Genomic DNA, 144,179 nt, shown 5'->3' with positions numbered 1-144,179 from the left:
AACAAAACTTTACGAAAAGTTGTTAAAAATTGACTATAAAGGGCAATAACTCCTTAAGGGGTTGACTGACAATTTTGGTCATGTTGACTTATTTGTAGGTCTTACTTTGCTGAACATTATTGCTGTTTACAGTTTAACTCTATCTATAATAGTATTCAAGATAATAACCAAAAACTGCAAAATTTCCTTAAAATAACCAATTCAGGGGCAGCAACCCAACAACATGTTGTCCGATTTGTCTGAAAATTTCAGGGCAGATAGATCTTGACCTGATCAACAATTTTACCCCATGTCAGATTTGCTCTAAATGTTTTGGTTTCAAAGATATAAGCCAAAATATACATTTTACCCCTGTGTTCTATTTTTAGCCATGGCGGCCATCTTGGTTGGATGGCCAGGTCACCGGACACATTTTTTAAACTAGATACCCCAAGGATGATTGTGGTCAAGTTTGGTTAAATTTGGCCCAGTAGTTTCAGAGGAGAAGATTTTTGTAAAAGTTTACGGACGACGGACGACGGACGACGGACGACGGACGACGGACGCAGGACGACGGACGACGGACGCCAAGTGATGAGAAAAGCTCACTTGACCTTTCAGGTCAGGTGAGCTAACAAACCACACGAGTATTACTCAATATAAACCACACGAGTATGACTCAATACAAACCATACAAGTATGACTCAATACAAACCGGACAAGTGTGACTCAATACAAACCATACAAGTGTGACTCAATACAAACCACACGAGTATGACTCAATACAAACCACACACATATGACTCAATACAAACCATACAAGAATGATTCAATATAAACCACACAAGTATGACTAAATACAAACCACACGAGTATGACTCAATACAAACCACACAAGTATGACTCAATACAAACCAGAAAAGTATGACTCAATACAAAACACACAAGTATAAATAAATACAAACCATACAAGTATGACTCAATATAAACCATACAAGTATGCCTCAATACAAACTGGACAAGTATGACTCAATACAAACCAGAAAGTATGACTCAATACAAACCACACAAGTATAAATAAATACAAACCACACGAGTATTACTCAATATAAACCACACGAGTATGAATCTTTACAAACCATACAAGTATGACTCAATACAAACTAAAAAAGTATGACCCAATACAAACCATACAAGTGTGACTCAATACAAACCATACAAGTATGACTAAATACAAACCACACGAGTATGACTCAATACAAACCACACAAATATGACTCAATACAAACCATACAAGTATGACTCAATATAAACCATACAAGTATGACTCAATACAAACCATACAAGTATGACTCAATACAAACCATACAAGTATGACTCAATACAAACCGGACAAGTATGACTCAATACAAACCAGAAAAGTATGACTCAATACAAACCACACAAGTATAAATAAATACAAACCACACGAGTATTACTCAATATAAACCACACGAGTATAACTCAATACAAAACATACAAGTATGACTCAATACAAACTAAAAAAGTATGACCCAATACAAACCATACAAGTATAACTCAATACTAACCACAAAAGTATGATTCAATACAAACCATACAAGTTTGATTATGTTGCACATTTAAGAAATTAAATAACTAAAAACGTGTTACGTTTGTCTAATATTGCTATTTAATTATTGTAATATTTTTTTCAGAAACAATTTACCCTATATTACGGAACATTGAAGTAAATCAAATACCTGAAGATTGACAATTTAAGAAGGGCAATTGAAGATGGACAATTTTAATGCCAACTTCAATGAAATTCAAGGCAGAGTTATGAACACTTCGGTATGATATTTAAAAAAATATGTCCTTTTAAATTAACAAAAATTATGTTACCATAGATTATTCAAAAAAAATTATAGATATGAAAATTGTAAATTGGATTGTTCTTCAATAAATTTGATGAATAATATAAATGGCCAACACAAATATGCACTCATATGTTTAATATGCACTTATATTTCTCGCTACATTGAAGACCTGATGGGCGTCAAGTTGGTTACCTATTCCCTATTCCCTATTCGTTACCTATTCCCTATTCCCAATTCGTTACCTATTCGTTACCTATTCCCTATTCCCTATTCGTTACCTATTCGTTACCTATTCCCTATTCCCTATTCGTTACCTATTCGTTACCTATTCCCTATTCCCTATTCGTTGCCTATTCGTTACCTATTCCCTATTCCCTATTCGTTCCCTATTCGTTACCTATTCCCTATTCCCTATTCGTTGCCTATTCGTTACCTATTCCCTATTCCCTATTCGTTACCTATTCCCTATTCCCTATTCGTTACATATTCGTTACTTATTTGATTTTTAATATCCTTCCCCCTTTTTAATTATGGCATGGAATAGTTTAATATGGCTGCCGTTACCATGGAAACGGCACAATTTTGAAAAAAATCAGTTTTTGGTTTCTGGTGAACTGTTTGGATATGCTTCAACTCAGAATCATCATATTTTAAAACAATGTAGGTGCCCACTATGTACAGGTGTTGGATGATTTTGGCGATCATTGGAACTACTATGTTGCTATGGAAACTACACCAAAATTTTCAAAATTCTCCAAATACTCAAAACTTCATGAAACTTCACAGTAATGACGAGCAACATTGGTAGATGTGGCATTTGGAGTTGGAATTTTCAAAATAGGTCTTGTTACCATGGAAACAATGCAAAAAGGTCTAAAATTTCAAAAATAAGAATTTTCAGCAAACTGGATGAAACTTTACAGGAATGGTAACTGGCATAGGCAGAGTTGGATTTTGAAGTTGGAATTTTCAAAATGGCCGCCGTAACCATGGAAACAGGAAAAATATCAAAAATTTTAAAATTTTCAATTGTGTCCGTGTCTCTGGTGGTAAAATTGTGTTTTTAGAGATGACAATACCCTATTAGCGCGCATGTACCCGTTCCAGCGCTCAGTAAATATCCTGTTACCTATTCGTTACCTATTCACTTAAATAAAACGCTTGTTGTACGTTGCACCTTTTAGAAAGGAATTTTCAATTGTGTCCGTGTCTCTGGTGGTAACAATGTGTTCTTAGAGATGAAAATACCCTATTAGCGCGCATGTACCCGTTCCAGCGCTCAGTAAATACCCTGTTACCTATTCGTTACCTATTCACTTAAATAAAACGTTTGTTGTACGTTGCACCTTTTAGAAAGGAATTTTCAATTGTGTCCGTGTCTCTGGTGGTAACAATGTGTTCTTAGAGATGAAAATACCCTATTAGCACGCATGTACCCGTTCCAGCGCTCGGTTAATACCCTGTTACCTATTCGTTAACTATTCGTTACCTATTCACTTATGATACGTTTGTTGTACGTTGCACCTTTGAGAAAAGGATTTTCTATTAAATTCATATCTCTAGTGGTAATAATGTGTTCTTATAGATGATATACCCCTATTACTGCGTATGTACCCGTTCCAGCGCTCAGTAAATACCCTGTTACCTATTCGTTACCTATACGTTTGTTGTACGTTGCACTTTTTGGAAAAGAATTTTCAATTGTGTCCGTGTCTCTGGTGGTAAAAATGTGTTCTTAGAGATGAAAATACCTTATTAGCACGCATGAACCCGTCCCAGCGCTCGGTTAATACCCTGTTACCTATTCGTTACCTATTCACTTATGATACGTTTGTTGTACGTTACACCTTTGAGAAAAGGATTTTCTATTAAATTCATATCTCTGGTGGTAACAATGTGTTCTTAGAGATGAAATAACTCTTTTTGCGCGCATGTACCCGTTCCAGCGCTCGGTTAATACCCTGTTACCTATTCGTCACATATTCGCTTATAATACGTTTGTTGTACGTTACACCTTTTAGAAAAAGATTTTCAATTAAATTCATATCTCTGGTGGTAATAATGTGTTCTTATAGATGAAATACCCCTATTAGCGCATATGTACCCGTTCCAGCGCTCAGTTAATTCCCTGTTTCTTATTCGGTCCTTATTTTCTTTTTATGCACGAGGTATACGTTGCACCTTGAAATAAATCGTTTTTTAATTGTTTTCAAGTCTCTGGTGGTGAGAATGTGTTCTTAGAGATGAAATGACCCTATTAGCGCGCATTTACCCGTTCCAGCGCTCGGTTAATACCCTGTTTCCTATTCGTTACCTATTCGTTACCTATTCGTTACCTATTCACTAAATATACGTTGTTGTACATTGCAACTTTTAGAAAAAGATTTTCAATTGTGCCCATGTCTCTGGTGGTAACAATGTGTTCTTAGAGATGAAATGACTCTTTAAGAGCGCATGTACCCTTTCCAGCGCTCGGTAAATAGCTTGTTACCTATTCGTTACTTATTCGCTTTTAATGCGCGGGGTATACGGTGCACCTTTAAATAAATCGGTTTTTTTAATTGTTTTCAAGTCTCTGGTGGTACAAAATGTTACAATGTGTTCTTAGAGATGAAATGATCCTATTAGCTCGCATGTTCCCGTTCCAGCGTTCGGTTAATACGCTGTTACCTATTCGTTACCTATTCACTTATAATACGTTTGTTGTACATTGCACCTTTTAGAAAAGGATTTTCAATTGTGCCCATGTCTCTGGTGGTAACAATGTGTTCTTAGAGATGAAATGACTCTATAAGAGCGCATGTACCCGTTGCAGCGCTCGGTTAATACCCTGTTACCTATTCGTTACCTATTCACTTATAATACGTTTGTTGTACATTGCACCTTTTAGAAAAGGATTTTCAATTGTGCCCATGTCTCTGGTGGTAACAATGTGTTCTTAGAGATGAAATGACTCTATAAGAGCGCATGTACCCGTTGCAGCGCTCGGTTAATACCCTGTTACCTATTCGTTACCTATTCGTTACCTATTCGTTACCTATTCACTTATAATACGTTTGTTGTACATTGCACCTTTTAGAAAAGGATTTTCAATTGTGCCCATGTCTCTGGTGGTAACAATGTGTTCTTAGAGATGAAATGACTCTATTAGAGCGCATGTACCCGTTCCAGCGCTCGGTTATTAACCTGTTACCTATTCGTTACTTATTTGCTTTTAATGCGCGGGGTATACGGTGCACCTTGAAATGAATCGTTTTTTAATTGTTTGCAAGTCTCTGGTGGTAACAATGTGTTCTTAGAGATGAAATAACCCTATTAGTGCGCATGTCCCCGTTCCAGCGCTCGGTTAATACCCTGTTACCTATTCGTTACCTATTCGCTTATAATACGTTTGTTGTACGTTACACCTTTTAGAAAAAGATTTTCAATTTAATTCATATCTCTGGTGGTAAGAATGTGTTCTTAGAGATGAAATGACCCTATTAGCGCGCATGTACCCGTTCCAGCGCTCGGTTAATACCCTGTTAGTTATTCGTTACCTATTCGTTACCTATTCACTTAATATACGTTGTTGTACATTGCAACTTTAAGAAAAAGATTTTCAATTGTGCCCATGTCTCTGGTGGTAACAATGTGTTCTTAGAGATGAAATGACTCTATAAGAGCGCATGTACCCTTTCCAGCGCTCGGTAAATAACTTGTTACCGATTCGTTACTTATTCGCTTTTAATGCGCGGGGTATACGGTGCACCTTTAAATGAATCGTTTTTTTTTTAATTGTTTTCAAGTCTCTGGTGGTACAAAAATGTTACAATGTGTTCTTAGAGATGAAATGATCCTATTAGCTCGCATGTTCCCGTTCCAGCGTTCGGTTAATACGCTGTTACCTATTCGTTACCTATTCACTTATAATACGTTTGTTGTACATTGCACCTTTTAGAAAAGGATTTTCAATTGTGCCCATGTCTCTGGTGGTAACAATGTGTTCTTAGAGATGAAATGACTCTATAAGAGCGCATGTACCCGTTGCAGCGCTCGGTTAATACCCTGTTACCTATTCGTTACCTATTCGTTACCTATTCACTTATAATACGTTTGTTGTACATTGCACCTTTTAGAAAAGGATTTTCAATTGTGCCCATGTCTCTGGTGGTAACAATGTGTTCTTAGAGATGAAATGACTCTATTAGAGCGCATGTACCCGTTCCAGCGCTCGGTTATTAACCTGTTACGTATTCGTTACTTATTTGCTTTTAATGCGCGGGGTATACGGTGCACCTTGAAATGAATCGTTTTTTAATTGTTTGCAAGTCTCTGGTGGTAACAATGTGTTCTTAGAGATGAAATAACCCTATTAGTGCGCATGTCCCCGTTCCAGCGCTCGGTTAATACCCTGTTACCTATTCGTTACCTATTCGCTTATAATACGTTTGTTGTACGTTACACCTTTTAGAAAAAGATTTTCAATTTAATTCATATCTCTGGTGGTAATAATGTGTTCTTATAGATGAAATACCCCTATTAGCGCGTATGTACCCGTTCCAGCGCTCAGTTAATTCCCTGTTTCTTATTCGTTCCTTATTTTCTTTTTATGCACGAGGTATACGTTGCACCTTGAAATAAATCGTTTTTTAATTGTTTTCAAGTCTCTGGTGGTAAGAATGTGTTCTTAGAGATGAAATGACCCTATTAGCGCGCATTTACCCGTTCCAGCGCTCGGTTAATACCCTGTTACCTTTTCGTAACCTATTCACTTATAAAACGTTTGTTGTACATTGCACCTTTTAGAAAAGGATTTTCAATTGTGCCCATGTCTCTGGTGGTAACAATGTGTTCTTAGAGATGAAACAACCCTATTACCGCGTATGTACCCGTTGCAGCGCTCGGTTAATACCCTGTTACCTATTCGTTACCTATTCGTTACCTATTCGTTACCTATTCACTTATAAAACGTTTGTTATACGTTGCACCTTTTAGACAAGGATTTTTAATTGTGTCCATGTCTCTGGTGGTAAAAATGTGTTCTTAGAGAAGAAATGACCCTATTAGCGCGCATGTACCTGTTCCAGCGCTCGGATAATACCATGTTACCTATTCATTACTTATCCGCTTATAATACGTTTGTAATACGTTGCACCTATTTTGTGTCTCTGGCGGTAACTGTCGGTTCTTAGAGGTGAAAAAAACGGGTACATGCGCGCTAATAGGGTCATGTCATCTCTAAGAACATATTGTTACCACCAGAGACGCGGACACAATTGAAAATCCTTTTCTAAAAGGTGCAACGTACAACAAACGTATTATAAGTGAATAGGTAAGGAATAGGTAACAGGGTATTTACTGAGGGCTGGAACGGGTACATGGACGCTAATAGGGTAATTTCATCTCTAAGAACACATTGTTACCACAAGTGACATGGTTACAATTGAAAATCCTTTTTTAAAAGATGCAACGTACAACAAACGTTTTAAAAGCGAATAAGTAACGAATAGGTAACGAATAGGTAACAGGGTATTAACCGAGTGCTTGAACGGGTACATGCGCGCTAATAGGGTCATTTCATCTCTAAGAATACATTGGTACCACCAGAGACACGGACACAATTGAAAATCCTATTCTAAAAGGTGCAATGTACAACAAACGTATTATAAGTGAATAGGTAACGAATAGGTAACAGGGTATTAACCGAGCGCTGGAACGGGTACATGCGCGCTGATAGGGTCATTTCATCTCTAAGAACACATTGTTACCACCAGAGACACGGACACAATTGAAAATCTTTTTCTAAAAGGTGCAACGTACAACAAACGTATTATAAGTGAATAGGTAACGAATAGGTAACAGGGTATTTACTGAGCGCTGGAACGGGTACATGGGCGCTAATAGGGTACTTTCATCTCTAAGAACACATTGCTACCACAAGAGATATGGTCACAATTGAAAATCCTTTTCTAAAAGGTGCAACGTACAACAAACGTATTATAAGTGAGTAGGTAACGAATAGGTAACAGGGTATTTACTGAGCGCTGGAACGGGTACATGGGCGCTAATAGGGTCATTTGATCTCTAAGAACACATTGTTATCACCAGAGACATGGGCACAATTGAAAATCCTTTTTTAAAAGGTGCAACGTACAACAAACGTATTAAAAGCCAATAAGTAACGAATAGGTAACGAAAAGGTAACAGGGTTTTAACCGAGCGCTTGAACGGGTACATGCGCGCTATTAGGGTCATGTCATCTCTAAGAACACATTGTTACCACAAGAGACATGTAGACAATTAAAAATCCTTTTCTAAAAGGTGCAAATTACAACAAACGTAATATAAGTGAATAGGTAACGAATAGGTAACAGGGTTTTAACCGAGCGCTTGAACGGGTTCATGCGCTCTTATAGGGTCATTTCATCTCTAAGAACACATTGTTATCACCAAAAACATGGACACAATTGAAAATCCTTTTTTAAAAGGTGTAACGTACAACAAACGTATTAAAAGCGAATAAGTAACGAATAGGTAACGAATAGGTAACAGAGTTTTAACCGAGCGCTTTAACGGGTACATGCGCGCTAATAGGGTCATGTCATCTCTAAGAACACATTGTTACCACAAGAGACATGTAGACAATTAAAAATCCTTTTCTAAAAGGTGCAACTTACAACAAACGTAATATATGTGAATAGGTAACGAATAGGTAACAGGGTATTAACCGAGCGCTGGAACGGGTTCATGCGCTCTTATAGGGTCATTTCATCTCTAAGAACACATTGTTATCACCAGAGACATGGGCACAATTGAAAATCCTTTTTTAAAAGGTGCAACGTACAACAAACGTATTAAAAGCGAATAAGTAACGAATAGGTAACAAAAAGGTAACAGGGTTTTAACCGAGCGCTTGAACGGGTACATGCGCGCTATTAGGGTCATGTCATCTCTAAGAACACATTGTTACCACCAGAGACACGGACACAATTGAAAATCTTTTTCTAAAAGGTGCAACGTACAACAAACGTATTATAAGTGAATAGGTAACGAATAGGTAACAGGGTATTTACTGAGCGCTGGAACGGGTACATGGGCGCTAATAGGGTAATTTCATCTCTAAGAACACATTGGTACCACAAGAGACATGTAGACAATTGAAAATCCTTTTCTAAAAGGGGGAACGTACAACAAACGTATTATAAGTGAAAAGTGACGAATAGGTAACGAATATGTAACGAATAGGTAACAGGGTATTAACCGAGCGCTGGAACGGGTTCATGCGCTCTTATAGGGTCATTTCATCTCTAAGAACACTTTGTTACCACCAGAGACATGAACACAATTAAAAAAGGATTTATTTCAAGGTGCACCGTATACCCAGCGCATTAAAAGCGAATAAGTAACGAACAGGTAACAGTTTTTTTTTTTACCAAGCGCTGGAACGGGTACATGCGCTCTAATAGGGTCATTTCATCTCTAAGAACACATTGTTACCATTAGAGACATGGTCACAATTGAAAATCCTTTTTTAACAGTTGCAACGTACAACAAACGTTTTAAAAACGAATAAGTAACAAATAGGTAACGAATAGGTAACAGGGTATTTACTGAGCGCTGGAACGGGTACATGCGCGCTAATAGGGTTATTTCATCTCTAAGAACACATTGTTACCACAAGAGACATGTAGACAATTAAAAATCCTTTTCTAAAAGGTGCAACTTACAACAAACGTAATATAAGTGAATAGGTAACGAAAAGGTAACAGGGTTTTAACCGAGCGCTGGAACGGGTTCATGCGCTCTTATAGGGTCATTTCATCTCTAAGAACACATTGTTATCACCAGAAAAATGGGCACAATTGAAAATCCATTTTTAAAAGGTGCAACGTACAACAAACGTATTAAAAGCGAATAAGTAACGAATAGGTAACGAATAGGTAACGAATAGGTAACAGGGTATTTACTGAGCGTTGGAACGGGGACATGCGCGCTAATAGGGTAATTTCATCTCTTAGAACACATTTTTACCACAAGAGACATGTAGACAATTAAAAATCCTTTTCTTAAAGGTGCAACTTACAACAAACGTAATATAAGTGAATAGGTAACGAATAGGTAACAGGGTATTAACCGAGCGCTGGAATGGGTACATGCGCTCTAATAGGGTCATTTCATCTCTAAGAACACATTGTTACCACCAGAGACATGGTCACAATTGAAAATCCTTTTTTAAAAGTTGCAACGTACAACAAACGGTTTAAAAGCGAATAAGTAACGAATAGGAAACGAATAGGTAACGAATAGGTAACAGGGTATTAACTGAGCGCTGGAACGGGTACATGGGCGCTAATAGGGCAATTTCATCTCTAAGAACACATTGTTACCACAAGAGACATGGAGACAATTAAAAAATCCTTTTCTTAAAGGTGCAACGTACAACAAACTTGTTGTAAGTGAATAGGTAACGAATAGGTAACAAATAGGTAACGAATAAGTAACGGAATATTAACCGAGCGCTGGAACGGGTTCATGCGCTCTAATAGGGTCATCTCATCTCTAAGAACACATTGTTACCACCAGAGACATGAACACAATTAAAAACGATTTATTTCAAGGTGCAACGTATACCTCGTGCATTAAAAGCAAATAAGGAACGAATAAGTAACAGGGTATTATCCGAGCGCTAGAACGAGTACATATGTGCTAATAGGGGTATTTCATCTATAAGAACACATTATTACCAACAGAGATATGAACTTAATTGAAAATTCTTTTCTAAAAGGTGCAACGTACAACAAACTTTTTAAAAGCGAATAAGTAACGAATAGGTAACAGGGTATTTTCAGAACGCTGGAACGGATACAAATGCACTTATAGAGTTATATCGCCTCTAAGAGCCCAAATCTTCCACCAGAGACAACAAAACAATTGAAAATGATGTTTTAAAAGGTGCAACGTAAGAAACTCGTATTATAAGCAAATTATAAGTGAGTGATCAAACGAATTAAACAAGGTAATAGCATGCTCCGAAACGATGTACACCCTGCTTACATGTTTAACTCCACCACATTATGTTAGTATGTGCCTGTCCCTAGACAAGAGCCTGAAATTAAGTAGTTATTGTTTGTTTTTATCCCGTCGAACCAAGATCCATCTTCAAAAATACGGACATAAAGCAGTTAAAAGGTAGAACGTATAAAAAAACAAGTAAGGAACAAATGCGTATCGAACATGAAGTAAAAGGATCGGTTGAGAACAGACACATATAAATAGGCCATAAAAAGATCATTTTAACTCAACAAATTTAGAACTATTACCATATGTAAGAGTATTAACAACTAGTTTTGTAATTACTAGCAATAACGGATGGCACCCTTCCCCCTATTACCAGGGGAGCGGCAGCCATTTTGACAATTCGAAAGTCAAAGAGAGCATCTACAGATGTCTAGTAACATTTTTGCAAAGTTACATTTTGAAATGTTTGATATTTTTGCTGTTTCCATGGTTACGGCTGCCATTTTGAAAATTCTAACTTCAAAATCCAACTCTGCCTATGCCAGTTACCATTCCTGTAAAGTTTCATCCAGTTTACTCAAAATTCTTATTTTTGAAATTTTTGACCTTTTTGCATTGTTTCGTGGTAACAAGACCTATTTTGGAAATTCCAACTCCAAATGCCATATCTACCATTGTTGCTCATCATTACTGTGAAGTTTCATGAAGTTTTGAGCATTTTGAGAATTTCGAAAATTTTGGTGTAGTTTCCATGGCAACATAGTAGTTCCAATGATCGCCAAAGACATCAAACACCTGTATATAGTGGGCACCTACATTGTTTTAAGATATGATGATTCTGAGTTGAAGCATATCCAAACAGTTCACCGGAAACCAAAAACTGATTTTTTTCAAAATTGTGCCGTTTCCATGGTAACGGCAGCCATATTAAACTATTCCATGCCATAATTAAAAAGGGGGAAGGATATTAAAAATCAAATAAGTAACGAATAGGTAACGAATAGGGAATAGGGAATAGGTAACGAATAGGCAACGAATAGGGAATAGGGAATAGGTAACGAATAGGCAACGAATAGGGAATAGGGAATAGGTAACGAATAGGCAACGAATAGGGAATAGGGAATAGGTAACGAATAGGCAACGAATAGGGAATAGGGAATAGGTAACGAATAGGGAATAGGGAATAGGTAACGAATAGGTAACGAATAGGGAATAGGGAATAGGTAACGAATAGGTAACGAATAGGGAATAGGGAATAGGTAACGAATAGGGAATAGGGAATAGGTAACCAACTTGACGCCCATGAAGACCTGTTGGTGACCTTCTGCTGTTGTTTTTTTTATTTGGTCGGGTTGTTGTCTATTTGACACACTCCCCATTTCCATTCTCAATTTTATTTATAAATAAATATGAATGAATATTTTCAAAATGAATAATCTTGATTTCGATAAGACTTTTAATCAGAACAGACAGAGTTATACTTCTTCAAAATAAGACTTCAGTGGGGAGCATTGCATTGTTTTGTTTAATTATTATCTTGACATCAGATATGATATTATTTTATTGCAGGTTATCGATAAGACGACGACAGGCGAGACGTGTCCACTGCTATATAGTTTTCATTCAAGGCTTTAATGCATCCATAGATGAAACTGTAATATTTGACTATGATAACATGGATAATAGCGGCGAGTTCCTAGAATTAATTGAAAATATCTCGTCAATGCCAAATGTGACGAATATGACGTATCTAGAAGGAGATATTGTTGTTATCTGTCCTATTACTAATATATTTTCCACTACGTTAAGTAAGGTTATCTATATCAGTTTAATAGGCACAGGTGTTGCCTCTATACTGATTGGAAACTGTTTAGTTATAATCCTTCCTTTTATGAATCAGCACTTTCAGGTACCAGTTTTTATAACCATTCGTTCGTTTGCATTCGTATCTTTGTTTAGAGGATTGATCTTATTTATTGAAAGTATGTCAAATTGTCCTCAGATCATTAACATTAATGTCCCAAACTTCCGATGTGTTATACAAAAATTAAGTGCATTTATTGAAAATGTTATTTCACTTCATTTATTCCTTTTGGCTTGTCAACGTCTTCTATTCACGGTGTGTCCCCTTAAAATGTTAAAGCTAGACTGTACAATACAAAGAGAAATATACGTTTTGCGTTGTTAATGAGGGCCCTCATGGGGTTTTTGATTATGTGATTACTTGGCCGTTTTTTTTTAATGATTATTTGATTATTAAGCCAAATATTTCATGATTATTTGATTACCTAGGACTGTATTTTTAGTTTATGATTATTTGATTACTAAAGATAAGCAAATATTTAATGATTATGTGATTATATTGGCAAAAAAATGGTGATTATGTGATTACTAGGACCCCCCCCCCCCCCATGAGGCATGAGGGGCCTCGTTAATCGTATATTTTGTTTGTGTTTTATTGGAAGTCGTATCGAGTTTCTTAGACCTTCGGTCTTGTGGACAAAAGGAGGAATTTAAAACACTTCAGGAGTTTGTTTTATCACACATTGATTAGTTATTCTTCAATATTTTATTCAGTGTTTTTCTTATGTCTGCAATGGTCGCATCAGTCATTAGAAGAGCAATATCTAAAAATCTTCTACAGACTGCAGGGCAGCAAGCACAGTCCCGAATTGCCTCTGTCTTTGTCATCACTTATATATTACTTTTTATTCCAATTCAATATGCACCAATTGGTATAAAGGATGTGTGTACTGGTGATCAGTACAGAGTGATAATTGATACATTTAAAACGTTTCTACAAGTCATTGTTTATTCTTTAAATCCATATATTTTTTGTTTAAGAATAAGGGCTGCAAGAAGTTCATTGGCAACATTGTTTTGTAAATGTTGATGCATAGTTACACAGTGAAGAAAGGGATCAATTATTTATATATCTATTCATGTGTGCATGTTTGTTTCTGTGGTAACAGTATACGCATCACTGTTTTAAATATTCTGTGGTGTTCATAGTTGATGGAATATATTCGTTGTTATTCTGTTGTTTGCATGTTTGTCATTTTATATTTAATTTGTTTGTGTGTTTCTTTGTGATGAATGTTCTTGCGTGAGTTTGTGTCTTATTTCTTTCACGTAGTGTTGTCATTTTAGCGACATAATTGTTTTAACATGGTCATAAACCGGGAGGTTTGGCACGCCAATAAATTAGGTTTAACCCACTATTTGTTTTCTTAAAATGTCCTGTACAAAGTCAGGTATATGGCTGTTGTTATGAAATAGTTCATTTCTATGTATGTCGGTGTTTGTTTTTGTTGCACTTCAGTGTTGCTGTTGTTTATAGATATAGGAAGATGTGGTGTGAGTGCCAATGAGACAACTCTCCATCCAAGTAACAATTTAAAAAGTAAACCATTATAGGTTTCTTTGTTTTCCTCTTATAGTTGATGTGTTTCCCTCTGTTTTGATTTCTAACTAGAATTTATTTTCTCTCACCCGATTTATAACTTTTAAACACCGGTATACTACTGTTGCCTTAATTTTACAAAGTTCTTCAAAGTTATAAAGCTTGTAATTTGTGCATCCGGGGTTTTTAATAGCAGTTTTTAGCACTCGTCACAACTTTACCGATTCTGTTCCTTCATCTAAGATAGCGGACATGATTTGAAAAATAATTCATATAGATCAGTTTGAATGATGCAAGGATACAATGCATTATGAACATAACACAGTTTCGTGCTTTTTCGCCTTTGGATTGTGATCGGTACTTTAAGTTTACATAAGTGATTTAACCATTATGCGTTGGGCTTTACTTAATATACATGTGTTATTCAATTGTGCATATGTTGCTGTACATGTTGTACCTTATCTTATTATTAGTATTCAATGTTATTCTGTTCTATAAAGACATACTTAAATTTGAATAAATTATTATAAACTATTATAAATCCAGAAAAGAAATTAACATCTTACAAATATTTTAACTATTTATATACACAACGCAATTATAGTTAAAGAGTACACCAGTTCAGGTACATGTTTTATTACAACTTTATATAAGTTAAAAGCATATACGTTGTCCTAAACAAATGGGAAACTCCACACAAACATGAATACTGATTCTCAATTTCTGATTGAAAAAACAAATAAATGTTCCGATTTCCTATGGTGTTCATTTAATGAATAGACTCGAATTCACCCAGTTGTGTAAACAGTACTAAATACATAAATATATATATATAGTTATCAAAGGTACCAGAATTATATTTTAGTACGCCAGACGCGCGTTTCGTCTACATAAGACTCATCAGTGACGCTCAGATCAAGAAAGTTATAAATCAAAACAAGTACAAAGTTGAAGAGCATTGAACACAAAATAAATCCAAATACGTTGTGCCAAATACATATTAGGTAATCTATTCCTGGGATAAGAAATCCTTAGTTTTTCTGAATATTCAAAATTTTGTAACAGGAAATTTATAATAATGACCATATAATTGATGTTTATGTCAACACCGACGTGCTGACTATTGGGGTGGTGATACCCTCAGGGGATAAACTTCCACCAGTAGTGGCATTGACTCAGTGGTGTAAACAGTTATCAAAGGTACCAGAATTATAATTTAATACGCCAGACGCGCGTTTGGTCTTCATACGACTCATTTTGTAACAGGAAATTTATAATAATGACCATATAATTGAGGTTTTTGTCAACATCGAAGTGCTGACTACTGGTGTGGTGATACTCTCGGAAACGAAACGTCCACCAGAAGTGGCATTGACCCAGTGGTGTAAATAGTTATCAAAGTTACCAGGATTATAATTTAATACGCCAGACGCGCGTTTGGTCTACATAAGAATCATTAGTGATTCTCATATCAAAAAAGTTATAAGGCCAAACAAGTACAAAGTATAATAATGACCATATAATTGATTTAAATGTTAGAGGCATTTTCTAAATTTTGGCATTTTGTAAAATGACTGAATTTGCAGGCAGTTTATAAAATGTTTAACATTGACAGGCATTATACAAAATGACTTAAAATACATAATTAACTTGTGAAATTGAAACAAAAGTTATCTTATCAAGTTGCCTGTCCAGTTTCAGGCAATTTGTAGAAAAAAGATATCATTGAAATGCATATCACATAAAGTTGACAAAGACACAACATCTTTGAAATAAGATAACCATGACAAGTAATGATTCGAGAATTAATTTATTCTGCAAAAACAGCTGGGAAGGTTTGTATGTCATATAAGATATGTCATTTTAGTGAAACTAAATTAATTATGTACTCACTCTGTATTCGGTTACTAGCAGTTAATGTATTATTATTTTGTCAAAACAGCAGAAAGACAAATAATTTGTTCAATAGAACCAAATATTCAAACAAATTTTAAAAAAATCTAGATTTAAAACAGTGAATAAACTCATCATACATACCAGTATCTCGGGGCTGTTATAAGGCACTGGATTTCAAGTCTCATGTTCAGATATACAAAGGAGTAGGGGCAATAAGGGCCAAAATCGGCCCCAATTTTCACCAAAAAAACAAAGTTCCTTTACAGTTATATATTACCAACTAAAATAATCATTATAAAGTGTGTTTTCAAAACAGGTTCAAAAATATACACTTCAATTAATTTACATTGTTAATACAGAGACACATCCATTCTCTTTCACTAACTATCTTCAATCATCCCGAAACTTTACATTCACTCACTTTTATCATCGCAAAGGCCCTTGCTACTTTCATGACTTTCTCACACATTAAATCGTCATTCATTCCCAGACCACACAACTATAGGGACAGAATATAAACAAACAGAGACATAAATTATACGGCTTCTTATTGGAAATGATTACAGTTAAAACACAGCTTATCAAACATTAAATTTAACGGTCAATCAGACAGTCTGCTAAAGTTCACTAAAGCAATAAATCTACAAATACCTAACACTCTTTAATATAGAAAATTAATGTGGGCAATTGAATACGGATCTGAGATAAGAAATAAATGTGCAAAGTTTCACCCTATGACACCAGGATTAAATTTTGTATAAACGCTAGGCGCACGTTTCGTCTACAAAAGACTCATCAGTGACGCTCGAATCCAAAAACGTTGACAGGCAAAATAAAGTACGAATTTAAAGAGTATTGAGGACAAAAATTCCTAAAAGTTTTGCCAAATACAGTTAAGATAATCTATTCCTGAGAAAGAAGAATTAATTAAAAGTTTTGAAGCAGGTAATTCATAAATATGACCATATCAATGATAATTCATGTCAGCACAGAAGTGCTGACTACTGGTTTTGTGATAACCTCGGGGAATTAAAACCACACCAGTAGTAGCATCGACTCATTGAATGTAAATAAGTTTGTTCTTATGTTGTACTGAAAGTCTGTTATACCACTGTCCCAAGTTAGGGGAGGTTTTGGATCCCGCTAACATGTTTAACCCCGCCACAATATTTATGTATGTGCTTGTCCCAAGTCAGGAGCCTGTAATTCAATGGTTGTCGTTTGTTTATGTGTTACATATTTGTTTTTCGTTCATTATTTTACATAAATAAGGCCGTTAGTTTTCTCGTTTGAATTGTTTTACATTGTCTTATCGGGGCCTTTTATAGGTAACTATGCGGTATGGGCTTTGCTCATTGCTGAAGGCCGTACGGTTACCTATAGTTGTTAATGTTTGTGTCATCTTGGTCTTTTGTGGATAGTTGTCTCATTGACAATAATACCACATTTTCTTTTTTATATTATCAGGTGAAACATATGAAGCAGAGAAAAAGTTCTTTTTTTATTTGTCTGATTGATGTTCGTTTGCTTTCAGCAGCAAATATCTAAGGTCTTTTTGAGACGAGAACAATTTTGGTTATAATTCATAATAACTTAAGGGCGTTGCACTGTACTAACATGCAGCAATATATTTAATGTCTCAATTCAGACATGATAACTTATATATCCACATCCAAAATATACCTAATATAGCATGGGGTTTGCCATATACCGTCTGTTTTTGGTTGTGATACAAATATATAAGTATGAGAGTTTCATTAAAAGACAATATTATAAGACTTACTGCCGCAAAGAAATTCCTGTGTCTTTGCAATCTTCTAAATTAATGAAACAGTAGTAAACTTTAGTTTAAATCTCGAAAAACGACGAAGAAGAGAAAAATAACGATGCATTGACGTGGTAAAAAAATAAAGTACGAAGTTGTAACTATAATCCCGTTCTCTTTCATGAATGTGACCTACCGATGGGTGCCACATGTGGAGAAGGATCTGCTTACCATGTTGGAGCAGCTGATATCACTCCTAGTTTTTGGTGGGGTTCGTGTTGCTTATTCTTTAGATTACTATGTTGTTTCATGTCTTTTGTTTGTCTGTTTGTTTTTTTTTTCGTTTCAGCCATGGAGTTGTCAGTTTATTTTCGATTTATGAGTTTGACAGTTCATCTGGTATCTTTCGTCCCTCTTTTTGAAGAGCATTGAGGACTAAAAATTCCTAAAAGTTTTTGCAAAATACACCTTAGCGAATGTTCCTAAGGTGGAAAAGCCTTCAAATTTAAAAAAAAAATCAAAGCTTGGTTAACAGTTAATTTATAGTTATGAACTTATCAATGATAACTCAAGTAAACACAGAAGTGATGACTACTAGGTTGATGATACCCACTTTGAAACTCAAACAGAGGAAGCAGACAGTTCATGACAAAATTGTGTTTAGGTGATTGTGATGAGTTTGTACATCTTCCTTTACTGAACTTTCTTGCTGCTCACAATTATCTCTATCTATAATGAACTTGTCCGTGTGGTTTCAGTGGAAAATGTTAGTAAAAATTTCCAAATTTTATGAAAATTGTTAAAAATTGATTATAAAGGACAATAACTTCTTAGGGGCTCAATTGACCATTTTGGTAATTTTGACTTATTTTCTAGTCTTAAATTGCTGTACATAATTGCTGTTTACAGTTTATCTCCATCTATAATAATATTCAAGATAATAACCCAAAACAGTAAAATTTCCTTAAAATTACCAATTTAGGGGCAGCAACCTAACAAAGAGTTGTCCGATTCATCTAAAAATTTCAGGGCAGATAGATCTTCAACTGATGAACAATTTTACCCCACGTCAGATTTGCTCTAAATGCAATGGTTTTTGAGTTATAAGCCAAAAACTGCATTTTACCCCTATGTTCTATTTTTAGCCATGGCGGCCATCTTGGTTGGTTGGCCGGGTAAAAAAACACAAATTTTAAACTAAATACATTAATGATGATTGTGGCCAAGTTTGGTTAAATTTGGCCCAGTAGTTTCAGAGGAGAAGATTTTTGTAAAAGTTAACGCCGGACGACGGACGACGGACGACGGACGCCAAGTGATGAGAAAAGCTCACTTGGCCCTTCGGGCCCGGTGAGCTAAAAAGAGGTCGTTAGTTTTCAAGTTTGAATTGTTTTGCATTTGTTATTTCGGGGCCTTTTATAGCTGACTATGCGGTATGGGGTTTGCTCACTGATGAAGGCTGTACGGTCCCCTATTGTTGTTAATTTCTGAGTCATTTGGTCTCTTGTGGAGAGGTGCCTCATTGGCAATCATACTACATCTTCTTTTTTATAATGTATGTTTGTCTTATTGTTGGGCTTAATGGTGACCTATAGTTTACTTCCTCATTCATGGCAATAGATCACATTTTATTTTACTGTTAGTACCTTACTGTCATGTGTAAAATAAGTCACTTCATAATTCAATATCCTATTGAACGCCATGTTAACTTTGGTATAATTTATTATGGAGGAAACATGTAACTTAGTATTTTTTGTTCCTCTTTTGTGATATCTGGATGCCACATGTCCATCATCAAGACAGCTCTGTATTTATTCTCATCTCTCACATCATGTGTGTATTCTACACCATGCAAATAGGAATCATCAAATAAAATCACTTTTCCGTTTCTCCATGATTTTTTCTGTCCATCCACAACTATGGAACAAAATGGAGAAGTCTGAAGGCCTGCAAATATATTTATCATACATTTAAGGATTGTTAACATTAAAATTACTGCATGTGAATGTTAACATGTTATATAAAGTCATTATCAATATTATTGCCTTACCTGGATAAAAACAGAATGTGATACCACATGTTTGGTGATCACTTTAAACCATGACTAAAGTTTACCACAAATACAGTTAATTCTGCCTTACATCTATATGATTTAGAAACTGCGTTCATACGAGACAAGAGAGATGATTTCAATTTCAAAACTGTGAATATTGAATTTCTATGAAGCAGCATCCCAGGCAGCTGCAGCGCCTGCATATTGATAAAATTGAGAATGGAAATGGGGAATGTGTCAAAGAGACAACTACCCGACCAAAGAAAAAAACAACAGCAGAAGGTCATCAACAGGTCTTCAATGTAGCGAGAAATTCCCGCACCCGGAGGCGTCCTTCAGCTGTCCCCTAAACTAATATATACTAGTTCAGTGATAATGAACGCCATACTAGTTTCCAAATTGTACACAAGAAACCAAAATTAAAATAATACAAGACTAACAAAGGCCAGAGGCTCCTGACTTGGGACAGGACTTGAGTATATATCTTCCAGCTGATATTATACTCAAAGAGTTTGGAGTTTGTATGTGTTCTATCATGAATTCTTTGATAGAGTTTTTTCTGTGATCGTATTGAACCATTTATTTCTAGTGATGGAGTGATCCCTTTAAAAGTAAGTTTTACAGACGCCATCACGAGTTGAAAGGCCGTTATGGATTAACATCTGTGTCGCAGACGTCTAATTGTTGAAACCACAACCATGTCCTGTTGATCATGTTAATGAGATCGTCTTTAACGTGCAAGAGATGTGGCTCTCTTTTAACACGGGCCAGCCATTTATCGTCCCCGTCCGACGGACTATCATCGTTTCCTCAAGACCATACTCGCAAATGGTGTCAAGGGAGAGCCGAAAATTGAGTTTCCTGAAATTTTCATCCCAAACGGGAATCGAACCAGGAACCTTTGTGTTAGTAGTCCGATGCACTAACCACTACACGTTAAAGACACCCTTGTAGATTTCGAAAAAGAGTAGGCTAATGCCGCTACAAGGCAGCACTCGCACCCGCAAAGTGGAAAGGGATTAATATAAGTTGCAAAACTTGTTTCCCAATACACTATAAATAAATATGTTTAAACTAATGAGATCGTCGAATGAGACTCGTCACCACAAGTTTCTTACCATAAGTAGCACGGCGGGTGCCTCGATCACGTGGTGCAGGATTGACTTACTTGCTCTTCCTGAGCACCCGAGATCATATCTACTTGTTGAATGAACTAGCTGGGTTAGTGTTGCTCAGTCTTCAGTTTCTACATGTGTTGCTGTGTTTTGTGGAATTGATTGTCTTTTCATCATTTGATAATTGTTGCCTGGGGGGTCGACGACGTCAGTTTCTATTTTACTCATGTATTTTGAATGTCCCCTTATTGGTATCTTCGGCACCTCTTTTAATGTTATTTTATAAACTGAACTCCAAATATACTGTGTATACTTTTCAGACCCATGCTCACATATAAAAAGAATCACATGAGAAGACATGTTTCAAAACTGAAACTAAATTAAAAGCAAAAGATATCAATAAAAAAACAGGGAACTCTGAGGGAATTCAATAACACTAAACATTCTACAAATCACTTCACAGAAAACTAAGGACTGAGCAAAACGAACCCCTTAACATCTAAAAGATTGTATATATTTGTCCCAGTTCAAACGTTGTTTAACTGAGACAGCCAAAATCTACTGTCCTGTATTTTGGTCGACTCCATATGTGTTATCTGCTTATTTAATTACTTCTTTAAACAAAGGCTACGGGACATGCATAATATGTTCTACTTAAAATATGCATAATATGTTCTTCTTAAAATAAATCAACCAAATATAAATCAATATGGCCCCATCACACTGCATCAATCATATACAAAATTAATCATGATACATATCACATTAGTTTTAATGCAAATTTATTTACCTAGGTGACAACGAAGTCTGATGTTGGTAGGGCCATAATGGTCAGAAATAGTTGTTCCTGGATAAACAACAGAAAACGCCACATTTCCAAAAACAGTGTTTAGCATAGCTGATTTTAAATTTTTAATGAGATCGTATGTCTTTGGCACAAGCTGTGTGTTCTTTTCAACAACGGTACCTTGGTTAACTAAATGAAACACTTCCCAGAAGCCATTGGGTGTGTTATTAATCAGCCAGTGATCCTCAGAAGAATCTATTATCCGAACAAAATCTGACTGAATCATTGACATATTTGTCTCCAAGGTGTTCACATCTTGTTCAATGTCACTATTTGTCTCTGATAGCCAAGGCTGGCTTTTAAGACTTTTCATGAAAAAGACATTAGGGCATTGTTTTCTATTGTGTCTGGTTTTGTTTATGTCATTCACTGAAGATTGTATCCTTAACAAGTCACTATCACAATCGTCAATGTAGTTCCTGTACAAAACAACTGCTTTTTCTTTTATTTCTGTATACTTCTTACATCTCACACAGTCTTTGTCGTCACATTCGGTTATTTTTCTATTTGGTCTCACGTTGAATATAAAAAGATACATGTAAACAGCAAAAGCTAATACAAGCCCAACAATACCAGTTGAAAATACAATAAAAAATTCCATTTTTATGTTGTTGACGGTTTACTTTCGTTTTCGAAAAGGAAAGTAGCGACTGTTGGCGAGCTTCTACGAAGATACGAAAAAAAATCATGGTATATCAACTGATATTTATCTCTATATGTGTAAATTTATAATTATCATAAAATTAGATGAAATATTTTTTATTCAAAATAAGAATTAAAAAAATACGATATAGCCACCGTTGCCACCGTAACGTCGTTAAACAATATGGACGAAAGAAAGTAGTCCGACATAGAACATATTCATACGCTAGTTACGAAGATATCAACTTTTATCATTAAATAAGTGTCAATTACCTGATGGATTAATAGCGATTCGAAAATTTTGAATAAACAAGGCTTTTGCTATATCTTTATAGCTGAGTCACAGTATCATTCAATAGATACTAACTCAGTAAACACGCACTATATTTTTGACTAAACATTCTCCAAGTAAACAGAAACAAACAGGCGCCCGCAAGTTTCAAAACACATTTTATAAAATGAAGCTTTAGAAGAACGTATATATACACCATGGATGATCCTCGGTTTGAATGGATTGCGAAGCAAGTCAATTTAGCACTTGGCATTTCAGAAAAGGACGTTTTTGATGACTTTTTAGAGCGGGAAGACGGATTGTATGAACGTCAACTTAGCAAATTTTTGAATGACACTCCAGAAGAAAATGAAAATTCGATAATATTTTACAAAGTTATCCGTGAAGAAGAAGAGGATGTAGTTGTTGAATGTGGTAAATAAAGTGTATTTCTCTAGAAGTGTTTTCAGATATACAAAGGAGTAGGGGCAATAAGGGCCAAAATCGGCCCCAATTTTCACCAAAAAAACAAAGTTCCTTTACAGTTATATATTACCAACTAAAATAATCATTATAAAGTGTGTTTTCAAAACAGGTTCAAAAATATACACTTCAATTAATTTACATTGTTAATACAGAGACACATCCATTCTCTTTCACTAACTATCTTCAATCATCCCGAAACTTTACATTCACTCACTTTTATCATCGCAAAGGCCCTTGCTACTTTCATGACTTTCTCACACATTAAATCGTCATTCATTCCCAGACCACACAACTATAGGGACAGAATATAAACAAACAGAGACATAAATTATACGGCTTCTTATTGGAAATGATTACAGTTAAAACACAGCTTATCAAACATTAAATTTAACGGTCAATCAGACAGTCTGCTAAAGTTCACTAAAGCAATAAATCTACAAATACCTAACACTCTTTAATATAGAAAATTAATGTGGGCAATTGAATACGGATCTGAGATAAGAAATAAATGTGCAAAGTTTCACCCTATGACACCAGGATTAAATTTTGTATAAACGCTAGGCGCACGTTTCGTCTACAAAAGACTCATCAGTGACGCTCGAATCCAAAAACGTTGACAGGCAAAATAAAGTACGAATTTAAAGAGTATTGAGGACAAAAATTCCTAAAAGTTTTGCCAAATACAGTTAAGATAATCTATTCCTGAGAAAGAAGAATTAATTAAAAGTTTTGAAGCAGGTAATTCATAAATATGACCATATCAATGATAATTCATGTCAGCACAGAAGTGCTGACTACTGGTTTTGTGATAACCTCGGGGAATTAAAACCACACCAGTAGTAGCATCGACTCATTGAATGTAAATAAGTTTGTTCTTATGTTGTACTGAAAGTCTGTTATACCACTGTCCCAAGTTAGGGGAGGTTTTGGATCCCGCTAACATGTTTAACCCCGCCACAATATTTATGTATGTGCTTGTCCCAAGTCAGGAGCCTGTAATTCAATGGTTGTCGTTTGTTTATGTGTTACATATTTGTTTTTCGTTCATTATTTTACATAAATAAGGCCGTTAGTTTTCTCGTTTGAATTGTTTTACATTGTCTTATCGGGGCCTTTTATAGGTAACTATGCGGTATGGGCTTTGCTCATTGCTGAAGGCCGTACGGTTACCTATAGTTGTTAATGTTTGTGTCATCTTGGTCTTTTGTGGATAGTTGTCTCATTGACAATAATACCACATTTTCTTTTTTATATTATCAAGTGAAACATATGAAGCAGAGAAAAAGTTCTTTTTTTATTTGTCTGATTGATGTTCGTTTGCTTTCAGCAGCAAATATCTAAGGTCTTTTTGAGACGAGAACAATTTTGGTTATAATTCATAATAACTTAAGGGCGTTGCACTGTACTAACATGCAGCAATATATTTAATGTCTCAATTCAGACATGATAACTTATATATCCACATCCAAAATATACCTAATATAGCATGGGGTTTGCCATATACCGTCTGTTTTTGGTTGTGATACAAATATATAAGTATGAGAGTTTCATTAAAAGACAATATTATAAGACTTACTGCCGCAAAGAAATTCCTGTGTCTTTGCAATCTTCTAAATTAATGAAACAGTAGTAAACTTTAGTTTAAATCTCGAAAAACGACGAAGAAGAGAAAAATAACGATGCATTGACGTGGTAAAAAAATAAAGTACGAAGTTGTAACTATAATCCCGTTCTCTTTCATGAATGTGACCTACCGATGGGTGCCACATGTGGAGAAGGATCTGCTTACCATGTCGGAGCAGCTGATATCACTCCTAGTTTTTGGTGGGGTTCGTGTTGCTTATTCTTTAGATTACTATGTTGTTTCATGTCTTTTGTTTGTCTGTTTGTTTTTTTTTTCGTTTCAGCCATGGAGTTGTCAGTTTATTTTCGATTTATGAGTTTGACAGTTCATCTGGTATCTTTCGTCCCTCTTTTTGAAGAGCATTGAGGACTAAAAATTCCTAAAAGTTTTTGCAAAATACACCTTAGCGAATGTTCCTAAGGTGGAAAAGCCTTCAAATTTAAAAAAAAAATCAAAGCTTGGTTAACAGTTAATTTATAGTTATGAACTTATCAATGATAACTCAAGTAAACACAGAAGTGATGACTACTAGGTTGATGATACCCACTTTGAAACTCAAACAGAGGAAGCAGACAGTTCATGACAAAATTGTGTTTAGGTGATTGTGATGAGTTTGTACATCTTCCTTTACTGAACTTTCTTGCTGCTCACAATTATCTCTATCTATAATGAACTTGTCCGTGCGGTTTCAGTGGAAAATGTTAGTAAAAATTTCCAAATTTTATGAAAATTGTTAAAAATTGATTATAAAGGACAATAACTTCTTAGGGGCTCAATTGACCATTTTGGTAATTTTGACTTATTTTCTAGTCTTAAATTGCTGTACATAATTGCTGTTTACAGTTTATCTCCATCTATAATAATATTCAAGATAATAACCCAAAACAGTAAAATTTCCTTAAAATTACCAATTTAGGGGCAGCAACCTAACAAAGAGTTGTCCGATTCATCTAAAAATTTCAGGGCAGATAGATCTTCAACTGATGAACAATTTTACCCCACGTCAGATTTGCTCTAAATGCAATGGTTTTTGAGTTATAAGCCAAAAACTGCATTTTACCCCTATGTTCTATTTTTAGCCATGGCGGCCATCTTGGTTGGTTGGCCGGGTAAAAAAACACAAATTTTAAACTAAATACATTAATGATGATTGTGGCCAAGTTTGGTTAAATTTGGCCCAGTAGTTTCAGAGGAGAAGATTTTTGTAAAAGTTAACGCCGGACGACGGACGACGGACGACGGACGCCAAGTGATGAGAAAAGCTCACTTGGCCCTTCGGGCCCGGTGAGCTAAAAAGAGGTCGTTAGTTTTCAAGTTTGAATTGTTTTGCATTTGTTATTTCGGGGCCTTTTATAGCTGACTATGCGGTATGGGGTTTGCTCACTGATGAAGGCTGTACGGTCCCCTATTGTTGTTAATTTCTGAGTCATTTGGTCTCTTGTGGAGAGGTGCCTCATTGGCAATCATACTACATCTTCTTTTTTATAATGTATGTTTGTCTTATTGTTGGGCTTAATGGTGACCTATAGTTTACTTCCTCATTCATGGCAATAGATCACATTTTATTTTACTGTTAGTACCTTACTGTCATGTGTAAAATAAGTCACTTCATAATTCAATATCCTATTGAACGCCATGTTAACTTTGGTATAATTTATTATGGAGGAAACATGTAACTTAGTATTTTTTGTTCCTCTTTTGTGATATCTGGATGCCACATGTCCATCATCAAGACAGCTCTGTATTTATTCTCATCTCTCACATCATGTGTGTATTCTACACCATGCAAATAGGAATCATCAAATAAAATCACTTTTCCGTTTCTCCATGATTTTTTCTGTCCATCCACAACTATGGAACAAAATGGAGAAGTCTGAAGGCCTGCAAATATATTTATCATACATTTAACGATTGTTAACATTAAAATTACTGCATGTGAATGTTAACATGTTATATAAAGTCATTATCAATATTATTGCCTTACCTGGATAAAAACAGAATGTGATACCACATGTTTGGTGATCACTTTAAACCATGACTAAAGTTTACCACAAATACAGTTAATTCTGCCTTACATCTATATGATTTAGAAACTGCGTTCATACGAGACAAGAGAGATGATTTCAATTTCAAAACTGTGAATATTGAATTTCTATGAAGCAGCATCCCAGGCAGCTGCAGCGCCTGCATATTGATAAAATTGAGAATGGAAATGGGGAATGTGTCAAAGAGACAACTACCCGACCAAAGAAAAAAACAACAGCAGAAGGTCATCAACAGGTCTTCAATGTAGCGAGAAATTCCCGCACCCGGAGGCGTCCTTCAGCTGTCCCCTAAACTAATATATACTAGTTCAGTGATAATGAACGCCATACTAGTTTCCAAATTGTACACAAGAAACCAAAATTAAAATAATACAAGACTAACAAAGGCCAGAGGCTCCTGACTTGGGACAGGACTTGAGTATATATCTTCCAGCTGATATTATACTCAAAGAGTTTGGAGTTTGTATGTGTTCTATCATGAATTCTTTGATAGAGTTTTTTCTGTGATCGTATTGAACCATTTATTTCTAGTGATGGAGTGATCCCTTTAAAAGTAAGTTTTACAGACGCCATCACGAGTTGAAAGGCCGTTATGGATTAACATCTGTGTCGCAGACGTCTAATTGTTGAAACCACAACCATGTCCTGTTGATCATGTTAATGAGATCGTCTTTAACGTGCAAGAGATGTGGCTCTCTTTTAACACGGGCCAGCCATTTATCGTCCCCGTCCGACGGACTATCATCGTTTCCTCAAGACCATACTCGCAAATGGTGTCAAGGGAGAGCCGAAAATTGAGTTTCCTGAAATTTTCATCCCAAACGGGAATCGAACCAGGAACCTTTGTGTTAGTAGTCCGATGCACTAACCACTACACGTTAAAGACACCCTTGTAGATTTCGAAAAAGAGTAGGCTAATGCCGCTACAAGGCAGCACTCGCACCCGCAAAGTGGAAAGGGATTAATATAAGTTGCAAAACTTGTTTCCCAATACACTATAAATAAATATGTTTAAACTAATGAGATCGTCGAATGAGACTCGTCACCACAAGTTTCTTACCATAAGTAGCACGGCGGGTGCCTCGATCACGTGGTGCAGGATTGACTTACTTGCTCTTCCTGAGCACCCGAGATCATATCTACTTGTTGAATGAACTAGCTGGGTTAGTGTTGCTCAGTCTTCAGTTTCTACATGTGTTGCTGTGTTTTGTGGAATTGATTGTCTTTTCATCATTTGATAATTGTTGCCTGGGGGGTCGACGACGTCAGTTTCTATTTTACTCATGTATTTTGAATGTCCCCTTATTGGTATCTTCGGCACCTCTTTTAATGTTATTTTATAAACTGAACTCCAAATATACTGTGTATACTTTTCAGACCCATGCTCACATATAAAAAGAATCACATGAGAAGACATGTTTCAAAACTGAAACTAAATTAAAAGCAAAAGATATCAATAAAAAAACAGGGAACTCTGAGGGAATTCAATAACACTAAACATTCTACAAATCACTTCACAGAAAACTAAGGACTGAGCAAAACGAACCCCTTAACATCTAAAAGATTGTATATATTTGTCCCAGTTCAAACGTTGTTTAACTGAGACAGCCAAAATCTACTGTCCTGTATTTTGGTCGACTCCATATGTGTTATCTGCTTATTTAATTACTTCTTTAAACAAAGGCTACGGGACATGCATAATATGTTCTACTTAAAATATGCATAATATGTTCTTCTTAAAATAAATCAACCAAATATAAATCAATATGGCCCCATCACACTGCATCAATCATATACAAAATTAATCATGATACATATCACATTAGTTTTAATGCAAATTTATTTACCTAGGTGACAACGAAGTCTGATGTTGGTAGGGCCATAATGGTCAGAAATAGTTGTTCCTGGATAAACAACAGAAAACGCCACATTTCCAAAAACAGTGTTTAGCATAGCTGATTTTAAATTTTTAATGAGATCGTATGTCTTTGGCACAAGCTGTGTGTTCTTTTCAACAACGGTACCTTGGTTAACTAAATGAAACACTTCCCAGAAGCCATTGGGTGTGTTATTAATCAGCCAGTGATCCTCAGAAGAATCTATTATCCGAACAAAATCTGACTGAATCATTGACATATTTGTCTCCAAGGTGTTCACATCTTGTTCAATGTCACTATTTGTCTCTGATAGCCAAGGCTGGCTTTTAAGACTTTTCATGAAAAAGACATTAGGGCATTGTTTTCTATTGTGTCTGGTTTGGTTTATGTCATTCACTGAAGATTGTATCCTTAACAAGTCACTATCACAATCGTCAATGTAGTTCCTGTACAAAACAACTGCTTTTTCTTTTATTTCTGTATACTTCTTACATCTCACACAGTCTTTGTCGTCACATTCGGTTATTTTTCTATTTGGTCTCACGTTGAATATAAAAAGATACATGTAAACAGCAAAAGCTAATACAAGCCCAACAATACCAGTTGAAAATACAATAAAAAATTCCATTTTTATGTTGTTGACGGTTTACTTTCGTTTTCGAAAAGGAAAGTAGCGACTGTTGGCGAGCTTCTACGAAGATACGAAAAAAAATCATGGTATATCAACTGATATTTATCTCTATATGTGTAAATTTATAATTATCATAAAATTAGATGAAATATTTTTTATTCAAAATAAGAATTAAAAAAATACGATATAGCCACCGTTGCCACCGTAACGTCGTTAAACAATATGGACGAAAGAAAGTAGTCCGACATAGAACATATTCATACGCTAGTTACGAAGATATCAACTTTTATCATTAAATAAGTGTCAATTACCTGATGGATTAATAGCGATTCGAAAATTTTTAATAAACAAGGCTTTTGCTATATCTTTATAGCTGAGTCACAGTATCATTCAATAGATACTAACTCAGTAAACACGCACTATATTTTTGACTAAACATTCTCCAAGTAAACAGAAACAAACAGGCGCCCGCAAGTTTCAAAACACATTTTATAAAATGAAGCTTTAGAAGAACGTATATATACACCATGGATGATCCTCGGTTTGAATGGATTGCGAAGCAAGTCAATTTAGCACTTGGCATTTCAGAAAAGGACGTTTTTGATGACTTTTTAGAGCGGGAAGACGGATTGTATGAACGTCAACTTAGCAAATTTTTGAATGACACTCCAGAAGAAAATGAAAATTCGATAATATTTTACAAAGTTATCCGTGAAGAAGAAGAGGATGTAGTTGTTGAATGTGGTAAATAAAGTGTATTTCTCTAGAAGTGTTTTCAGATATACAAAGGAGTAGGGGCAATAAGGGCCAAAATCGGCCCCAATTTTCACCAAAAAAACAAAGTTCCTTTACAGTTATATATTACCAACTAAAATAATCATTATAAAGTGTGTTTTCAAAACAGGTTCAAAAATATACACTTCAATTAATTTACATTGTTAATACAGAGACACATCCATTCTCTTTCACTAACTATCTTCAATCATCCCGAAACTTTACATTCACTCACTTTTATCATCGCAAAGGCCCTTGCTACTTTCATGACTTTCTCACACATTAAATCGTCATTCATTCCCAGACCACACAACTATAGGGACAGAATATAAACAAACAGAGACATAAATTATACGGCTTCTTATTGGAAATGATTACAGTTAAAACACAGCTTATCAAACATTAAATTTAACGGTCAATCAGACAGTCTGCTAAAGTTCACTAAAGCAATAAATCTACAAATACCTAACACTCTTTAATATAGAAAATTAATGTGGGCAATTGAATACGGATCTGAGATAAGAAATAAATGTGCAAAGTTTCACCCTATGACACCAGGATTAAATTTTGTATAAACGCTAGGCGCACGTTTCGTCTACAAAAGACTCATCAGTGACGCTCGAATCCAAAAACGTTGACAGGCAAAATAAAGTACGAATTTAAAGAGTATTGAGGACAAAAATTCCTAAAAGTTTTGCCAAATACAGTTAAGATAATCTATTCCTGAGAAAGAAGAATTAATTAAAAGTTTTGAAGCAGGTAATTCATAAATATGACCATATCAATGATAATTCATGTCAGCACAGAAGTGCTGACTACTGGTTTTGTGATAACCTCGGGGAATTAAAACCACACCAGTAGTAGCATCGACTCATTGAATGTAAATAAGTTTGTTCTTATGTTGTACTGAAAGTCTGTTATACCACTGTCCCAAGTTAGGGGAGGTTTTGGATCCCGCTAACATGTTTAACCCCGCCACAATATTTATGTATGTGCTTGTCCCAAGTCAGGAGCCTGTAATTCAATGGTTGTCGTTTGTTTATGTGTTACATATTTGTTTTTCGTTCATTATTTTACATAAATAAGGCCGTTAGTTTTCTCGTTTGAATTGTTTTACATTGTCTTATCGGGGCCTTTTATAGGTAACTATGCGGTATGGGCTTTGCTCATTGCTGAAGGCCGTACGGTTACCTATAGTTGTTAATGTTTGTGTCATCTTGGTCTTTTGTGGATAGTTGTCTCATTGACAATAATACCACATTTTCTTTTTTATATTATCAAGTGAAACATATGAAGCAGAGAAAAAGTTCTTTTTTTATTTGTCTGATTGATGTTCGTTTGCTTTCAGCAGCAAATATCTAAGGTCTTTTTGAGACGAGAACAATTTTGGTTATAATTCATAATAACTTAAGGGCGTTGCACTGTACTAACATGCAGCAATATATTTAATGTCTCAATTCAGACATGATAACTTATATATCCACATCCAAAATATACCTAATATAGCATGGGGTTTGCCATATACCGTCTGTTTTTGGTTGTGATACAAATATATAAGTATGAGAGTTTCATTAAAAGACAATATTATAAGACTTACTGCCGCAAAGAAATTCCTGTGTCTTTGCAATCTTCTAAATTAATGAAACAGTAGTAAACTTTAGTTTAAATCTCGAAAAACGACGAAGAAGAGAAAAATAACGATGCATTGACGTGGTAAAAAAATAAAGTACGAAGTTGTAACTATAATCCCGTTCTCTTTCATGAATGTGACCTACCGATGGGTGCCACATGTGGAGAAGGATCTGCTTACCATGTCGGAGCAGCTGATATCACTCCTAGTTTTTGGTGGGGTTCGTGTTGCTTATTCTTTAGATTACTATGTTGTTTCATGTCTTTTGTTTGTCTGTTTGTTTTTTTTTTCGTTTCAGCCATGGAGTTGTCAGTTTATTTTCGATTTATGAGTTTGACAGTTCATCTGGTATCTTTCGTCCCTCTTTTTGAAGAGCATTGAGGACTAAAAATTCCTAAAAGTTTTTGCAAAATACACCTTAGCGAATGTTCCTAAGGTGGAAAAGCCTTCAAATTTAAAAAAAAAATCAAAGCTTGGTTAACAGTTAATTTATAGTTATGAACTTATCAATGATAACTCAAGTAAACACAGAAGTGATGACTACTAGGTTGATGATACCCACTTTGAAACTCAAACAGAGGAAGCAGACAGTTCATGACAAAATTGTGTTTAGGTGATTGTGATGAGTTTGTACATCTTCCTTTACTGAACTTTCTTGCTGCTCACAATTATCTCTATCTATAATGAACTTGTCCGTGTGGTTTCAGTGGAAAATGTTAGTAAAAATTTCCAAATTTTATGAAAATTGTTAAAAATTGATTATAAAGGACAATAACTTCTTAGGGGCTCAATTGACCATTTTGGTAATTTTGACTTATTTTCTAGTCTTAAATTGCTGTACATAATTGCTGTTTACAGTTTATCTCCATCTATAATAATATTCAAGATAATAACCCAAAACAGTAAAATTTCCTTAAAATTACCAATTTAGGGGCAGCAACCTAACAAAGAGTTGTCCGATTCATCTAAAAATTTCAGGGCAGATAGATCTTCAACTGATGAACAATTTTACCCCACGTCAGATTTGCTCTAAATGCAATGGTTTTTGAGTTATAAGCCAAAAACTGCATTTTACCCCTATGTTCTATTTTTAGCCATGGCGGCCATCTTGGTTGGTTGGCCGGGTAAAAAAACACAAATTTTAAACTAAATACATTAATGATGATTGTGGCCAAGTTTGGTTAAATTTGGCCCAGTAGTTTCAGAGGAGAAGATTTTTGTAAAAGTTAACGCCGGACGACGGACGACGGACGACGGACGCCAAGTGATGAGAAAAGCTCACTTGGCCCTTCGGGCCCGGTGAGCTAAAAAGAGGTCGTTAGTTTTCAAGTTTGAATTGTTTTGCATTTGTTATTTCGGGGCCTTTTATAGCTGACTATGCGGTATGGGGTTTGCTCACTGATGAAGGCTGTACGGTCCCCTATTGTTGTTAATTTCTGAGTCATTTGGTCTCTTGTGGAGAGGTGCCTCATTGGCAATCATACTACATCTTCTTTTTTATAATGTATGTTTGTCTTATTGTTGGGCTTAATGGTGACCTATAGTTTACTTCCTCATTCATGGCAATAGATCACATTTTATTTTACTGTTAGTACCTTACTGTCATGTGTAAAATAAGTCACTTCATAATTCAATATCCTATTGAACGCCATGTTAACTTTGGTATAATTTATTATGGAGGAAACATGTAACTTAGTATTTTTTGTTCCTCTTTTGTGATATCTGGATGCCACATGTCCATCATCAAGACAGCTCTGTATTTATTCTCATCTCTCACATCATGTGTGTATTCTACACCATGCAAATAGGAATCATCAAATAAAATCACTTTTCCGTTTCTCCATGATTTTTTCTGTCCATCCACAACTATGGAACAAAATGGAGAAGTCTGAAGGCCTGCAAATATATTTATCATACATTTAACGATTGTTAACATTAAAATTACTGCATGTGAATGTTAACATGTTATATAAAGTCATTATCAATATTATTGCCTTACCTGGATAAAAACAGAATGTGATACCACATGTTTGGTGATCACTTTAAACCATGACTAAAGTTTACCACAAATACAGTTAATTCTGCCTTACATCTATATGATTTAGAAACTGCGTTCATACGAGACAAGAGAGATGATTTCAATTTCAAAACTGTGAATATTGAATTTCTATGAAGCAGCATCCCAGGCAGCTGCAGCGCCTGCATATTGATAAAATTGAGAATGGAAATGGGGAATGTGTCAAAGAGACAACTACCCGACCAAAGAAAAAAACAACAGCAGAAGGTCATCAACAGGTCTTCAATGTAGCGAGAAATTCCCGCACCCGGAGGCGTCCTTCAGCTGTCCCCTAAACTAATATATACTAGTTCAGTGATAATGAACGCCATACTAGTTTCCAAATTGTACACAAGAAACCAAAATTAAAATAATACAAGACTAACAAAGGCCAGAGGCTCCTGACTTGGGACAGGACTTGAGTATATATCTTCCAGCTGATATTATACTCAAAGAGTTTGGAGTTTGTATGTGTTCTATCATGAATTCTTTGATAGAGTTTTTTCTGTGATCGTATTGAACCATTTATTTCTAGTGATGGAGTGATCCCTTTAAAAGTAAGTTTTACAGACGCCATCACGAGTTGAAAGGCCGTTATGGATTAACATCTGTGTCGCAGACGTCTAATTGTTGAAACCACAACCATGTCCTGTTGATCATGTTAATGAGATCGTCTTTAACGTGCAAGAGATGTGGCTCTCTTTTAACACGGGCCAGCCATTTATCGTCCCCGTCCGACGGACTATCATCGTTTCCTCAAGACCATACTCGCAAATGGTGTCAAGGGAGAGCCGAAAATTGAGTTTCCTGAAATTTTCATCCCAAACGGGAATCGAACCAGGAACCTTTGTGTTAGTAGTCCGATGCACTAACCACTACACGTTAAAGACACCCTTGTAGATTTCGAAAAAGAGTAGGCTAATGCCGCTACAAGGCAGCACTCGCACCCGCAAAGTGGAAAGGGATTAATATAAGTTGCAAAACTTGTTTCCCAATACACTATAAATAAATATGTTTAAACTAATGAGATCGTCGAATGAGACTCGTCACCACAAGTTTCTTACCATAAGTAGCACGGCGGGTGCCTCGATCACGTGGTGCAGGATTGACTTACTTGCTCTTCCTGAGCACCCGAGATCATATCTACTTGTTGAATGAACTAGCTGGGTTAGTGTTGCTCAGTCTTCAGTTTCTACATGTGTTGCTGTGTTTTGTGGAATTGATTGTCTTTTCATCATTTGATAATTGTTGCCTGGGGGGTCGACGACGTCAGTTTCTATTTTACTCATGTATTTTGAATGTCCCCTTATTGGTATCTTCGGCACCTCTTTTAATGTTATTTTATAAACTGAACTCCAAATATACTGTGTATACTTTTCAGACCCATGCTCACATATAAAAAGAATCACATGAGAAGACATGTTTCAAAACTGAAACTAAATTAAAAGCAAAAGATATCAATAAAAAAACAGGGAACTCTGAGGGAATTCAATAACACTAAACATTCTACAAATCACTTCACAGAAAACTAAGGACTGAGCAAAACGAACCCCTTAACATCTAAAAGATTGTATATATTTGTCCCAGTTCAAACGTTGTTTAACTGAGACAGCCAAAATCTACTGTCCTGTATTTTGGTCGACTCCATATGTGTTATCTGCTTATTTAATTACTTCTTTAAACAAAGGCTACGGGACATGCATAATATGTTCTACTTAAAATATGCATAATATGTTCTTCTTAAAATAAATCAACCAAATATAAATCAATATGGCCCCATCACACTGCATCAATCATATACAAAATTAATCATGATACATATCACATTAGTTTTAATGCAAATTTATTTACCTAGGTGACAACGAAGTCTGATGTTGGTAGGGCCATAATGGTCAGAAATAGTTGTTCCTGGATAAACAACAGAAAACGCCACATTTCCAAAAACAGTGTTTAGCATAGCTGATTTTAAATTTTTAATGAGATCGTATGTCTTTGGCACAAGCTGTGTGTTCTTTTCAACAACGGTACCTTGGTTAACTAAATGAAACACTTCCCAGAAGCCATTGGGTGTGTTATTAATCAGCCAGTGATCCTCAGAAGAATCTATTATCCGAACAAAATCTGACTGAATCATTGACATATTTGTCTCCAAGGTGTTCACATCTTGTTCAATGTCACTATTTGTCTCTGATAGCCAAGGCTGGCTTTTAAGACTTTTCATGAAAAAGACATTAGGGCATTGTTTTCTATTGTGTCTGGTTTTGTTTATGTCATTCACTGAAGATTGTATCCTTAACAAGTCACTATCACAATCGTCAATGTAGTTCCTGTACAAAACAACTGCTTTTTCTTTTATTTCTGTATACTTCTTACATCTCACACAGTCTTTGTCGTCACATTCGGTTATTTTTCTATTTGGTCTCACGTTGAATATAAAAAGATACATGTAAACAGCAAAAGCTAATACAAGCCCAACAATACCAGTTGAAAATACAATAAAAAATTCCATTTTTATGTTGTTGACGGTTTACTTTCGTTTTCGAAAAGGAAAGTAGCGACTGTTGGCGAGCTTCTACGAAGATACGAAAAAAAATCATGGTATATCAACTGATATTTATCTCTATATGTGTAAATTTATAATTATCATAAAATTAGATGAAATATTTTTTATTCAAAATAAGAATTAAAAAAATACGATATAGCCACCGTTGCCACCGTAACGTCGTTAAACAATATGGACGAAAGAAAGTAGTCCGACATAGAACATATTCATACGCTAGTTACGAAGATATCAACTTTTATCATTAAATAAGTGTCAATTACCTGATGGATTAATAGCGATTCGAAAATTTTGAATAAACAAGGCTTTTGCTATATCTTTATAGCTGAGTCACAGTATCATTCAATAGATACTAACTCAGTAAACACGCACTATATTTTTGACTAAACATTCTCCAAGTAAACAGAAACAAACAGGCGCCCGCAAGTTTCAAAACACATTTTATAAAATGAAGCTTTAGAAGAACGTATATATACACCATGGATGATCCTCGGTTTGAATGGATTGCGAAGCAAGTCAATTTAGCACTTGGCATTTCAGAAAAGGACGTTTTTGATGACTTTTTAGAGCGGGAAGACGGATTGTATGAACGTCAACTTAGCAAATTTTTGAATGACACTCCAGAAGAAAATGAAAATTCGATAATATTTTACAAAGTTATCCGTGAAGAAGAAGAGGATGTAGTTGTTGAATGTGGTAAATAAAGTGTATTTCTCTAGAAGTGTTTTGATAACTGTAACAACCTGGATTTATAGCTCTCAAAGTACCCACAATTATGATTAAGCACAGAAATTCATGTTGGCACATTAATATTGTAATTCAAATTATTATGACATCTTGAAAGGCTATTATATTTTTTTCTTTGATGCCTTACATCGACAGAAGGTGCAGTCTGTTGGTCTTCTGTTTTCCCAAATTGAGATTTGTCCATGTTAACGATCCCCTGTTCACCATGTTTCAGTTCGCCCTGATTTGTATAAACCTTATCACTTGTCCAGGCTGACTTGAGAATTGGTCCTGCTTTGACTATTGACGCCATACAACAATCATTTTTCCATTGTGGGGTCAGATACATGTATTATGACGTCAAAATTTTACAGGAACCTGACTGTGATGTCTAGTAATGGGGGAAAAATGGCGATAAGCTTTATTTAACTGAACTAAGGCAGAAATCATCAAATTTATTAGGTTATTCCACGCTTTCAATCAACTTATTTTTTCATAATTAACACTATGATCAGGTATTGGGGGAAATCTGCATTCAAAATATTTTATTGTTTTATCAGTGTTCAGAAATGTTGCCAAAGGATGTTTTTTGTTAATTAGAACAGCCATTTTTAGTGCATGATGATATGAAATATGCATACACTCTGAAAGAAATACATTGTATGTTTGTACATTTATGTGAAACTGAAAGTTTGACATTAGATTTATCATGGATGCATTCCCATTTTTGATATCCAAATGCAATGGAAGAATTTTTTTTTTATCTATATACATGTATGTAAAACGAGAAAATTCCAAATAATTTGTGAATATCTATTCCTTTCACTTGACATCTAACAAAAGAGTGAAAAGAAAAGGAAATAAACTTATTGTAATGGGTTTGTTCAAGAACTGGAGATATATAACCTGGAAATATTCCGTCTTTTATGAATCAAACTTTTTGTGGATAAGTCTTGAAACCCAGATAGTAAATTTTAATTCTCCAAACTTCTACTGTAGCAGAGGATCCTAACAGTTTATCAGTCTGTTTGTCTGTCCCATATCAGGTTTAAGCTTTAGCGAGTTTAGTATGTACTTCATGTACTTGTATATACATGTATACGTCAAAGAAGGATAAATATGTCACATATTTTACTCAGTTATAGTGATTTTTTTAATAGTGCGAGCTGAGCATTGTGTTCAAAAGACACAAACTCCAGCTGCTCTTCTTATTTTCAAAAATCTAAATTATTAAAGTTACCCTGAAATGATTTTACATATTTCTATGATAAAACTTCTTTCAGTATTCATGTATTCACTAATTAATGTCCAAAGAATGATATCCCTCTATTTAATTATAATGATTTAACTATTCTGAAAACCATGAAAACTATGCACCTTAATTTAGTCAGTGTTAGATGACAGCCTTATCAGGGTACAATTAAGATTTCACTGATGAATCAATGCCCTGTTTTAACTTGATGCAATAACCACTAAGTATAATATATAATTATTTATTTGTAGAACCAGAAATTCCTGACATCCAAGAAGAGGAAGAAGGAGCAGAAGGAGATACAGAGCAACAAAAAGCAGAGGATGAAGAAGAGGGAGAAGCACTTCCTGTTGCCCTGCCTACATCATCACCTACAGGAGATGACGAGAATACATCACGGAAAAGTACAGGTAAAATTGTTAAATGGGATCGGACACAATTTGATAAAAAAAAGATGTAGTATAAATAATCAATTTAAATGATATAGAAAGAAAAAGAAAATGTTCCTGTTTGTATTTCCCGTAAATGGCTATTAAAATTGAAAATAGAAATGGGATCATTTGTCAAAGAGCCAACAACCCAACCAGAGAACTGAAAAAAAAGTTCCAGGCAACCTATAAGTAGTCTTTAACACAGTGACACCATAGGCATGTTTAAGCAAAAACAAAAATGTGTTCTTGTTCAGAGAAAGGAGATGTCACACCTAGCTCTGAAACATATAAATCAAAACCAAAATTAAAATTAAAAATAACGCTAACATATAGCTCCTGTCTTGGGACAGGCTAAAAAATGTGATGGGGTTAAACTTGTTTTGTGAATTCTCAAACCCTCCTTCATAACTGAAGGCAACATAGAATAAAACAAATACACCTGAATATTCAGTTTTAAAAAAATCTGATGTTAGTAGAACATGTAACAGAAGAAACTAAACAAAATGGAAATGAAACATAGATTTACTAGCTGTAACTGACATGCCTGCTTTAACATTATAACAGAAATATAACTTATAAAACAGAAATACAATATAGTTTAAACACTTGTATTGAATTTCAAATTTCTGATTTTTGCCAGCGCTCAATTAGGTTTTAAATTGGCAGCAGTTCAATAGATGACTCAGATTTCTTTGACCATTTCTGCATTCAAAATGAAATTTTTATAAGTATTTTTAATCAGATTAGCTTGAATAGTTTATTTAATCCTAAGTATTAACATAAACCAGTCTATAGAGCTCTAGTATTGTTTAATTTAGATTTTATAAATGAACGTACAGTTTAGGTAATTTTTTTAAATATTATGTTATTTAGTTGTAATTTAAAGAAAGTGTTTTTTAAAGTAAGGAACATGCAGAACATATTTGCATCTACAATGTACTATGTATAAGACAAGCTGAAGGACTCCTCAGGGTGTGGGAGTTTCTCGATGCATTGAAGCCCCATTGGTGGCCTTCCGCTGTCTTTTTGACACATTCCCCATTTCCATTTCAATTTTATATTCTCATTGCCCAATGAAAAAAAAATGTCCAATATTGTGCAACCAAAAATAAAATATAGACATGTTTAGTTTTTTTTACATCAACAACAAAAACAAAAAGATTAATTTAAATAGCGGACTCTTTTTAAAAGAGTCCACTATTTAAATTAATCTTTTTTTAATACATGTAATAGGAAAACGGAAAAAGAAAGGAAAAGATGGTGCAGGCGATGAGAAAAAAGAAGATGAATCTAAAACTCCCCTCCCTGAAAGTGAGGCTGCCACTGAGGCTGGAGAAACAGAAGATGATAAGGATGAAGATAAAGAAGAAGAAAAAGTCCCTAAGACAGTAAGTAACAATTATCTTGGAACTTAAATATGATGAAATTTTACCCCAAAAAAAATATCATGGTTCATTGATTTTTTAATGAATGTTTCTCAACTCATTAAGGTAGATTGATGGTATACCACCATCTTGGATTGTACAATCACAGTACAAAATCGGTCTAGTTATTTGCCCAAATCAGCAATTTGGACAAATATTTGCAATTTTATAGTTAGACTGTTTATTTATATAAAGAAAACCTGTTAATTTATTGTATTATCGAAATATTTTAACAAATATCAACCTTTTTGTTTTTTTAAATAATTTTTTGCAAATGAGCCATTTAAGGGGAAATAACTCTTTTAGTACAAAATTTATACTAGGCTAATAGGGAAATTTCTTATTTTTACTTGTGACAAGAAAACAATTTCGGTGACACCATGTTTTCTTTTTATTTTCTTATAGCATATTACAAAACCTATCTTCTCACAATTTATTTCAAAATTCTATCTCATAGAACTTTTTTATGCACTCATGTGTTTTTCCATGAACTAACTAACCAAATTCAGGCAATTTTTAACGACTCATAGCTTGAAAAATAGCACGGTGACCCATACTTTTTATTTTATATTTTTGAAAAAAGCATTGTAAAATCTTCATTTTGGTAAATTATAAGAAAATTCTGTCTCAAAAAACATTTACTTATGAACTACCTTAAATGCCTGAATAACTGGTTAAAAACTGGAAGATCCATGTAGATCAGTTCTCACCTAGATATGTAGCTGTATTGACAGTGGATGAATTCAAGTTTGCAAGCAAAGTTCATATCAAAATATTACAAATCATATCAGAATTATTTGTTTCCATATTGGACATGTATAAAATATGAGTAATCATTCATATTCAATCAGATACAAAATCCAATTATAATAACCTATTTCGCTCAGTGTATAGTACACTGTTGTGTATAATATGCATCCTTTTATCCCCTCCAAAACAGGAGAAAATAATAACCTGCCATTTGTGTCAATTTTTTTCTATATTCTATTTCATCTGTATGAAAAAATATTTTTTACATTTTAGCAAATAATAAAACAGAAAGTACTGAGGACATACTTGTTTATGTGTTACCTCCATTTACCTGAGGATGTTGCTGATCAGGTAGACTGTGTTTACTTCCTACGTAATACCCCAGGTATGGTACCGTTACCTAACAGTATGGAAGAGGCAAATGAAACACTACCTGCCTACTTTGAGATGGGAACCATCAATAGTAACTCTGTATTGGTCATGTTAGAACAGGTTATTTCACAGGTAAAATCAGCTAATACCATCTATATTCAACTTTGCCTCAATTAAATTCAAAGTAATTGTTTATCAATACATCTCTGTATAGTTGAAAAATAATTTGGTTATAAGATATAAATACATATAAATATATATAACATTTTTTTTAAATTTTTGGGGCCTTTTATAGTTTGCTGTTCAGTCAGTGTGAGCCTAGGCTCTGTGTTGATTACTGTACCTTGATCTTCAATGGTTAACTTTTATAACTTGTTATTTTGTGACTTGTCTCATTGCCAGTCATTGGCACTCATACCACATCTTCTTATAGCTATAAACAGTGAAAGTCCACTTTTTTATATCTTTCAATTTCTTTTCTGAATTGATTGTAGGTATACATGCCATTACTGTCATATAACCAACACAAAAATGGTGAAGGACCTAAACCTATTGAGAGATCTGTAAGTCGAACTGATACACAAGTGACAGATGTATCTGTAAAATCTGAGGGAGATAACGAGAGTAAAACCAGTGTTGCCGAGAGTAGAGCTAAAGCCATGCTTAGAGATGAGTTCCTTATTAACATGGAGAAATTTGCTGCCAGTATTAACAGAACAATTCAACAGATTGACGGTGAAGTAAAGTTAGAAATACCTGAGATTGATTTACCAGAGACAGTTGAGGAAGTCCTACGCGATCCTACTCTTAAACAGTTAATTAATGACACATGTTCAGAATGGGCCAAGAAAGTTCGAACAGCTTTGGAGGCTCAACTTAAAAAAATTCCACAAGGAAAAGGACCTTTAGCGGAAATTGACTTTTGGCGGGAAAGAAATGCTGCTCTTAGTGCGCTGACAGAACAACTTAAAATTCCTAAAGTCAAACAGATGATTGATATATATTCAACATGGGATAATAACTTCGATGACACTAGAGCAGATCTGAATAAACATTATATCGAGGCTAAAGACAATGTCCGATTTTTATCAACCTTAGAAAGACATTTCAAAAATATTACCCATGGTGCTACATTCCAGGTTGTCATAGAAACCATTCCATCAATGATGAACGCTCTTAGAATGGTTTGGATTATATCCAGACATTATAATAAAGATGACCGCATGGTGCCATTAATGAAAAGAATTGCAAATGAGTTACGAGATCGTGTGGCTAAAGTAATCAACATCAAAACTATATTTAAGTATGTTTGTTTCATTCAATAAGTTCATTCATTCAATATTTTTCTATCAACTTTCAGATTATTTTATAGCAACATGAAGTTGCATATAATTTTATAAATAAAAAGATTGTTCAATTTTACAATAACTGATATGCAAAACCCATTCCTCAATATGAAGAAACTATATTAACCTCGGGGGAAATGCAAAGTTGTTTTTCTGGATGTTAAAAAAACTTACGACTATTTCTTAACCTCTAGTTGTATCTGTATGAAGGAGATGAAAATATCAGCAGCCAATTTTAGAATTCTCTGAAATTAAGGTAATTGAAATAAATTTAAAAGATGATGTAATTGTTTATTTCATTTCCAGAGAAGGGACAGAAGAAGTTAAAAGAAAGACAGCTGAAGCCAAACAGATGTTACAACAGTGGGAGTCGTCATACATGGAGGTCCGTGCCAAGATAGAGGCATCAGGCAGAGATCAGAGATGGGAGTTCAATAAAAATGATCTCTTTAAAGATACTAAACATATGGCAGAGATATGTCAGAACTTGTACGATGTAGCTCAGGTAAAGCATTCAGTTCTAATTACTGTAAATTCATAAATTATTGGGGAAAATGCAACATGGTTATAATCACAATAGTTTAAAATCACTTTTGATAAATTTTTTTATGAATTGACTTATGAATTAAACAGGATTTTTCTCTATCACAAAAATTGAAATACATTTAAGTGTAAAATGACAAAATCTCAATGATAAATGCACACAATAATTCTAAATTTACAGTAAGCTGACAGGAAACTTATTTCTATGATTTAATTCTCTTTAAACTCTTTTAAATTGAAATATAGAAGAATGACTGCAGAGGATGACTTCATTTTCTAAGGCAGGGTTAGAAAAATCAAAAAGCCCACATTACATCTTTCTCATGACCCATCATATGCTTTTTTGATAGAGATTTTTTTTATGAGAAATTTTCGTCACAATTTTTTAATTATTCTTTTTGTTATTTTGATCAGGTGATAGAGGAATTTAAGAATATTTTTGGACCTGAATTAGAGGCTGTTACAGGTGATCCAAAGAGAATAGAGGAAGTATTAGTCAGAGTTGGTAACCTAGTCAAACCATTGGAAGATGTAAGTCTATAAAATTGTCAATTTATCGGGGGGAAAAAAGAAAACAATCATCATAGATGGTTAGGAAACAAATTATACATGTATCAGACAACAAGGAAGTCAATAACAAAGTACACTTTTAGCTTTATGTAAGAAAATAATTATTTGGTTCCTGTCTCAAAAATGTATATATACCTTTGGAGGTTTGGATCCATTAAAACGTTTAATCCCGCTGCAAATGTTTGGACCTGTCCTAAGTCAGGAATCTGATGTACAGTAGTTGTCGTTTGTTTATGTAATATATACGTGTTTCTTGTTTCTCATTTTTTTATATAGATTAGACCGTTGGTTTTCCCGTTTGTATGGTTTTACACTAGTAATTTTGGGGCCCTTTATAGCTTGTTGTTCGGTGTGAGCCAAGGCTCCGTGTTGAAGGCCGTACTTTAACCTATAATGGTTTACTTTTTAAATTGTTATTTGGATGGAGAGTTGTCTCATTGGCACTCACACCACATCTTCCTATATCTATATATACCTATTGATATTCAAAAGAAACTAAAAATGGATGTAAGAATGCATCAAAATACAATTAAGGGATGGATTTTTATCAGAGATCGACTATGGTTAGAGCTGTACACAAGAAACTGCATATTCCTTCTTATATAACACTGACCTTCAATGAATTATTTAAAGGTAAATAGGAAGAGACAAGAATAAATTAGCCATGTTTAAACATTATACAATGACAAAGAATTAATGGACTCTGAAAGGATGGAACCACACCAAACAAACTATTTTGAATTTGCAGATTCTTTCTGAAATATCTATAGCAAACATTGAGCTGTTCTATCAGCTTCATATGTTTATGACGATTTAAACCGACATTATATTATTAAACCTATATTTTTATGGCAGCAAGTCAAAATGCCACCAAATAAAATCATTGTAATATCATTGTTCAAATAATCAATGTGTTGTAATTTCATCAAGTTGTTTATTTTCTAGGTGACCTTTGACCCATTTGTTGACAAGCATAAGAGTGCATGGAACAATGTGATGGCTCAGTTCAACATGGATGTCAAGGCCATTGACAACGAAGCCAACAACTTCATTGATGATTCCTTCCGATCATTGAGGTCCGCTGAGGGAGCTTTTGATATGTTGTTGAAGTTTAAACACATTAGATCAAGAGCAGCCATTAATGCCAGACTCATGCAGAAGTTTGAAGACATTCTCAAACAGTTTGAAAAGGAGGTGCGTAAAGAATTAAATAATTTTCTTATTTGTTCAAATATTTGAATTGCCACATAAGACATACATAATAAAATTTTCAGATAAGTGTGTATATATTTTATTTAAGATTCTTGAATATAACCTTCTGGTTGCGCCTATTAAGGTGGTACCCAACACCTTCACTAACAATAATTTGGCTCGTTTAATTTTCATAAAATTGTGACAAAGTATGTACTTTGACCCTTTGACAAAAATATAAAAATTTGAAAAAATTTGAACTAACCAATTTATCAGAAAATTACTCTCAGGTTATATAGCAGTTTGACAAAAACTAATTTTGATCATTTAGAAGCTTAATATTCCTTAACAATGCAAAGTAATCAAAACATTTAGCTAATTTTACAGCGTCATCTTTCTGCAGTGTTAAGTACCACCTTAAAGAAAATATATATGAAATTCAGAAATAAGATATTTTATTCCACATTTTCTTAAGATCTGTACTATGTTTTCAATTTAATAAGCACATGCTTAATTTTGTAAAGAAGGAAAGGCCTTTTTGAATTTGTAATTCAAGACTGTGTTAAAGACATACATTGACCTATAATGGTATACTTTTACATATTGTTCCTGGTGGAGAGTTGTCTCATTGGCACTCATGCCACATCTTCTTATATCTATGGGTAATTTATTTGTTTATGTTTTCAGGTGGCAACAATGGAGGATTTGTTTCACGACGGAACAGATGTCCCTGCTCTGTATAAGAACCACCCTCCTGTGGCAGGATCTATATTCTGGGAGAGATCATTGTTTCATCGTATGAAGCACACAATCGTACGATTCCTGACAATGGACGAAATGATGGAAGGGAAAGAGGGAGTAGACGTAAGTTGATAAATTCATCTTTTCAGAATCTAGAGGACTATTGGTAATCTGATTGTATGTACACTAAAAGGAAAATAACTTTATATCATTGGTTAAACATTTTGGTGTACACTTTTGGAAATATTACCTAGAATGCATTAAATTCTGAAACAGCAAATTGGTAATTGTAAACTGTGGATGTATTTATATATTTTGGTTTTCATTTTTCACATATTGCATGGATCACAATAAATTATGTTTGACTAACATTTTGACTTAAATCTCAATAATTACAGAACCATAGACTATCCACAAACAACAAAAACTGACATCCATACATAATTGTACTTTCATATTTTTTAGAACAAATTTATTTTTAAATGCAAAGAAAAGGCAAAGTTTGGAGTTTAAGCATGTGTAGTTATATGGACATTAAATAAACAATTGGTAAAAAAAAATCCCATGAAATACAAGAAAATATATTCATGTAGCAATTGTCAATAGAAATTGTATTGCTGTTACTGGGGGGTAAAAATGAAATAATAAACTGTGAGAAAAAACGGACAGTCCGTAATCAAATGGCAAAATCAAAAGCTCAAACATATTAAACGAATAATTTACAAAGATATTTAGAGGTTTCATAAGCAAAGAGAAGTAGGGGTTAATTTTAAATTTTTATTTTACTACAGGCAAAGGAAAAATATGCCAGAATAGGAAGAGAAATGTGGAATTATGAGAAATACAAGTTTGCTAGATGGGTTGAGGAATCTGAACCTAAACTTAAACAGCTGATCAAACGTAACTTGTTGATTAAACCATCACATCAACCTAAAGAAGCTGACACAGAAGGTAAGGTACCAGGCTGATTGTGATAAATGATGTTTTAATTTAATTTTGTCAAGTATTTAAGAATTGAATGTTGTTTTTTGTGACTTGATTGGGGTGAAAAAGCGTTGACCTTAAGTACATTTTGTATGGAGCGATTTTTTTTTAGCTAGGATCATGAAAACAAGATTTTTATTAAGTTTTTATTTAATTAATCTGCGCACTTTCTTGTGGGACCTCATGTCATCATGAATGATAAATTTTATTGTGTAATGCAATTGCTTAAGGAATAACATGAGAATGTAGTGTAGCCAATCAGAATAACAAATTTTAATGAAACATACATCTAATGTAATTATTAAAAGTTATAAGGTCTTTCTTTTAATGCCATGATATTCTTGCATTATTATCTGTTTAAAAATTTACTGGATAAAAATGTGAATCTTGTTTTATGTAACCTAAAAAAATAGTGTTAGTCAATTTGATGAAGGGAAATAGAAATATATTTTTAATAAATTTACAAAAATGTAAAGATGATTTTCTCTGTGCATTTATCACTTGATATTGTTGACGTTTTCACACTATCTCTTAGAGAAACTTCAATATATGAATAAAAAATGTTGTGTAGATATGGATGAGACCTCATAAGGTTAATTGAAATTGACTAGCCTGTGGTGAACTATATTTTTAAAGTTTATTGAATTCAATTTCTTCTTGAACCCATTTAAAATCATGATATTCAACATCGTCCACATTTATTATAATTTTATCTGTCTTTTGTTTAACAATGTTAAATGTTATAAATATGAAAACTCATCTGTTCTTTATATTGCCCCCTGTGTCAGACAGATTTTGTCCTCATTTTGTATATCTATATTGTTTAAAATATGTCATGGTGATTGTAGCCACAGATAGTGCTGAATCTGGTGCCCTTGAACCAGTTAACAAGCAGGGTAAAAAAAACAATTATCCCATACACTGTGTGTGATGTGCTAGTCCTTCACAAAGATATACACTGTGCGCAAATTGCTAGTCCTTCACAAAGATGCAAATTTCTCTTGTTTGACTTAAATATTTACTGATTTTTTTTTCAACTTTTCTTAAAGTTTGGTTACTTGTAAGTTGTTACTTTTTATTTCACAAAAGAAGAAAAAACAAGGGAAGTTTATTGATTGTTTGCAACCCAGTTGAAATATTAAAATTATTTTTGGTTGTTAAAATTTGCAATGGAGCTCAAACTAAAGAGAAAAACATGAACTTTGGAATTTAAAAACTGCAGTTCCCTGGTTTAAAAGTGAAACAGAAGAATATTTATTTAGTAATTTTTAAAAAGATTTTTGTTTAAATTTTTTATCAACAACAACCAACAATAACTTAGGTTTGTACAAGATAAAAAGCGTTAGGTATTAGCCATGCTCCAATGTTTGATCATCCCCATCATAGAAAGTGGTAGTCGTAGCCATGTTCCGATTTTAGATTATTTTTGTCATAGAAAGCATTAGGTGCTAGCCATGTTCCTATTTCAGATTCTTCTCGTAATAGAAAGCATTAGGTGCTAGCCATGTTCCTGTTTTAGATTATTTTTGTCATAGAAACCGTTAGTCATTAGCCATGCTCCTATTTCAGATTCTTCTTGCCATAGAAAGCATTAGGTGCTAGCCATGTTCCAATTTCAGATTCTTCTTGCCATAGAAAGCATTAGGTGCTAGCCATGTTCCTATTTCAGATTTTTCTCGTAATAGAAAGCATTAGGTGCTAGCCATGTTCCTATTTCAGATTCTTCTCGTAATAGAAAGCATAAGGTGCTAGCCATGCTCCTATTACAGATAATTCTTTGTCATAGAAACCGTTAGTCATTAGCCATGCTCCTATTTCAGATAATTCTTTGTAATAGAAACCGTTAGTCATTAGCCATGCTCCTATTTCAGATAATTCTTTGTCATAGAAACCGTTAGTCATTAGCCATGCTCCTATTTCAGATAATTCTTTGTCATAGAAACCGTTAGTCATTAGCCATGCTCCTATTTCAGATAATTCTTTGTCATAGAAACTGTTAGTCATTAGCCATGCTCCTATTTCAGATCATTCTCATGGAGGTAAAACAAAAAATTTATTCAGAAATTGTTCTTCATCTTTAACATATCCTATTTCAAAACTTTTTTTCTTTGGTAAATGGTCTTTACCATGTTTACTCATTTTGTTTCTGAAATAGTTACATACTTAACTAGGTATTGACGATTCCCTTGAACAATAGTGTCCCAAGTTTCGCTTAATTCTGCAATGGTACATGGGAGTTTGCAACAGTCTGCACTGGCTTTACACTATATTGCTTTAATGGATTTCTACAGAATTCTACAGCCTCCTCCTTTCTGATTACTCCTTATTTCTTTTTCCTTTAAAAAGAATAACATTCCAAATTCACATTAATATGTCTCATACAAATCAATATATTTTATATGAAATGATAAGTGTCACCGTACTACCATCAACAATGAGCAAAACCCAAACAATACATAGACATTTATAAATGCCCCAAAAAGACAAATGAAAAACTATTCAAACAAGGCACTTATGACCTGATTTATGTAAAAAAAAAAAACCACAAAAATGAGATAGTTAGGCCAGTATGTGTGTCTAGGTGAATCAGGCCAACAATATCCTGCTTATGATAAGTAAAATGAATTATCATAGAATAACATTATATTAATCTCTGAACTGAATGTAATAAAACCAAATGAATATGCGTAGAAATTTCTGAAATTCTATTATTCATGTTATAAATTATTGCAGAACTGAACAAATCAGGATGACTAAACTTGACAGGAACTTATTACTGAGAATTCTGCTCTTTTGGTGAAATTTCCTTTGACCACATTTTGACAAAAAGATCCAGATTTTTTTTTATTATTACTGGCACTGTCATCCACAATTATCAGTTATACAGACATACTAGTATACATATTTTCTAGGGACCATCTGAAGGACACCTACGGGTGCTGGAATTCTCGCTACATTGAAGACCCATTGGTGGCCTTCGGCTGTTGTCTGCTCTATGGTCTGGTTGTTGTCGCTTTGACACATTCCCCATTTCTTTTCTCAATTTTATTACAGTTTTGTATCTGATACTTGTTAACTAAAAATGATTTGAACAGTTAAATTAATATTTTGATTTATACAATTCATTGTTGACAGGTTTGAATTTCACAAGTCATGATAGATTTGACTGTTAACATTTGCAGGCTTTAAAATAAATATTATATTTGTAGGATTAGAAATCAAGTATGTGGTGGACTTTGACCCCAAACTAGGTGAAATTATTGCTGAGACCCGTTACATGGAACAACTTGGTTATCTTGTTCCTGAGCAGTGTAGAAATGTCGCATTACAGGTAGGTACTTATTTACGTGAATGTTAATTTAAGCTGAGTTAAAAATTACATGAGTATCGAACTACTTCTCCAAAGACAGATGTGTGTTGACTTGAAATCTGGATGGTCAGAAAACTAATGTAGTGAAAGGTCCTCAAAGGTTAAAATAACTGTTACAAGAAAACATATATATATAAGTTTTGTTCTTTAATTTGTATATGTAATGTATTGTTTATTGGAAAAAAACTACATTTAGGAAACTCTTTCTATTCTGAATTTAATCAGCATACATTTAGGACAAAAGCTTTTATTGTCGAGCCTTCGACTTTAGTCGAAAAAGCGAGACTAAGCGATCCTACATTGCGGCGGCGGCGGTGGCGTCCACGAATATTCACTCTGTGGTTAAAGTTTTTGAAATTTTAATAACTTTCTTAAACTGCACTGGATTTCTAACAAACTTTGACAGAAGCTTGTTTATGATCATAAGATAGTATCCGGAAGTAAAATTTGTAAAAATGAAATTCCATTTTTTCCGTATTTTACTTATAAATGGACTTAGTTTTTTCTGCGGGGAAACATTACATTCACTCTGTGGTTAAAGTTTTTTAAATTTTAATAACTTTCTTTAACTATCCTGGGTTTGTACCAAACTTGGACAGAAGCTTAATTATGATCATAAGAAAGTATCCAGAAGTAAATTTGGTAAAAAGATAACATCCATTTTTTTCTGTATTTTACTTTTAAATGGACTTAGATTTTCTTCCAGTTAATATTACATACAGTCTGCAGCTAAAGTTTTCAAAACATTTATTAGATTCATGAACTATCCTAGATTTTTAACAAACTTGGACAAAAGCTTCTCACAATTATAAGATAGTATCAAGAGGAATATTTTTATTGATTTTTTTCCTCATTTTTGTTGAACCTGCGATTTACAGCAAAAGAAGGCGAGACACTGGGTTCCGCGGAACCCTTACAAATTTTTTATTAAACTCTTATATGAAATATTGTTGATATTAAACACTGTTACTTTTCAGGAGGAGAAATACATAAAGTATGTAGATGGACTACAACACATGCTGGACAGCTATCATAATTTGCTCGGATCTCTTGACCAGGCAGAGGTAGGTTTTAGATCATGGAAATCATTTAAATATACCTATATCAAGCATTTGGCTCTTTGTTTTCCTTATAAATTAAATTATTAAAGACTTGAATGTTTTAGCCGGACCAGTTAGAAATTCAGAGTTAGCCAATTAAGAATCTAATGAATTGTGGACAAATTCATTGTCTGTACATCACTATACATAAAACATTACTCCAATCACAATATATTGGTTTAAGCTTTTTAAAACTTATTATCTGGATCATAAACAATCAATTCCAACAATTTTCTTTTCTTTCTGTATTTCAGACTGAATTATTTTATGAATAATAATGATCTTGAATAATGTAGGTTTATTGTATTTCAATATTTTCTATATTTTAGAATTATTAGATTATATTAGGGGTAATTTTTATTATAATATTGTGTCTTTATTTCAGACTGAACTATTACAAGATCATATGAGACAGTTAAGGAGAGTAATCAGACCTGGATCTAAGTTACTTAACTGGAGTTCTCTTGGTATCAGTGATTTTGTACAGAAAAGTAGTGCAGTAGGTTTTAATTAATATTCTTTATGTACTGAAAAGTGTTTTCCTCATATGTAATGTGTTTTTTTTTCTTTTTTATGTGAAAACACTATGTCATGTCAATTTTTGTTATGATTTTGTCAATTTTTGCAATTAAATTTGTTCATTTTAGCTTTATAAAAGGCCATAAGATGGAAGTCTGTATGACATTTGTAATGAATGGAATAGTTGCATGAACATATGAAATAAAATTCTATTTAGCATTAGATTTATTCCAATAAACATTTTATGAGTTAAACACAACATGTAAAAATTGAAATTAGAAGTTCTGAGATATTTCATTTAGCAAAAGCATATATTAGAACCCCTTCTTATTAGATATTGGTCACATTTAACAACAACTGATTGTAAAGAGGAACATTATTTTTTTCAGGCTATTGCTAAATTTGAATCTCTGGTGAATCAAATTAAGAAGAATGCCAAAGATATAAATCAGAGATTAGTTATGATAGAGAATGCCAACCTGTTTAAAGCACCGGCACAGAAATATCCAGACATGTTACCAAGTTGTAAGGTTAGGTTCTATAATTTGATTTGATTTTCTGTGTTTTAATGCCACTTTTTGGCACTGCTTTGTGGCTATTTCGTGGCGGTCAGTTTTTGTTGATAAAGGCAGCCGGAGTGCCCAGAGAAAACCAGTGACATTCAATAGGAAAACTCACAATCCTAGTCAATTTAGATTGAAGATGGGTACACTGGCAGGAGCAGGGTTTGAACTCACATTCTTAGTGTAGACTGGCTAGTGATTTCAGTAGTAACTACTGAGACTACTGGACAACTGAGGCCTTTGTAAGGTTCTATGTGTGTTATATTTGTGATGATAACTTAAGCTTAAATCAATAATTTTAAAACAAAAATTAGTTATATGAAAGAATTAATGAATGACACCAACCCAACAGCATTTTAAAGTCTCGCTTGTTGAAACAAGCAAAAAAAAAAGATACTTATGTGGCCTCTGAAGGGTGGAGGGATAAAATCGAGAATGGAAATGGGGAATATGTCATAGATACAATGCAGATAACAGGTGAAATCCACTAATGAGGTTGCAAGCCAGGGAGAAAATCCTGCACCCAGATGTATAGAATAGAATTATTGTTAGATTAACATCTTCGGCTTGCTTGGTTAATCAGACCTTGACTTCACTTTCCAAGAAACAATGATGATATTCAGTTGAACTAATGCTTGAAGGAAAATATTTCTCTTAAAGACTTTTAAAAAAAATCCACTCAATCAATTAAGCAGGTGAGACATTTCTGTGTTTAAACAATAAAAGATATTTAGCGGTCACTATGATATTCAACAATGAAGCAGACGTTTCTAATATTTTTTTTGTCTTTTTTAGGAATACTTTGAAAATGTTGAGCAGGAGCGTGCCAAAGATTTTGAGATTTTAGCCAGAAAATACCGAGCTATTGGTCCTTTACTAACAAAGATGGAAGGCTTAGTTGTCCATACAAACTCTGGAAGATCTGCCAAACTATCAGCATATTACTCTCATTGGGAAAGAAAAGTCTTTGATTCATTAAATAAGGTTAGTATGTTTTAAATGCAACTGTCTATCTATAGCTTTTAAGGTTATATACTAATTCTAGTAATTTTAAGTAATTGATATGAAAAATAACTATTGAATGCTGATAATGAGTTTTAGAGGACCAATAAATCAATATTGACAGAGGCCGATGGCAGAGGCCATAATTTTTTTAAGACATGCTATTTTTAATCAGATAAGAACCTAGTTGCTCTCTAAATCAAACAAGCTGAAATATATATAAGGCCACAACAACTTATCTAGGGAAATTATTTCAAAGTAATCTTTTTGTATTAAAATCTAATGTGTGAAAATATAATGTATAATGTCATTTGTTTCTTCAACATTATCAACCTAAGAAATATTAATTGATTTTTATCTAAGAATTTTGAAAGATGTCTTTACATATTTACAATTAGAAACTTAAGTCCTTATACAATTACTTTTATCATACAATTTTGCATTTGTTTTCAGTTGATCCTCAACAACTTGAGGAAATTTGAACTTGCCTTACGTACAGACAAACCTCTGTTCCAAGTGGAGACTCTCTTGGCTGCCCCTGATGTTGTTCTCCATCCACAGGCAAACGAAGTGTATAAACTCACATTACAGTGTGTTAGAGATTGTGTAGAAGGGTAGGTTTTAAACTATAATTGAAGCATGTCAAGAGATTTGTAAAAGGGTAGGGGTATAAACAGACACTGCATTGCTTGTATAGAAGGTTTTTCACAAAATGCAATTAAGTAAATGTGAAATGTGCTAGAAAATACATAATGTTTTGCTTTTTATGACTTCCAAAATAAATGTGTCTAAATCAATAGAAATGCAGCTAGAGAGAGAAAGAGAATAGGAACTGTAAAATGATTTTCTTCAAAAATAATGGATCTTTTCTGCTTTAGTATTCAGGACTAGTCTTTTAAAATAGTCATGAAGAAGAAAATATGTGAATCTTTTTCAGATATTTTAGTTGGCTTTTCAATAATATAAACATTTTAAAAGTCATCTGGGGCCAAAACCAATGGATATTTTTGATAAATTTTTGTACCATATCATAGAGTAACAACTAATTGTGTAATAAATAAAATATGTAATGAAAAAAAAAATGTTTTAATATTTGCTGATTTTTTTTGTACCTGTGAGCCTTCTTAAAACAAAAATATGCAATTTTTTTTTTACAATGTTATCAATGTCAAGTGATTATATACATATATGCTGTAGAATCCACACAAACCAATAATTTTTGGGAATAGCAAAGAAATTATAAACTAATTTTGTTAGATGCAGGATTTTCTCACTGCATTGAAGATCCATTACTGACCTTCAACTGTTGTCTGCTCTTTGATCGTGTTGTTGTCTCTTTCAGATATTCCTCATTTTCATTCTCAATTTTATTTCATTACAGGACCAAATTATTTGTGAGATGGATGAACAGCACATGTATTGAGACCCCTCCCCAGAAAGTAGAGGGCGAGGACGAACCTTTCGTGTTCAGTTTCTTCTCTGATATCTCCGTTAACCCTGTGGTTATAGACTTTGTACAAACAATTCAGAACAATATAAAGGGTACTCTTACAAACATGACAAGGTACCTCAATAGGTGGAAAAAATATAAAAGTATCTGGAAAGTGGATAAACAAGGAATTGCTGATAAATGGTTCCAAAAGGGGCCGACAGTCGTGGCGTTCGACGATAAATTACAATATTATTATAAGACAATTGACGAGATTGAGCTACAGCCTTTAGTTAAAGATCAGGAATGTGTACGTTTACATATGGGACCATTGGCGTCTTCAGTCAAGGACAATGCTAAACAGTGGATAGCTTGTCTTGGTAAAATACTCAGAGACTCTGCTAAAGAAAGTCTCTTCAAAATCAGAGATGACTTAGACGTAAGTTTTTCTTCAGGAATAATAATGGGTTATGATTTATAGAAATCACCAACTGAATGATCAAGAAATATTGTTTCCAAAGTAATATATAAAGTTTGTGTACTCAACATTCATGTACAGAAATAATAAACATATTTTTATGGAAAACCTTAAAGCTATCTTATCTTAAATGCCAAGGTTTTTGATTTTTTTTTCAATGCAACAAGAACTTTAGACTGGAGGGAAGAATTATTCAACTTTTTAATTTATTGAGTGCTTTTTCTGGAAATAAAAGCTTTAAAAAGTAGGTGATATATCCATTTGAGTTCAAACAAAAGGACCAAGTGCTCTATGTATAAAAAGATATAGATCATTTTATAGAGATATTGTTACTGAACTTCATTTATGTAAAAGAATTGACTATTTTTTTCCATAGTAGCTGTCAGATAAGGAATATGTCATATATAAAAACTATGTTCATAAAGATTGAAGATAATATATGTACATCATGAATATGTGAATTATTTTGTATTTCAGGACAAATCTGACGATTTAGAACAGTCACCTAACTCATTAGAAGACCTAAAATTTGTACTCACAACAATCTCTGATATCAAAGCTATGTCCCTTGATGTAGAAAATAAAATCAGAGACATACAAGAAAGATACAGGACACTGGCCATGTATGATATTAAGGTTTGTATTACACATATATTGACAATGTCTTTACACACACAATTTATCATTAATTTTTGGCAAAATAAATGTAAATGGAAGAAAGGAGCTGGCAAGAATTTTTAGACATTTGAACTAAGTATATCATTTATCCACACAGTAGGTAGCTCTTGTTTTCAAGAATTCTTGCTGCAAACAAAATTGTTAAAAAATGTGGTTTAAATTGACTTTGTGTTGATGCATGTTGCAGATTGATATGTTTACATGAAAGTGAATAAATGATTTTGCCTGTGTTTCTAGGTAACTGATGAGGAGAAGGAGTTACAATGGAAAATGTGGCAGATTTGGGATGAACTTGTTTACAAGTCTAAAAATACAGATGCTGGCCTCTTTAATGTCAAGAAGAAGTTCACTGAGGTATAGAATTTAATGTCATTGTATTCCTATACAATGTTTGAGCTTCATACATTCATTTTGAGAAATTACAGCCGTAATTATTATACGACACACAATTTTCTATATTTGAATCAAAAGTCTTACACATAAATTACATACTACTCCAAAAATTTGCACATTTCATCAAAGATCTAGACCAGCATTATCTGCTACTACAAAGTCCAAGATGGAGGAAGACACCCGAGTATGCTTAAATAGCAATGGCATTTAGAAGTAAGAGCAAATACTGGTAAGCCTAGAGTTACAACATTGTGTCCTTGCAGGATTGGTGATATGACATCCCAAAGACTGGTACCTTATGATCTAGCATGTTTAACCTTGGCCAACCAAAGCTGGGTTTGTAATGTTCAAGTTCTCATCCTGAATATGCATTTTTTTCGCCACTAGACGTTTTAAAAAGATTTAAATTGTAACTACATCATAATTTCTATTTTCAGTATACAACAGACCAGATAAAAGAATTTAAGAAGGATATAACAACTTTCTTGACCAAGTTTTATGAATCTGGTCCAGGAGCTGTTGGAACAGATTTAGATAGAGGTCAGTTGATTGGTTTAAAGAGTTCAGTGTAATGGCGTCATATTGATATATAATATAAGAATGACAAATTTTATTGATTCAGAGTTTACTTGTCAGCCATGTGTAAGAAAAATATTTAAACAAGGTCAATCTAATAAAAAGGTAAATCAGTACAAATGGTTACTGTTGATTTATATGAAAATGCTATAATTTTCTGTGATCAAATTTTTCTAAAAAGTTGACTATCATGCATTTCCTTAGATTTAAAAGCTAAATAGACACCCCCTTTTTATAACCTTGAACAACTAACAATGCTCATTACCTATAAGAGTCATGTTCTACAATTGATCAAACAATTAAAAAGGATAGTTTATAGAAGAGATACTGTGACTGACCATTTTCAATTTAACAATTGACCATATTGTGGCTGCCAGTCTCTTTTAGTGGAGGAAGACTGTAGAGAACTTTGACCTTTGACAGGAAAACTGGCAATCCACAGTCAATTAAGATACAAATGTGAATACGAAAGTTTTATTTTTATTTGGTTAACATATAACAATACAAACATAAGCTCTTAAGAGCTTTTTACCAAATATAAAATAACATAAAACACAACATTAAACACACAGTATGCAGACAAGATATATAACAGCATACTAGCCATATTGAAATACATGCAAAGCACTACTAAAGTACATATCTAAACACGCCAAAGCTGAAGCACAACTTTTTTATCAAGATTTGAATCTTATGTTCCTCCCATTTACCTGTTGGAACTCCCAACCTCATTGTTCATGGTGTTGACAGGCTAGTGATACAGTAGGTGATCTACTTCAACCACTCTAGGACTGTGTACCCCTAGAGATATTGTGATATAAAAAAGAAGATCTGGTATGATTGCCAATGAGACAACTCTCCACAAGAAACCAAATGACACAGAAATTAACAACTATAAGTCATTGTACGGCCTTCAACAATGAGCAAGCTCATTATACATAGTCAGCTATAAAAGGCTCTGATCGATGTGACAATGTAAAAAAAACAATTCAACCTAGAAAAAAAATGGCCTAATATATATACAAAAAATGAACGAAAAACAATGGTTTACAATTAATATGTATTATCTGTTGTTTTTCTCAGGTCTGGAGCTAATGAAAACATTCAGAAAAGAGGTTGGTGATTTAGAGACTGTAAGACAGGAATTGGCCAATGCTGAAAAGTTGTTTGATCTGGCCATCACTATGTACCCTGATCTGTTAGAGGTTCAAAAACAAATGAAGGGACTTGAAATGGTCTATGGACTGTATGAAGAACAAATGGTATGTTTACGGTAGAAACTATGCAGAAAAATGAAATAAGCTGTGAGAAATTAATTGTGTTAACTTATTTGGTACTTAGATTGACACTTCTTGGTCAAAGATTGGTCTTATAATGTTACCATTAAAATATCATTTTCCTTAGAACTCTCAAAAGTAGACAGATATAAAATTGATGGAAACATGTTTCAATTGAGACCTGATACTATTTATGATTTTTAACCTTAAAATGCATCAGTTTCTTCAGTGTTAGCCCTCAACCACAGGCCCACAAGGCTAGGCTAGTAAAAATGCTGTCTGAGCATATAATACACATATGTTAAATAATACACATGTATATCAATGTTATAATACACATAAGTTATAATACGCCTTTATTTACAGGCTGCCAGAGAACAATGGGCAGAAACCTTATGGTCCAATCTTAACGTACAAGTGTTACAAGATGGTATAGAGTTGTTCCTTAAGAACATCAGAAAGATGCCACGAGAGGTGAAATCATCACAGACAGCCAGAGCACTAGAATCTAAGATGAAAGAGTTCAGAGACGCCTTACCCCTGTTTGTTGATCTTAAACATGATGCCCTTAGAGAAAGGTAAATAATTTGTACAGGCTTGGGGTAGTTGCTATTGTATTCATCACTACGGCTAGAGCTCTAGAATCTAAGATGAAAGAGTTCAGAGACCCCTTACCGCTGTTTGTTGATTTTAAACATGATGCTCTTAGAGAAAGGTAAATAATTTGTTCTTTTTGTGTTCTCATAGATATAGGAAGATGTGGTATGAGTGCCAATGAGACAACTCTCTATCTAAGTCAAAACTTATAAAAGTAAACCATAATAGGTCAAGGTACAGTCTTCAACACAGAGCCTAGGCTCACACCGAACAGCAAGCTATAAAGGGCCCCAAAAATACTAGTGTAAAACTATTCAAATAGGAAAAAAAACGTCTAATCTATATAAAAAACAGGAAACTCTTATCAATCATTAAAGTCAAAAATAATAGTTGTCAGAAATTTGTTATATGTTATAAAAAAAAAACTCATCCAAGATACTAGGCTTATGGTTTTGCATATTTAATATTTTTGGGATATACAAGTCTCATAAGTGATGTTAGAATAAACCAATTCCAAGGCAAAGTCTACTGTTTTTTAAAAGATTTCCACAATTGTCAGTTCAGATCATTCCTTTTTAGCTCACCTGGCCCGAAGGGCCAAGTGAGCTTTTCTCATCACTTTGCGTCCGGCGTCTGTCGTCGTCCGTCGTCGTCGTCCGTCGTCGTCGTCCGTCGTCGTCCTGCGTTAACTTTTACAAAAATCTTCTCCTCTGAAACTACCAGGCCAAATTAAACCAAACTTGGCCACAATCATCATTGGGGTATCTAGTTTAAAAATTGTGTCCGGTGACCCGGTCAACCAACCAAGATGGCCGCCATGGCTAAAAATAGAACATAGGGGTAAAATGCAGTTTTTGGCTTATAACTCAAAAACCAAAGCATTTAGAGCAATTCTGACATGGGGGTAAAATTGTTTATCAGGTCAAGATCTATCTGCCCTGAAAATTTCAGATGAATCGAACAACCTGTTGTTGGGTTGCTACCCCTAAATTGGTAATTTTAAGGAAATTTTGCTGTTTTTGGTTATTATCTTGAAAAATATTATAGATAGAGATAAACTGTAAACAGCAATAATGTTCAGCAAAATAAGATTTACAAATAAGTCAACATAACCGAAATGGTCAAATGACCCCTTTAGGAGTCATTGCCCTTTATAGTCAATTTTTAACCATTTTTTGTAAATCTTAATTATCTTTTACAAAAATCTTCTCCTCTGAAACTACTGCGCCATATTAAACCAAACTTAGCCACAATCATCATTGGGGTATCTAGTTTAAAAATTGTGTCCGGTGACCTGGTCAACCTACCAAGATGGCCGCCATGGCTAAAAATAGAACATAGGGGTAAAATGCATTTTTTGGCTTATAACTCAAAAACCAAAGCATTTAGAGCAATTCTGACATGGGGGTAAATTTGTTCATCAGGTCAAGATCTATCTGCCCTGAAAATTTCAGATGAATCGAACAACCTGTTGTTGGGTTGCTACCCCTAAATTGGTAATTTTAAGGAAATTTTGCTGTTTTTGGTTATTATCTTGAAAAATATTATAGATAGAGATAAACTGTAAACAGCAATAATGTTCAGCAAAATAAGATTTACAAATAAGTCAACATTACCGAAATGGTCAAATGACCTCTTTAGGAGTTATTGCCCTTTATAGTCAATTTTTAACCATTTTTCGTAAATCTTAGTTATCTTTTACAAAAATCTTCTCCTCTGAAACTACTGCGCCATATTAAACCAAACTTGGCCACAATCATCATTGGGGTATCTAGTTTAAAAATTGTGTCTGTTGACCTGGTCAACCTACCAAGATGGCTGCCATGGCTAAAAATAGAACATGGGATAAAATGCAGTTTTTGGCTTATAACTCAAAAACAAAAGCATTAAGAGGAAAACTGGCATGGGTTAAATTGTTTATCAGGTCAAGATCTATCTGCCCTGAAAATTTCAGACGAATCGATAGTCAATTTTTAACAATTTTCATAAAATTTGTAAATTTTTACTAACACTTTTAACTGAAACTACTGGGCCAATCATTATAGATGGGGATATATGTACGCAGCAAGAATGTTCAGTAAAGTTAGATCTACAAACATATCACCATCACCAAAACACAATTTTGTCACGAATCCATCTGTGTCCTTTGTTGAATATTCACATATACAAATGTACCAAGGTGAGCGACACAGGCTCTTTAGAGCCTCTAGTTTAAATCTCTGTGATAAAAATCATCACTAACACAATGAAATTAAAATAAGTCTTGTGTTAGATATCTGCATCAAAGAAATATTGCTACAGTGAAATGGGGGATATTTATGCTTCAACACTTGCATGGATGATCATTTATTTCATTTAGATATTTAAATCTTTTAAAAATTATTTCATGAACATATTTTTAACAGGCATTGGAAAGAATTAATGGAAAAGACTGGACAGAAGTTTGACATAAACCCTGAGACGTTTACACTAGCCAATGTGTTTTCTATGGAGTTACATAGATATCAAGAGACAATCGGTGAGATTGTAACCAAAGCCAGTAAAGAAATGAGCATTGAAAAGGTGGGTTGTACTTGTTAACAATATTGACAGACTTTTAGTACATTTAGATAGCATTTTGTTTATGAAATCTTCCTTTGATCTTACTGACTGATAACTTAATTTTCTCACCACAGTAGAATGATATGAAAAATGATCACTAAGGGCACACATGCTGTTGTCAAGGAAATTAATAACATTACAATTGTAAAATAGGGATAAACAGATTAGCATTGGTTAATTCAACTCAATTGCGTTTCTCGTTTTCATCGTAATGGCTCAAGGGAGAAAATTAATTTTGTAGAGTTGACCAACGATAATCTAGAATTTTAGTGATTGTTGAAAAATGGAAAAAAATTGTCAGATTCCTTATTTAGACTGAATTCTCAAATTAATGTCATCAAATACATACGTAAATGGCTGTTTCTATTTTTTTAATCATGCTTGTAAAATCTATTTGTAGATTATTGGTTATATCATCTGTGATTGCACAGAGCATTAATTCCTGCAAGTTAACTGAAATTTATCCCATGAAATCATATGACATCATCCAATCAAAATTGCTGTTACAAACAAATTTCATTTTTCTGTTTTCAGGGTGTGAAAGAAGTAGAGGAGACATGGAACAACATGAAGTTCCATGTGTACAGTTACATGAAGGGAACATCTAATCGTGGGTTTATACTGGGTACCATTGATGAGGTATTACAGATCCTTGATGATAGCGCCATGAACTTACAGAGTATGTCAGCCTCACGATTCATAGGACCATTCCTAAACACTGTACAAAACTGGGAAAAGAGTCTCTCACTCATCTCAGAAGTCTTAGATGTAAGTTTTTATTTAATCTATTTTTTTCCAAAGTAGGAGTGTAAGGAAAGGGCTATTCCATTTAAATGTATGTCGGAGGGTAGGAAGGGACTTTCAAAATATATCCCTACAACCAAGAACCACTTTTTTAGATAATTTTTCATTATTGGTTATAGATGCATACTGAAAAAAGACCCATGACCCACATTCATTAATTAAACTTCCCTTCCTACCCTCCCACATACATCATGTACATCAGGGTTTCCCCTGGGTCAATTATTTTTTTCGCCACCTCTTTCGCCAAAACAATATTTTTTTCGCCACTTTATTATTTTTTTCGCCAAATAACATAACTATATTTTTCCTTTAAAATTTACATTTTTTTCTACCCCCTCCTCCCCCTTTCCCTTAGATAAGATGATTTTGCACATTGTGTCTTGGATTATATGCTCTCAAACTTATTTTATAGTTTACATGTTAATGAATTAACACTAAAAATTTACTTTAAAACAACAGATTTTTTAATTTCAAAGGGAAAACTATTCATTGTATTTTAAACAACTTTTCTAATTGATTGGGCCACTATACTTTTAATAATAAAGAAGATATACGTCCTGGAATATAACAAAATTAATGGACATGTTTTGATAATATAATACCAGTATAGTTCGTAGGGAAAGTTTCCTTAAAAGAAAAATACTGATGTTCCCTTTTGTACTAAGAAGGTTTTTTTTTACAACAAAACAAAAGCTTTTATCTCATGAAATTGATCCCTCGTTTCATGTGTAGTCATTACATTGAAGGGCTACTCTCATTCAAGCCAACATTTTGGATAGATTTCTTCATAACGACAGTTTTCTTTTCTTGACCATCGTAAATAAAAAAATATGAGACGTAAAACTAGGCTTGAAACACGTGTGTCACTCAAACGACTTTAAAAACGTCTTCCTTATCAGTTACCGATATTCAAGTCAAAGGATAATTAAAGTTTTAAATCAGAGATTTTTCTTTCTTTTGGACATTTTTCCTCACAACAACAGCTTTCTATTCTAAACTATCTTTAAAAGCGGAGGAGACGTCAAAAGTTTGCTTCAAACACGTGCGTCGCAAAGTGGTAAATAAATTCTGTATGTGACATTTAGCAGAAGCCATATTTAACCATAACAATTCAATCAACACCTTTATTAATATAGTCCTTTGTTGTCGATAGCTATAAAATGCAATCAGCAGATTACTGATTTTCTGTCCAAACCTTAATGAGGTCAAGGTGATTCCGAGTATTGTCTGATCGGGTAAAGTCCGAGAAACTCGAAAAAAGTAAATAAACAAGATGGAGGAAAATAAATCGTTCTATATATTTCTTTCGCCATATTCTTTCGCAAATGACGAATTTTTATCGCCACAATTATTATTTTTTCGCAAATTGCGAAAATGGCGACCGCCAGCGGAAACCCTGATGTACATATAAATGGAATAGCCCTAAAAAAGACAGAAAAAAAGACAATAAAAAAAATCATTTCACTCAGTTATAGACAAGTGCCTATTGAAAACTCTAAATTGCCTTTGGTGAATGAATCAAACAGAGGCAACCAAAGATATGCCACCAACAACAAATTCTTTAACTATTCTTTAATAATCTATGTTAACTGAGTGTAATAAACCTGTTATATATTCATTATTAATCAACTTCTGTGAAAAAAAAGATTATGATGTTTGTGCACATATTTTTTTTAATTGAATTTATGCCTTTAAAAGAATCTGGTTTTTTTATGGAATAATTGGATATTCATTTGTTAAAAAGAAAGTATAATCAAATCTTCCACCAAGGCCACCTCTGTTAAACAAATAGCTGTCTGGTTAGATTACAATATTCTAGTCTGGCTCAGGAGTAATATCTATGTATTTTGAACCTCCATTCAAAGGTCACCTGTCTTATAAGGTAATGTATCACTGGTTCTGAGGGTGATCTTTATACACAGGTTTTACTGTATACTTACATACATCTGTTATTTTACAGGTTTGGATGGTGGTACAGAGGAAATGGATGTACCTAGAGGGGATCTTTATAGGAGGAGATATCAGATCACAGCTGCCAGAGGAGGCCAAGAAGTTTGATAGTATAGATAAAACTTTTAAAAAGGTATTATATGATTAAAATCATTTATATTGGTTGATATGAGGGTCTTCAATAATTATAGATATTCAATCTTGACAGGGGATATTTATGAGGTTCATCAGCATGACATCATAAGAATCACATCAATTATATTCACATATAAGAATGCAGCCTTTTCTAGATATTGTTAATCATCACACTCTACATATTTTGAACAAGAGACAAACACTGACAATCACTTTTATGTAAATTATAAATTTCCACCTTTTAAAATCCTGTGGTAGGGTTATTTTCCTACAAATATTCATTTTTTCTTAAAGAATAAAAGAATGCTTTTAATTGACAGTTGAGTTCACTAGCAAATGTAGCTAAAGGTGTTTTATTAGAATCTTAATATTCATATCTTGTATTTACTCACTATAACTAAACCTCTCTCAAATTTTCTTGAACAATGCATTGAAAATTTGATGTGAATTTGTTTACTTGAACTATTACTGTTTAATTTCAGATAATGAACGAAACTCACAAGACTCCATTGATTAAGGCATCATGCCATGCACAGAACAGATTAGCTGACTTAGAGAATCTAAGTATGGGACTTGAAAAGTGTCAGAAATCATTGAATGATTACTTGGACTCTAAACGTAATGCCTTCCCTAGATTCTTCTTCATCTCAGACGATGAACTTCTCAGTATCTTAGGAAGCAGTGACCCATCCTGTGTACAAGAACATATGATTAAGGTGAGACTATTGTCAGTGATTCTGTCTTTTTAAAACCAAAGAAGTGTTCATAACGAATTCAGTAACTTTCTATGATATTTTAAGTTCAAAAGAATAGACAAACTGATTTCATTCATGAAACTAAATAAACTTTCTTTTATTTCAACTAATTTATTAAGCAAATATTCAACTTGTGCATGAACCACATAAATATTTATTTTAATATATATAGATTATAGTTTTCTTAAACTTAGATATTTTGGGTTCCTACTTAAGGTTGATATAACAAAACAAAAAATCCCTACTACATTATATTATAATTTATGTTTGCAAATATTGCATTATATTCTGTCACTGACCATGCAAGCCCCTTATGGGAAGCCAAGGTCCCTAAACACCTATTAGTAGTAATTTATATTCTGTCAACCCTGTGAGACCTGTAGTGGTAGTGAAGACGCCTTAACCCTTTTGTAAAACTATCTATTCCATTTCTATTTATAGATGTACGACAACATTGCCAAGCTACAATTCCAACAGGGTCCTAATGGTGAAACTGTGATAACAGCTATGATCTCTGCTGAAGGTGAAGTGATGGAGTTTAGAAAACATGTGCCTGCTGAAGGTCGTGTAGAGGACTGGATGACTGCCGTCCTGGAGGAGATGAGGAGTACAAACAGACTAATAACCAAAGAGGCCATCTTCTTCTATGGTGCTGATGGTAAAAATAGGTACGTGTCTCAATTGTTCAAAGTAAGATTACTGATTTATAACATGTCCTGGTAAACCTTTTATTTATACTGATATCTGATAGCAACATACGAAAGTATCCAAAGTTTTGCTGTTTTTTGGTGAAAGTGTTTGTTATGAGAATTGTATATCATTTGGAGCATATCTTCTAAGAATTTTACCTCCCTTTAGATAAATTTTGTGAGAATAGTTTCTCTGAAGTGTATATGGCAAGAACTTTCTCTAACTTTCTCTTGTTGTGGGTGTATCTGTTAGATTTTTTTCACCTATGTGATTTTTTTTTTTTTTTTTTTATCTCTTGCCGTATATATTCCAATATCCGTTTAATTAAACAAACCAGATAACCAATGTGCTTTTGAAATATTTGTTCTGTTTATATGACATTTTAAAACTTACAATGGCCACCATATTTTATACCTCACTATCGTTAACATATTCATGTGATGTAATTAACTTTAATGGATATCTATTTGTTACTTACAGAGTATCATGGATGTTGGGATACCAGGGTATGATATGTCTAGCAGGAAACCAGGTTTGGTGGACGTGGGAGGTTGAAGATGTATTTAGGAAAGTTAAAAAAGCAGAAAAAACAGCAATGAAAGAATATGCCAAAAGACTTCACGGACAGATTGGTGATTTAGTAGTCCAAGTCAGATCTCCATTGTCTAAGAATGACAGGGCAAAGTTCAACAGTGTTCTAATTATAGATGTACATGCAAGAGATATTGTGGATAATTTTGTCAGAGACAGGTATGTCACAGATTGTACTCACAAATTTTTGGGATTTTTTACATTTTGTGAGGCAGATGTTTCCTGTAAAAGAGAAGAAAGTAAAAACTTATATTTTGAATTATAAATATTGAAGCCTTATCACTATACAGCATTTCTTGATATTGGAAGAGTTATTTTCACATGTTTTTTTAATTGTTCAATAATTACTGTAATGCATGCACCTGACTTTAACTTTATTTGAGGATTTGATTGTTGTCTTATCTATTGGTAACTGTTTTCTAAATCTTTGATTTCCTTCAGATCATATCCAAGAAATATTTGTATATTTACATATGCTTATGGCTCTTATAATTTTTATAGTTAATTTTAATATTTTAGATTGAATGATTGAGCTGCATCAGTACTAGTATTTAAAAAGCTATAAGATTAAACTTAAAAGTTTGTTTTAATTGATAGTGTATTGTGTTTATAAGAAACATAGATGTAAAAATTTAGTAAACATTTACATGTTTTTTGTGTTTTAATTTAGTATTCTTGATGCCCGTGAGTTTGAATGGGAGAGTCAGCTAAGATTTTATTGGGAAAAAGAGCCAGATGAATTATTGGTTAGACAGTGTACCGGAGAGTTTGGTTACGGTTATGAATACATGGGTTTGAATGGTCGTCTGGTCATTACACCTCTGACCGACAGAATTTACCTTACACTAACACAGGTAATTTAGCTTTTATGAAAATATATATGTATCTTATGTCATTCGGTCACAGGTGGGCAGTTCTGGTCATTACACCTCTGACCGACAGAATTTACCTTACACTAACACAGGTAATTTACCTTTTATGAAAATATATATGTATCTATGTCATTCGGTCACAGGTGGGCAGTTCTGGTCATTACACCTCTGACCGACAGAATTTACCTTACACTAACACAGGTAATTTACCTTTTATGAAAATATATATGTATCTATGTCATTCGGTAACAGGTGGGCAGTTCTGGTCATTACACCTCTGACCGACAGAATTTACCTGATACTCACACAGGTAATTTACCTTTTATGAAAATATATGTATCTATTACATTCGGTCACAGGTGGGCAGTTGAATCATTTCCAGTCATACCACATCTCCTTATCTTTATAAGAATATTAAAGACAAGATAACTTTAAGTCAGAATTTCACAGACATTTGATTATTCAGTATACTAAAATTCAAATAGAGTCACTAAAAATGACAAAAAGTAAAAATCAGTTCTTCAAAGTTTGCATAGCAGTACAATTATTTAAGAAAAACTGTATAAATTAAATCTTCTTATTATTGTATATTTTCAGGCTTTGTCAATGAATCTAGGTGGCGCCCCAGCAGGACCAGCGGGTACAGGTAAAACTGAGACTGTCAAGGATCTGGCCAAAGCTTTAGGCTTACTCTGTGTGGTTACAAATTGTGGAGAGGGTATGGATTACAAGGTGAGGCAACCAAAATGGAAGAAGTTTTCAGTAGACATTGAAGAAATGCTTATTATTGCATATCAATATAATATTTCCCACAGAAAGTAACCAAAAGTTAGCCTGCAATAAATTTCAATATTGCACTAGTGCAATAAATCTTCAAAATTCATGACGTCATCAACGACAAAATCTCAGTTTAAACCAATTTTTACTTTCAAATATTATATTGCTATACAATAAAAGTGTTTAATATTACATGAATATTGGGGAATATTGTCCCTATTAGAACATATATTGCACTCGCAAGATCGTGCAACATAAAAAACTTATCAGGACAATAATCCCAAATATCCATGCAATAACCCTAGTATATTTTGACAAACATAGAAAATATACTTTTTACTTTACATCAATATATTATCGCTTTCTACAAAATACTGATGAGGAGCATAATTTATGTCATCACCAAATTAGCAATATTTTCATGTTTATAGTAACTAGATCTTTTAGTTCAAATCATTTTTAATAAAAATTGACAATTGTTTTTAGATAAAATATTTGACAGTATACAAGATATAAAACAATAAATTGACATGTACATTATATTATGCAGTGAAATTACAATTTTTGTAAGACTTTAAAGAATTTAATAAATAAAATTATTAACTATTTTTCAGGCTGTTGGTAAAATTTACTCTGGTCTGTGCCAGTGTGGTGCCTGGGGTTGTTTTGATGAGTTTAATCGTATTGACGTGTCTGTACTGTCTGTCATCTCTACACAGTTAAAAACCATTCAGAATGGTCTCATCATGAAACTGAAGAGATTCCATGTAAGTATTGTACACACACATTTATACCCCACGCAACGAGTTGCGCAGGGTATAATGTTTTTGACCCATCAGTCTGTCCGTCCGTCAGTCCGTCAGTCCTGTTTCTTGTCATCGCAACTCCTCTAAAACCGCACAACAGAATTTCACGAAACCTTTTCAGATAATAAGGACATACTATGTAGTTGTGCATATCGATGGGAAATTGCGATTAAATTTTTTTTCTAGGAGTTACGCCCCTTTGAACTTATTTACGTCAATGTACTACTGCAACAGTTTGTCATCGCAACTCCTCTCAAACCACACAACAGAATTTCACGAAACCTTTTCAGGTAATAAGGACATACTATGTAGTTGTGCATATCGACAGGAAATTGCGATTCAATTTTTTTTCTAGGAGTTACGCCCCTTTGAACTTAATTGCTTCAATGTACTACTGCAACAGTTTGTCATCGCAACTCCTCTCAAACCACACAACAGAATTTCACGAAACCTTTTCAGATAATAAGGACATACTATGTAGTTGTGCATATCGACAGGAAATTGCGATTCAATTTTTTTTCTAGGAGTTGCACCCCTTTGAACTTATTTGCTTCAATGTACTACTGCAACAGTTTGTCATCGCAACTCCTCTCAAACCACACAACAGAATTTCACGAAACCTTTTCAGATAATAAGGACATACTATGTAGTTGTGCATATCGACTGGAAATTGCGATTCATTTTTTTTTCTAGGAGTTACGCCCCTCTGAACTTATTTGCTTCAATGTACTTCTGCAACAGTTTGTCATCTTAACTCCTCTGAAACCACACAACATAATTTCATGAAATTTTGTAGATAATAAGGACATACTATTTAGATGTGCATATTGGCAGGAAATTAAATTTTTTTATACAATTTTTTTTTCTTACACTTATTTAATTTCTCCAATGACAATGTGGGGGCGAGGGGTATGTGAGCGTGCTCACTAAGGTTCTTTTATTTGTAATGCATTAAATTAATCATGGTTTTGTGAACCATGACATGGTTGAAGTTATTTCTTTTAATGGTATTAAGTATTATGACAATGCAGAGTATATGTCACTTTTGTAGCATTATACATATTGAATATCAGTAATTGTTATGTATTTTGATGATTTCACATTTCATGCAGTGCAAAGTTTAATAACTCAATACTGTATGCTGCAACTGCTAAATATCTGACGACACAGCATGTCTGTATGGGCGTTTCATTTTTAAAAAAATTGTGTTATTGTCACTATATCAGTAGTTATTTTGATAAAAAAAAAATTAAGTAAAGAATGATTATTAGGTTGCAAATTAAATGGATATGTTATCTTATACCAAGTACGAATATGATGGCCAATTTTATATTTAATCTTTGCTTTTCCATGATTATGTAAAATTTATTTCATTTATGAAATATTTTTAATGTTGAGTGTTCTTTTAAGTTTAGATTTAAACCCTCTTATGCTTATTGATAACTTCTTGATATTTGATTATTTTGTTTAAACAGTTTGAAGGACAGGAGATTAGCCTTGATTTACGTGTGGGTATTTTCATCACTATGAACCCCGGATACGCTGGACGTACAGAATTACCGGAGTCAGTGAAAGCATTGTTCCGTCCTGTTGTCGTCATCGTACCCGATTTACAGCAAATTTGTGAAATCATGTTGTTCTCTGAAGGTTTCCTTCTAGCTAAGGTTCTGGCTAAGAAGATGACAGTGTTATACAAGCTGGCTAAAGAACAATTGTCTAAACAGTACCATTATGATTTTGGTCTGAGAGCTTTGAAGTCTGTGCTTGTCATGGCTGGTGAATTAAAGAGAGGCTCTGCTGAACTCCCAGAGGTAAAGTATTCCAAGAGTAGTATAATACATTATTATGTTGGCCATGGACACAGGAATATTACAGTGAGGCCATGGAAAAATGATTAATGGTTTCCCCTAACCTGACCGGGTCATTGTTCTACCGCCGGGATTTTTTTTTTTTTGCACTGACAACAAAAAGTGTTGGAAATATGCAAGATTAAAGTTCCGCTGTAGAAACAAAACATAAAGATATAAAAGTATGCATGGTTACCAAAAAAAAAAAAGCCTGCCTACCCGGTTTTTAAAATTTTCCCATGTTAGGGGAAACCAACAATTAATTTGCCTGACATACATGGCTTTTCAAACTTTATGTATTTTAAAAACTATGAAAAGTTAAAGTTTGTGGGTAATGTTTTTTTTATTGACACAACATGTGTAAAACTAGAAGATTCTAATGATCTGATAGAAAGTAAAAAAAAAAAAAAAGGATCAAACATCTTAAGAATGTTCTAAAAATATCAGCTGCTTGCATGTCCAAAATTCAAATGGAGACAACAAACCACCATTATATTCACCTACAATGAAAAAAATTAAAAAAAATTAATACCAAAATAATACCTTGTGGCATTTACCTTTTCTTTAAAATAAAAGAATTTGTATGATTTAGATTTATGTATTATTTTATAGGATGTAGTGTTGATGAGAGCTTTAAGAGACATGAACTTACCTAAGTTTGTGTTTGAGGATGTGCCACTCTTCTTAGGATTGATAGGTGATCTGTTCCCTGGCTTAGACTGCCCACGTGTCAGATATCCTAACTTCAATGATGCTGTGGAGGCTGTCTTGGAGGACAATGGATACCAGTTATTACCAATACAGGTAACCAGTTTAAACTGTGGCCAAATGCTGCAAATTTCTATATTCAGGATTTGATTTGATATGCATTTAAAATCTAAGTGTTACTGATTCTTTGACTTTAAAAATTTAAAGGCTAGTTGAAGATTTTTAAAGGTGTTTTGAAAAAAAAGATAGTTTTAAACCAACTTTAATATTTGTATACTGATTTCTTTCATCTTAAGGTGGTACCCAACACTTTCACTAAAATTAGTTTGGCTCCTTTAAATTTCATAAAATTTTAACAAAGTATTTACTTTGGCCTTTGACAAAAATATAAAAATTTCAAAAAAATTTAACCAACCGTTCTGTCAGAAAAAATACACTGGTTTTATAGCAGTTTGACATACACTTATTTTGTTCATTGAGAAGCTTAATATTCCCTTAAGACTCAAAATAATTAAAACGTTTAGCTTATTTTACAGAGTTATCTCCCTGTAGTGTTAGGTACCACCTTAAAGCCAAAATGTTGTAAAAAAATATACATTTTTTTTGCTCCAATTGTATTCAAATCATCATTAAGAAATCAGCATATTTATTATTACTCTGTATTAATTTGACAGGTTGACAAGGTTGTACAGTTGTACGAGACCATGATGACTCGTCACACCACCATGATAGTTGGGCCGACAGGAGGAGGAAAATCTGTTGTTATAAATACACTGGCACAGTCACAAACAAAGTAAGTCCATCAGGGGTCACACATCTTTCATTTGACCTATGAACTTCGATATAACCAAAAAACATTTGCACTGGAGGCAAGCCCATGATGGAGTTATTAAATAAGTTATCTGTAAAGGACAACAACCCGACCGAAGAGCAGAAAACAGCTGAAAGCCACCAATGGGTCTTCAACACAGCAAGAAAATCCCACACAGAGGCGTGCTTAAGCTGGGGCCTAAACAAAAATGTGCACTAGTTCAGTGATAATGGACATCATACTAAACTTAAACCCAAAAACATATAAATGAATTAAAATTAAAAATCATACAAGAATTAAAAAGGCCAGAGGCTCCTGTCAGACTTGGGACAGGCGCAAAAATGCTCAGGGTTAAACATGTTTTGTGAGCTCTCAAACCTCTCTCTATACCTTTAACCAATGAATAAGATGATAAAATTATTAAGTACATATTTAGTTGCCTGATAACTATTGCCTCTGTTAATTATTTTTGTTATCTTGTTTTAGGTTAGGAACATCCACAAAACTCTTTGTAATTAATCCAAAGGACAGAAGTGTGATAGACCTGTATGGTATACTGGACCCAATCACCAGAGATTGGACTGATGGTCTGCTGTCAAACATCTTCAGAGAAATGAACAGACCCACAGACAAAAATGAAAGGAAGTACATTGTATATGATGGAGATGTTGATGCATTATGGGTAGAGAACATGAACTCTGTGATGGACGACAATAGGTTGATGACCTTAGCCAATGGTGAACGTATTAGGTTACAGAAACATTGTGCCATGTTGTTTGAGGTAAGATGATTCTTCAAGAAAAGAGGGGGGAATTGGGGTTGAGCATATAGGGGTTGAGCATATAAGGTTTTGTCATGTTGTTAAAGCTAAGAAGTTTCTTCCAGAAGAAAAAGCAACTAATATCCAAAAGGATGGTAAAAAATCATTAATTGAAGAAAAAAACAAAGAAAAAAAGTAACATCTGTACACAAAACTATGGATTGAGCAAAATATATTCTGTCCGTTCAATGGATTTTAGAATGTCCATGAAAATATGAATAAAGGAAAAGGAAAAAAACAATCTTCTGAGCTGGGTCCAATAGAAATCAGCCTTATGCAATTGCACATATACATGTACATGTCTAAGACTTTGATTGATTTTGGAACATTCAAATACGGAATAAAAGATGAATATTATAGATATAGGAAGATATGGTATGAGTGCCAATGAGACAACTCTTTAGTATGTTTTGTAGGGTTCTTAGTATACCAAATCAATTTTCAAACAGTTGCAGACTTCGCATAGAGCTTTAACCAGAAATAAGTGACCAGATGTATTGGTATTCATTAGCATAAGGGTGATTTCTATCCAAAGCAGCTAATCTTTTGAATGTTTTATTTTGAGGTGAAGTGCATTTGAGTTCACCTCCAACTAAAAATGGTGTAGGTGTAATACCACCATTGATTTTCCCCTATTAGTCTTTGTTAAATTGGTACTTTTAAAAAAAATGTACAGTATTTACCTTTATTTCAACCAAAGAAATACTTTGCATTTGTAAAGATTAATCCTTTCCAGTGATACAGTGAAAATTTCACACAACATTTCATTGCATATAAGAAAATAATCATCACCGGAAGTAAACAACCCAATTTTTACACTATTATTTACTGGTTACCTGCTTTGGTAGCTATGTAACCTCAACGTTCCAAAATATTTTATAAGACCATCAAATAAAAAAAGAAGGATGCTTTCAGACATCCAACATACATATTAACGACTCAGAAAAATTTAAGTGCATTGAAATGCAGGGTTAATTTTCTACAACTGTCAAATTCAAGGGAATATTTTTTTAGGCCTACTTTTGTATGCAACCGGATGTGACGTACCATGATTTGGTGGTATTACACCTGTAACATATTCACCAATAGCATAGTAGATATAAATTGACAATTTTCATTATAGGTATTTGATCTTCAATATGCCTCTCCGGCTACAGTATCTAGATGTGGTATGGTTTATGTGGATCCTAAAAATCTTGGCTATGATCCATTCTGGTACAAGTGGATCAACTCTCGACAGTTTAAGCTTGAAAAAGATGAGTTCCAGAGACTTTATGATAAATATGTACCCTGTCTGATTGACATGGTGGTTGAAGGTCTGGTGGATGGACGACAGGGAGAAAAGATGAAGACGATCGTACCACTCACAAATCTTAATATGGTACGTCAAAGGTTATCAAATATGCAATCTTTTGTTAAATACTGTTACCCTACTTTGATATTTTCATTACTTATTAGAACCTGTAGTTTGGTGGGATTGATGTAAAGTTATAAGTTTTGATAACCATTTTGAATTTTTCCTCCATAAGTACCCTTTATATTCATCCCTACCACAACACATAATAAGAACATTTTTATGGTTAAGCTCTGTTAAGGTCCAGAGCATATCCCTTTTAAATCTTTGGGAAATATTTGAAAAAATAAAATTATTTTATCTTTCTATAGATTTCATATTTTTTCTGCCATGAGACAGGAAACGTGTTGACATATTTTTGTTTTTATATATAGGTTAGACAACTGAGTAAGATGTTAGATGCTTTGGTAACTAAGGAAGTGACAGAAGCTGATGAGCTGGAATGTTATTTCCTCGAGGCATTGTACTGGTCAATCGGCGCTGGACTACTAGAGGACGGGCGATTGAAGTTTGATGCACAAGTCAGAACCTTGGCCGCACTACAACAGGTCAAAGATGAAGATAAAACTTATGCAGGAATGGGTAAGTCAGGCTCCCTGTGGTTATGAAATATTAACCAATCAAAAGACTGGATTTGATGTTTCAAGCACCAATTTTGTACTGTTAAAGTTTTATGACAGAGAGCCCTGGTGGAATTAAAAAAAAAAGAATAATTATGATTATATAATTCTTAAAATGACAGTCTGAATATATTATTTTAATAAAATTGGAATTAATGAGCGAGAAAAATTGTAGTGACTGTATATGCACAAAAAAAAGTTATTTGACTTTTGAATTGATCTGTTGTGTAGATTTGTGTATTATAAATAGACAACTGTTTGTTTGATATTCATGTATCTTTATACAGAAAATTATAAAAAAACTGATTTGCGTATTGATGTGAATGTAGAATATGCATTGTTATTTTAGCTAAGAAACGCAACAATAAGTATCTAGGTATGTTCGACACTCAATGTTTGTGTATGACACTTTTTTGTTAGTCCCAATATTTTATCCAAAAATTTTAGTTTCACAATTTTGGAAAAGGAAAGAAATATAAGATCACATATTAAATTATCCATGTATGTTTATTTCAAGACTACAATATTTTATTTTATTTTTTCTTATTTCTTTGACAAAGTTTACATGTCACAGAAGCATCTTTTCTCACATTGTAAATTTTGATTCATTTATCTTTGTATTATAAGGGGTATACAGTTTTATACTTGAAGCTGTTATTATGGTCCACGATGAAGGCTTTAAAATGAGCATAAAATATCAGCAGTACTTTTCTAAAAAAAATCTTACAACTAAAATTAATAGTATGTTATACTGAAATGTGTATGAATTACGAGTATTTTTACTCTTTAAGATTTTTTTGTGAAAAGAGTCTCAAAGCTTTTAGTACTTCACTATGAAAATAAGAAGATGCGGTATGATTGCCAATGAGACAAGTATCCACCAGAGACTAAATGAAGTAGAAATTCATAATTATAGCAATATAGGTCACTTAAAAATATGTAAAGCCATGTTTTCCCAGAACATTACACAGAAATTATGTTGCTAATTTTATAGAGATGAAAACCAAAAATGCTTTTAGTACAAAAAGGAATCAATTCATTATTAAAGAAAAAAAAGTAATGAAAAGTTTTCAGATGTTTAAAAAATGTAAAACATAGAAGCATATTTTGGAAACCAAAATAATCAATATTATACCCAAAATATAGTCCTATAATAGTTATCAAAACTATAAATCATATTTTGAAAAAAATAACATACTGTAGATTCATTGTTATTCGTCAAATACTAATTTTCGTGGGTACAGGTGAACCATGAATTGTTCAAAGAAAGGCACATTTTCTATTAGGATGTTAAAAAAATACTAAGAAAATAGGAACCCACACAAATAAATGAATCCACAGTAATATTTACAATTTTTGTCATCAGGTGAACTACCTACCACTCAGCCATCTTTGTTTGAGTACTTCTGGGATAGCGAACAGAAAAAATGGATGCCATGGGCACAGAAAGTACCAAAGTATATACATGATCCCGTCAAGAAGTACAATGAAATATTAGTACCCACCGTTGATACTGTGCGTACAACTTGGTTGTTAGAGTTAATGGTTGGAATTAAACAACCAGTCGTGTTAGTCGGTGAAACTGGAACATCTAAAACAGCTACAACAGCTAACTTCCTCAGAACTCTGGATTCAGAAACACACGTAAGTACAATGTTATTAAATTACTTATTTGAGGATTGTTACTGGAAGCTTGTCTTGAAGAATTTTTTTTATGTGTCATTGAATGAAAGTTACATGTGAAATATAAGAATTAATTTTTATTTGAAAAGGGAAAGACAGATGTTTGAGGCTGATAAATAGTTTTTAAATTTTGTTATTCATTTGCTTTCATAATTTTTTTAAACAGGAAATAGTTGAGAAAGACAGTGACAAACTGATCTCAGGATATGTTAGTAATTTGTAGAGTTTATTCAGATTTTAGAGGGTGTTCAGATTTTAGAGGGTATTCAGGTTTTAGAGGGTATTCAGATTTTAGAGGGTATTCAGATTTTAGAGGGTATTCAGATTTTAGAGGGTGTTAATATTTTAGATGGTATTCAGAATTTAGAGGGTATTCAGGTTTAAGAGGGTATTCAGATGTTAATTAGTTATTTATATATTTGTTATGGTGGATGGTTATTCAGATATATATGGTTTAATAAGACTAAAAACAGTTAATAGCTTAAACACTCATGTGAATTATGAGTTGGTCTGTCACAGAAATACTCAGTGGCGGATCCATAACTTTTCGTAAATGGGGGCCCACTGACCGACCTGGGCCGCTAAAGTCATGCTTCATTGATTCCCTATATAATCAACCAAATTTTTCCCACAAAGGGGGGGGAGGGGGGGGGCAAGGTCCAAACCCCTCCCACATCCCCCACCCCACCCCACCCTGGATCCGCCTATGATACTTTAATTAATCCTTTTACTCGTACACAGCTAAGGAAGATTCCAGAATAATTGTGCATCATACATATAAAAGCTGTAAGCCCCCATCAACTAGATGGGAGTTAGATTAGATCATGGTTTTTGTTGATATGATGGTTTATGGCAACCAACCATTTCTTTTATTTTGGTCTACTGGAAAATCTGTAAAAGTTTGATAAGAGCTGTAGAGAAATGAAAAAATTAAGGTGGTAATATTTTGAAAGTAGTATTGTAGTGGGAATAGAGGTATAGCTTTAGATAAACAATTAACGCAGAAGTTTCAATATAGAGAGGAAGATGTTTGATACAATTTAATGTTAATTACGATCTACTGGATTCATTGTTATTTGTGGAGCACCAATTTTTGTGGATTTATTGGGTACAGGTAAATTTAGATATCAATTAGTTGATGCGAAAATGCCCTTTAATTAAAAACAGTTTACATCGAAAATAACTATAGAAATCTTAGATATAAAGCTAGATTTACAAATTAGTTTGCTAAATTTATCTTTTAAAGAAAAAAATAGGGTATCCTGGGTCCAATTCATTTTTATATGATAAAATTACGTTAATAATTTTATCAGAAATACTTCGAAACAGGATCGTCAAATGTGTAAATTATATGACTGTTCATATTTGTAGTTGTTGTTGAACATGAACTTCTCCAGTAGGACCACATCACTGGATGTACAACGTAATTTAGAGGCCAACGTAGAGAAAAGGACCAAAGATACATATGGACCTCCACCAGGCAGGAGATTACTTATCTTTATTGATGACATGAATATGCCTCAGGTAAACAAATTAAACAAACACACTTTAATTTTTTTATGGACACCACAAAACTCCCTCGATAATGATTTTTTGGGGAAAATGCAGAAAAATATCAATAAAAATATGGAACAATTTCTACAAGACAATGAATTAAAAAGAAAATAAATGAAAAAAAGTTTGCTTTTAAAATTGTAAAATTATTTTGTGTTATATTTGTTAATTGATCTGAATTTTTTCCCAACAGGTTGACACTTATGGAACACAGCAACCTATTGCTTTATTAAAACTTCTGTTAGAACGTGGAGGTTGTTACGACAGAGGTAAAGATCTGAACTGGAAGAACATGAAGGATATTGGTTACATTGCTGCCATGGGTAAAGCTGGCGGTGGTCGTAACGAAACCGATCCAAGATTTGTGTCGTTATTCTCCGTGTTTAACATGACATTCCCATCTGATGAGTCATTGTTTCTCATTTACAATTCCATTCTGGTCGGACATTTACAGCCATTCAGTAAAGATATTCAGGATCTAGCTAAAACAATCACCAACATGACGATGTCTCTATACAGGTATGTTTATTTGTGTCAGATTGAACACATGTGATGTTTTATTAACTACATAACATATCAGGGAGATTACACTTAAAACATGAAAACGAAATTATTGGTAGTTTAGAAAGAGTCTGATAGAGCACATTTAATGTTTGATGAAATACACAACATGTAAGGGAAATTACTCGTTCAACATAAAAATCAAATTATTGGCTTTCTAATAATAAGGCATTTTATGAACAAAGTTTAGATTGTAAAAGCTGACAATGTCTCTTTCTATTAAAATTTGATGTTTAGTTTTAATCACTTTTGAAATAGAATTGAGAATGAGTTTTTGTACTTCTCTCAAATTTCTTTTCTTTTTTTTCTTTTTTTTATAAAAAAATAGGCACTTTTTATTTCACTGGGAAATCTATGTAATTCATTGGCATTGCAACCAATGTAATAATGAAATTCATTTTGCAGCACAATTGTAAAGGATCTCCCGCCCACACCTTCCAAGTTTCATTATATCTTTAACTTGAGAGATCTGTCAAGGATTTACCATGGACTCTCACTCACTACACCAGACAGATTCTCTAAACCAGAAATATTTGTACGAGTGTGGAGAAATGAATGCTCTCGCGTTATCTGTGATAGATTAATCAATGAGGAGGATAAGACACACGTCACTGTAAGTATACCTCTAAAATAGTTGCCACTTTGCTCTTTCTTCCCTGACAGGTTAAGCTATATTTTAGTGCCGCCTTTTGACCCAAGTGAAACTTTAGTGTTGGGTTATGAAGGCCATATATTGAAGTAGAAATTTATATAAAAAGCAGTTACAATTTGGAAAAGATTGAAGAAAGCATTAAAAAGTGAAATGGCCTTATTAATGTCTTGCCCACAATAAATTTAAATGTCAGAAGCTTGACTTAAAAGTGTTTTTTTTCTGGCTATATATAAAAAAGAAGATGTGGTATGATTGCCAATGAGACAACTATCCACAAAAGATCTAAATGACCCAGACATTAACAACTATGTTTACAATTAACAAACTTTGTGATTAGGTCAGACAGGAATGCTCTATGTTTACAGTATGTTAATCACAAAAAAATACATATATGAAAGTTTAACATTTGTACAGATTGTACAAATAGGATTGGAGGAATATATAACATTAATAATGGGAATGAATTTTAAGTTACCACGATGGTTTTTATGTTAGAACTATTCTGAAGTGAGCCACAAACAACACATAGCAGTAGTTTCTGGGTTTTTTTTCCAGATATAAATGGCTTTTAAAAAGACAACGTAATCTGAAATATGATTAAATAACTTGTATCCATTTATTTGTTTGCAGGGTTTGATTAAAGCATTATTGGAGGAGAATTACAAACCTTATGTAGAATTAGCTATGCGTGACCCTTGTTTGTTTGGAGATTATCGTACGGCCATGGAGGACTCAGAACCTCGTCTGTACGAAGACATACAGGATTATGATGCTGCTAAAGCTCTCTTCCAAGAGGTATTTGATTAACTTGATTTCACTTTTTAAATGTATTACTGTAAATTTAGAAATTAATGCGTGCATTTATTGCGATTTCTGTAAAATGGACAAATATGCAAGATTGATGATTGCTATGTCAGGAAACTCTGCATACAGATATATGTGTCAGATATAACAATGGAAGTTCTTATTATTGCGATACTCACTCCGTCAAATTATTAGTATTAATAAAAACCTTTATATAGATCTCTTTACCAACTTCCAAAAGATAAATAATCAGCTTCATCTATATCTGTAAAATAAAATGGAGAATAGAAATAGGGAAATATGTCAAAGAGACAAAACAAGACCAAAGAGCAGACAACAGCCAAAGGCCCTCTATATCTGTGTATAGATGTATATCATGATTAATATCACACTGTTATTTGAATGCTATCAATATTTCTTCATAAAGGTGAAAGATGAAAAACTGTTCTAATAGGTTCAACAACCACAGATGTAAAGACTTAAAAAAAAAAATTGACAATTTTCCCATATTTAGGAGTGAGAGCCATAAAAATATTTATAAGTAGTTTAATATGTCTTCTATCAGTTAAAAAGTTTATATGATATGATAACAAACTTATCTACTTTTCCTCTGTTTTACAGATTTTAGAAGAATATAATGAAAGTAATACCCCTATGAACCTCGTCCTGTTTGACGATGCATTAGAACATTTGACACGTATACATCGTGTGATCCGTATGGACCAAGGTCACGCCCTCTTAGTGGGCGTAGGAGGAAGTGGTAAACAATCGTTATGTAAATTAGCATCATTCACCGCTGGCTGTGAGGTATTTGAGATTCAGCTGAGTAGAGGTTACAACGAGAGCTCCTTCAGGGACGACCTGAAAGTTCTGTATAATAAACTGGGAATAGAGAATAAGAAAGTGGTGTTCTTGTTTACTGATCAACATGTAGCTGAAGAAGGTAGGTCCAAGGATTACATGACATCAGTTACTTATTTGATTGTTGCTTATCAATCGGACCAATGTTACTCATTTTCAAACTGAACAGCACCAGATCAGATAGTTGTAAAGTCAAAGTATTTATTTTGGTCTGGTAAAGTTCTGTTTAACATGTTGATACACGAAAAGATTTTATTATGCAGTAAACAGAGCCATTATTATGTTACCTGACATCTTGGTCGACAATATATATACAAATTACTACCATTGTATCACATTGTTGTTTTCTGTGTCATTTTATTCATAATTTCTTGAAAACTGCAGGAAAGAAGTCAACCATTTGATTGTATATGCCATCTAACATAGAATCAGGACAAAGTTTGCCAATTAAAAGATTGTATTTTTTATCAGGTTTCCTTGAGTTAATAAACAACATGCTAACATCAGGAATGGTACCAGCTTTGTATGCTGATGATGAGAAAGAAGCCATACTTAGTGGGGTAAGTCTTTAACGTTGGTTTATAAACAGATAGTGGTGGTGTCATTGAGGTATAGTGTGGCTTGGTTCTTATTTGTTGAATACAAATTTGCATGGACTTTGTGGATAAAGCTATACCACAAATAATGTTCATCAAAATTAACATTTTCAACAGGCTTGTATTTAGACTTACAAAGACCACAAAATCAGATATATACCAAATTACTGAAAAATGTGAAATTTTCATGAGTGGTCCCTAAGTTGATCACACATTATAAATATTGTTAGTAAATATGTAAAGCTATGTTGAAGATTCACTGATAAACATATTAAGATGCATCTTACTATATGAAGTGAGGAATCAGTGTAATATAACCATTTCTATCAATTTCACCGAAGAAAGAGTTCATTTAAATGAAAGATAGTAGACGTTAGAATTTGGTTAACAGTTGATGTTATCTGTTTTTTCAGATCAGGGATGAAGCTGTAAAAGCAGGAACTCCCCACGCCAGGGAAATGATCTGGGGATATTTTGTCCAGAAATGTTCAAACAATCTTCATGTAGTCCTAGCCATGTCACCTGTTGGTGATGCTCTGAGGACAAGATGTAGAAACTTCCCAGGTTAGGCTTTGAAATGTAGCTGCTCACTTTTTATATGAATCTGGTATTATTTTTACTCGACACTTGAAATAATGTTATTTAGAAATCAATTTATATGCCTTCAGCCCTTATGTAAAAATATCATAATCATCTTACTGTACTTTTTATGAAAATGAAGTTTCTCTGATGATTTTGTATTTTGTCCTATTTCAGAAATCAAAACAAATGAATTTAACATATTGCATATTTACCAATAAATGTAGTTGAACAATGTGTTAAATGCCAAAAATTTGAGTCAACAGAATTAAACCACCATTACTTTGATAAAGTATACAAAATTTTTAAAATAAAATACTTTGTTGAAAAAAAGTAATTTTAAAATCACTTAAATATTATTATACATAAATGTAAAATATTTGTTTGTGTTTCTAGGTTTGGTGAATAATGCTAACATTGATTGGTTCTTCCCATGGCCAGAACAAGCTTTGTATGCTGTTGCCAGTGTATTTATCTCACCTGAAGTAAGTAATATTAGTATTACCAGTATAATTGTCTCCCCTGAAATAAATTCTTCAGTAAATTTAGAAGTTTGTTAGTCTTATGTTCACTATTGTGTAATCTAAATTACATCCCTTTTATTCAGTATTAATTTTATAAATGTATAAAATATTTTTAGAATCCGCTTATATCAGGTGAACACAACATAGCTCTGTTTTTAGTATCTTAATTACCTCCCTTTTATTCAGTTTAAGTTTTATAAGTGTATTATTATTTTTTAGAATCTGCTGATACCAGATGAACTTGGTAGCTCTGATGTCAGTATTTTAATTACCTCCCTTTATACAATATTTATTTTAAAAGTGTAGTATTAGTTTTAGAACCAGTTGATACCAGATGAACACCGTAGCTCTGTTTTCAGTATCTTAATTTTCCTCCCTTTTGTTCAGTATTCCATTTATAAGTGTATTATAATTTTTTAGAACCAGTTGATACCAGATGAACATCGTAGCTCTGTTGTCAGTCATATTGTAATGGTACATCAAGCTGTTGGCACCTACAGTAAACTTTTCCTTCAAAGACTCAGAAGAAATAATTACGTCACACCAAAGAATTATCTGGATTTCGTCAATTCCTATCTCAAACTTCTGGAGAGTCAAGATAAATATATCCTGTCACAGGTAATGATTCATCCTTAATTATCAGTTTTTCTTCCATAATTATTGGTATTTCATAATAAATATTTTTTCCATTTAAATTTTCTTCCATAATTATTGATGTAACATAATGAACATAATTATATCCATAAAGATCAGCATTACAAAATGTACATAGTTTTTACATGTACATATGATATCCCCTTGTTGTCCAATAAATCTTTTTCTCAGGACTTAATGAACATAATGACTTTGTATATGATCACCACTTTAACAGGGTTCTAACAAGATGAGTTTGGAATATTCATACAACTGCATTGATAATTTAAGTTATCAGAGTACATGTATATACTATCTCGTGTAATTAATGTTGTTTTTTACTGATTTACAGTGTGATCGTTTAAGTGGAGGTTTACAGAAGATCTTTGAAGCCAGTGAACAGTTAACTGTATTGAATGACAGATTGGCTGTACAAAAAGTAGCCGTCGCAGAATCTACAGAAGCTTGTGAGAAAATGTTAGGGGAAATCTCGTCTGGTACAGTAATGGCCACAGAAAAGAAAAAAATGGCAGAGGAAAAAGCGACAGAAATAGCTGAACAGAGTAAAGTCATTGCAGTAGAAAAGGTATGATGGTGTGAATTATACAGTTGATGTGAGTTATTTGAAGTTTTAAAGAGATATCTCAATATTCTTGTAAATAAAATAAAAGTCATGAGCTCACAAAGAGGGATAAATGATGACCAGACTCTCCAAATGACATCTAAAGACGGTTCAATATTTGGTCAGACGAACTGCAATGATTCATCTGACTGACCAAAAGTTAGCCTGACCAATAAAATAGGTGGAAATCTGTTATCTGTTTTAAAATAACAGGCAGAAACATTTCCAATTTTATCAAAGTATTAGATGCTTTGTAGATGAACATTTGTGTATGACTCAATGACCTCATCAAAGATGTGTAGATCATGCAAAAAGAAAAAGAAAATTTTTTCCTTATCATATGTCATCTTAAAATCTTTAGAGAAACATGTTCCACCATGATAGCAATGAATGTTGTTCCCTATGGAATGAAATCACTTCAATGATAGAAGAAACCTGATTGAGTATAAGCACACTGCATTTAGCCAAGCAAAACAAAGATGATTGAAGACTTGAAATTGCAACAAATTGACCATGAGATTTATATTCACATAAGTCTTCCTTATTGATGCAATGAAGCATTGGAGGTAACTAGAATAGCTATGGAAAATCTCTGTTACACATTCATAATTTTGTATTACAGAAAGACGCAGAGGATTCTTTAGCAGAAGCTTTACCAGCATTGGCAGCAGCTAGAATAGCTTTGGAGGATCTGGATAAAGGGGATGTCACTGAAATCAGGTCAGTACAATATAACTACCATGCTATACCCGTAAGAGGGGAAAGGCATACTGTCAGTGTGTCGTATATAGGCGTGAATTAATTGGGAATGTGGGATATAAGAGTAAAAAATGTGGTACAAAATAAGGATCTTTGAAAAGGAACCCAAAAAATTACTTTTTTACTGGAAATAAGTCCAAAGCTAGGAGAGAAAATATAATTTTATAATAGCATCAGACCTTTTTGCCCCCAAAAAGGTTGGAAAATCACAAGAAGTAAGAGATTTAAATTTTTCATGTTGTAATGAAATAGTTTTTGAAAAATACTACTGTGGTTTATACAGTAACAGATAGCTCCTTACACCTATACCATTTGATCTCTGGTTGAATAATTAATTACTTTTCCTCTGTAAAAACTTGTAGTTTAAATTGTCACAATTTTGTTCTCTGGTAAACAGTGAAATCTGTTTTGACTAAATATCATCAGCACTGTAAAATGTGTTTGGTTGAGGTTGACAACACTCTGATTATTCATGATAGTGTGCTGTATGGTAGTTACTTTTTGAATTACTTATAAGGAATTACTTATATGGGAAATAGACCATTATGTTGTATATCAATGTTTTCTGATTGTAGATCATTTGCCAAACCACCAGCAGAAGTACAACGTGTTTGTGAATGTATTGTAATCTTCAAGGGAATAAAGGAAGTATCGTGGAAATCTGCCAAGGCCATGATGTCCGAGGCTAACTTCCTCAAATCCTTAACGGAGATGGACGTAGATGGCATTAGCCAGAGACAAACTAATGCTGTAAAAGGTATATACTGCTGTCATATATAGGTCATGTGATCATTTGTAAACTCAACTGAAAATAAAACATTTGTCAATATAATTCCAAAGTCTCTGACGGGAGTAGCTAGTTGTATTTGACACTTGACTCCAATTCTTTGAAACTACTAATTACTATTTACAAAAATTGCCCATGAATGAAGTTTTACCTGTTATCATTCACTAAGATATTGTATCAAACAGACATAAAACATGTGTACCAATATTATAAACAGCCAACGATGTCATAAACAAATTGCCTGATGGCATCACAGATAAACAACATCTTTTTGTAGATCATTGAAAAAGAAAAAAGAAAGTTTTGTCCTTATGTCATCTTAAAATCTTAATAAAAACATATTCCACCATTCTGACAAGTACAAAAATACTCACTAAGTACTTTTTATTTTTAGCAATGTTGTCTGACAAATCATGTGCAATGAGCGTTGAGATAATGAAGAACATCAGTAAAGCTGGAACTGGACTGCTGAAGTTTGTAGAAGCTGTGATGGGATACTGTGTGGTAGCCAGAGAAATCAAACCTAAGAGAGACAAGGTCAGTACTCTTACGATGTAACTTCATCCACCAAAGTTTTCACAAACCTAATGGATGTTCATGGACATGATTGTGATCTTGAAAAAGGCTCTATAACATGATTTATGAAATTCTAAAAGAAAAAAATGTTTTCTGATTTGAACTTTTCCCACGGGAGACTAATATAGTTAGCTAATAAAAATAGCTACTTCTCACAATTAATTGATTAGCCATCAAGATTTTCAAAATTCTTATTTGTTGAAATCAATTTAGAAATCTTACATTGGATTCTCTATTCAAATTGCCTACATCGACACATTTTCAATTTTAATTGAAAATCACTATAACTAAGCTCAAATTGGCACTTATTTAATATCTTGCCTGGTGTATAACATGAATAAAATGGAACATATGAATTATGTGAATATTTAATATAAAATCAAATCAAAAATTTTAAACTTTTTGTTATCCTTTTATTCGTTGTTTTTAGGTAGCAAAATTGGAGAGAAGTTTCCATCAAGCCAAGAGAGATTTAGAGAAAATAACAAATGAAGTCGGTTCATTAGAAAAGCAGTTAAACGACCTAGGAAGTAAATATGAGGAAGCCATGGCTGAAAAACAGAAACTACAAGAGGAAACAGAAATCATGGAACGAAGATTGATTGCTGCAGATAAACTTATATCTGGTTTGAGTTCAGAAAATGTCAGGTAAGGTTCTTCAATAAAGCATATGGTAAATTCCTTCAGTAAAGATAAGGGTAAACTTACCCAGTTAATTAAGATTAAGAAAAACTTCTTCAGTAAAGGATAAAATTAAACTTCTTCAGTAAAGAATAAGGTAAACTTCTTCAGTAAAGAATAAGGTAAACTTCTTCAGTTAAGAATATGGTAAACTTCTTCAGTAAAGAATATGGTAAACTTCTTCAGTAAAGAATATGGTAAACTTCTTCAATAAAGAATAAGGTTAACTTCTTTAGTAAAGAATAAGGATAAGATAAGATATTTACCGAACTCCAAGGAGAACTTAATTAAAAGAGGGATGACCATTTTTACTGACAAAATCACTTTATCAATCAATGGATCAAATGAAAAACAGCTGTCATATTCCTGACTAAGTAAAAAGATTGATAGATTAAACCTGGTTTTGTAGCCAACTACAGACATGTGACAGAGTTGTCAAGTCACAACTGGAGATTTGGAAATTTTCAGCTGGAGTTTGGGCCTCATAACTGGAGATTTTTTATCTACATTTTTATCGACGTACGCAATGGTTTTTTGGTGTTTAAACTGCATATTTTCCTTTTTTGTTTATGATTTTATAACTCCATAGCCATTTTTACTTGATAGAAATAGATCAGGGGTTTTTAAATATTTATTTATTATATATAAAGTTCAAGATAAAGTGATCAGCCATCATCTATATGTGGTAAAAAGTATCTCTGCTTAAGCATCATTGTTAATTTTGGTACCACTAACTGAACTGTGGTGAAGAATTGATAGAGTTGTGAGCTTTCTGGTTGGTTTGCTGTCTCCATATGTTAGGTCAATTAAGTCATTAGAGTCGCCATAGTCAGCTTTGCAACAGTGTAGTAGACATACATAATATGTATTTGTTGTGAGGTTTAGTAATACAACTGTTCAATGTTTTTAACAGCATCACAAAAAACTCGTTGTTTATACAACTTAAATTAATCCATTGTCAGTATTTCACTTTTAATCATCCAGGCATGTGTCTTAAACTTGCTAGTTGATCACCAGGTAATTGCCAATACTCTTTTATTGCTGTATACACAGTCTAATCCTTAACACCTTCATAGATAACTCGAGGCTATTTACCTTTTGACATCAAAACAGTTAAAGGAAACTTCCGTTTTTCTCGGACTTTTCCGATATGAATTTCGAGTTACTCGGACTTTTTCTCTGTCAGTACCACTTTTGTAAACAAAAATTTCTACTGAAAATTTTTCGAGTTTTGACTCCCGCCGGAAGAATCACATGTATGCAACTAAACCTCCCACTTAAAAATAAAAGCAGTTATATTTATATAATAACTTGCATTTCAGGTGGACTGTCGACTTGGAGGAATTAAAAAAGAAGCGAGTAAAACTATTGGGTGACTGTCTTGTTAGTTCTGCCTTCCTTAGTTATGTTGGAGCCTTCAGCTGGGAGTTCCGTATGGATATGGTGTTTAAAGACTGGGTAACTGACTTAAGAGGCAGAGATGTGCCAATGAGTGACCCATTTAAGCTGGAGGACCTTCTTACTAATGATGTAGAAATAAGCAAGTAAGTAATTGTTCAAGTAGCATATTTATAATAGGAATGGTGTTATGTTTTTGGGTTTGTATGTTCTGTGTTTTGGTTAACTTTTTGGGTCAAGGTCACATCAAATATAAACATATAAAGATCCATAATTGAAAATTATAATTTCTGTTCTTGGATTAACATTGTAAACTTCTATATCTCTGAAGAATGGATAATTAATACATTGATTTAATACCCCACAATTATGTTGTCCATTTGTCTAATTTATAAAAGAAGAAATGGTATGATTGCCATTGAGACAACTCTTCACACCAGTCCAAAACGACTCCAAAATCAACAACTATAGGTCACTGTACGGCATTCAACAATGAGCAAGGCCAATATCGCAAAGTCAGCTACGAAAGGCCCTGAAATTACAAATTTAAAACAATTCAAATGAGAAAACTAAAGGCTTCATTTATGTTCAAAATAATGAATGAAAAACAAAAATGTAACACAGCAACAAACGACAACCACTGAAATTCAGTTGTGTTCAGCAGTCATAGAAAGATAGATAGATACTTTATTCTAAACTAAATACAAGTTTACAGACAATGAAAATAATTGTAACATGTTCAGTACACTTTTCAAATCTGTAAGACATTTTTTCCCTATTTTCCAATTTTTAAAGTGAGATGTGCGCTTAGCATGACAACACATGCATTCTTATTCTGTATATTTCAGATGGACGTCTGAGGGATTACCACCAGATGAACTGTCCATACAGAATGGTATATTGACAACACAAGCCAGTAGGTTCCCTATGTGTATTGATCCACAACAGCAAGCTCTTAACTGGATCAAAAAGAAAGAAGAAGCTAACAACCTAAAGGTAACAGTTCATTCATGTAAAAGGTTCAGTTTCTGAAATTGAATAGGCAAGGGTTTTCAGAGGCTGATTTAGGGGGGCCCCCCTTTTTGGGAAAAAATTTGGTTACTTATATAGGGAATCACTGAAGCGTGACTGGAGCGGGCTCCCTCTTAGGTCAGTCAGTGGGCCCCCTCTTATGAAAATTTCTGGATCCGCCACTGGTTTTGGCAAAATGTCACCAAAAAGTACATGTATAGCTGTACTTCTAAAGTCAAACTGTAAATTCAGGCATTACATCTTTTGATACTGTCTTCATCAGCTCAAATATCAACTCATCTTTATGGGTTCACTGATATTATTGGTGATAAAAGTCAGTATCCATGTCAAAAATGCCATTATTCTATATTTATCATACTTTTATATTATATAATGTCCAATTGCACATAGGAAAATCCTATAGATATATAATTTTAATGAGATAACTAGATCTCCTGAAATATTATGATTTCTGTATTGAAGACATTTATTTGTATCCACACTTGTACATTTAACACTTTCTTCCTGCTTTCAGATTTGTACATTTAACGACAGTGATTTCCTGAAGCAGTTAGAGTTGGCCATTAAGTATGGATTTCCTTTCCTGTTTAAAGATGTAGACGAGTACATAGATCCCGTTATAGATAATGTACTGGAGAAAAATATCAAAGGTACAGATACATGTCCAAATATGGTATTGATATTAAAATCGATATTGAGATTGAACTAATCAGATTTATAGATCAAATGGTAAAAACTTTTCAATGTTCATATATGAGTATCATGTGCTTTAAAAATGACTGAAAAGGAAAATATCAAAATCACACATTCATAAGTTACATCCAAATTCTTGTCTAATGGTTTATTTTTAAACATTTAAAAAGTTCTTTAACACACAGTTACAGATGTTCACTACTGTTATTCATAAAAACAGCATTTTCATAAAAAAAATATTTTGCATGAAAATGATGAAATATGATGCTTGCTTGTTTAAAAGATGCATTGGGAAAAACTGAATATTTGGCCAAAAAGGGCTATATGTATTTCTAATGAAATCTAGGCAACATATATTTTATATACTGTATTAAAAAAGATTATAGAGAAAATTTTGAAATTAACACTTTTTAAGTTTGGTATGTCAAAAATCTTTTCTGGATTTCCTTTCATCAAGAAAGCTGGAACCTTAAAAATTGATATCTAGATACTTTAACATATATAAAGGACCTTTGTCTAAGGAGGTTTCGACCTCAATAGTAATAGTTATTTAATTTAGAAATGGAGAAAACAAAATTTTGAAATATTGAAATTAAAGATCACTTAGCAAATTTTGTTCATGCTTGTTCTAGGAAAAATAATAGATATGAAAAAGAAAAAAAAAAACATTTTGATCATATGATGTATAAATATATTGATAAATAACCAAAAATTGAAAATATTTGTTCATTGATAGAACAGTAGTGTTATTGAGTATTACTTAGTTAAAACTTCCATTGTCTGTTTGAAGTTAAGAAAGGTAAGATCAGTGTCACTAAGTCCCAATGTTTACAAATCCACTTTCAGTTTATACCAATACTAGTCCATTGTTTACATATCAAATCCACTTTATGTTTATACCAGTACATACGTTTCTGTCTTTTATTTCAGAGGGTATTCACACCTTGATGGAGTTATTTTGTATTTTAATTTATTTTTTCGTTTAAGTTACTTCCATGTTTTGTTGGTTAATCTTTTTGGGAAATAATTTTAACAAGTGTGAGTTTAGAAAAAAAGGTCAAAACAGAAATGCTCAAAAGTAATCTCATTATGAAAATGTTTTGTATATTTGTTCTGCAAAGAATTTTTCAGACAAGAAGTTTGAATGCAACAATTAAACTGATATTTTTGTTCTTTGATAGAAGAAAAAAAGATTTGAAGATATATAATACTGAGTTTTATAAAATTTTTGGAATTAATAAGATTCTATGAAACAAAAACTTGCACTTGAAAAATTATTTTTTATGTTGAAAGAACCTATTGTTTTCTTTCCAATCTGCATGAATAAGCTTTGAATATGCATGAATTGTGTATTGATAAGAACTACATTTCAATGAAACATGAATAGATCATACATTAGTTATATGAAGTCTGATTTTCTTTATTAATTATATGAAGTCTGATTTTCTTTATTAATTATATGAAGTCTGATTTTCTTTATTGATTATATGAAGTCTGATTTTCTTTATTGATTATATGAAGTCTGATTTTCTTTATTGATTATATGAAGTCTGATTTTCTTTATTGATTATATGAAGTCTGATTTTCTTTATTAATTAGATGAAGTCTGATTTTCTTTATTGATTATATGAAGTCTGATTTTCTTTATTAATTATATGAAGTCTGATTTTCTTTATTAATTATATGAAGTCTGATTTTCTTTATTGATTATATGAAGTCTGATTTTCTTTATTAATTAGATGAAGTCTGATTTTCTTTATTGATTATATGAAGTCTGATTTTCTTTATTAATTATATGAAGTCTGATTTTCTTTATTAATTATATGAAGTCTGATTTTCTTTATTAATTATATGAAGTCTGATTTTCTTTATTAATTATATGAAGTCTGATTTTCTTTATTAATTAGATGAAGTCTGATTTTCTTTATTGATTATATGAAGTCTGATTTTCTTTATTAATTATATGAAGTCTGATTTTCTTTATTAGTTATATGAAGTCTGATTTTCTTTATTGCTATTGATCATGTACTTTAGATACTACTTATTTAACATATAATTTTCATTCATTAAAGTTTCAAAATAAGACAACTTTATTACAGGAAAAAAGTTATTTCTGAAGTAGAAAATTGAAATAGTAGTAAAACAAAAGAGAAAAAAACTGATTGATGGGATACATATAGATGTAGAAAGTTTCACAATTATATTATTCAAAACACCTCTGTAAAATACATATAAAGTTCTGTAGATCTGAAACTCAATCTCTCAGAAAGTTTCTAATCAGAGTTGTCTTTCTTCCATTTGTAATTTTAAAATATTATTTTATTTTTTATAAGAATATATATGTAGTAGTAAAACATTAGACTTTTATGAATATTTAAAGATCAGTTCCAGAGACATCTAGTGTACACTAGTTAACACCTTATTAACCTATCGATAGTGATCATCAAAATTTGGTGACAAACCTACAGTTGCTCTGAAATAACTTGTCAGCATCATATACGATATTAAAATTTTATAATAATATTATCTTTTTTATTGCAGGAGGTCAAGGCAAAGAATTTGTGATCCTTGGAGACAAAGAAGTAGACTATGATCCTAACTTCAGGCTGTATCTGAACACCAAACTGGCCAATCCTAAATATACACCAAATGTGTTTGGAAAATCCATGGTTATCAATTATACTGTCACATTGAAGGTATGTTTCTAAGGGAGGTAAATTTTGATTGTATCTGAACACCAAACTGGCTAATCCTATATATTAGTCCGGCGGCTACAAGCATATTTCAGACGAATTGTGCACATCATGTTACAAGCATGAAATTTGGCATAGACCTTCCTCAACTATTACTCTTTTATTTCAGATAGGGAGGCATTTGAAAAAAATGTCTCACTTCCGGTAAAATCCAAAATGGCGGACGTCATACCTAAACCAGCCCAATATCGAAGGCTAGCGTGTAAAAATGTGTTATTATCATGCTACTTACCTAATATTTGGTACAGACCCTTGTTTTTTACTACTTTCGGATAAATAAAATAGATAAGGTGTCTTCAGAAACCCTACTTCCGGTTGAAATCCAACATGGCTGACATTCTACTTAAATAAGCTTATTTTTTAGGGAGGGTCATTGAAATGTGCTTTAACGTATTGCTACTATCATTACATTGTGTAGGAACCTTTCTTTGTTGCTTCTGATGGATACAATGTAAAAGACATATGTCTTAAAAACCCTTACTTCCGGTAATATCCAAAATGGCGGACATAGAAATATCATTTTTTTATTCAAATTTTCAACTTTTTTCAAAATGTAAAGAAAATGATTTTATTTTGTGCTGGTCATTAAACTTTAAAGTTATCCCCATAACCACTTATTCTAGCCTGTTGTAAATATTTAGACATAAAGTTGACACTTCCGGTAAAAATATGACGTGAATTTCAAAAAAGAGTCCTCAATCTATTTCTTCGATGTTGAGTTTTCGATTGAATGATTAAAACAAAATAAAATCACTATAGTACTAAAAAATATTTAAAATTACTTCTATTTGGCCAAGAATACATGTTTTTTCACAGTTACCATGACATGCACACATCGCAGTGCACGGGATACCCGATTTCCCACATTTAAAATGACCGCGGTATCCTTTCTTACATCCATAATGTACAAGCTTTTGACAAAATGATGAGGCCTCAAAAAGAGTTTTTAAAAAGTTATTCTCTTTGTCCTCGCCTGGAGTGGGTAGCATAAGAGCCAATCCCAAGTTCGTCTCCCTGAACATCTACCTAAGTATATTGCATGATTTACATGCTAGAAAAGACTAGACCAAGTTGAGGGAATAGCCTCAAAAAGCCTTCCCTTTTGCGCAAATAGTTGTTTTCTTGCTTCGTAAACCATGTTATACCCATCTGTTAAGTTTGTGCGATCTAACAGTAAAACCCCGGTGATTTAGCCTGATTATTCATTATTCTTTTTGTTAAAGTCACATCTTCAAATGCAATCAATGTCTCCCACATAGTCTTTTTTCCCCTTTCAAGCAAAGAGAGAACCATATCACAACAGGTAAAGGCATGGATATCAATAAGTGTGCCAGATCACTCAGATCACTCGTTGCCTAGTGCAATTGAAAGGCCATTGATAGATATTTACCCTCCTAAACACAATCCATAGTTCGTCTACCCCTATGTTACGGAATAGCGAAACAGTAGTGCCAGCATCATCATTAAGGACTGTTCGAATCATGACTCGTTTAAGTTCGTGTTTCACTGCATCAGACACATGCACCATGATTTTAGTGTCTGCCTCTAAATATGAACTTGGTGCTGAACTTGAAATATATCACATGTTGGATAAGATAGAATATCCTGACCATTTGTTGCTATAACTACCATACGCATCCAAGACTTCATCCTCTCGTATTTCAGTTTCAAGGTATTTTATTAAGGTAAGGACATAATACCCAATCAGGATACTCGTTAGGCCGCAATTCACAATCGGAAAGCTGATTTCCAACAATTACAAAGACTGTGGTATTGTTTATCACATCCATAAATTCTGCAAAAACACATATTTTCTTGCCTTGTTAACCCAATCTGTTTCTTTATTTCGATCTTACAACAAAACCACTATCGTTTTCAATGACATTAAACTTATCAAATTCATATGGTGATGTTGGCTGGTCAATCATCATTCTAAATGCTATAGTCACATGTCCAAACTCCATTAATGTCACCAACGCAGTTCCTTTTCCAGCAAACGTGTTATCTTTTAATGCCTAGTGCATTTGAAAGGTCATTGATTGATCTATATCTTATACTTTTTCGCCTTCCAAATGCAAACCAAATTTCATCTGTCCCTATGTCACGGAATAGCAAAACAGCAATGACATCAGTAAACATCATCAAGTGGTGGATAACAGTGAACATCCTGAGCATTTGTTGCTTTAACTACCTTGTACTCAAAATTGTATTGAGCAAGCTTCTGTGAATGAACACTTAAAAGTTCTTTCTTACTGTTGTCATTTCTCAGAAAACTTTGCCAATTTTTAGGCTGTTTTTAATCCTGGATTCGTCTGTGTATTCCCTTTCCCCTAAATGTTGCTCTTCCTTCTTTTAGCAGCATTCAAACTACCAGTATTGTCTATGTTCACATCCAACACTACATCCACTGTTGTTACAGTTTCAATGTGTTTCCTAACGAGTATGCTGATTGGATATTACCTTAATAAAATACCTTGAAACTGTAACAAAGTGGATGAAGTCTTTGATGAGTATGGTAGTTGTAGCAACAAATGCTCAGGATATTCTATCTTATCCACCACGTGATGTATTTTAAGTGTAGCACCATGTTCACATAAAGAGACTGACACTTAAATCATAGAGCATGTGTCTGATGCAGTGAAACACGAACTTAAACGAGTCATGATTAACAGTCACTGATGATGCTGTCAATACTATTTCGCTATTCCGTGACATAGGGGCAGACGATATGGATTGTGTTTGGGGAGGCAAAAATCTTTGGATTAATATCTATCAATGGCCTTTCAAATGCACTAGGCAATGAGTGATCACACACTTTTATTTCTGACCCATACCTTTACCGGTTGTGATACTGTTCTTTCTTTACTTGAAAAGGAAAAAAAAGACTGCGTGGGAGACATTGATGGTTTTTGAAGATGTGACTTTAACATAAAGAATGATGATTGATCAGCCGAAATCACCGGGGTTTTAATGTAAGATTGTCTTATGCTACCTAGTCTTGACACTAATGGATTGCGAAGCGACAAAGATGGTCCCTTTTATAAAAAAAACTCTTTCTAAGAACTAATAATTTTTTCAGAAGCTTGTACATTATGGATGTAAGATAGGATGCCGCAGTTATTTTTAATGTGTAAAATCGGGTCTCCCGTGCACTGCCTTGTGTGCATGTGGTGGTGAATGTGAATAAACGATGTATTCTTGGCCAAATAGTATTAATTTTAAATATTTTTTTAGTACTACATTGAATTTATTTTGTTTTAATCAATCTATCCAAAAATCTACATCGAAGAAATAGATTGAGGACTCTTTTTTGAAATTTACGTCATATTTTTACCGGAAGTGCCATATCTTTATATCTAAATATTTACTACAGGCTAGAATAAGTGGTTTGGGGGATAACTTTAAGCTAAAAGTTTAATGACCAGCACAAAATAAAATCATCTTCTTTACATTTTGAAAAAAGTTGAAAATTTGAATAAAAAAATGATATTTCTATGTCCGCAATTTTAAATATTACCGGAAGTAAAGGTTTTTAAGACATATGTCTTATACATTGTATCCATCAGAAGCACCAAAGAAAGGTTCCTACACAATGTAATGATAGTAGCAATACGTTAAAGCACATTTCAATGACCCTCCCTAAAAAATAAGCTTATTTAAGTACAATGTCCGCCATGTTGGATTTTAACCGGAAGTGGGGTTTCTAAAGACTTCTAATCTATTTGATTTATCCAAAAGTAGTAAAAAACAAAGGTCTGTACCAAATATTATGATAGTAGCATGATAATAACACATTTTTACACGCTAGCCTTCGATATTGGGCTGATTTAAGTATGACGTCCGCCATTTTAGATTTTACCGGAAGTGAGACATTTTTTTCAAATGCCTCCCTATCTGAAATAAAAGAGTAATAGTTGAGTAAGGTCTATGCCAAATTTCATGCTTGTAACATGATGTGCACAATTCTTCACAAAGTCGCCGGACTAATATACACCAAACGTGTTTGGAAAATCCATGGTTATCAATTATACTGTCACATTGAAGGTATGTTTCTAAGGGAGGTAAATTTTGATTGTATCTGAACACCAAACTGGCTAATCCTATATATACACCAAATGTGTTTGGCAAATCCATGGTTATCAATTATACTGTCACATTGAAGGTATGTTTCTAAGGGAGGTAAATTTTGATTGTATCTGAACACCAAACTGGCTAATCCTATATATACACCAAACGTGTTTGGAAAATCCATGGTTATCAATTATACTGTCACATTGAAGGTATGTTTCTAAGGGAGGCAACTTTTGATTGTATCTGAACACCAAACTGGCCAATCCTAAATATACACCAAATGTGTTTGGCAAATCCATGGTTATCAATTATACTGTCACATTGAAGGTATGTTTCTAAGGGAGGCAACTTTTGATTGTATCTGAACACCAAACTGGTCATTCCTAAATATACACCGAATGTGTTTCTAAGGGAGATAACTTCCATGGGCTATATTTTTTCAAATTTCAATTTCAAATTTAGCATGTTGATACTAATTTTGATGTCAATATTAAGAACCCAGCTTTGTAAAATTTTCAATATGAAGACCTATTTTCCTATATAGTTATTGTTATAGCTATGATACATTGTGATAATGACCATTGACTTCTTAAAATTTTAACTTTTATTTTGAACTAAACAGAACTGTGATGTAATTAACTATAAAATATTGATTTACAGAATATTTTAGGAATTTGATAATAATTGGTTGTCACATTTCAGGGCCTTGAAGATCAATTGTTGAGTGTTATTGTGAAATTTGAAAGACGAGAGTTAGAGGAACAGAGAGAACGTCTGATTCAGGAAACCAGCGATAATAAAAAATTACTGAAGGATTTAGAAGATGCTTTGTTGAGAGAATTAGCACAGTCTCAAGGCAACATGTTGGACAACTCAGAACTGATTCAGACTCTAGAGGAGACTAAAACTAAGGCTACAGAGGTAAGACTAAATAAAAAAAAATGTGTCCCTAACTACTTTATATTTAAGCTTAGAAATAGCCTACCTAAAGGTATTTTGTCATTTTTTAATCATCACTGTTTAAATCAGAATTTCTCTCCGTAAAAATGTAATAGGAAACTTAATTGCACATAGGAAAATTCCATTTAGAATGGCTGTATTAGTAAAAAAAATACATATTAAAGAAGAAATAGTAATTTAAAATCTAGATCCTCACATTATTGTTTGATTGATTGTTGTTTGCTTAACCACCAGTGGAAAATATTTCATGCATGTTCAGGACAACCACAATATTGAAGATTATGACTAGCCATTATATAATTGTGAACATTCACAGTTTTTTGTGGATTTTTTAATATCTTTCAAAGGCATACACAGATGCTTAAGATTAGTGTTGCTTTCTTTTATAGGTTTCAGAAAAATTAAAACTTGGAGCAAAGACAGCTTTGGACATTGACAAACTTCGTGATGGTTATCGTCCAGCTGCTAGGAGAGGAGCCATCTTGTTTTTCATCCTGGCGGAGATGTCCTCTATAAACACTATGTACCAATATTCTCTCTCATCTTACTTGGAAGTGTTCCAATTCTCACTGAAGAAATCGTTACCGGACGCCATGTTACAGAAACGTTTACGTAACATCATGGACACACTAACACATAACATGTATAACTATGGATGTACCGGTATCTTTGAGAAACACAAGCTACTGTTCTCCTTCCAAATTGCCATCAAGTTGGAGCAGGATCAGGGAAATGTCACACAGGAGGAACTCGACTTCTTTATAAAGGTTTGTTTTAGAAAAGTTGTCTCCCATTTGAGATCAGTTTCACATCGTAGCTTTCCCATATTTATTCAAATCACAAACTGTCTAATTATGTTACTGTAATAAAGTTTACATTAAAATTATTCGATTAAGAGTTATTTTGATTTGCCGTTGAATTAGATTTCAATGTCAATAAATCTCTTCATTCTTATTTATATAACCATTACAAAATATTTGTAAAATCAATTATGCATTAAGGTGGTACCTAACACTACAGAGAGATAACTCTGTAAAGTTATATCTAAATGTTTTAATTACATTGTGTTGTAAGGGGAATATTAAGCTCAATTATCAAAATTTGTGTTTGCCAAACTGCTATATAACCAGTGTAATTTTTCTGACAAAACGGTTTGTTCAAAATTTTTATATTTTTGTTAAAGGGTCAAAGTAAATGCTTTGTCAAAATTTTATTAAAATTAAACAAGCCAAATTAATTTTAGTGAAAGTGTTATGTACCACCTTAAACCAAATGTATTGTTACATATTTCAGGGTAATATTGCTCTAGAGAAGAGTAAAAGGAAGAAGCCATTCACCTGGTTCCCAGAAGAAGGATGGGAGGACTGTATCAGACTAGTGGAGGTTTTACCGGACAGGTTTGGATCATTGCTAGAAGATATAGAAAGGAATGAAAAATTATGGAAAAAGGTAAGAAACACACGGAAAATAATTAGTGATCAAAATGTGTAAAATGGAAAATGGAAAAAATGCTCAATAAAAAATAAAATTCTGAATTTGTTCAAACAACTAGTAAAATAGCCATGGTGATTTTACACTTTCTCAAACTGCACTTCTTGTTAACAATGGAATAAAGTAATGAAACACGAAATTAGGAATTAGTTGAAAATTGAAGAAAAGTGCATTAATTCATTCATCATTTACTACTTTCAAAGTTTTTTGTATTTTCTATCTTTTAGCCATACATTTTTTCATGAGAGATTTTAAATGAATGAAATGTTTTCTATTTACAGTGGTTTGACCATGATACACCTGAGTCCCAAAAATACCCACTAAAGTATGAGGACTCCCTCACTCATTTCCAGAGACTTGTACTCCTAAGATGTTTCAGAATTGACCGTATTTACAGAGCTGTAGAGGAGTATGTCACTAAATCTATGGGGGAGAAATATGTCACACCGCCAATTATTAGTTTTGAGACAGTCTTTGAACAGAGTATGCCGACATCACCAATCGTGTTTATATTGAGTCCTGGTTCCGATCCTGCAAGTGACTTGGTCAAACTGGCCGAAAGAATTGAATTTGGATCTAACAAATTAAAGTTTTTGTCTATGGGACAAGGTCAAGAAAAGGTAAAATTTTGATTGTTAATAGTCTGCACTTTTGACCAGCAATCTGTAAAATTACTATAGGGCCTGTAAATACTTCTACAGGCCAATACTGCAGATTCATTATCATTCAATGAGTACACATTTATTGGGTACCAGAAAACCAGGAATTTTAATGTTCAACAAATAACGAATTTTCTTAAGGAATGTATGCAGACTGTGCAAAACATCAAAATTAAAACTCTACGAAAATGCAACTTTTCTGTTAAAAAAAGAAGCAATGAAAATAAATGAGTTCACCGCAGAATCTACACAAAAAAAAAGTATTTGGTCTGTGGTTGCAAAAGTTTATTTTGAAAACTGTGTTTAGATGATATTTGTTGTTATAAAAGGTATTTGCAAAAGGGAAAATAATAATGTAAACATACATTCAAATGGAAATTATCTAAACCACATAGCTAAATAAGTAGAGGCTTTATAACAATTTATAGGAATAATTTGATAAGTTTTGATTATCTTTATAATTTTATAATTTAAGCTTGCACTACAATACTTAGAAACAGCTGTTGCTAGGGGACAGTGGCTGATGTTACAGAACTGTCACTTGTTGGTCAAATGGCTGAGGGATTTGGAGAAACAACTTGAGAAACTGACCAAACCTCATCCAGACTTCAGACTCTGGTTGACCACAGAACCAACACCTAGCTTCCCTATAGGAATCCTCCAAAGATCACTGAAGGTAAGTTTTATAACAAAGAGGAGAGACCAAACAATACCAAGACCATATGTATACCTTACTATTAAACAACAATAATTACATTAGATGTATGTTTCATTGTGATACTTTATTCTGATTGGCTAACTGCACATCACATGTTATTCCGTAAGCAATTGCATTGCTCAATAAAACTTTTCATTCATGATAACATGTGGTCCCACAATAAAGTGCACAGGTGAATTAAATAAAACAATAATAAAATTCGTGTTTTCATGATCATAGCTAAAAAAATGTAATTATAAGTATTGAATGCTTCTTTTTGTAACTTCATGGGGTTGTAAAAGCGTTGACCGTGTGCACATTTTTAGTATGAAGCGCGGTACTTTGGTCAACCCTTTTACACCCCAATGAAGTTACAAAAAGAAGCATTCAATTCTTAAACAAATAACCCTATAGGAGTTTTACAGATAACATCCAGAATGTGAACTATACATAGGGGGAGAAATCAAACACACCCAAACCTAATACAATGTCAACATTGCTGATTTGAAACATGCACTGAGTGCAATAAGGAGTTGAGTTTTTTTTTTGTGGATCTGTCAGACTCCAACTTCCTGCTTTTCGATAATCTGAAATAAGAGTTGGATTATTCTAAAACATTGAATTCTTATTTGTCCTGTTAAAGAATTTTCCCAATTTTTTTTTTCTAATTTGCAGATGATCACAAATAAAAAAAATATTTTTTATTATAGGTTGTGACAGAACCACCTAATGGTTTAAAGTTAAACTTGAGAGGAACATACCACAAGATATCAGCTACAGCCCTATCAGAATGTCCACATCCAGCCTTCCCAGCACTGGTATTCGTACTGGGATTCTTCCACGCTGTCGTCCAGGAGAGGAGGAAGTATGGAAAGATCGGATGGAACATTGGTTATGACTTCAATGAATCTGACCACCGTGTCTGTATGCAGATTCTCAACACTTATCTGACCAAGGCTCATGAACAGGCTGAAGTCAAGATTCCATGGAACAGTTTGAAATATCTTATAGGAGAGGTAAGGAATAGCACAGAATAACTCATGGGGAGAGGGGGGTAGAAGGAACAGCTTGGAACAGCTTGAAATATCTTATAGGAGAGGTAAGGAGTAGCACTGAATAACTCATGGGGAGAGGGGGGTAGAAGGAACAGCTTGGAACAGCTTGAAATATCTTATAGGAGAGGTAAGGAATAGCACAGAATAACTCATGGGGAGATGGGGGTAGAAGGAACAGCTTGGAACAGCTTGAAATATCTTATAGGAGAGGTAAGGAATAGCACTGAATAACTCATGGGGAGAGGGGGGTAGAAGGAACAGCTTGGAACAGCTTGAAATATCTTATAGGAGAGGTAAGGAATAGCACTGAATAACTCATGGGGAGAGGGGGTAGAAGGAACAGCTTGGAACAGCTTGAAATATCTTATAGGAGAGGTAAGGAATAGCACTGAATAACTCATGGGGAGAAGGGGGGTAGAAGGAACAGCTTGAAATATCTTATAGGAGAGGTAAGGAGTAGCACTGAATAACTCATGGGGAGAGGGGGGTAGAAGGAACAGCTTGGAACAGCTTGAAATATCTTATAGGAGAAGTGAGGAATAGCACTGAATAACTCATGGGGGAGGGGGGAAGAAGGAACAAATTGACTTACCTCATTGGAGATGTAAGGACTCCAAGAATAAATGTCTATGCCATAACTATTGTTCTCAATATTTGAGTTATCAGTTTGATAGACAATACTGAATATTTTAAGGTGGTACCCAACACTTTCATTAAAATTAATTTGGCCCGTTCAAATTTTGTCAAAGTATTTACTTTATCACTTTAACAAAAACATAAAAATTTTAAAAAGCTCTTACCAACCGTTTTGTCAGAAAAATTACACTGGTTATATAGCAATTTGACATCCGCCAATTTTGATCATTGAGAAGCTTAAAATTCCTTTTACAACACAATGTAATTAAAACGTTTAGCTGACTTTATACAGAGTTATCCCCCTGTAGTGTTAGGTACCACCTTAATTAAAGTTTTCTTTTATCTGCTCCTTACAATTAGAAGTAAGTTTGTTCAACTTTGCTGTATTAATTTATTTTTGTCATAAGTCAAGTATTTCAAAGCTATAATTTATTTTTCAGGCTCTGTTTTCACAATTTTTAATTATAAACTTTCATAGTTAAAATTATAAGTAATTATTAGGGTAAGAAAATATTAAGGGTCCAGCTTAAATCTACCTCTGCCCTCTGGGTGTGTGATTTTCTTGCTGTGTTGAAGTGCCAATGGTGGCTGTCTGCTATTTGGTCCGATTGTTCACTCTTTGACACATTCCCCATTTACATTCTCAATTTTCTTTATCACAAAAGCTCCTTCCTGTATATTTATATTTTTGTTGTAGGTAATGTATGGAGGTCGAGCTATTGATGATTTTGACAGACGTGTATTGAGGACCTATATGGATGAGTACATGGGAGACTTTATATTTGATACCTTCCAGCCGTTCCATTTCTACGTCAATGAGAATGTAGATTACAGGATACCAGAAGATGGTCCTAGGGATAATTATGTTGGTGAGTATAGACAACCCAGTGGCTGATCCAGGGGAGGGTTCTGGGGTTTGGAAGCCAACCCTATTTTTATCAGACTATCAATGCTTTTGAAAGGGGATATATAGTTGTAGCCCCCTTTTGAAAATGGCTGGATCTGCCCCTGCAACATTTATCTGTGTAAAAGTTTTATATCGTAGTCAGTGTTTTTACTCTGTTCTGTACCTCCTACTTATAACTTTTTCATCTTTCAAGATATAATTAGTTTAGTTTTAACACATTTATTTATAGTGGATTGGGAAACAACTTTTGCAACTTATATTAATCCCTTTCCACTTTGCGGGTGCGAGTGCTGCCTTGTAGCAGCATTATCCTACTCTTTTTTCGAAATCTACAAGGTGTCTTTTTTGTTCAAGAGATATGGCTCTCTCTTAAAACAGGTCAGCCATTTATCTTCTCCTTCCAATGGACTATCATCGTTTCCTAAAGACCATACTCGCAAATGGTGTCAAGGGAGAGCCGAAAATTGAGTTCCTGAAATTATCATCCTTAACAGGAATTGAACAAGGAACCTTTGTGTTAGCAGTCCGATGCACTAACCACTACACCACGGCTCTCTTGTAATTGAATTTTAAATGTAACACATAGGGTTTCAGCTGCCGGTCGCCATTTTCGCAATTTGCGAAAAAATAAAAATTGTGGCGATTAAAATTTGTCATTGGCGAAAGAATTTGGCGGAAGAAATATATAGAACGATTTATTTTAAGCCATCTTGTTAATTTACTTTTTCGGGTTTCTCTGACTTTACTGATCAGACAATTCTCGGAATTCACCTTGAACTTGTTAAGATTTTAACAGAAAATCAATAATCAGCTGATTGCATTTATATGTCCTATCGACATCAAAGGACTAATTAATAAAGGTGTTAATTGTATGATAGTACAAAATGATATGGTTAAATGGCTTCTGTCACAAGGGATTTATTAACCAATTTATGAGGCACGTCTTTGAAGCAAAATTGTTACGCTTCCTTTCCTTCTTTTAATGATGGTCCAGAAAAGAAAACTGTTGTTATGACGAAAAATGTGCAAAAGCAAGAAAGCTCTCTGATTTAAAACTTTATCATTTATCTTTTATATAGATGACTGATTTGAGTGGGTACTTTAAAGTCGTTTCAGTGACACACGTGTTTCAATTATATAGTTTTACTTATTTACGATGGTCCAGAAAAGAAAACTGTTGTTATGAAGAAATCTATTCCAAAGGTTGGCATGAGAGTAACCCTTCAATGTAATGACTACACCTTACATGAGGGATCAATTTCAAGTGATAAAATGTTTTGTTTTGTTGTAAAAACCCCTTTCTATTTAAGGGGGGGGGGGGGGGGGGGGCTTGAAAAAAAGGAAAATTTTAAAAGAAAAATATATATGTGTTACTTGGCGAAAAAAATAATAAAGTGGCGAAAAATATATTGTTTTGGCGAGAGAGGTGGCAAAAAAAATAATTGACCCAGGGGAAACCCTGGTAACACATCTTCTGATGGCTCAAAGTTTTTTGTCTATCACTTTATAATTTTGTCATGTGACTGTGTGTCATCAATGTTTTTCATGATTTACTCCTTAAAAAAAAAATTAAGAATCAAATCATAAGGAATGACTAGTATTTTTTCTGTCTCTTTGAAATAACCTCTAAAATGTGGTGCACACTTTAAAATATCACACTGCGCAGGTTATTCAGTATGCAGGACATTTTTTATGTAAATTCTTCATTGACAGAAAAAAAAGTACAGTCATTCCTTAAATAAATTTTTAGATCACCCAACAAATAACAAACATTAATGATAAAATATAATATGATTTTTTTCAGACTTGATTGAAGGACTGCCCCATGCTAACACACCAGAAGTATTTGGTCTCCATCCTAATGCTGAGATTGGTTACTACACTCAGGCTGCTAGAGACATGTGGATGAACTTGATAGAACTACAACCACAAACAGGTTTGTTAAAGTCAATATACTGTAAACTACACATTTTTGTTAAGTGGGTCTCATTAAGGTCTAAGTGGACATGGGATTGCCGATTTTTCGTAAGCGTGACACAGGAAGTCAAAATATTGTGCTGTGAAAACGGGAATTAAGGTCTAGCGGGACATGGAAAATTACAAAAAAATGAGAATTGCATAGGTACATAGTATAAGCGGGATACGGGAATCTGACAAAACAGTAAGCGGGATCTTGGATCAGAACCCCCCAATGAGACCCCCTGTTTATGGGCTAGCTAAAACATGACTCAAGGTGTGGGATTTTCTTACTGTATTGAAGACCAATTGCTGGCCCTCAGATGTTTTTCTGCTCTTTGGTTGGGTTGTTGTCTATTTGACATATTCCCCATTTCCATTTTCAATTCTAATTTTCTTGAGCAATTTATTTTCATGACTTTTGTGAGTAGAAAAAAATTCTTCGTTGGGAATATGTAATTTGATTTTTCTTTACTTTACAACTTCTAGTAAATTATGAAAATATATCACTGTGAAATGTGCTAGAAAGGGCTAAATGCAAAATAAAGTATCTGTGAAAATAAGTTGGTTTACAGTAGTTAGATATAAACTGTATATAATATTCCATGGAACTAAATTGCTTTACTGCAGCAACATGTTCGTTAACAAAAAAGGTAATGATTTGACCATTATAATAATACTTCTGCATGTACTCAGGTTTTAGCACATAGATGAACTGCTGAGCCCAGGATAATGTCTATAACAAATGTCACATTTTAGATTTAGACAGATGAGAAAAAAACTTAAAATTTAAATTTGTTTTCATTAGATTTATGTTATATTTGATTTTAATACTAACAGGAGGTGATACTGGTGGAATTAGTAGAGAGGAATTTATTGGCAAGGTTGCACAGGAAGTACTCAACAAGATTCCACAAGAGTTTGAATTGGACAAGATTAAAAAGAAGTATGGCTTAGAGATCTCACCGACCACCGTGGTACTGTTACAGGAACTTGAGAGGTTTAACAACCTACTGAACAGAATGAGGAAGTCACTCAACACTCTACAAAAGGTAGGTGTCAATATATATACAGGGGCAGATAAAGCCCCCCCAAAAAGGGGGGTTCCGACCCCAGAACCCCCTCGTGATCCTCCACTGTAAATACCTAGGGATAGGATGTGTTCTCTGAATGTGAAAGAACACTTACAATTCTTATCAAGACTGCAAGGTGACCTGTTGCATTGCAAAATTACTGCTCTTTCAAACATACCCTTGTAATTCAGTGACAATCCCATTTCCAGTGACTTTTCTTTGTGGCTGGGATTTACAGAAAAAAACTTCATTTTTCTTCTTTTCTTCAATATTGATAAGATATTTGACACAATCTCATTTAATTGATAAATATTTGAAGGTCTGTCAATATCTGCAATACAAAATGTTAGATGGAAACCTGATTGAATCCTTCTCTTAAACGTAAACATTATTTTCATAAATTATACAAACATCCATTTTATACTTAAGCAAGTTTGATTCATGAAAGACTTGTTATGATATTTTCAAGACATACTTTATTGCTACTCTGAAAGATTGTCACCATAAGATAAGACATGGGGCCTCCTTTTTAAAAATAATTCTTGAAGCCTGAAATGCTGTAAAAGATATTGCATGTCATTAGATTAAAAATTATACTAAAAAATTCTGCAATAAAAAAAAAAACATTACTATGATGTACAAATGTACACACAGGCTAGGTATACACATGAGTATACAGGGAACTGATAATTTACCAAATAAATAGATTTTTTCTTCCATTAAGTATGAACACACATGTTCATTTTCAAATTGACGAGATTTTGATTTGTCATGTGACTATTTTTCAGGCCCTGATTGGTGAAGTTGGTTTGAGTAGTGAGTTAGATGATGTTTTATTTGTCATGTGACTATTTTTCAGGCCCTCATTGGTGAAGTTGGTATGAGTAGTGAGTTAGATGATGTTATATTTGTCATGTGACTATATTTCAGGCCCTGATTGGTGAAGTTGGTATGAGTAGTGAGTTAGATGATGTTTTATTTGTCATGTGACTATTTTTCAGGCCCTGATTGGTGAAGTTGGTATGAGTAGTGAGTTAGATGATGTAGCTAGAGCATTGTTTAATGGTCTCATTCCATCCATTTAATTTGTCATGTGACTTTATTTCAGGCCCTGATTGGTGAAGTTGGTATGAGTAGTGAGTTAGATGATGTAGCTAGAGCATTGTTTAATGGTCTCATTCCATTCATTTGGAGAAGACTGGCTCCCGATACACTGAAGTCTCTTGGTAACTGGATGATCCACTTTGAAAGAAGATATAAGCAGTATTACGGCTGGGTAAGTCTATAAACCAATGGCTAACACTTTTTGTGGTATCCTGGAGTCATTTCATCAGGGATTCTTTTATGTTTTGTGGCAAAATGTTGTCCTCGTTGATACTTTATTTCTGAGTTTTTGTACAAATTCTGCAAAAAATGTTTGATAAATATAAATTTTGATGTCTCGCTTGTAATTGAGTCATGTAATGCGACTAAACTGATCCTGCATCAGTACAAATTGAAGTACATTTATAACATAAGGATGGACTTAAACAGTTTCCTATGTGAAGACATTCTTTCTAAAACTAGCCATTAGATATGGATTTTAATTTACCATGAAGTTGACAGCAATTTAAAGGATATACCGGTATATGGGATATATGTCAATGAAACAGCAACCCAACAATGTAAAAAACAAATTATGTAACTTGTTTTCATACAACATGAAAACTTGTAATACATTTGTAGTACCAAATGGGGTACGTTTCAATCTGTAATACCACAGATTGTATAAAATGGAAGATTTTTTCTTTAGATATATCACTAATTTTGTAGGTAAATGAAAGTGAACCCCAGGTGATGTGGTTGTCAGGGTTACATATCCCAGAATCCTATTTGACAGCTTTAGTACAGGCCACATGTCGTAAGAATGGGTGGCCACTAGATAAATCTACACTCTACACATCTGTAACACACTGGAAAAAGGCAGAGGATGTCACAGAGCGAGCTCATCAAGGTAAGTTCATCTATGTTTTAGTCAGGCGCAATAAAGATCTTTAAATTCGTGCACTTTCCTATAAATTTCTATCCAAATTTCCTCAGTCACAATGCTTATGTTCTTATTTCACAGTAAGAATTGATTGTTTGATGATGTAATTTTATATACACTGATTAACCTCAAGTCAACAGGTGTAACTCAGGTTTTTTTTTCAAATTTAGATAAATGTATTGTGCTAGAATGCCTTGTCAACTAAATTATAAAGCAGTAGCATTTCTGCTAAAGGATATATTTTTATATTTTACTATTAAAAAGGATGATAATGTTAAAATAAGCAGAAAATTAAGAAATTTACAGTTTGTGTGAATTTTTCTCTATTTTGCAATTTACAAAAATGCTATATATACATTTGAATTTCTTTTAAAAAAAAATAAAGAATTTTTTTGGGTACAGAAACTAATTTGATAACTCTAATTTTTTTCTTAGGTTGCTTTGTGGATGGCTTGTTCTTAGAAGGTGCAGGATGGGACAACGAAAACAGTTGTTTAATTAGACAAAATCCTAAACAATTGATAGAGGAATTACCTGTCTTAAAGATCATACCTATAGAGGCACACAGGCTCAAACTACAGGTAAAAATTAGTTCAATTTTTTTTAATTTTAAATTTCTTTTCAACTGGGAATTGAAATTTGTGTTCATAGTATTAGTTATAATTTCTGAAATAACAGTTTACATTTGGTTTTTATGCCCCACCTACGTAAGTAGAGGGGCATTATGTTTTCTGGTCTGTGCGTCCGTTCGTTCGTCCGTCTGTTCGTTCGTCCCTCTGTTACACTTCAGGTTAAAGTTTTTGGTCAAGATAGTTTTTGATGAAGTTGAAGTCCAATCAACTTGAAACTTAGTATACATGTTCCCTTTATAAGATCATTCTAATTTTAATGCCAAATTAGAGAATTTATTCCAATTTCACGGTCCAGTAAACATAGAAAATGATAGTGCGAGTGGGGCATCTGTGTACTGTGGACACATTCTTGTTTTTAAATATATTCATTGTTTCTTATTTCAATGTTTTTATTTCAGAATACATTTAAGACCCCAGTATATGTGACATCTCAGAGAAGGAATGCCATGGGTGTTGGTCTGGTGTTTGAAGCTGATCTAGCCACAACAGAACATATAAGTCACTGGACACTACAAGGAGTGTGTCTTACTCTTAACACAGACTAAAAACTAACATAGACACTTTATAATGCTGCATAATTACAATAAAGGAAGAGAGATAGAGCTATTGGACATATGTAATGTACATTCATTCAAACAACCGAAGAGAGATATAGCTATTTGACATATTTAATATATAATTTCATTAAGACAATCAACAAGTGCTTTATCATGCTATATTTTAAAGTGGACAAATTTTGAAAAAAAGTCCATAATCTCCAATATTAATGTTATTTATTATGATAAGTGTGTATATTTATTTTTATACATATATTTTTGAACTTTTGTGATACATTTTTAACAGTTTTTATACATTTTTACTGCATTCTAATTAACTTATTTGCATTTTTCCTTATTTTTGCTTTTGTTTAGTACAAGAAGAAGAATTTACAGAATTGTCCGTCCATATTTATATCTGACAAAAGAATAACTTGTTACATATCGTTTCAAATATTGTTTAATGTATGATGTATATGTACAGTTTTATGACAAATACAATATAAACCTGTAATCCGTCCAGAGAAAAAAAACTTATTTAAAGGGAGATAATTTATGATTTTTTTTTATATTTACACTGTTGTTATCTGTTACAATTTACTTTAAAACCAATATTTTGAAAGTTGAAGTTGAATAAAAATTAATAATAAAAATATGTGTTTTGTTTTAATAGCAGGGCTGATGTAAATGATTTTGAATTTTAAGATGATGTCACTTTTTATAATGCTCATTTTATTGGTTAGATAAGCTTCTTCAAACTTACAAGTAGTCATACTTGATCTATTGCAATCACTAGGTACAGTGGAGGGTAGAGCAGACTAGATAACATTGAAGCTACATAACACAATTCTTTATCAGTTTTTCATGACAAATAAAGTTTTAATAATTTAATAAAGAATACTACATAAAAAGTATCTAACAATGAATACCATTATGTACCGAAAGACATATTTTTAGCTCACCTGGCACGAAAGGGCCAAGTGAGTTTTTCTCATCACGGCGTCCGGCGCTGTTTTTTTTTTGCCTAAGTCATCCTTAGGGTATCTAGCTTAAAAAATGTATCTGATCTACCACATCAACCAGGATGTAAAAATAGAACATGGGGGAAAAATTCAGTTTTTGGCTTTTATCTCTGAAACTAAAGCATTTAGAAAATCTGACATGAGAAAAAATGTTCATGAAGTGAACATCAATCTGTACCAAGACTTTCAGATGCATCTTACAACCTGTTCTGTGGTAGTTGCCCCTGTATTGGTAATTTTAAGGAGACTTTTCAGTTTTTAGTTATTATCTTAAGTATGATAAAGATCAACTGTAAACAGCAAAATTGTTCAGCAAAGATAGATCTACAAAGAAGTCAACATGATCAATTGTCAATTGACCCCTTAAAGAGTTATTGCCCTTTTAAGTCAATTTTTCACAATTTGTTGTAAATTTTTGTAATCTTTTACAAAAATTTTCTCTGAAACTACTAGGCCAAATTATATCAAACTTGGCATAAATCATCCTTAGGGTATATAGTTTTTGTTGAGCCTGTGACTTTTATAGCAAAAAGCTGGATATAGGGAAAGTGATTGGCTGCAGCAAAATGGTGGGTTGAACCGTGTGTTGTGGCTAGCTAAACCTTTGTGCTTTATGACAATGTTAGATCTATATTGGCATCATTACATAACGGGAATACAGTACAAATAAATGCAAGAACAACCAAGACAGAATACATAAATAAATAATAATTATAGTACATGTCGACATGTTAACCACAGAATAACAACTAATAACTAAAATCAATTTAGTGAGGTTGTTACAATTGTAGTAATTACTAGTATAGACTGAGTAGTTTCTTTTTTTTTAACATTTTAATATTTGGTTTTAATTTAGGTTACTTGTTAGTTTCAACTTGTTTTAATGCTTCATCTTTCTTAGTGGTGTCAGCTTGCTTAGTTGCTTCAGTTTGCTTTATTGCTTGCTTGAGTTCCGCAAAATGTTTACTTGCTTCAGACATTTGTGCCAACCATATCTTTAAGTTTTTTGTTGCACTTTAGTTTTTCTGTTGTTTTGTTGTTTTCCTCTTATAAGTGATGTGTTTTCCTCAGTTTTAGTTTTTAACCTGGATTTGTTTTCTCTCAATCGACATATCATTTTCGAACAGATGTATACTACTGTTGCCTTTATTAAGTCCAGTAGTGGAGCTAGTTTGAATATTTAAAGTCATGAAACTATGTTGAAGCTACAAAACAAAACTCAGTTATTTAAATAAATTAATTGGTGGGGTTCGAGTTGCTTGAGCTGCTTCTGTGAATTGTCTTCTGTTAAAATCAAATTAGATCACCTTAATAATTTCTATTATATAATCTTTATAATCTTTATTGCAAAAAACATGAAACCCTGACAGGTTAAAATGCAAACATAGTACATTGTTTACACAAATGACAAGAAACACAATACATGATAAATTATAAACATTGTATAAAAACAGAAAAGACGCATCGACAGGTGTCCTGTGTGTAGCAGAATATATAATAACTCTTCCAGTACACATGCGATCGCCCACTATCACAGTTTTTATTTGGTAGGGTGCGAATTGCTTGGGCTGCTTTTGTTTACAAAACGTAACAAAGATCAATCAATAGTCTTCTTCCAAGGACATGTCAGTACAACATTCTAAGTTTTTTATCCACCCAAGTCTAACTATGATATATAGAATAGTTGAGCATACATGTCAAAACAAATAATTTAGTTAAGGTGGTACCTAACACTACAGGGAGATAACTCTGTAACATCAGGCGTTTTAATTACATTGTGTTGTAAAGGGAATAATAAGCTTCTCAATGATCAAAAGTAGTGTTTGTCAAACTTCTATATATTAAAGTGTAATACCTCTGACAAAACGGTTGGTTCTATTTTTTTGAATTTTTATATTTTTGTTAAAGGGTCAAAGTAAATACTTCAAAATGACAAATTTTATGAAAATTAAACGAGCCAAATTAATTTTAGTGAAAGTGTTGGGTACCACCTTTTAAAAAACTTCAAATATTGGTTTTGATGTTTACTGGCTGTTTAAAGTAGACATGCTATATAAGAGATAGGTATATAAAATAAAATCATAAATTGAGAAGCCGAAAAAACAATACATACTATTCAACAAAATGACATAATGTCAACATATGGACGGTCTCCGTCAAACCAGTATGTCAAGCTGTGAAGAGTAAGTACAATAAAGGCCTTATTCGTCAGCCAACATTAAGAATTATAGTTAATAAATATGAAGAAATATTTAATTGAAAGGATAATCGTTGCTCAAATCTTAAAAAGAGGCGTGTGCCATTTCACATTGCAGTCCAACTACATCTGCAGTATAACGTAATCAGATATCAATATAGATGTAGTATAACGTAATCAGAGATCAATGTCTTACTTAGATTGAACTACATTAAAATAGAAAAGATCAAATCTTCACTGACAACAGAAATAACCATACATATATGTAAACTTTACATACTTTGAAAATATGCTAGATACAGTTGGAAACTATGTTCTTATATTTATGTTTGAATTTCATATGAATGAACCGACAACGCCTGAGCCTCGGGTAAAAAAGAAGTAACACAGACAAACAATAGAACACAAAACACTGATAACATAGAAAATTCGAGCCCAACCTAAAACTTGGGGTCATCTTATGTTCTCAGGAAGGGTTAGCAGATCCTGCTTAACACGAGGCGCCCATGATCGCATCGTAGTGCTCGTGTTAGTACCAACCCGCTAACAAGTCAAGTTGTAGTGTATATTTTTCTATTAATGTCGTTACATCAATGCCGTTCCCTGTTCACAAACATGACAAATGTGCCCTAACGAATCTGTGAAACGTATTATTCATAACGCGTTCAACCAACTCGTGGTGGCGTCCGTAACATTAACGAAGGGTCTGGGATGATTTAAACTTTGCCATTTAGAACTCTTGGTTTAGACAATACCCTTCCTTTTCAGTGGTTATACATTAGCTTAAAAAAAAACAGAAACTCTAAAAAAAATATTAGCCTTTTGCAATTTTTGTTATCCACTACAATTTATCTATATATAATTAAAAGGCTATTTCAAACGATTTAACAAAGAGAAAACAGTTTCCCCTTCAGTCATCATGAGCTATGAGACTGCTAGCTTTTTAAATCAGCTTTTACTTGTGTTATATATCTTCACACTGAATAGATTATAAAGGAACTTTTCCAAATATGGCGTAGAGATCTACAATATCCGTTTAAAGAATCATTATTAAAATGATTTACTTACTAACATTATAAAAATAAGGAGATCAATGAGACCAGAGTTCAAATGACGAACTTCAAGATAAAACAATAATATGATACATCTTTGTTTACATACACCAATGATATATGCAATGTTGTCCGTAATTTAATTTAATAGAATACAGGTAAGGAGAAATTCCTACATAAAACTGATAAAAAGGCATAACACAGGTGTTTAAAAATAGGTATTGCCTAAAATATAAGTAAAAATTAGTTTATGTCCAACAAGAAGATCGATCCATTTACCCATATATGGAAAAAGCAAAACCGTGACCAAAAATAAAAGAAAGCAAAATGTTTGCTATAAATTGGATAAAAATTCAGTAGATTGACATATTAAAGGTGAATCAAAGCTTTCCGTGTAACTGAACATTAAGGTAAAAAAATCTGATATTATTTATAAGTACTATTATTTTTTGAGCGTCATATTGAATCAAATTGAAATGTACATGTATTCCAAACAAGTGTGGACACAGTTCAATGTGAAATTATTAGTATCCGGGGCCCCGTAATTCTTTTAATATTGTTAGTATGTTTTATTACGTGTTTTCTTCAGCAAGTTTATGAATGGTGGTGCCCCCACCCGCTGAACTGCTCTGACGAAAGTCTTTTTAATTTCATTCTCATATGGTTGTGTTTTCAATAGAAGATTTAACGCACCGCGTGGCATATAAGAATTTCAAACAAATATATGGCGTGCATAATTTTTTTTGTAGTGAACAACCATGTTAATTCAAGGGGGTATAAACAATATCATGATGGAGTGGGGGATAATCCATATTTCACCCATACCTTAAGCTTATAGTGTTAAATATTGAAAAAAATAATTTGATTGGAAGCGTTGAAAAACTAAAAAAAGTTTCCGCTTTGCGAAAAATTCAAGATGACTGCGACAAAAAACGAGAGGTGACTTTTTTTTTTAAAGTATCTACAGGGGGTGGTTATGTCCCCATACAAATGCATTGATCTCAGTCAAAAAAAAGGAGGTCCCAACTCGTGAACACCCTCTTTCCCCTTGGATCCGCTACTGATCTATGTCATATGAATATTAGTATTGATCAAACATTTAGTCTGTCATATAAAGATCTTTAAAGGCGTGAAACTTTGTTCAACCGGATGTAGGCCATCTTTAACTTTGGATTGTTAAAAAAAAACTCCAATGTGGTAGCTTATTTGAAACTCCGGTATGGATCATTTCACAGCATTTTAAATCAATATTGAGACAGAAAATTTTCAAAAAAGGCTCTTCCAGTTCCTAATACAATTTATTGCTTTTTTGCCCTAGCGGACATTTCAAACTTATGATCACAGGCACTTGTCTCAAAAAATATTTCCTATATACCTTTATATGTTATATTAAGGTATATAGGTTATATTAAGGTATATAGGGAAAAAAATTTGAGACAAGTGTCTGTGCTTATGATTCAGATTCGAAGAAACCGTTGAAAAATCAAACTTTGTAATTGAAGTACCTAGTATAAGGTAAAATAAGAATTTTATTATTCTAATCAAGAACCCATAAAGGGCATAATTTTACAACAATATTATGACAGTATGATTGGATTGATTGATTGTTGGTTGCTTTACGCCGCATTAGCACAACAGTATGATTGGAAAAAAGCAAAACAGAAAACTAATACCATACTATAACGTTAAGGACAGGATCAGAGCCCAACCATTCCAACATGTGTCTTATATAACTATTATATTAAATCTAAATAATAAAATATTATTTCATTTATTTTGTTTACATCTGGATCTTATTTCTAAACCGCTTTAATAATGTAATTTCCTAGGCACATCAGAGACGGTAAATGTTCATTTGTGAACAGCCGATATATTTCTTATCCTAAGGTAGTTTTTTTTTAAATTAGTACAAAACGTGTTAACTTTCTCAAATAAAAAATTCCCCTGTTCATTATATAAGTCATATAAAGGACAATTTACTGTAAAATGGGTCTCATCGTCAACAAATGTTTAATGAATCTTCTCAATAGAGTTTGATCGATGCGATAAGCAGTGATGACATAGACGCTGAGTTCTCTCTATGTATATTTTACTATATCTATCTTTCTCAATTCCAGAGACATATCATTCTAAGATCATGAGCACTTTTTAATATATTTTCATTTTACATATAGCTCTTCTTATATTAAAATCTTTAATTGATAAATAAGTCTCCAGTTTACAAACATGAAGAAAGTCAGTCTTGAGGTTGAAATATTTTTATTTGCTTTTACATAGGCGTGAGGATTTCCGCAAAAAAAAAAAAAAAAAAAAGATTGCAGACGATGTAAAAAAAATCGTCTACTTCTTAGATTCAAGTAAGAAAATGTTTTCTGTCTACATTATAAAGGTTTACTTAAATGAATAAGTTTAAATTAATACATATATCTATATATAGATGCTTAAGTTAGTGCAAAAAGGACTCGAGTACACAGAGGTTAAAAATTACCATTGAAAAATACTAAAATCTTAAATATATTCAAAAACACACAAACTGACAAAAAATACAGCACAAAAAAGGTAGGTTTATAAGTTTTTCATATTTTTATTTTCACCCTTAATTCCAGCCTTCAATAGAAATAAAACCTTACAAAATAGAATGAAAATTTGGTCTCGTTTTATTAGCCTCAAAAGGACATTTTCTCTCTTAGATCTCACATGTGACTCACATGTCCATATATAGCCATGCACACTTTTCGAAAACCCACCCCTAATGATGTCACATAACTTTCTGGATCGGAATCGATCGACCAAAATGTTATGCATAAATACTTATCAATATCTTTTCTTTGTCGTCTGATATATATATCTTAAATTAATTTCAGGTTTAATGATAGTCTTATTAAAATAAATTAATATATAAAAGCAGCGTTTGTATGCCATACATTTCGTGTCGATTTCGATCCTACATGGGTTCACCTGTCCTATCAAACCGGAACTAGTTATATTTTCTTTTTCTTTCAAGATGGCTATGTCAGGAGTTGGTTTGTGTGATCAAGTTGTAAAAACATACGACACCAAACTGAAAACAAAGCATTTATTAGACGCTCTAGTACTGTTAATAAATAAAGAAGAGAAGAGGCAAATAGTGGCCGAACATGAATTTGAAGCTGGAGCCTTACCCTTTGAAGAACTAAAGAAAATTCTGCCGGCGAAAGAACCAAGATACGTTTTATATGATTACAACTACACCACAGAAAATGGACAAAAACATAGTAAAATCATTCTTATTTCGTGGTGAGTAAAGCGGGCTACCCTTATCTACAAAACTAGTTCCTATTCAAATACAAAGCTCGCATTTTTATGAAAAACCGGCATTCACTTCCGGTTTGCAGGTTTGAAGTCCAAAAAGCGTGTGTCGTGAAGTATGAGACGATAGAAATTATGTAGAAAGCAAGATTTTAAAACAGAATAAACATTGTCTCATTAAAACTAGTGATATTAACAACCTGAAAACGTAGATAAGATGTTCATCTTGCCATTCTTAGATAACCCTTGGCTAGCGAATATGTCTTATTGTCTATTTCCAGCTGAGACAAGCAATTTTGTTATGAAATTCATGCCCCCTATATATGTCCTTCAAATTGAAAAGAAACGCCAATTTACTGATATAAAAAAAAAAAAAAACTGCATCAAATAGTAAAAAAATATTATTTTTTTTTTGTCAAATGGTGGGCACATAATAAAAAAATTTCCAACCATCATGACTATGTAAATGACAAACTTTAAAATGCAATCCAATATATGTTATCGATTAATAGGATACACTAAAGCAGCAGTTATTAGTTTGATACCGGCCATTATCCAGCAAAACCTAAAAAGAGATTATAGTATGTACATGCATACACATGATCATGAATTAATTGAAAGGCTGGGTGGGGTAGAATACATGCAGCTTGTTTTTGCATGCAATTCCATGTTTTCTTCACGCCCTGTCCTTTTGTGATCTCTTTTAGAATTTTAGAATGCCTGCCGTAATTTTAATATCTGTTTGGCAAGTCATATTTTAGCAAGACCATTTCAAGTGTTTTCCTTAGATCAAAATTTTAATGGCCTTCCTTTTTATTGAATTAAGTAATTATTTTGAACAGTTTTGAAGCGTCGTACATGTAGTTCAAAAACAATTCAGGATTGAATCTAAAAGGGAAAACATAGCTGTGTACCTCAACCGATGTAAAATAGACAATTTAAAAGGGAACCAGGTGATTATTTGAGTAATAATTGTATGAAAATTACCACTGTTTATGTAAATAATTCGATGTTTGTGTTTAATGTTTTATGTTTATACGAATCAGTCAGTCAAGATGTAAGAATTTGGATGTGAATTTATGACGGCCCTCATAATCTTAAAAATATAGTATTGAGTACAAATGTAGTATGAAAAATCCAACGCTTCAATAAAAAAATTAAAAAAACACATGCGTACAAAAAAGACGAAAAACAGAAGAAATTATATGTATCATAAGTCTTACTAGACTTATCTTTGAATAGCCTAAGTTCTCGTGTTAAGGAGCTGTAGACCTAGGTTTAGGCAAATACTTCTTTAAAATCATCAGTATGACTTTCACCAGAACGTTTGTGTCCACAATTATCATAAATTAATTCTAGGATTCTAGACTGTAACTTTTAAGAAAACTTTACTTTAACATACACATCACCGATTTAAAGAGTTATCTCCCTGAACCAAGGTCTACCCCTTAAATTATTATTATTTTATACATGTACATGTATTAACTCTAATGATGTTTTTAATAAACCGATTTCTTTGTTTTCAGGAGTCCAGATGAAGCTCCAATGAAAGAAAAGATGATATATGCATCCAGTAAAGATGCTGTAAAAAAGAAATTACAAGCTATTAAAATAGAAGTGCAAGCAAATGACCTAGGTGATTTAGATGAGGCAGATATTGAAGCTAAATTGAAAAAAATTTAGGACTTATATTGACAGCATTGTGTATAAAACTTTCAAACATAGCTCTATGAATCATAACTTTACTGCTTAAACTTTGTGTCACTAACAAGTGGCAGTGCAGTTATTCAAATTGGTGCACTCATTGACTGTTGCCATGGAAATGCCACTCTTTAAAGTACATCAAGAACTATCAGCTTATCGTTTATCCTGCTTCTGATAGCTGAGTTTGTGTGGTTAAACATTTGTGTCCGTTTGTTGCCATGGATTTCAAACTTTTTCCCCAGAGAACTTTAAATAGTGATGAATAAAAATTTTGCTTTGTTTAGATTGTTCATGGATTTGTGTTACCAGAAGAATTAAGACTTTATTTAAACATTGAATTATTTAATGTTTGTTATTTAAATATTGTATTTCCTGTACAATGATTTTTATATGTGTGTTGAGATTGTCAGTTTAAGATAATCTGATGTGAACAGTAATACATCCTCCCACGGGAAATGTGTGGTATGATCAGATAGCCATGAACAATAGTAAATATAAACAATCAAGGAAATAGACTAGATTTTTTCTACAAATTTTGTATAAATGTCAAAAGTATTATAAAATGCTGAACAAAGAATTTATTTTTCCCTCTCTTATTTCTGTAACATGTTTTTTAATACATGCTAATCTTTGCTGGTGCATTTAACGAATTTATATGTTTGTTTTTTTTTAATTTTGCACAAATGAATGATTTTAAATAACCACAATAACAATGTTATAATTGTTGAGATTTGTTTGTACTTTGGCAACAGTCAGATCCTGTTTCTGTCAGAAATAAATTGTTGAACAGGTCTTTTTAACTGAAGACCAAAGTTCCAGTATTGTGAATTATATAAAGTAGAAACGATAGGGCCTCCCACCTCATTAATCTTTGAACTTTTAACACTGTCCAGCGATGGATATTTGTATGGCCTAATGAGAATTACTGTATTTTCACAGAATTATAGTGCTTAATTATCATATCATAATAATGTTTGGTACATAAGTGGAAAGACTTTTATAAGCAGGGTTGTATCATCTCAATAGCCGTTATCTAAGAAAAGAGGGATCAAATTTTGTTAGTTTTCATGTTTTTAACATGAAACATTTGCCACTGGACATTAAGTAAACATCAATCAATCTGTTTTTCAGAGGGTTTGCTTGTACAAATCAGCACAAGAATATTTGATAAAACTTTATAATTAAATTTTTACTTTTGTAAAAAGACCATGCAAAATTGAAACGTAAAGTTTTTCTAAAACAAATCTTTATTTAAAATAAACTATAAACGTGTTTTATGTATAAAAACCAAACAACAATAAATATAAAGCTAGTCATTATCTGTATGTGTACAATCAAAATATATGTGTTTGTAAGGACCCCCCACAAAGCCAAAGGTAGTATAGAAATATCTCTAGAAATGACACAACCCTGTGATTATGGAGCCTCTTGTTTGTAATTTATTTTTGATAGAACGGAAGGAAGCAGGATGCTATAATCTGTTTAACAAATAATGGGACAATTAATAATCAATAAAATTTTTGATACTTCTTATGTAGTATGTTTATCCTGCCTTCGTAAAACAACTTAATCCAGGATAATATAGATTGTACTTTACATCGTTGTTGTTTAAATGTTGTATTATAGTATTGATGTACAAATGTACCTGCCAATTTTCAATATCTCCATGGGAATTCTATGTGCAAGAGAACTTTTAAGATTAACCTCATAAACTGTCATAATAAATTTGAGAATGGAAATTGGGAATGTGTCAAAGAGACAACAACCTGACCATAGAAAAAACAACAGATGGTCACCAACAGGTCTTCAATGTAGCGAAAAATTCCTGCACCTGGAGGCGTCCTTCAGCTGGTCCCTAAACAAATACTAGTTCAGTGATAATGAACGTCATACTAATTTCCAAATTGTACACAAGAAACTAAAATTAAAATAATACAAGACTAACAAAGGACAGAGGCTCGTGACTTGGGACAGGCACATTTTAGTCCCCTGTCGACGAAGTCAAACAGGACTATAGGTTTGCACTCTGTCTACCTGTCCGTTTTAACAAATTGTTTTTGTGCTTGAAGATGTTAATTTGATATTTGTTGTATTGTTTTATCATGACAAGTTACAGATCAAAGTTCAAATTTTGTTTTGGTCTGAAGATTAGTACAGGGTCAACTATATATGTTGTATTGAAATGTTTTAAGATGTACATATCAGTGTGGTTTTATTGTCGAGCCTGCGACTTAGTTGCAGAAAGCTCGACATAGGGATAGTGATCCAGCAGCGGTGTGAGCTCACTTCTTAAAAGCTTTATATTTTAGTAGCTGGGAGGCCTGGATGCATAGCCAATGTCCTTGACCTCATTTTCATGGTTCAGTGACTACTTGAAAAAAAAGTTTAGATTTTTTGTAATGTTTAATTCTCTCTTATTAGTTGTAATAGGATAACTATATTCGGTATTTGCGTACCTTGCAAGGTCCTCATGTCCATCAGACAGTTTTCACTTGACCTCGACCTCATTTCATGGATCAGTGAACAAGGTTAAGTTTTGGTGGTCAAGTCCATAACTCAGATACTATAAGCAATAGGTCTTGTATATTTGGTGTATGGAAGGACTGTACGGTGTACATGTCCAACTGGCAGGTGTCATCTGACCTTGACCTCATTTTCATGGCTGAGTGGTTATAGTTAAGTTTTTATACGACCACAAATTTTGAAAAAATTTTCGTCGTATATTGCTATCACGTTGGCGTCGTCGTCGTCGTCGTCGTCCGAATACTTTTAGTTTTCGCACTCTAACTTTAGTAAAAGTGAATAGAAATCTATGAAATTTTAACACAAGGTTTATGACCATAAAAGGAAGGCTGGTATTGATTTTGGGAGTTTTGGTCCCAACATTTTAGGAATTAGGGGCCAAAAAGGGCCCTAATAAGCATTTTCTTGGTTTTCGCACTATAACTTTAGTTTAAGTTAATAGAAATCTATGAAATTTTGACACAAGGTTTATTACCACAAAATAAAGGTTGGGATTGATTTTGGTAGTTTTATTATCAACAGTTTAGGAATTAGGGGCCAAAAAAGGGCCCAAATTAGCATTATTCTTGGTTTTCGCACAATAACTTTAGTTAAAGTAAATAGAAATCAATGAAATTTAATCACAATGTTAATGACCACAAAAGGAAGGTTGGTATTGATTTTGGGAGTTTCGGTCCCAACAGTTTAGGAATTAGGGGCCAAAAAGGGTCCAAAATTAAACTTTGTTTGATTTCATCAAAATTGAATAATTGGGGTTCTTTAATATGCGGAATCTAACTGTGTATGTAGATTCTTAATTTTTGGTCCCGTTTTCAAATTGGTCTACATTAAGGTCCAAAGGGTCCAAAATTAAACTTAGTTTGATTTTAACAAAAATTGAAACCTTGGGGTTCTTTGATATGCTGAATCTAAAAATGTACTTAGATTTTTGATTATTGGCCCAGTTTTCAAGTTGGCCCAAATCGGGGTCCAAAATTAAACATTGTTTGATTTCATCAAAAATTGAATAATTGGGGTTCTTTGATATGCCAAATCTAACTGTGTATGTAGATTCTTAATTTTTGGTCCAGTTTTAAAATTGGTCTAAATTAAAGTGCAAAGTGTCCAAAATTAAACTTAAGTTTGATTTTAACAAAAATTAAATTCTTGGGCCTCTTTGATATGCTGAATCTAAACATGTACTTAGATTTTTGATTATGGGCCCAGTTTTCAAGTTGGTCCAAATCAGGATCTAAAATTATTATATTAAGTATTGTGCAATAGCAAGTCTTTTCAATTGCACAGTATTGTGCAATGGCAAGAAATATCTAATTTCACAATATTGTGAAATAGCAAATTTTTTTTTAATTAAGAGTTATCTTTCTTTGTCCAGTATAGTAAGCAAGAAATATCTGCAAGAATTTTTTTTAATTGGAGTTATCTTTCTTTGCCCAGAATCAACTTGAATCTTTGTTATATACAATCACTTTTTACTACCAACTGATAAATTTAAATAATCTTTACCATTCAGTGATAACAAGCAGTTTTTTTACATCATGTATTTAAATGAGTAGTAATTGTTGCAAACTCCATTAGAATATTTTAATTGAAATTAGTTTTGGAATAAGGGAAAGGGGGATGTGAATAAAAAATTGGGTTAAATTTTTCTCATTTGAAATTTCATAAATAAAAAGAAAATTTCTTCAAACATTTTTTTGAGAGGGTTAATATTCAACAGCATAGTGAATTGCTCTTAAGAGAAAACAAAAATTTTAAGTTCATTTGAATACATTCATTCTGTGTCAGAAACCTATGCTGTGTCATCTATTTAATCACAATCCAAATTTAGAGCGGAATCCAGCTTGAATGTTGTGTCCATACTTGCCCCAACCGTTCAGGGTTCAACCTCTGCGATCGTATAAAGCTACGCCCTGCGGAGCATCTGGGGCAATATGCGCAATTGTTATTCCATAGGCCGTAATGGTAACGTTTTCTTCTGTTGCTCAGCCCATATCGTAAACTTGTATATGTATGATGGCTTGTTTCGAAGCTGAGACATTTTTACATATGTGGTTAAATTTTCGGGGTACGAAGTGTGATTCATTTTTCCGTAATTTAGCAAACCCCGAGTATCCTTTTGCGATGTCGCTCCTCATGGTAAAAAATCCCAATTTTAACACAATAAGTTCTTTGAAATTTTAATACTTTGAACACATTTCATAGCTCCATGGTTTTTACACATTTATTCTGTGTTCCCTTATTTTCTAAATTAACACTAATGGTTCAGCTCAGTCATTTGTTTATCATAGAAATGTGTCAAATATCACTACACAGAGATTTTTTGTTTACACGTGACTTTTGTGTTCCTCATTTCAAGGCGCATTAGGGATATTGTCCCATCTGGTTGTGTTTTGGTCTGTTTTTCTCATACTTAATGCAATGGCTATAATAGGTCTACTATATTTGGTGTATGGAATGATTGTAAGGTGTACATGTCTAGCTGGCAGTTGTCATCTGACCTTGACCTTATTTTCATGGTTCAATAGTCAAATTAAGTTTTTGAGTTTTGGTCTCTTTTTCTAATTCTATATGCAATAGGTCAACTATATTTGATGTATGGAAATATTTCATGATCTTATTGTCGGTTGCACACATTTTTTTTTACCTTGACCTCCTTTTCACGGTTCACTGCTCATGTTGCTCAGTGTTAAGATTTTGTGTTTTGGTCTGTTTTTCTTAATCTATAAGCAAAAGGTCAACTATATTTGTTGTATGGAAGAATTGTTAGCTGTACATGTCTGCCTGGCATTGTCCATCTGACCTTGACCTTATTAGCTCACCTGGCCTAAAAGGCCATTTGAACTTTTCTTATCACTTGGCGTCCGTCGTCGTTGTCTGTCGTCGTTAACAATTTTCCAAACATCTTCTCCTCTGAAACTACTGAATGGATTTGAATGAAACTTAGCATGATTGTTCCTTAGAGTATCCTGCACAAAGTGTGTGCTTCGATTTTTGATCCGTCAAAAAACATGGCCCCTTTTACTTAAAATAGAACATAGGAGTCAAATGTAGTTTTTGGCTTATATCTCAAAAACGAAAGCATTTAGAGCAAATCTGACATGGGGTTAAGATGTCCATTAGGTCAAGATCTATCAGCCCTGTAATTTTCAGATGAATCAAACAAACCATTGTTTGGTTGCTGCCACTTAATTGGTAATTTTAAGGAAATTTTGCAGTTTTTGGTCATTATCTTGAATATTATTATAGATAAAGATAAACTGTAAACAGCAAAAATGATCAGCAAAGTAAGATCTACAAATAAGTTAATATGACCAAAATTGTCAATTGACCCCTTAAGGGGTTATTGTCCTTTAATGACAATTTTTTACAATTTGTTCATCATATTTGCTAACTTTAAAAAATCTTCTCCTGAAACTACTAAATAGATTTGGATGAAACTTGGCATGATTGTTCCTTAGATTATCCTGCACAAAGTGTGTGCTTTGATTTTTGATCCGTCAAAAACCATGGCCGCCGTTACTTAAAATAGAACATAGGGGTCAAATGCAGTTTTTGGCTTATATCTCAAAAACCAAAGCATTTAGAGCAAATCTGACATGGGGGTTAAAATGTTTATTGGGTCAATATCTATCAGCCCTTAAATTTTCAGATGAATCAAACAACCCATTGTTGGGTTGCTGTCACTAAATTGGTAATTTTAAGGAAATTTTGAAGTTTTTGATCATTATCTTGAATATTATTATAGATAAAGATAAACTGTAACAGCAAAAATTATCAGCAAAGTAAGATCTACAAATAAGTTATTATGTCCAAAATTGTCAACTGACCTCTTAAGGGGTTATTGTCCTTTAATGACAATTTTTCACAATTTGTTCATCATATTTGCCAACTTTAAAAAATCTTCTCCTTTGAATAAAATCAACGGTACCAATTTTGTTGCACCAGATGCGCATTTCGACAATACATGTCTCTTCAGTGATGAAACTGCTGTATCAATTTCAGCCAAACTTAGGCTAAATGAGTTTCAGAGTTTCAGAGTATCTAGTATAAATTTTATATTTCATTTCCTTGTATGTCAAGAAACATAGCTCCTATGGCTAAAATAGAACATAGGAGAAAATTTTTTTTTTTTGCTTTTGAAGAAAATAGGACGATTCAAAGAACATTTAAATAAATTGAAAAGCCAAAATAATCATTGATGAGAGATTAAACCAAAAAAATTCAGGTGAGCGATTCAGGCTCTTGAGAGCCTCTTGTTTTTATATGGTTCATTGGTCGATGTTTAGTTTTCTTGGATAATGTTAAGTTTATGTGACAGTTGTAATAAAGCTTCATATTTAGGACTATCTACAAAATATCAATGATTAGTAGAGAAGGCGAGACATTTCAGCTTGTGCACTCTTGTTTGTCCTTGACTTAACTTTCACAGTTCCATTGGTGAGTGTTTTTTAACGATTGCAAAAATTGAAAATGTTTTGGTTATGTCTTGATCTGTTTTTCTTAACTTTTACAATCAGGTCGATATATTTGTTGTATATGGGATGTTTGTAAGGTGTATATGTCTGTCTGACAGGTATCATCTAATTACTTTGACCTCATTTTTATGATTCATATGTCGATGTTAAGTTTTCATGGTTTAGTTTTTTTCTTGAATACTATAAATAAAAAATATCAACTAGAGTGATAGTAAGGTGTACACCTCTTCTATCATGATTCATTGGTCAATGTTTTGTTTTCCTGTTTAATACTGTTAAGAAACTTCAAGCAATAGATCAACTATATTTGGTGTATGGAATGATTGTAAGGTGAACATGTACATGTAATTCCGGTTTGTTTTTTATACGACCTCAAAATTTGAAAAAAAAATCGTCGTATATTGCTATCACGGTGGCGTCGTCGTCGTCGGCGTCCGAATACTTTTAGTTTTCGCACTCTAACTTTAGTAAAAGTGAATAGAAATCTATGAAATTTTAACACAAGGTTTATGACCACAAAAGAAAGGTTGGTATTGATTTTGGGAGTTTTGGCCCAAATAAGCATTTTCTTGGTTTTCGCACTTTAACTGTAGTTTAAGTTAATAGAAATCTATGAAATTTTGACACAAGGTTTATGACGACAAAAGAAAGGTTGGGATTAATTTTGGGAGTTTTGGTTTCAACATTTTAGGAATTAGGGGCCAAAAAAGGGCCCAAATAAGCATTATTCTTGGTTTTCGCACAATAACTTTAGTTTAAGTAAAAAGAAATCTATGAAATTTAAACACAAGGTTTATGACCATAAAAGGAAGGTTGGTATTGATTTTGGGAGTTTTGGTATAGGAATAAGGGGCCCAAAGGGTCCAAAATTAAACTTTGTTTGATTTCATCAAAATTGAATAATTGGGGTTCTTTGATATGCCGAATCTAACTGTGTATGTAGATTCTTAACTTTTGGTCCCGTTTTCAAATTGGTCTACATTAAGGTCTAAAGGGTCCAAAATTAAACTTAGTTTGATTTTGACAAAAAATGAATCGGTTGGGTTCTTTGATATGCTGAATCTAAAAATGTACTTAGATTCTTGATTATTGGCCCAGTTTTCAAGTTGGTCCAAATCGGGGTCCAAAATTAAACTTTGTTTGATTTCACCAAAAATTGAATAAATGGGGTTCTTTGATATGCCAAATCTAACTGTGTATGTAGATTCTTCATTTTTGGTCTTGTTTTCAAATTGGTTTACATTAAAGTCCAAAGGGTCCAAAATTAAACTTAGTTTGATTTTAACCAAAATTGAAATCTTTGTGTTCTTTGATATGCTGAATGCAAACATGTACTTAGATTTTTGATTATAGGCCCAGTTTTCAAGTTGGTCCAAATCAGGATCTAAAATTATTATATTTAGTATTGTGCAATAGCAAGTCTTTTCAATTGCACAGTATTGCGCAATGGCAAGAAATATCTAATTACACAAATATTGTGAAATAGCTTTTTTTTTTCATTAGAGTTATCTTTCTTTGTCCAGAATAGTAAGCAAGAAATATCTAATTGCACAATATTGTGCAATTGCAAGAATTTTTTTTAATTGGAGTTATCTTTCTTTGTCCAGAATCAACTTAAATCTTTGTTATTTACAATATACAATGTATATTCACTTTTTACTACCAACTGATAAATTAAAATAATCTTTACCATTCAGTGATAATAAGCAGTTTTTTAACATCTTAATATTTCATGATGTATTTAAATGAGTAGTTATTGTTGCAAACTCCATTATAAAGTTTAATTGAGATTAGTTTTGGAATTAGGGAAAGGGGGATGTGATTAAAAAAATTGGGTTCAATTTTCTCATTTGAAATTTCATAAATAAAAAGAAAATTTCTTCAAACATTTTTTTTGAGAGGATTAATATTCAACAGCATAGTGAATTGCTGTGAGAGAAAACAAAAATTTTAAGTTCATTAGAACGCATTCATTCTGTGTCAGAAACCTATGCTGTGTCAACTATTTAATCACAATCCAAATTTAGAGCTTAATCTAGCTTGAATGTTGTGTCCATACTTGCCCCAACCGTTTAGGGTTCAACCTCTGCGGTCGTATAAAGCTACGCCCTGCGGAGCATCTGGTTTTGACCTTGACCTCATTTTCTTGGATCATTTTACATTTTATATGATATTTGGGACTATCAACATAAAGTCAATGGTTAGTAAGAAAATGAGACATTTCAGTATGTGCACTCTTGTTTTACATTTTGCCGTAATATCTTTCAAAAATGTTTGTTAGATAGAAACTTTAAACAGAAGAAATGATGAGTAAGACAACATCTACATATATGAATTGCCAAATTCATAAAACAAAGTTTCAGTCGCATACATGTCCAATGTTCTTGACCTCATTTTCATGGTTCAGTGACTACTTGAAAAAAAAGTTAAGATTTTTTGTGATGTCAAATTCTCTTTTATTATAGGTAATAGGTTAACTACATTTGGTATGTGCATTTCTTGCAAGGTCCTCATGTCTGTCAGACAGTATTCAATTGACCTCCTTTCATGTATCAGTGAACAAAGTTAAGTTTTGGTGGTCAAGTCCATATCTCAGATACTATAAGCAATAGGTCTAGTATGTAAGGTGTACATGTAAAATTGGTAGGTGTCATCTGACCTTGACTTCATTTTCATGGTTAAGTGGTCAAAAGATAAGTTTTTGAGTTTTGGTCTCTTTTTCTTATACTATATGCAATAGGTCAACTATATTTGCATGTTGTATTGAAATATTAATGATCTATATGTCAGTTGCTTAGGTTTTATTTGACCTTGACCTCATTTTCACGGTTCATTGCTCAGTGTTAAGTTTTTTGTGTTTTGGTCTGTTTTCCTTTAAATATAAGCAATATGTCAACTAAATTTGTTATATGGAAGAATTCTTAGCTGTACATATAAAAAAGAAGATGTGGTATGTTTGTCAATGAGACCACTGTGAACAAGAGACCATAAACAGCTATAAAAGGCCCAGATATTTTAAACAATTCAAACGAGAAAACTACATGCCTGTCTGGCATGGTTAATCTGACATTGACCTCATTTTTATGGTTTAATGGTCAATGTTTAGTTTTCTTGGTTAATGTTAAGTTTATGTGACACATCCCATCCCAATGGGAACAAACTGTGCCCCTCTACTTGCTGACTTGTTTCTTTATTATTATGAGGCTGACTTCATGCAGGAACTTCTTAGGAAGAAAGATAAGAAGTTAGCAATATCCTTTAACTCTACTTTCCGCTATAGATGACGTTCTTTCACTAAACAATTCAAAATTTGGTGACTATGTGGATCGCATCTATCCCATCGAATTGGAGATAAAGGATACTACAGATACAGTTAAGTCGGCTTCATATCTTGACTTACATCTAGAAATTGACAATGAGGGTCGGTTGAAGACAAAACTTTACGACAAAAGAGATGATTTCAGCTTTCCAATTGTGAACTTTCCATTTCTAAGTAGCAACATTCCAGCAGCACCTGCATACGGGGTATATATCTCCCAATTGATACGATATTCCCGTGCTTGCATTTCCTATCATGATTTTCTTGATAGAGGGTTACTGCTCACAAGGAAGCTATTAAACCAAGAGTTCCAAATGGTGAAGTTGAAATCATCCCTTCGTAAATTTTACGGACGCCATCACGAGTTGGTTGACCGTTATGGAATAACCGTTTCACAAATGATATCGGATATGTTCCTTACGTCGTAACTACAATCCCCTTCCCTTTCATGAATTTGACCTACAGAATTAGACTATTTACCGGATTTGTAATCACATAAGCAACACGACGGGTGCCGCATGTGGAGCAGGATCTGCTTACCCTTCCGGAGCACCTGAGATCACCCCTAGTTTTTGGTGGGGTTCGTGTTGTTTATTCTTTAGTTTTCTATGTTGTGTCATGTCTCCTATTGTTTTTCTGTTTGTCTTTTTCATTTTTAGCCATGGCGTTGTCAGTTTGTTTTAGATTTACGAGTTTGACTGTCCCTTAGGTATCTTTCGTCCCTCTTTTATTACCACTGGGTCGATGTCTCTGCTGGTGGACATTTTGTCCCCGAGGACATCATCCGCCCAGTAGCAAAACTACAATTGCATGAACTTACGAAGAACTAACAGGAAACTGGCTCGGACGTCGCCCAGTATAAAAAGGTCCGAAACAGACCTCACCATGGACACGGTGTCGTCTGATACGGCAGGTGTCCCCTCATCACCAGACATGACAAATAACCCAAACACGACTCATTCAGATCATCGTCCTAGTGACAACAGCAATATTACACATATACAGCCTTGTTCAGTTCTCCTTAAAGACATTTTGGTTTTTGATGACACAGTACAACACTGTCGCATTTCAAAATGTGAGACCAAAGCCTGCAAAACTTGTGCTATTTTAATTACAGATGCTGAATTCACTAGCAATTTGACCAAGAAGTCATATTTTACCAGAAGTTACGATGATCTGAATTGTAAATCGATAAATGTCGTCTACGGATTAGAGTGCAACCTTTGCGGCTTGGTATACGTCGGTGAAACGAAAGGAAGGCTAAACAAACGTATGTGCGGTCATAGATCAGACATTAACCTCAATGCTAATGACATTCTATACCAGCATTTTAATCAGCCCGATCATTCCATCGTTTCTATGACAGTTCGAATTATTGAAAAAATATACCATAGCTCGAACAATCCTAATCTTTCAACGACTCTCCGTAGACAAAAAGAAGACTACTGGATTAGACAATTGGGAACTGCAACACCGTATGGCTGCAATGACAAAATTGGTGGTATAGGTATTCTATCTAGTCCTTCGTGTAACTCGGTGAATGTGATGAATATTTTCAACTCGACTCCTCGACGTAGACGTAGTCATGGCCATCGTCATTATACATCACCTTCTCTGCATGATGTCTCTATTAATGACTTGCTGCCATGCATACAAAAACCGTTAGGTATTCATCACATTCGCACGAAACTTTATTCATTACCCCTTTCAAAACTTCATTCTCTGTTCAATTTATGTTTGGAATCCACTGTTACAAACCCTCATTCAAACCAATACAAACTACAAGCTATAATTTCGGATATTGCCAGTCACAGACTTTTCAAGCCAGTTCGCATTGGAAAAGATGAAAAAGAGAAAAGATCTTTTCTAAATCTTTCCTTTGCCAACAAAGGTCTCGATGGCGTCAACCTAGGCAATATCCTTCATCATAAATTAGTTCAATCGAAAATACCTCCTTATTTCAAAGACCAGTCTGTACCAATAATTTCTTATACCTATACCAAACCTATTGCAACTAAAATTTTCAATTACAAACGCGTTTTGCAGGATCTCGATATTGACGACTTCAAGTCTAAACCTCCTGATTGCACTTGTGCTAGTTTCCAATTCACATATAATCCTGCTGGCCACGTTATTACCGGTGACCTTAACATTGTTAATAACACTTCTCTACGAAACGTGTTATCGAAAGGTCCGAAATATCGTGAGCCTAAATCCATCAATTGGAAACACAACTTTAAAATTTTGATGGATTCAGTCGAGGATTATGCCAGGCAATGGGCTAAGCGCGAGAAGGAAGACGTAGACACTCTATCCGAATGGATTAAGGCAGTGAGGTCGTTAATACAAATCAGAATTAAGAAACTGAATGGGTCCATCAATGCCCATGCTACGTCAATCTTCAAAGATCCAAATGTTGCTAAACACCTATCTGACCTCCATGATGAATATGTTGTTGTCCCCGCAGACAAAGCCCCAAATAACATCGTTTTTATCTGTAAAAGTCATTACATTAATTGTTTGATAAACGAATTAGGTATAGACAATTCACTTGGAAACCCAACATATACCCTCACGACACTTACCAAAGAGGAAATCCTGGATAATCATAGGTCTGTTCTTTGTTCCTTTGGTATTTCAACCAAAGATGAAGAACTGGATCTTCCATCACTGTATTGGATACCTAAACTACATAAGTGTCCTTACACACAACGGTATATTGCTGGGTCTTCCAAGTGCTCCACGAAACCCCTTTCTATATTATTAACATCCATTTTATCAGCAATCAAAGACGGGCTTCAAAGTTATTGTGAAACTGCCTATTCTAGAGGTGGCGTGAATCAGATGTGGATACTTAAAAATTCCAAAGATCTTTTAGAGTACATACAATCTAACTCTCTTTCATCTTGTAACAGTATTAAAACATTTGACTTTTCTACTCTTTACACAAGTATTCCACATTCCAAACTAAAAGACAAATTAAAAGAGTTGTTATTACTTTGCTTCATAAAAAAGAATGGCCAACGTAGATACAAGTATCTTGTCTTAGGGAGGGATAAATCATACTTTGTAAAGAATCATTCTGATTCAAACAAAAAATTCTCTGAAACCGATATTATCAAGATGCTTGATTTCTTGATTGACAACATATTTGTTACGTTCGGAGGACGTGTTTTTCAACAGACTGTCGGCATCCCAATGGGAACAAACTGTGCCCCTCTACTTGCTGACTTGTTTCTTTATTATTATGAGGCTGACTTCATGCAGGAACTTCTTAGGAAGAAAGATAAGAAGTTAGCAATATCCTTTAACTCTACTTTCCGCTATATAGATGACGTTCTTTCACTAAACAATTCAAAATTTTGTGACTATGTGGATCGCATCTATCCCATCGAATTGGAGATAAAGGATACTACAGATACAGTTAAGTCGGCTTCATATCTTGACTTACATCTAGAAATTGACAATGAGGGTCGGTTGAAGACAAAACTTTACGACAAAAGAGATGATTTCAGCTTTCCAATTGTGAAATTTCTAAGTAGCAACATTCCAGCAGCACCTGCATACGGGGTATATATCTCCCAATTGATACGATATTCCCGTGCTTGCATTTCCTATCATGATTTTCTTGATAGAGGGTTACTGCTCACAAGGAAGCTATTAAACCAAGAGTTCCAAATGGTGAAGTTGAAATCATCCCTTCGTAAATTTTACGGACGCCATCACGAGTTGGTTGACCGTTATGGAATAACCGTTTCACAAATGATATCGGATATGTTCCTTACGTCGTAACTACATCCCCTTCCCTTTCATGAATTTGACCTACCGAATTAAACTATTTACCGGATTTGTAATCACATAAGCAACACGACGGGTGCCGCATGTGGAGCAGGATCTGCTTACCCTTCCGGAGCACATGAGATCACCCCTAGTTTTTGGTGGGGTTCGTGTTGTTTATTCTTTAGTTTTCTATGTTGTGTCATGTGTCCTATTGTTTTTCTGTTTGTCTTTTTCATTTTTAGCCATGGCGTTGTCAGTTTGTTTTAGATTTACGAGTTTGACTGTCCCTTAGGTATTTTTCGTCCCTCTTTTATAAAGCTTTACATTTAGGACTATCAATATAATATCAAAGATTAGTAAAGAAGGTGACATATTTCAGCGTGTGCACTCTTCAAGTGTTGTTAAAAATATGAAATGTAGTATGATTGCTAATGACACAACTATCCAGAGTAGTTCAAATGAAGTGGATGTTTGCAATTATAGTCGACCGTAATATGGTCTTCTAAAGTGAAAAAAAACCCTGGATAGTCGTCTATAAAATGCTTGAGTGTACATGTACTTCAATGGTTACTGTGCTGCATGCAGTCCTTTGGGTACTTCCTGTTCTACTGTGCTGCCACATTCATTCAAGTGTACCTCCTTGGTAACTGTGCTGCATATAGTTATTTGAGTGTATTTCCTTTGTTTCTTTGGTACACGCAGTTATTTGAGTTTACCTTCTAGGTTTCTCTGCTGCACACAGTTATTTGAGTGTAATTTCTGGATTACTGTGCTTCACACATTCGTTTGAGTATACTTCCTGGGTAACTGTGCTGTATGCAGTCATTTGAGTAATTTCTGGGTTAATGTGCTTCACACATTCGTTTGAGTATACTTCCTGGGTTTCTGTGCTTCACACACACAGTTATTTGAGGGTAATTTCTGGGTTACTGTGCTACACACATTCGTTTGAGTATACTGCCTAGGTTAGTTACTGTGCTGCACACAGTTATTTGAGTGTAATTTCTGGTTAGCTACTGTGCTGCACACAGTTATTTGAGTGTAATTAATGGGTTCCTGTGCTACACTCATTCGTTGAGTAAACCTCCTGTGTCACTGTGCTGCAAACATTCGTTGTACATAATTATCCATTGATCCAAGGGCCAAGTGAGCTTTTCTCATCACTTGGCGTCCGGCGTCCGGCATCGTTAACTTTTACAAAAATCTTCTCCTCTGAAACTGCTGGGCCAAATTAAACCAAACTTGGCCACAATCATCATTTGGGTATCTAGTTTTCAAAACCGATGGAAATCTGCATTAGCTGTTGCAATGCAGTTAAATACAATATATGTACAGGTATTCTTTAGTTTTAAATGCCTAATAAATAGAGTTATGATATAACGTCACAGTTGGATTTTTTTTTATGAATATTATATACTAGCAATATAAGAAACCAAAGAGTATTTGTGCTTGTGCTATACAAATAGAAATTTGTTAATCTAAAATAAAAGGTCTGTATATTGCACACCACAAAAAAGACATGTGAGTAGGCTCGAGGTGTTGGAGTACTAAAATTTAACATTCCTATTGATTAATCGTGATTTTTATGAATAGTTGGGACAATACCCCTAATGCGCCTTGAAATGAGGAACACAAAAGTCACGTGTAAACAAAAAATCTCTGTGTAGTGATATTTGACACATTTCTATGATAAACAAATGACTGAGCTGAACCATTAGTGTTAATTAAGAAAATAAGGGAACACAGCATAAATGTGTTAAAACCATGGAGCTATGAAATGTGTTCAAAGTATTAAAATTTCAAAGAACTTATTGTGTTAAAATTGGGATTTTTTACCATGAGGAGCGAGATCGCAAAAGGATACTCGGGGTTTGCTAAATTACGGAAAAATTAATCACACTTCGTACCCCGAAAATTTAACCACATATGTAAAAATGCCTCAGCTTCAAAACAAGCCATCATGCATATACAAGTTTACGATATGGGCTGAGCAACAGAAGAAAACGTTACCATTACGGTCTATGGAAAAACAATTGCGCATATTGCCCCAGTTCCTGAAAGAGGCTGCGCTTTACAATACCGGTGCATATTTAACATGTTTAATGAAAAGAAAGAAGAGTGAGATATTCACCAAAGAGGAAATAACACAGCAAAAATGAGATAATAGAAGATCCTACAGGGTTGACACCTCAAAAGATTCCGCCACCAGTGATTGTAAACAACGACGAGTAGACTTACTAATGTGTATTGGGGTTTAGCATTTTTTTAAGATACCTTGCTCCCTCTTTTCGATTGGGTAATTAATTATCAAAAGTACCAGGATTATAATAAACGAGGGAATGTAAACATTTATAAGCACAGTAAAACATTTTTGTACATCAGAGGTGTGTTGATATGACACAGTCCTTTATAGATGTGGATGTATCTAAGAAAGATATTTTAAAGTCGGAAATTTCATACGTAAGTTTAATTGATTGATGGGCGTTGTTTGCAAGGGTGATGAAATAATCCAGTTTTTGTTGGGATTCAATCCATTTCATGTTTGGATAAATAGGCTGAAATAATTTGTTTTTCTTATTTGCCCATGAAAATATTGACATAAAACGGTGCCATTTTCGTGTCCATCGTGTTCCGTTTATTTGAAGGTAATGATCACCATCAAAGGTGAAATTGTTTCGTTTTAGAACCAGAGTTCTAAAATATTGCACGAGTCCCATACTTCCCTACAAGATTGTATGCCGTCATCATGAGGTATGTTGGTATACAATGAGGTGACATCTAAAGTAATAAGGAGGGTTTTCGTCCCCATCGCTTTCCAGTTTATTTGAAGGTAATGATCACCATTAAAGGTGAAATTATTGCATTTCAGAACCCGAGTTAGCAGCTAGACTAATCATTCAGTAGTAGAGTCCCATATTTCCTTACAAGATTGTATGCCGTCATCATGAGGTATGTTGGTACACTAGTGTCTTGAATGTGGGAAGAAAGATTTTCTACATGAGATCTTAAATGAAAATCGATGAATTCCGAGATTTTCTCAGTCGGATGGCCTTTTGCGGATACAATTGGTCTACCAGGGTTGTTAACGTTGTGTATTTTGGGAAGAAGATACAATCGACCAGGCTTGGCATTCTCTGATTTTTAAATAACCAATTGTATCCTCATCTATGTGATCGTCATCGTCCATGGTTTGCAACGCTGTATTGATTTTGGAACTATACTCGAAAGTAGGGTCATAGTCTAGCTTCTTATAAACTCTCTCACCAGAGAGCTGACGCACTGCTTCCGCGATGTAGTTAGCTTTGTCCATTGTCACAACGGCACTACCCTTGTCTGCTGGTTTTATCACAATATCATCTCGGTTTCTCAGCAATTGTATGGCTTTTTTTCTCGTCAGGAGAGGTGTTAAAAAAAGACGAGTAATTGTTGCTAGCTATATGAACAACATCCGATTTGATTTTGTCGATAACATCTTCCAGTGTAGCAGATTTACTAGGTTTTGGAATGGATGAACTCTTCTTTTTAAAATACGTAATTCTGATTTCTTCCTCTGAGTCAGACGTGTCTGAGTCTTCTTCATTATCAGCCTCTTTATCCTTGTTTCTAAAATATTCTTTGATTCCGGGGGTTCTGGCAAAGTTATCAAGGTCATCTTCCAGTTTCATATTTTCTATATTACTGGGAGAAGGGACACAATTCAAACCCTTAGACAAGACTTTAGTTTCGTCCTCAGATTATCCTTTTGGAATAATTCCTTGATCAATGTTGGTTATAAATATATATAGGAGGCTATTCCGAACAGATTTAACAAAGAGAAAACACTTTCCACTTTCATCAGAAATGAGACTGCAAGCTTTTTAAAACAGCTTTTACTTAATGTTCTATATCTTCACACTGACTATAGAATATGAAGGAACTTTTCCAAATATGGGGTAGAGATTTCGGGAATCATAAATTTATTAAAATGATTTTACTGACTAACATTATAAAATTAAGGAAATCAATGAGACATGAGTTCAAACGACGAAGATAAAACAATTATATGATACATCTTTGTTTACATTCAATGATATATATATACAATGATGTCAGTAGTATTAAAATAGAATACAGGTAAGGAGAAATTCTTACTTTAAACATGTGTTTAAAAAAAGGTATTGCCTAAAATAGGTAAAACATAGTAAATGACCAACAAATAGACCCATTTACCCATATATGGAAAAAGTAAAACCGTGACCAAAAATAATAGAAAGCAAAATGTTTGCTATAAATTGGATAAAAATCAAGTAGACTGACATATTAAAGGAGAATCAAAGCTTTCGTGTAACTCAATATTAATTAAGGTAAAACATTTGATATTATTTAAGTACTATTATTTTTTTAGCTCCATCTTAAATCAAATTGAAATGTACATGTCTCACAAACAAGTGTGGACACAGAAGTCAGTGGCGAGCGTTCCGGGGGTTGGAACACCCCTTTTTTGGGACGATCAATGCATTTGAATGGTGACATATAGTTTGTCCCGGGTTGGGAACCCTCTTTTTAAAATGTCTGGATCCGTCCCTGCAGTTCAATGTGAAATGATTAGTATCCGGGGCCCAGTAATTCTTTTTTATATTGTTAGTATGAAGTGTTTCCTTCAGCAAGTTTATGAATGGTGGTGCCCCCACCTGAATTGTTCGACTGACGAAAGTCTTTTTTATGTCATTTTTATATAGTTCTGTTTTAAAGAGAAGATTTAAAGGCCCATGTGGCATATAAGAATTTCAAACAAATATATGGCATGAATAATTTTTTTCTTAGAGAACAACCATTTAAATACAAGAGAGAAACAATATCCCGATGCCCAATTTGACGGATAATCCAGATTTCCGACCCATACCTTATAGTGTTAAATACTGAAAAAAAATTTGATTGGAAGCGTTGAAAAACTAGAAAAAGAAAAGTTTCCGTTTTACGCGAAAAATTCAAGACAACTCCGACAAAAACACACCCCTCCTCCTCCCCCTCAGGTGAAGTAAATTGGTTGGTCCCATGCAATATCATTTTTCTCTGTTTGGCAGCACGTACACTCTCCAGTATAACGCCGCAGATCTTCACAGTTTCATATTTAAGTGCAATATTTTGTATTAAATGCAAGAGATGATCTTTTAAGAAGTATCTATAAAGGGGAAGGTGTTCTAACCATTTGTTCTCATTCAAATGCATTGATCTTTCAAAAAAGTGGGTTCCAGCCCCTGCACACACCCTTTCTCCCTGGATCCGCAACTGTTTCATAGTGAATGTTAGTATTGATTAAACATTTAGTCAGTCTTATGTGAAACCTTTTTAATTCGGATGTTGGCCATCTTTAAATTTGGATTGGTAACAAAGACTCAAACTGTGGTAGCTTATTAGTAACTCCGGTTTTGGATCATTTCACAGCAGTTTAAATCAATATTGAGACAGAAAGACTTCAAAGAAGACTCTTTAAAAAAAATTGTACAATCTATTGGTTTTTTTTGTCCTTGCGGCCGTTTCAAACTTATAATTCATATCCCCCACCCAAAAGAAAAAATGAAAAAAAAATGTCTTATTCTTAGATTCAAGAAATGTTGTCTGTCTAGACTTCAACGGTTTACTTAAATAAATATAATTTATGAAGGTTGATTTAACTTAAGAAATAATTCTATCATGCCATGCTCTATGCTCATTTTAACATGGGTAGGCATTATATTTGTTAATATCTTAATACCGAGCGTTAGCGAGGTATTAAATGTTTACAAATATAATGCCTACCCATGTTAAAGTGAGCATAGAGCATGGCATGATAGAATTATTTCGATTCTAATAGGAATATTTTGAACTTTTGTACTTCGAAGCGGACCTATAGTAGACACTCGATATGTCGCCATTTTGATTTGATGAACAAAAGCGTTATAGAAAAATCAACAGTTTATCAATAATAAAAAGAACAGAAACATTTAAACTTACTTTTATAATGTTTTTATTTAATTTCCTAGCGAGCAACACCAACAAAAATGGCCATTTTGATATCTGGCGATGTTCAAAATTCATCTGACGTTGCAATTTCAATTGTGACGTCAATCACGTGCAGCCTATGTTCTATTAGAATTAGAACATGGCTTTGTATCTAAAGCTAAAGAAGAACGTCATATTAGAATGTCTATTTGATTGATACCTGTGGAGATTCCAACCCTGATCATCAGCATAATGTCATATGTTACTTAACATTCACTCCTCATGAAAGATTGTTTTTCTTTTTATATATTTTTTTTTTTTTTAGCAGATCATATCGCTTCATATGCAGATTATTAATAAGCTGTCTACACACTCTTTCTAGCTGTCCTACATTTATTTACAGTATAGTAGAAGGGATTAGCTATTAGTCTACTTCCTCTTCAAAGTAAGATTTTGCTAAAAGTTCACTGCCCATATCAAATTAGTTATTATTCTTTTTCCTTTAAGATGGCTATGTCAGGAGTTGGTCTGTGTGATAAAGTTGTAAAAATATACGACACCAAACTGAAAACAAAGCATTTATTAGACGCTCTAGTACTGTTAATAAATAAAGAAGAGAAGAGGCAAATAGTGGCCGAACATGAATTTGAAGTCGGAACCTTACCCTTTGAAGAACTAAAGAAAATTCTGCCTGCGAAAGAACCAAGATACGTTTTATATGATTACAACTACACCACAGAAAATGGACAAAAACATAGTAAAATCATTCTTATTTCGTGGTGAGTAAAGCGGGCTACCCTTATCTACAAAACTAGTTCCTATTCAAATACAAAGCTCGCATTTTTATGAAAAACCGGCATTCACTTCCGGTTTGCAGGTTTGAAGTCCAAAAAGCGTGTGTCGTGAAGTATGAGACGATAGAAATTATGTAGAAAGCAAGATTTTAAAACAGAATAAACATTGTCTCATTAAGACTAGTGATATTAACAACCTGAAAACGTAGATAAGATGTTCATCTTGCCATTCTTAGATAACCCTTGGCTAGCGAATATGTCTTATTGTCTATTTCCAGCTGAGACAAGCAATTTTGTTATGAAATTCATGCCCCCTATATATGTCCTTCAAATTGAAAAGAAACGCCAATTTACTGATATAAAAAAAAAAAAAAAAAACTGCATCAAATAGTAAAAAAATTTATTTTTTTTTTTGTCAAATGGTGGGCACATAATAAAAAAATTTCCAACCATCATGACTATGTAAATGACAAACTTTAAAATGCAATCCAATATATGTTATCGATTAATAGGATACACTAAAGCAGCAGTTATTAGTTTGATACCGGTCATTATCCAGCAAAACCTAAAAAGAGATTATAGTATGTACATGCATACACATGATCATGAATTAATTGAAAGGCTGGGTGGGGTAGAATACATGCAGCTTGTTTTTGCATGCAATTCCATGTTTTCTTCACGCCCTGTCCTTTTGTGATCTTTTTTAGAATTTTAGAATGCCTGCCTTAATTTGAATATCTGTTTGGCAAGTCATATTTTAGCAAGACCATTTCAAGTGTTTTCCTTAGATCAAAATTTTAATGGCCTTCCTTTTTATTGAATTAAGTAATTATTTTGAACAGTTTTGAAGCGTCGTACATGTAGTTCAAAAACAATTCAGGATTGAATCTAAAAGGGAAAACATAGCTGTGTACCTCAACCGATGTAAAATAGACAATTTAAAAGGGAACCAGGTGATTATTTGAGTAATAATTGTATGAAAATTACCACTGTTCATGTAAATAATCCGATGTTTGTGTTTAATGTTTTATGTTTATACGAATCAGTCAGTCAAGATGTAAGAATTTGGATGTGAATTTATGACGGCCCTCATAATCTTAAAAATATAGTTTTGAGTACAAATGTAGTATGAAAAATCCAACGCTTCAATAAAAAATTTAAAAAAACAAATGCGTACAAAAAAGACGAAAAACAGAAGAAATTATATGTATCATAAGTCTTACTAGACTTATCTTTGAATATCCTAAGTTCTCGTGTTAAGGAGCTGTAGACCTAGGTTTAGGCAAATACTTCTTTAAAATCATCAGTATGACTTTCACCAGAACGTTTGTGTCCACAATTATCATAAATTAATTCTAGGATTCTAAACTGTATCTTTTAAGAAAACTTGACTTTAACATACACATCACCGATTTAAAGAGTTGTCTCCCTGAACCAAGGTCTACCCCTTAAATTATTATTATTTTATACATGTACATGTATTAACTCTAATGATGTTTTTAATAAACCGATTTCTTTGTTTTCAGGAGTCCAGATGAAGCTCCAATGAAAGAAAAGATGATATATGCATCCAGTAAAGATGCTGTAAAAAAGAAATTACAAGCTATTAAAATAGAAGTGCAAGCAAATGACCTAGGTGATTTAGATGAGGCAGATATTGAAGCTAAATTGAAAAAAATTTAGGACTTATATTGACAGCATTGTGTATAAAACTTTCAAACATAGCTCTATGAATCATAACTTTACTGCTTAAACTTTGTGTCACTAACAAGTGGCAGTGCAGTTATTCAAATTGGTGCACTCATTGACTGTTGCCATGGAAATGCCACTCTTTAAAGTACATCAAGAACTATCAGCTTATCGTTTATCCTGCTTCTGATAGCTGAGTTTGTGTGGTTAAACATTTGTGTCCGTTTGTTGCCATGGATTTCAAACTTTTTTCCCAGAGAACTTTAAATAGTGATGAATAAAAATTTTGCTTTGTTTAGATTGTTCATGGATTTGTGTTACCAGAAGAATTAAGACTTTATTTAAACATTGAATTATTTAATGTTTGTTATTTAAATATTGTATTTCCTGTACAATGATTTTTATATGTGTGTTGAGATTGTCAGTTTAAGATAATCTGATGTGAACAGTAATACATCCTCCCACGGGAAATGTGTGGTATGATCAGATAGCCATGAACAATAGTAAATATAAACAATTAAGGAAATAGACTAGATTTTTTCTACAAATTTTGTATAAATGTCAAAAGTATTATAAAATGCAGAACAAAGAATTTATTTTTCCCTCTCTTATTTCTGTAACATGTTTTTTTAATACATGCTAATCTTTGCTGGTGCATTTAACGAATTTATATGTTTTTGGTTTTTTTTATTTTGCACAAATGAATAATTTTAAATAACCACAATAACAATGTTTTGGTTATAATTATTGAGATTTGTTTGTACTTGGCAACAGTCAGATTCTGTTTCTGTCAGAAATAAATTGTTGAACAGGTCTTTTTAACTGAAGACCAAAGTTCCAGTATTGTGAATTATATAAAGTAGAAACGATAGGGCCTCCCACCTCATTAATCTTTGAACTTTTAACACTGTCCAGCGATGGATATTTGTATGGCCTAATGAGAATTACTGTATTTTCACAGAATTATAGTGCTTAATTATCATATCATAATAATGTTTGGTACATAAGTGGAAAGACTTTTATAAGCAGGGTTGTATCATCTCAATAGCCGTTATCTAAGAAAAGAGGGATCAAATTTTGTTAGTTTTCATGTTTTTAACATGAAACATTTGCCACTGGACATTAAGTAAACATCAATCAATCTGTTTTTCAGAGGGTTTGCTTGTACAAATCAGCACAAGAATATTTGATAAAACTTTATAATTAAATTTTTACTTTTGTAAAAAGACCATGCAAAATTGAAACGTAAAGTTTTTCTAAAACAAATCTTTATTTAAAATAAACTATAAACGTGTTTTATGTATAAAAACCAAACAACAATAAATATAAAGCTAGTCATTATCTGTATGTGTACAATCAAAATATATGTGTTTGTAAGGACCCCCCACAAAGCCAAAGGTAGTATAGAAATATCTCTAGAAATGACACAACCCTGTGATTATGGAGCCTCTTGTTTGTAATTTATTTTTGATAGAACGGAAGGAAGCAGGATGCTATAATCTGTTTAACAAATAATGGGACAATTAATAATCAATAAAATTTTTGATACTTCTTATGTAGTATGTTTATCCTGCCTTCGTAAAACAACTTAATCCAGGATAATATAGATTGTACTTTACATCGTTGTTGTTTAAATGTTGTATTATAGTATTGATGTACAAATGTACCTGCCAATTTTCAATATCTCCATGGGAATTCTATGTGCAAGAGAACTTTTAAGATTAACCTCATAAACTGTCATAATAAATTTGAGAATGGAAATGGGGAATGTGTCAAAGAGACAACAACCTGACCATAGAAAAAACAACAGATGGTCACCAACAGGTCTTCAATGTAGCGAAAAATTCCTGCACCTGGAGGCGTCCTTCAGCTGGTCCCTAAACAAATACTAGTTCAGTGATAATGAACGTCATACTAATTTCCAAATTGTACACAAGAAACTAAAATTAAAATAATACAAGACTAACAAAGGACAGAGGCTAGTGACTTGGGACAGGCACATTTTAGTCCCCTGTCGACGAAGTCAAACAGGACTATAGGTTTGCACTCTGTCTACCTGTCAGTTTTAACAAATTGTTTTTGTGCTTGAAGGTGTTAATTTGATATTTGTTGTATTGTTTTATCATGACAAGTTACAGATCAAAGTTCAAATTTTGTTTTGGTCTGAAGATTAGTACAGGGTCAACTATATATGTTGTATTGAAATGTTTTAAGATGTACATATCAGTGTGGTTTTATTGTCGAGCCTGCGACTTAGTTGCAGAAAGCTCGACATAGGGATAGTGATCCGGCAGCGGTGTTAACTCACTTCTTAAAAGCTTTATATTTTAGTAGGTGGAAGGCCTGGATGCTTCATACTTTGTATATAGATGCCTCATGTTACGATGTTTCCGTCAGTCACATAGCCAATGTCCTTGACCTCATTTTCATGGTTTAGTGACTACTTGAAAAAAAAGTTTAGATTTTTTGTAATGTTTAATTCTCTCTTATTAGTTGTAATATGATAACTATATTCGGTATTTGCGTACCTTGCAAGGTCCTCATGCCCATCAGACAGTTTTCACTTGACCTCGACCTCATTTCATGGATCAGTGAACAAGGTTAAGTTTTGGAAGTCAAGTCCATAACTCAGATACTATAAGCAATAGGTCTTGTATATTTGGTGTATGGAAGGACTGTAAGGTGTACATGTCCAACTGGCAGGTGTCATCTGACCTTGACCTCATTTTCATGGCTGAGTGGTTATAGTTAAGTTTTTAGACGACCGTATATTGCTATCACGTTGGCGTCGTCGTCGTCGTCGTCCGAATACTTTTAGTTTTCGCACTCTAACTTTAGTAAAAGTGAATAGAAATCTATGAAATTTTAACACAAGGTTTATGACCATAAAAGGAAGGCTGGTATTGATTTTGGGAGTTTTGGTCCCAACATTTTAGGAATTAGG

At 33.4% G+C, this 144,179-nt stretch overlaps 6 protein-coding genes across 12 annotated transcripts; 3 read left to right on the top strand and 3 right to left on the bottom strand.

Moving 5' to 3' along the window:
- Positions 1-19,624: 19,624 nt before the first annotated feature.
- LOC134681156 (aspartate beta-hydroxylase domain-containing protein 2-like) lies at positions 19,625-22,663 on the bottom strand. Of its 2 annotated transcripts, none has more exons than XM_063540620.1 (2): positions 22,056-22,663; positions 19,625-19,867 (listed from the first exon to the last, which is right to left on the bottom strand). In XM_063540620.1, the coding sequence occupies exons 1-2, from the start codon at positions 22,534-22,536 to the stop codon at positions 19,644-19,646; spliced, it is 705 nt and encodes a 234-aa protein (XP_063396690.1). In that variant the 5' UTR covers positions 22,537-22,663; the 3' UTR covers positions 19,625-19,643. The 2 variants fall into 2 exon arrangements, with proteins under 2 accessions (XP_063396690.1, XP_063396689.1); XM_063540619.1 differs by having other exon boundaries at positions 21,879-22,655.
- A 3,933-nt stretch (positions 22,664-26,596) lies between these two features.
- On the bottom strand, positions 26,597-29,638 carry LOC134681155 (aspartate beta-hydroxylase domain-containing protein 2-like). Of its 2 annotated transcripts, none has more exons than XM_063540618.1 (2): positions 29,028-29,638; positions 26,597-26,839 (listed from the first exon to the last, which is right to left on the bottom strand). In XM_063540618.1, exons 1-2 carry the CDS (start codon positions 29,506-29,508, stop codon positions 26,616-26,618), a joined length of 705 nt encoding a protein of 234 aa, XP_063396688.1. In that variant the 5' UTR covers positions 29,509-29,638; the 3' UTR covers positions 26,597-26,615. The 2 variants fall into 2 exon arrangements, with proteins under 2 accessions (XP_063396688.1, XP_063396687.1); XM_063540617.1 differs by having other exon boundaries at positions 28,851-29,626.
- A 3,930-nt stretch (positions 29,639-33,568) lies between these two features.
- LOC134681154 (aspartate beta-hydroxylase domain-containing protein 2-like) lies at positions 33,569-36,607 on the bottom strand. 2 transcript variants are annotated; one of them, XM_063540615.1, is made up of 2 exons: positions 36,000-36,607; positions 33,569-33,811 (listed from the first exon to the last, which is right to left on the bottom strand). In XM_063540615.1, exons 1-2 carry the CDS (start codon positions 36,478-36,480, stop codon positions 33,588-33,590), a joined length of 705 nt encoding a protein of 234 aa, XP_063396685.1. In that variant the 5' UTR covers positions 36,481-36,607; the 3' UTR covers positions 33,569-33,587. The 2 variants fall into 2 exon arrangements, with proteins under 2 accessions (XP_063396685.1, XP_063396684.1); XM_063540614.1 differs by having other exon boundaries at positions 35,823-36,599.
- A 308-nt stretch (positions 36,608-36,915) lies between these two features.
- Positions 36,916-110,063, top strand: LOC134681153 (dynein axonemal heavy chain 10-like). Of its 4 annotated transcripts, none has more exons than XM_063540611.1 (70): positions 36,916-37,227; positions 38,761-38,919; positions 40,174-40,328; positions 41,388-41,618; positions 41,981-42,789; positions 43,139-43,337; positions 43,790-43,906; positions 44,891-45,139; positions 45,824-46,000; positions 46,669-46,828; positions 48,886-48,900; positions 50,071-50,192; positions 51,209-51,295; positions 51,717-51,830; positions 52,240-52,380; positions 53,209-53,397; positions 53,869-54,029; positions 54,797-55,283; positions 55,800-55,958; positions 56,238-56,354; positions 56,831-56,933; positions 58,053-58,231; positions 58,613-58,824; positions 61,249-61,405; positions 61,979-62,212; positions 64,209-64,331; positions 64,816-65,049; positions 65,530-65,756; positions 66,259-66,528; positions 67,040-67,223; positions 67,839-67,973; positions 68,633-68,785; positions 70,300-70,635; positions 71,284-71,475; positions 72,054-72,172; positions 72,677-72,971; positions 74,134-74,391; positions 74,739-74,946; positions 76,351-76,628; positions 78,039-78,191; positions 78,415-78,740; positions 79,188-79,395; positions 80,065-80,229; positions 80,860-81,181; positions 81,571-81,659; positions 82,109-82,259; positions 82,671-82,759; positions 83,219-83,416; positions 83,784-84,017; positions 84,676-84,773; positions 85,388-85,569; positions 85,994-86,136; positions 86,606-86,823; positions 88,179-88,400; positions 89,103-89,250; positions 89,801-89,936; positions 92,521-92,675; positions 97,506-97,724; positions 98,153-98,530; positions 99,057-99,212; positions 99,536-99,874; positions 100,389-100,589; positions 101,321-101,626; positions 102,999-103,170; positions 105,013-105,144; positions 106,005-106,216; positions 107,346-107,513; positions 108,050-108,230; positions 108,699-108,844; positions 109,294-110,063. In XM_063540611.1, exons 1-70 carry the CDS (start codon positions 37,011-37,013, stop codon positions 109,438-109,440), a joined length of 13,956 nt encoding a protein of 4,651 aa, XP_063396681.1. In that variant the 5' UTR covers positions 36,916-37,010; the 3' UTR covers positions 109,441-110,063. The 4 variants fall into 4 exon arrangements, with proteins under 4 accessions (XP_063396681.1, XP_063396680.1, XP_063396682.1 ...); XM_063540610.1 differs by lacking the exon at positions 48,886-48,900 and adding an exon at positions 47,710-47,757; XM_063540612.1 differs by lacking the exon at positions 48,886-48,900.
- A 6,616-nt stretch (positions 110,064-116,679) lies between these two features.
- Positions 116,680-120,224, top strand: LOC134681152 (actophorin-like). The gene is made up of 2 exons (XM_063540609.1): positions 116,680-116,978; positions 118,517-120,224. The coding sequence occupies exons 1-2, from the start codon at positions 116,707-116,709 to the stop codon at positions 118,671-118,673; spliced, it is 429 nt and encodes a 142-aa protein (XP_063396679.1). The 5' UTR covers positions 116,680-116,706; the 3' UTR covers positions 118,674-120,224.
- Positions 120,225-139,246: 19,022 nt separating this feature from the next.
- LOC134681151 (destrin-like) lies at positions 139,247-142,787 on the top strand. Its single transcript, XM_063540608.1, has 2 exons — positions 139,247-139,531; positions 141,073-142,787. Exons 1-2 carry the CDS (start codon positions 139,260-139,262, stop codon positions 141,227-141,229), a joined length of 429 nt encoding a protein of 142 aa, XP_063396678.1. The 5' UTR covers positions 139,247-139,259; the 3' UTR covers positions 141,230-142,787.
- The last annotated feature ends 1,392 nt before the right edge of the window (positions 142,788-144,179 follow it).

The sequence above is a fragment of the Mytilus trossulus genome, chromosome 8 (assembly GCF_036588685.1).
Source record: "Mytilus trossulus isolate FHL-02 chromosome 8, PNRI_Mtr1.1.1.hap1, whole genome shotgun sequence".
In the NCBI taxonomy this organism is placed as follows: Eukaryota; Metazoa; Mollusca; class Bivalvia; order Mytilida; family Mytilidae; genus Mytilus; species Mytilus trossulus.
This window is presented reverse-complemented; position numbering and strand designations above follow the sequence as displayed.

Bases quoted from the DNA above. Each gene is read 5' to 3' on its own strand.
- LOC134681154 (XM_063540614.1), bottom strand. From the start codon at position 36,480: ATGGAATTTTTTATTGTATTTTCAACTGGTATTGTTGGGCTTGTATTA. The intron at 33,812-35,822 runs GTAAATAAATTT...ATATATTTGCAG, and splicing joins CAGACTTCGTTGTCACCTAG to GCCTTCAGACTTCTCCATTT.
- LOC134681152 (XM_063540609.1), top strand. From the start codon at position 116,707: ATGGCTATGTCAGGAGTTGGTTTGTGTGATCAAGTTGTAAAAACATAC. The intron at 116,979-118,516 runs GTGAGTAAAGCG...CTTTGTTTTCAG, and splicing joins AAAATCATTCTTATTTCGTG to GAGTCCAGATGAAGCTCCAA.
- LOC134681151 (XM_063540608.1), top strand. From the start codon at position 139,260: ATGGCTATGTCAGGAGTTGGTCTGTGTGATAAAGTTGTAAAAATATAC. The intron at 139,532-141,072 runs GTGAGTAAAGCG...CTTTGTTTTCAG, and splicing joins AAAATCATTCTTATTTCGTG to GAGTCCAGATGAAGCTCCAA.
- LOC134681153 (XM_063540610.1), top strand. From the start codon at position 37,011: ATGGATGATCCTCGGTTTGAATGGATTGCGAAGCAAGTCAATTTAGCA. The intron at 46,829-47,709 runs GTAAGGTACCAG...TGGTGATTGTAG, and splicing joins TAAAGAAGCTGACACAGAAG to CCACAGATAGTGCTGAATCT. The intron at 81,182-81,570 runs GTAGGTCCAAGG...ATTTTTTATCAG, and splicing joins TCAACATGTAGCTGAAGAAG to GTTTCCTTGAGTTAATAAAC.
- LOC134681155 (XM_063540617.1), bottom strand. From the start codon at position 29,508: ATGGAATTTTTTATTGTATTTTCAACTGGTATTGTTGGGCTTGTATTA. The intron at 26,840-28,850 runs GTAAATAAATTT...ATATATTTGCAG, and splicing joins CAGACTTCGTTGTCACCTAG to GCCTTCAGACTTCTCCATTT.
- LOC134681156 (XM_063540619.1), bottom strand. From the start codon at position 22,536: ATGGAATTTTTTATTGTATTTTCAACTGGTATTGTTGGGCTTGTATTA. The intron at 19,868-21,878 runs GTAAATAAATTT...ATATATTTGCAG, and splicing joins CAGACTTCGTTGTCACCTAG to GCCTTCAGACTTCTCCATTT.